This window comes from Vulpes lagopus, chromosome X, assembly GCF_018345385.1.
Source record: "Vulpes lagopus strain Blue_001 chromosome X, ASM1834538v1, whole genome shotgun sequence".
NCBI classification, from domain to species: domain Eukaryota; kingdom Metazoa; phylum Chordata; class Mammalia; order Carnivora; family Canidae; genus Vulpes; species Vulpes lagopus.
The window spans coordinates 91,750,479-91,893,021 of NC_054848.1; the positions used below are offsets into that span (position 1 = coordinate 91,750,479).

At 44.0% G+C, this 142,543-nt stretch overlaps 6 protein-coding genes, 1 non-coding gene and 1 pseudogene across 14 annotated transcripts; 3 read left to right on the forward strand and 5 right to left on the reverse strand.

Moving 5' to 3' along the window:
• Positions 1 to 6,818: 6,818 nt before the first annotated feature.
• SOWAHD (sosondowah ankyrin repeat domain family member D) lies at positions 6,819 to 55,047 on the forward strand. 3 transcript variants are annotated; one of them, XM_041740714.1, is made up of 2 exons: positions 6,819 to 9,127; positions 54,994 to 55,047. In XM_041740714.1, exon 1 carries the CDS (start codon positions 7,586 to 7,588, stop codon positions 8,573 to 8,575), a length of 990 nt encoding a protein of 329 aa, XP_041596648.1. In that variant the 5' UTR covers positions 6,819 to 7,585; the 3' UTR covers positions 8,576 to 9,127; positions 54,994 to 55,047. The 3 variants fall into 3 exon arrangements, with proteins under 3 accessions (XP_041596648.1, XP_041596649.1, XP_041596650.1); XM_041740715.1 differs by lacking the exon at positions 54,994 to 55,047 and adding an exon at positions 36,180 to 37,000; XM_041740716.1 differs by lacking the exon at positions 54,994 to 55,047 and adding an exon at positions 9,227 to 10,169.
• On the reverse strand, positions 43,886 to 48,237 carry RPL39 (ribosomal protein L39). The gene is made up of 3 exons (XM_041740722.1): positions 47,920 to 48,237; positions 45,927 to 46,030; positions 43,886 to 44,140 (listed from the first exon to the last, which is right to left on the reverse strand). Exons 1-3 carry the CDS (start codon positions 47,920 to 47,922, stop codon positions 44,092 to 44,094), a joined length of 156 nt encoding a protein of 51 aa, XP_041596656.1. The 5' UTR covers positions 47,923 to 48,237; the 3' UTR covers positions 43,886 to 44,091.
• Positions 44,638 to 44,769, reverse strand: LOC121483711. Its single transcript, XR_005985821.1, has one exon. It is a non-coding gene; the product is annotated as a small nucleolar RNA SNORA69 (small nucleolar RNA).
• Positions 52,454 to 54,143, reverse strand: LOC121482821 (annotated as a pseudogene).
• Positions 55,048 to 57,678: 2,631 nt separating the features above from the next.
• Positions 57,679 to 99,341, forward strand: LOC121482820 (protein SET-like). Of its 4 annotated transcripts, none has more exons than XM_041740720.1 (2): positions 57,679 to 57,728; positions 97,533 to 99,341. In XM_041740720.1, exon 2 carries the CDS (start codon positions 97,591 to 97,593, stop codon positions 98,458 to 98,460), a length of 870 nt encoding a protein of 289 aa, XP_041596654.1. In that variant the 5' UTR covers positions 57,679 to 57,728; positions 97,533 to 97,590; the 3' UTR covers positions 98,461 to 99,341. The 4 variants fall into 4 exon arrangements, with proteins under 4 accessions (XP_041596654.1, XP_041596652.1, XP_041596653.1 ...); XM_041740718.1 differs by lacking the exon at positions 57,679 to 57,728 and adding an exon at positions 83,001 to 83,095; XM_041740719.1 differs by lacking the exon at positions 57,679 to 57,728 and adding an exon at positions 83,570 to 83,657.
• Positions 66,945 to 82,893, reverse strand: UPF3B (UPF3B regulator of nonsense mediated mRNA decay). Of its 3 annotated transcripts, XM_041740711.1 has the most exons (12): positions 82,528 to 82,893; positions 81,563 to 81,669; positions 81,285 to 81,391; positions 77,574 to 77,672; positions 76,232 to 76,342; positions 74,820 to 74,863; positions 74,165 to 74,347; positions 73,726 to 73,764; positions 71,750 to 71,910; positions 71,078 to 71,366; positions 67,862 to 67,969; positions 66,945 to 67,069 (listed from the first exon to the last, which is right to left on the reverse strand). In XM_041740711.1, the coding sequence occupies exons 1-12, from the start codon at positions 82,681 to 82,683 to the stop codon at positions 67,061 to 67,063; spliced, it is 1,413 nt and encodes a 470-aa protein (XP_041596645.1). In that variant the 5' UTR covers positions 82,684 to 82,893; the 3' UTR covers positions 66,945 to 67,060. The 3 variants fall into 3 exon arrangements, with proteins under 3 accessions (XP_041596645.1, XP_041596644.1, XP_041596646.1); XM_041740710.1 differs by having other exon boundaries at positions 66,945 to 67,969; positions 82,528 to 82,891; XM_041740712.1 differs by lacking the exon at positions 73,726 to 73,764 and having other exon boundaries at positions 66,945 to 67,969; positions 82,528 to 82,888.
• Positions 99,342 to 115,318: 15,977 nt separating the features above from the next.
• On the reverse strand, positions 115,319 to 116,577 carry RNF113A (ring finger protein 113A). Its single transcript, XM_041742252.1, has one exon. It carries the CDS (start codon positions 116,415 to 116,417, stop codon positions 115,371 to 115,373), a length of 1,047 nt encoding a protein of 348 aa, XP_041598186.1. The 5' UTR covers positions 116,418 to 116,577; the 3' UTR covers positions 115,319 to 115,370.
• Positions 116,578 to 116,646: 69 nt separating this feature from the next.
• Positions 116,647 to 120,414, forward strand: NDUFA1 (NADH:ubiquinone oxidoreductase subunit A1). Its single transcript, XM_041742254.1, has 3 exons — positions 116,647 to 116,834; positions 117,760 to 117,849; positions 120,280 to 120,414. Exons 1-3 carry the CDS (start codon positions 116,733 to 116,735, stop codon positions 120,298 to 120,300), a joined length of 213 nt encoding a protein of 70 aa, XP_041598188.1. The 5' UTR covers positions 116,647 to 116,732; the 3' UTR covers positions 120,301 to 120,414.
• The last annotated feature ends 22,129 nt before the right edge of the window (positions 120,415 to 142,543 follow it).

Here is a 142,543-nt window from a genome sequence, read left to right on the forward strand (position 1 = left end):
CATGAAAGACGCAGAGAGAGAGAGAGAGAGAGAGAGAGGCAGAGACACAGGCAGAGGGAGAAGCAGGCTCCATGCAGGAGCCCGACGCAGGACTCGATCCCGGGACTCCAGGATCATGCCCTGGGCTGAAGGCAGGCACTAAACCGCTGAGCCTCCCAGGGATCCCCAGGTTTTGTTTTTTTTTTTTAATGAAGCATATGCAATCACATTATCTTGTGAAAAAATTATTTATCATAACACTGTAGTGACAGTCAAAATCGGTTTTGTACTCTATATAAAAAGTTCGTTATTTGTAAATAGTTTATTTCAACCTTGTCTCACCCATGAAACTGTCCTTTTGTGTATGCTTTATAATATACATCATATATCAGTAGGGTAACACACATCATTTTGAAATTATAAAACACTCAAATGCAGAGAATACTGGCTCAAAATATTTTCATTCTAGGGATGTACAATCAAAAACGTTGGGAGAGGGGATCCCTGGGTGGCTCAGTGGTTTAGCGCCGCCTTCAGCCTAGGGCGTGATCCTGGGGCCCCGGGATCGAGTCCCATGTCGAGTCCCACGTCGGGCTCCCTGCATGGAGCCTGCTTCTCCCTCTCTCTGTGTCTCTCATAAATAAATAAATAAATAAATAAATAAATAAATAAATAAATAAAATCTTAAAAATAAAACACACGTTGGGAGACCAGGGCGCCTTGGTGGCTCAGTCGGTTAAGCATCCAACTCTCTATTTCGGCTGACTCGAGTTATGATCAGGGTTGTGAGATCAACCCCCGCCCCGCATCAGGCTCCAAGCTGGGTGTGGAGCCTGCTTGAGATTCTCTCTCTCCCTCTCCCTCTGCCCCCCCCATCCCCAGTCACGCAAGCACATGTGGGCTCTCTAACTCTCTCTAAAAAAAAGAAAAGAAAAAAGTTGGGAGACCCCTGCTTTTATAGTATCTACCTTGTTGTAAGCATCAACAAGATCATGAACGTAATGTGCTTGGCACATAACGAGTCCTCAGTAAGTGTCAGCTCTATCAGCATCCTCTATCTGAGCAAAGCACTCGAGGCAGTGTAAGATACGGTCAAAGGCAAGGACATCTGGGTGGCTCAGCGGTTGAGCATCTGCCTTCAGCTCAGGGTGTGATCCTGGGGTCCCAGGATCGAGTCCCATGTTGGGCTCCTTGCATGGAGCCTGCTTCTGTCTCTGCCTGTGTCTCTGCCTCTCTCTGTGTGTCTCTAATGAATAAATAAATAAAAGTATTTTTTAAAAAGGATATGATCAAAGGCAGGAGCCTTGTAGTCAGGCCAGATTGAATGGGCTCCCCTGACACTGAGTGAACGTGACCACATTATTTTCGCTGGGCTTCAATTTCTCACTAGTCCCCATCTCTTAGAGTTGTAAAGATTATGAGAGAGAGTGCACCTTTTTTTGGTAACAGCTTTACTGAAATATAATCCACATACCATATAATTCACCCTTTTAAAAGTGCACACCTCAGCGATGCCCAGGTGGCTCAGCGGTTGAGCGTTTGCCTTTGGCTCAGGACATGATCCTGGGGTCTGGGGATTGGGTCCAACATCGGGTTCCCTGCATGGAGCTTGCTCCTCCCCCTGCCTCTCTCTGTGTGAATGATGAATAAATAAATAAATAAATAAAATATTTTTTAAAAGTGTACACCTCAGTGATTTTTGGTATATTCACCTGGTTATGCAACCATCACCACTATCCAATTCCAGAACTTTTTTGACACCCCAAAGACAAACCTGTACCCATTAGCGGTCATTCCCCAATAGCTCTTTCCTGCCTCCATCCCACCTGCCAGCCCTAGGCAACCACTAACCTACTTTCTCTCTCTATGGATTTGGCTCTTCTGAATATTTCATATAAATGGAATCAGACAATATGCAGTCTTTTGTGTTGGGCTTCTTTCACTTAGCCTCATGTTTTTGGGGCCCCTCCATGCTGTAGCAGGTGTCATTATTTGATTCCCTTTTATGACCAAGTAATATTCCACTGCATGGATGCACCACATCTGGTCCATCCACTTATCCGTTGGACACTGGGATCGTTCCTACCTTTCGGCCGCTGTGCATAGAACTGCTATGAGCTTTCATGTAGGATTATGCACATTTAATACTTGGCACAGGGCCTGCTAGGCACTCAAGTGCCCAATAGCAACAGGTGGCTGTCACCCTTGTTACTAGGGAGTGCTATGTTGGGTAATGTGGGGCACAGGGTGTCTGGATTCGAAACAGAAGGCAGAAGGCACCATGGAAAATATTCACATACCACACAACGCTGCTGACAGCTGTCCCCTGCCCCCCATCCCCAAAAGAGTAAGGCAGCACGACGGGGAGGCAGGAGCGCAGACCCTGTTCCATCACTTTTGCTCTATCACTTTTGCGCTGTGTGACTCTGGGCAAGTCACTTAACCTCTCTGAGGCTTAGGTATGAATTGGAGATAAATACTGTCTTTTCTACATACCTCACAGGCTTGCCGCCTGGGTCAAAGAGATAATCAAAAAATATGAAAGCGCTCTGAAAAATCACAAGGGATTATTATTCCAAGCCTTACATATTACAGAAGCCCACCCACCCCTCTCGAGTAAAGTAAGGAAACACTTCGCTCTGTTCACAGTCCTCCTCTTTCCAGATTGTTCGCATTCTCTTCAAGATGACGTCTAGGCCTCCTCACCACAGGCCCTGCTGCTACTGCCTCCTTCTTCGCATCTATTTAAGGGCCGAGGGTGAGCCGCCTTGGTGAAAACCTGAATCCACATCAACAAAGGACCCGCAAGGCCTCTTTCCTCCCAAGTTGACATCTGCGCGACCTTCCCGGGGTGCCGCAGCTCCGGTGGGTTAGAGCGCCCTCGTGTGTCTCCACATGGTAACGCTTCAGGTCTTGTCCGGAATGTGACATTTTCACAGCAGTGTCATATAATGGGTTCTGGATTTTTTTTTTTTTCCCCTCTAGTCACACTTCAGAGCCCGTGCTTGACACGGGGAAGGCAGTTAAGCATTGCAGCCCAAATCTGAGGAAGCTTAATGTTTGCTCCAGGGCTTCAAGATTTCTTTGTGCTCCCTGCACACCCATTTCTCAGCCGTTTTGAAAAACTCTGCTCCCATCGTTCACAGATGTCAACTCAGGCCTACCACCTTCTCCTGCTCCAAGCTTATCCTGCTCCTGGAGCAAGATCGTAACTTTTTTTAAAAGATTTTATTTATTTATTCATGAGAGACACAGAGAGAGGCAGAGACACAGGCAGAGGGAGAAGCAGATTCCCTGCAGGAAGCCCGATGTGGGACTCGATCCCAAAACCCCGGGACCATGACCTGAGCCGGAGGCAGGCGCTCAACTGCTAAGCCACCCAGGTGCCCCAAGATCATAACTTTTATTCTCTAAAATATACATCCCGGGGATCCCTGGGTGGCTCAGGAGTTAAGCATCTGCCTTTGGCCCAGGACATAGTCCTGGAATCCCAGGATTGAGTCCCACATCGGGCTCCCTGCATGGAGCCTGCTTCTCTCTCTGCCTATGTCTCTGCCTCTCTGTGTGTGTGTCTCTCATGAATAAATAAATAAAATCTTTAAAAAGAATACATCCCACTTTACTGAAGGACTGGGGGGAGGGGAGAGTAATTCCAAAATACTAGGAAAGAATTTTAAAAGAGCTTCTAAGTAACTTGTTCTATCAGGCAAGGAAAAAGTATTCAGAATGTTAAACCTTTCACAAGAGTATCCTCATATAAAGACCTAACACTTGGAAAGTGGAAAATGACAACCAGAAATGGTCACGCCTGGCAGTGTGTGCGAGCACACGAACACACACTCAAGCATACACTCACACACGCGTTTACACACAGCCACACACTCTTTTGCTCAGTGGGAAAGGAACCTCCTCTCATGGCTTTCTCCTTCACTGAGAATCATGTCATGATATTAGTACAGGTCTCTGGGAGAAAGAAAACATTTTATTTCTAGAACCTCAAGAATGTTCCCAACTCCCTCCATCAGCCAGGATTATAGAAGCTGGAGGGACTTCCTTCCCGCATCCCACCTATTCCCCTCTTGCCTGTTTCATAGCTGCGGATTTTTCTAAATCTATCAGCCTCACTGGCAAACTCCACCAAAAGCCAAAGATACAAGTGCCTTTGGCTTCCCCCCAGGACCGTGTTCCTGGAAAGTGGCATACAAATTACATTTTTTGCAGATCATTTATCACTCCCCACTGACTTCTAAAAAGATAGGCCAGCCCCTCTTCACTGAGATCAAGTTTCAGTGTATGCCTAACACCTCAGCTTGAAGTTTCTCTGCCTCCTGCCACCCCTTCTGACAGTTAAACCACGCCTGAAAAATGAAGAAATAACCGACGAAGACGACAAAACATTAAGTTCTAGTTCAAGTAGTCCAGGATCTGTAAACAAACCCAGAAATACATCAGAGAGGCTATCTGGAAAAGACACCAGGCGTCACAATTTGAAATGCAAATACCCATCCTGCAGGCAACTTTGGGGGAGACCGTTTCCAGAAGCTTAAGGGATTTTTGTCCCCTCGCTTGGGAAGGGGCAGCCACTTCAGGTGATAGGCATCTTCATTTTAGGGGGTCAGTAACTGTCCCTTCTGCTTTCAGCTACTTCTACCCCCTCCCGGCTCTGAAACTCCAGAGACCCTCTCTACTGTCATAGAGACAGAGTGCTGTGGCTCTGGGGAATCCGTGTATGCAACTGGCTACCTAGGGTAGGAAGTACTTGCTAAGTAAAGATGGAACCAGTTGTTAGGGAGGTGCCATGGCTTCGGTCTCTGGCAACAGACCCAGGCAAGGGCACGTGCGTCATGGGTGTGTGGTGCTGGTCAGGCAACTGCCTTTGCAGTCTTTGGAATGGAACCAGAGATATTATTAGTGCTGATAGGGAACGGACTTGCCTGCTCAGTGATGAGGAAAGTTAATAGTCCAAGCATTCTTCCTTCCTGCATTCTCCGTGCTGGCATTTTGATTAAAAAAAAACATATATCGCTGCAGCTGTTTGCATATTCTGGAAGTGTGTGTGCATGTATGTGGTTTGGTGTTTACAAATTTGGGGTTATGAAGGGGAGTTTCCAGAGCAACGGAAGTAGCTGCTTGTCAGTCAGGGTTCATTTTGAAAATGAAAGCCTGAAAGCTTGGGGCCCACTCTGAGCCTGGGCCTGGTCTCTGAGGAGTCAGCAAAGGCCAGGAGGTGGCTTTGGCTGGTTGGCTCAGTGAAGCAACTACTGGATCACTCCTTTACTTTTTATGAATCAATGAAATAGGAGTTGTTTTTGGTGTCCTGCAGGTTCTGAGGCAGAGATGTGGGAGCGGGCATGGGGGTTCCAGCAGCAGATGCAGCCCCCAACACACGCACACACAGTGCCCCCTCCACATACACACATTTTCCCAGGCTGCCGAATCAGAGCAAGGTAACAAATGTTTCTCACGCCTCTACTAAGTGCACAGGATAGTGTGACGGAATTGTCAAAGAGTTTCCAGTTTAGCTGGCCTGTGGGAGCAAAGGAAAAGAAACACAACACAGGGCAGTCTGTGCTGGGTGCCAAAGGAGGAATACAACCAGCCGGCTGGGAGGGGGAGAGCCATCACTCTGGGCTAGGGTAATCCAAGGAGGCATACTGGAGAAGGTGGAAGCTGAGGCCAACCTTAAAGGACAAGGAGAATTTCCTAGACAGAAGCTCTGAGGGAGGACGTTCTCTTTTTTAACCTTTTTAAAGCTTTTATTTATTTATTTATTTATGAGAGACACAAAGAGAGGCAGAGGCACAGGCAGAGGGAAAAGCAGGCTCCCTGTGGGGGAACCTGATGTGGGACTCCATCCCGGGACCCCGGGATCACACCCTGAGCCAAAGGCAGCCACTCAATCACTGAGCCACTCAGGTGCACCCTGAAGGAGGACATTCTAGAAGAGGAGAGCAACTTCAAGATATGCTCAGGTTAGGGCAAGTCCCTCTGTTGGGCTGGAATCTGGGGCTTGTGTGAGTGATCTACAGTTGATAAGCCTGGCTTGAATGCCAGTCCCTTGGTGCCAGAACAAAGGCTACGGTGTCACACAGACCTGCTCTGCTACTTCCTGCTGAGGGACCTTGAGCAAGTGGCCTGACCTCTCAGCAAACTGGGGACAGTAATCACACTTAGCTTTTGACGTGGCTGGGAAGATTCAAAGTGTTTGTATCTATATATCTACATCTATCTATCTATCTATCTATCTATCTATCTATCTATCTATCTATCTAAATATATGGCATCTAGCACAGTGCCTGGCACATAATAAATGTTCCAACATTGATCACAAATGCATAGGCTGTCAGGAAGGAAAGCTCAAGATATTTAGGGCAAAATATTTGAGGGCCAAGGAGGAAAAGCCTCTGATACCTTCCATCATGGTGGCCCAGTGGAGTGAGCTGGCTTGGCTTGAGACGCCCATCCCCTTTGACCTAGACTGTTGGGACAGTCTCCTGGCTTCTAGTCTCTGCCGCTCCCAGTCACCTTCTGAAACGCCACCTTAATCATGGCTTTGTCCCTCTCTGACTCAAGAATCTTCTTTCAGGGTCTCAGTCGCTCAAAAACTGAACTCCCTAACATGGTGGGGGGCAGGAGGCAAGACCTACCACTTCCTGAGGGCAGGCAAGAGCAAAGAGAAGGCCACTGTTAGAAGTGAAAAGGCAAACTATCCTCAAGGAGACCACAGGGACACACCCCTGAAGAGGGCAGGGCATTCCCGCGGCCACTGGCTGCTTCTTGGCGGTGACCTGGGAGGATTAAGAGGGGAGGCCGGAGGGCCGGGCAGGGACCCGCGGGGGGGGGGGGGAGTATGCCTTCTCCGTTCCCCGCCAGAGCTTCTGCCTAGACCCCTGTCTCCGTTTCCGCGGCAGGAATCCCGGGCAACCCCGCGCTCTGCGGGGAGGGTCAAGGCCAGACAAAGGGCAAGGCGGGGGAGCCCGAGTCCCGGGCCGCCTCGGCGAATCGAGGGGCGGGACGAAGGCGGCTCGGGGACAAAGTGCAGGAGATAAGAGGGAAGGGCGAAGGCGGGGGGCGGGGAGCCAGCGCCCTGGAGCTGCAAGATCGGGCTCCCGGAGGCCTTGGCTGCTAGCCGAGCCCTGCCCGCCGGGGAGGGGGCGCCCTAGAGCCTCTTCACCCCGGCAGCTGCGGGGATGCCGAGAAGCCGGCGGCGCGGCGCCCAGGGCCCGCTCGCCCCCACCCGGTGCCCGCCCCACCGTGGCGCGCGGGGCCGGAGGCGGGGCCGCCCGGCGCACCTGGCCGTTCGGGGCGGGGCCGCCCGCGACCCGGGACCGGGGAGGTGGCGGCGGTCCCCGCGGGGCGCTGCAAGGGCTGGCCCCGGGGACCCGGCCGGAGCTCCCACACTCCACGCCCCCCACCTCCCGCGCGGGGCCCTCCCCCGGCTCGCTGGCTCTCTCCCTCCCTCTACCCTCCTTTGCTCCCTCCCTCCGAGCCCAGTTGCTCAAGCCGCTTCCTTCCCCAACGCCAGCGCCAGTTCCTCTCCCGGAGGGGCCCGGGAAGGGCAGCGGACGCTCGGCACTGGAAGCGCCACGGCGGCGGCGGCGGGACCATGGCCGAGCCCCGAGGGACCGCGAGACGGGGGCCCAAGGCCTCCCTGGTCGCCACCGCGCTGAGCCCGCGGAGCGCCCCGCCGCCCCGCCCCTCGAGAGCGGACACCGGCAGCCTGGGCAGGTACCGGGGCCACGCCGCCGTCGCCTCCCGGGACCCCCTCCTCCACGGCTCGCTGATGCTCTCGGCGGCGGCGGGCTCGGGCCGCCGGCGGGGAGCGCTGCGGGAGCTGCTGGGGCTGCAGGGGGCGGCCCCCGCCGGCCGGCTGTCGGAGGAGCGCGCCGAGGAGCAGTCCCCCGCCGGGTCGAGCGCGCAGAACGCGGCGAATGGGCCAAACGGGCCGGGCGGCGGCGGGCTGGGCCTGGAGCCCCACGAGCACGCGTGGATACTGGCGGCCGCCGAGGGCCGCCTTGAGGTGCTGTGGGAGCAGCTGGAAGCCGAGCCCGGGCTGCTCCTGCGGGGCGACCCGGTCACGGGCTACACGGTGCTGCACTGGCTGGCCAAGCACGGGTGCCACGAGGAGCTCATCCTGGTGCATGACTTCGCCCAGCGCCGGGGCTTGCAGCTCGACGTGAGCGTCTCGGGCAGCGGCGGACTCACGCCCCTCCACCTGGCGGCCCTGCAGGGCCACGACATGGTCATCAAGGTGCTGGTGGGCGCCCTGGGGGCTGACCCCACGCGCCGCGACTACAGCGGCCACCGGGCCTGCCACTACCTGCGGCCCAACGCGCCGCAGAGCCTGCGGGAGCTGTCGGGGGCCGAGGAGTGGGAGACGGCAGGCCGCAGCGAGCGGAACAATGCCAACAACAACAGCAGCGGCGCCGCCCCGTGGACGCCGCGACGGTCCCCGAGCTCAGTGGGCACGAACTCCGCGGAGACACAGGCGAGAGCGGCGGCGGCGACCGGCAAGGAGAAGAACTACACGGGCAGCCGGGTGGCGCAGATTCAGGGCCTCCTCCGCCAAGTGTTCCCCTTCTTCCAGGACCGTTGAGGGCGACAGACACTGGAGAGCGCGGAGGGACGGCGACGCTGCGTCGAAGCCCCTGTCTCGGGTTGTCTTGGGCCGCACCCCAAGGAGTGGCAGCTCTGGCCGCAGCCGAGTGACCGGCGAGCAGCGGACCACCTACAGGTTTGTCGCAGATGCCTGTCCCGGGTCTCCCACGGTCATGGGCCAGAGACCTGGGGACCAGGACGCGCCCTAACCGAGATGGAGAGCGCAAAGGCCAATCTGTCCTGGCGCCGAGGCCCAAGACTGGGGACTAAGGAGTTAGGGGCAGGAGTGTGGTCCTGCTTGGCAGAGGAAGAGTCGGGCTTCCAGGAGCCGTTTCTGGGCAGGCAAAAGCTCAGGGTATTGGGAAGCACTTGCTAGAAGAAGGAGTTAAGACTGTAAACCACGGATACAGAGGAAGCGCCCAGCTGAAGGCTGGACTCTGCTATTCCTGCCGGGAGTCGTCCTTACCCCCCAGCCTGCTCCGAGACATCAGGCTTTACCGGTACTTGTTCTAATGTAGCACCGATGACTTCTTAAGCATATTAAAGCGGGGTATGTTTTCCTTTCACATGACAAAGCTGTCCTTGGGGTGACTTTCCCTCCCCCCCCCCCCATTAACCACTGAGTGTGCCAAGCTTTCTACATTCGCAGGGAAAAGTTCACCAATCCATGGCCCTGAGCTAGTGATCGGGCTGCTCTGGACCTCGTTCCCACAGCAAATGGCCAAGCCACCCGCTGGCAGGAGCTGCATTCACCTGGGCAAACAGAGTTTGCCTGTCTCCTGGCTCTTTGGCAGCTAGGTCCTGCTTCCGGCACAAGTCTCATCCCAGGCCAGTTGTCTGTAAGGGGGGGGGGGGGTAAAAAGGGAAAAATCTCCAAATGTACATTTCTGATGTTTTGTGGTGAGTCCTGTAATTTACCTTGACTTCTGCCTTCCTGTGAGACACACCCACTGACACCTTTTCCAAGACATAGGGCTTTAATCATCAGCATTGCCTTTTAATTACCTTTAATATGTAAGTTGTAGTTTGGAAAATGGCTCCCATTCAGAAATGGTCTGAATTGAGTGGAATACAGGAGGGTTGACTTTGGCTGAGAGGAGGAAAAGCAGTTGGTGGCCAGGGACCCATGCTGCCTTAAAGAATAGTGCATTTTCAACATAGCGCTGTATCCCTGGAAGCTTGGGGTGCTCTTGCAATGGACTGTTGTGTCCCCAAGCCCTCCCATCCCTGTCCTTAAACACCAGGAAGAAATTGAGTCATCACAGAGCACAGCCCAGAAACACTACCCTGAGCGAATCCATAGAAGTTTCCCTCTCTGCTGGCGGGCCTGTCTGCCCCCCTAGTACCTCCTCTGTGCTCATAATGGTCCAATCTTCTCTTAATAACCCATTAGATTCTTCTCATCCATGAAATGATCCAAAACCCCCTATCAGTGTTTTTAGCCGGTCACATGTTTCTAGGAACTACACCTTAAAACATATTTACACAGTGTGATGTAGCAATAACTGCATTCTCAATGAACTTCTCCAATGTCTGAAAGGGAGAGGGCGATTGGTTCTGGATTCTGGCAGTTGGCATCAGCATCTGGCATAACTCCCTCCACCCCCGGGGCCAATTTTATTTCTTTTTTTTTTAATTTTTTTTTATTTAATTATGATAGTCACAGAGAGAGAGAGAGAGAGGCAGAGACATAGGCAGAGGGAGAAGCAGGCTCCATGCACCGGGAGCCTGATGTGGGATTCGATCCTGGGTCTCCAGGATCGCGCCCTGGGCCAAAGGCAGGCGCCAAACCGCTGCGCCACCCAGGGATCCCCCGGGCCCATTTTATAGTTTATTTTTTAAGAATTTATTTATTTATGAGAGAGAGAGAGAGGCAATGAGCTGGTGGGAGGCAGAGGGAGAGGGACAAGCAGACTCTCCGCTGAGCGGGGAGCTGTCCCTGGGGCTCCATCCCAGCACCCCGAGATCACAACCTGATTGGAAGTCAGACGCTTAACCAACCGAGCCACCCAGGCGCCCTGCCCGTGCCCATTTTATAGATGCAGGGCTGCGGTTTCCGCTCCACAGTCGCCCTTGACAGCTGCCAAGGCCGGTCGGGTTTGATGAAGACTGCCAGGACGGGGCCTTCTTGCCAAATGGCTGGGTCTACAGGCTCCTGGCTCGGAGGGAAGAGTGGCTTGTGCCTTTGCCCAACATTCAAAGGACACTGAGAACAGTAGTCCCCTCTTCATGGGAAAAGGCTGAACCTAAGCATCATAACTATGAGCAGATCTGGGGACCGGAGACAAGCATCTACCCTGCTTTTTCCAACATGAAAACCAAGGCAGCTGGGGGATTTGAAAGCTCTTTCTGTCATTTCTCCTGCAGTCAGCTATTCTTCCCCACAGATTTTTCTCATCATGTGAAAGTGCCTAGCCTACCTCCTCCATGTAAAATTGAGGTTTGGCTGCAGGGGACAAACTCCCATGCTGAAAACTCTCCGTGCCTAACATCAAGCCATTGGCATTTCTGGTATGCTTTTTGAGGCAAGACTGGTATGCTTACCCCAAGAGAAAGAACAAATTCCCTAAGAAACTGCTTTCCAGGGGAGCAAAACAGAGCTAAGCAGATGATACAAATCTACGTTCTTGTTCTCGTAGAGCAAGGGACAAGAAAGGAGATAGAAGCAGGGCTGTGACAGGTGAGCCTGGCAGTTGGGGGCGGGGGGAGGGGGGCTGGTTGCTGCACAGGCGCGGGGCTTGACCCAGGGTGAAAGATGCGGGAAAGGCTTTCCTGGGAGGAAGGTAAGGCCAGATCTGAGGTTCCAGGGGTGAGTGGGAGTTGGTCAGTGCAGAAGCAGAGGGGCCTCTTGGCAGAGCCCTGGAGTATGTCTGGGAGAATAGAGTGAGTACCAGGAAATGGAAGTCAGCCCTCACGGCAGGAAGGTGGGAGCTGGAGTCACTAAAGGCAAAGCTGAATAAGTGGCTGGGCGCTCAGATCACCCAGGGTCTCATCGGGCCTGCTAAAAGAGGAACCCAGGTTTTAACCTAAAGGTAGCCAGGAACCCAAAAAGGTTTCTAAGCAGAGAGGAGTAACCTGATGGGATTTTAGAAAAGTCTCTCCAGCAGGCAGTCACACAGAGGATGGGATGTGCCAGGAAGCAAGGGGACAACTGGGGTAGGGGTGGGAGGATGGAGCATCATGCAAGCAAAGCATTTCTGGAGAAAAGTCATGCTTCAGCTGAGACGTGCAAAGGAGCCTGTGGGGAGCACTGGCTTTCAGACTTTTATCCCCCCGTAGAATTTGCTGTCGGAGAGTTTACCTCGGAGTCCCACGTGTAAAACTGGCAAACACAGAGGCGAATAGATGGTAGCACACGGTGACGCCTGGAGCAAAATCCAAAATCACTGGTATGCCCGGCCAGCGGCTCAGCCTAACCTGAGTTTGAATGCTGACTACTGGTGAGTGACCTTGAGCAGGTCATTCACGCCTCTGTGTTGTGCTTTCCTCATCAGTAAAAGCAGACAAATACAATCTCCCTAGTAGGGTGCAGAGGGTTTGAGATCATGGATACGCATCACCTAACACACTGCAGGACACAGAAAACAGGTAGCTGTTTGGAAGAATTTAAAGGTGTTCAGCAGGCTATTGTGGTAAAACTAGTTTCTCTGCCATGGTGGTCCGGGAAGGATCTTGTGGTTACCTGTGTTAACCTCTCTCTAAAATGTGTGCACACTGATTACAAGTCCTTGTCTCTCTGTGCCCGACAAGTGGTTGCTCCCTCTGCGATGTTCTTTACAACCTACCTACTTTGACTTTATTTATTTATTTATTTGAGAGAAAGAGAGCACAGTCAGGAGTTGCAGAGGGAGAGGGAGAGAGAATCTTAAGCAGACTCCACACTGAGTGTGGAGCCTGATGTGGGGCTCGATCTCACAACCCCGAGTAGAAACCAAGAGTCAGACACTTAACCCGCTGTGCCACCCAGGCACCCCTGACTTTATTTTTTTTTTTAAGATTTATGTTCCTTATTTGAGATAAACAGAGAAGAGAGAGAGAGAGAGAGAGAGAGAATGAGAACAAGCAGGGGGAGGGGCAGAAGGAGAGGTAGAAGCAGACTCCCTGCCAGGCCTGGAGCCCGACCCAGGGCTCTATCCGGGGCTTGATCCCAGGACCGCAGGATCATGACCTGAGCCAAAGGCAGAGGCTTAACAAACTGAGCCACTCAGGAGCCCCTATACTTTGACTTTAGACAAGATCAAAGCAAGCTGACTTGGCTTGTTCTCCAGCCCACAGAAGTAAAAGCAGCAAGTTAACAGGGGCCCACCATATACTAAGTATGTTAGATATTGTTTCCAGATAAAGTCATAAACTAGAGTCAGGGCTAAACCCGAAATCCTCTGAAGAGGGTAAATGCATACAAGTGCTTTATCTCCTGACCCTACTATCTACACAAATGCCTCCTTCCATCCCTGACCCTACATTCCACACCCGGCCTCCTGAGACCTCTTCCCTCTTTCCATTCATGTTAAGGAAGGAGATGCCTGTCTCCTCTCAAGATGTGACTCTGGCTCTCCACACCAGCTCCTCCCAGGGCCTAATTCTGTCACTTGTCCCTCTCTCCTGTCTCTAAACTCCCCATCAGCGTGGTTCAGTGTAACAAACGTTTATTAAGAAGCCAGGCTCTTGGGGGCAGGGAACAAACGGGCTCAAGTCTCTCCCTGCCACACTGCCCCATCTTCTGGCCCAATCTCCTGAGGCTCCCTCTCCTCTTCACAGCCAGTGCTCTCCAAAAGGAGGTCTCCTCCCCTCACTCTGTCCAGCTCCTTACTTCTTAATCTCTCCTCAACCTTCCGCATCCAGCTTTCCACCTCCACCATCCCCACACAGTTCCTTCCACAAGGCTCTCCAGCGATCACCTCCCAACTGCCAAATTCAAGTCCTTAAGTCACTTCTTGGCCTCACCAGCAGCCACTGTTGGCTACTTTCCAGTCCTTGAAACTCTCTTCTCTACTCTTCTGTGATCTCTGGCAGCTTTAACTGCTGGCACTTACCAACTTGAAGTCTTAGCAAATCTTTCTTTTCACTCGACCTTCTCTGTTCTCTCCCCAAGATTTTTTCTCCTTTCCCGCGTCCCCCCCCCTTCTCCCTCCCTCTCTCCGCTCCAGTCACAGGGGTCTCCTAGCTATTCCTTGAAAGAGCCATGTCCGGGCTGCCTGGGTAGCTTAGCGGTCGAGTGTCTGCCTTTGGCTCAGGGCGTGATACTGGAGTCCCGGGATCAAGTCTCACATCAAGGCCCACATCGGACTCCCTGCAGGGAGCCTGCTTCTCCCTCTGCCTGTGTCTCTGCCTCTATGTCTCTCATGAATAAATAATAAAATCAAATCTTTAAAAAAAAGATTGTATTTATATATTCATGAGAGACACACAGAGAGAGGCAGAGACACAGGCAGAGGGAGAAGCAGGCTCCCTGCAGGGAGCCGGACGCGGGACTCGATCCCGGGACTCCAGGATCATGCCCTGGCCCGAAGGCAGATGCTAAACCGCTGGGCCACCCACGGATCCCTATAAATACAATCTTAAAAAAGAGAGAGAGACATGTTCTTCTGAGCTCTGGGATGCCTACGTACTGTTCCCTCTCCAGAAACACTCTTCCCTCTATTCCTTGCCCCCTTCACACGGCCCACTCCCCACTCATCCTTCAGATGTTAGTCACCGCCTTGGGGAGCACCTCTTGCCCCTTAGGCTAGGTTGGCACCTCACTCATTCTACTCCTTTCCTTTTTTTTTTTTTTAAGATTGTATTTACTTATTTGAGAGAGAGTACGCAGGAGTGGGGTTGGGTAAAGGCAGGGGGAGAAGCAGACTCCCCGCTGGGCAGGGAACCCAATGCAGGACTCTATCCCAGGACCCAGGGATCATGACCTGAGCCCAAGGCAGATGCTTAACCAACTGAGCCACCCAGGCTCCCCTTTTCTGCTCCTTTTTCATAGTCCTTATTACACTGGAGGAAATTATTCCAGCAGTTATTTAATTACTATCTCCCCCACTACCACTACACTGATATTCCAGGAGGACAGGAACTGAGTCATCTTATTCATCACAGTATCCCTAGTTCCTGGTAGATGGAAGGTGATTCATAAATCAATGTTGATTGGCAATGGAATCATAAATTTGAATTCAAAAGCACTGGAAACAAAACAAGAAATAGATAAATTGGACTTCATCAAAATTAAAGACTTCTGGGCTTCAAAGGACACCTGTTGGAAAGGTAAAAAGACAATCCACAGAACAGCAGAAAATATTTGCAGAAGTATATCTCATAAGGGTCCAAGATCCAAAATATATAAATAATCCTACAACTCAATAACAAAAGAATATAAACAACCTGCCTTACAAATGGGCAAAAGACTTGAACAGACATTTCTCCGAAGAAGATGCATATGAAATCTCCAACAAGCACTTGAAGAGATGCTCAACATCGTTAGTCATTAGGACTTTGTTTTGGTTTGGTTTGAGGGGGAGGGGCAGAGAGAGAGAGAGAATCTTTTTTTTTAAGGTTTTATTTATTTATTCATAAGAGACACACACACAGAGAGAGAGATAGAGGCAGAGACACAGGCAGAGGGAGAAGCAGGGTCCACGCAGGGAGCCCAACATGGGACTCGACCCCAGGACTCCAGGATCACACCCCGGGTTGAAGGCAGGCACTAAACCGCTGGGCGACCCAGGGATCCCCGCCCCCAGAGAAAGATTCTTAAGCAGGCTCCACACTCAGCGTGGAGCCCAACATGGGGCTCTATCCCATGACTCTGAGATCATGACCCGAGCCAAAATCAAGAGGTGGATGCTTAACCGATTGAGCCACCCAGGCATCCCTGTTTTGTGTTTTTATAAGGAATCTCTAGGCCCAAAGTGGGGCTTGAACTCATGATCCCAAAATCAAGAGTCGCATGCTATACCAACTAAGCCAGCCAAGTACCCCAGCATCATTAGTCGTTACAGAAATGCAAGTGAAACTCAGAATGAGATACCACTTTATATATACTAGGATAGCTGTTATCAAAAAGGCAGATTAGGAGCACCTGGGTAGCTTAGTTGGTTAAACATCTGCCTTTGGTTTGTCATGATTCCAGGTTCCTGGGATTGGGCCCTGAGTTCAGCTCTGCTTGGCGGGGAGCCTGCTTCTCCTTTTCCCTCGGCTGCTCCCCCTGCTTGTGCTCTCTCTCTCTGTCAAACAAACAAACAAATAAATATCTTTTAAAAACCAGATTATAACAAGCATTGGGCAAAGATGCAGAAAAATTAGAACCCTCATACTCTGCTGGTAGGAATGTAAAATGGTGCATCCCCTTTAGAAAGCAGTCTGGCGGCTCATCAAAAAGTGAAACATAGAGTTACCAATGTGATATTGTGATTTATAATAAATATATATTTGGTCTTGACCCTGTTCCAGGCCCAGAGCCCCTAAACCTTTGGAATTTCCTGTGATAAGAGTGAGCATGGTGTCTTTTGTTATGTTAAGCAGGTGATTTTTGGAAAGCCCTTAAGATGAGGGCTAGTTGCCAGGGGAATCAACTTTGATAATAGGAATGGAACTTTCAGTACCTCCCCGCAAAACCTCCTGGGAAGGAAGAGGGCCTGGAGTTTGAGTCCATGGTCAATTGCCAATGATTTAATCAACTGGGGCTATGTTATGCTTCCACAAAGACCCAAAAAGACAAGGTTCAAAGAAATTCTGGGCTGGTAAACACATGGAGGTGCTGGCTGAGTGGCACCCTGGAGGGCATGTCAGCTCTGAGCCCATTTCCCATGCCCTGCCCTATGCATCTCTTCCATCTGTCTCTTCCTGAGTCATATCCTTTTATAATAAACTCGGGACCTACTAAGTAAAATGTTTCTCTGATTTCTCTGAGCTGTTCCAGCAAATTAATCAAACCTAAAGAAAGGGGCCATGGAATCTGCAATCTATAGCTGGTCAGTCAGAAGCACAGGTGACATCTGGGTTTATGACTGGTATCTAAAGTTGGCAGAGGAGGGGGTGAGTCTTCTAGGATTCCTCAACCTGTGGAATCTGATGCTCTCAGTAGATAGTGTCAGAATTAAGTGAAATTGAGTTAAACTGTAGGATACTCAGCTGGCGTGGGAGAGTTTCTCCTGTAGCATGGGGAACCCCGCCCCCAACACACACACACACACACACACACACACACACACACACATGTTGGAATTGGTACAACAATCTGTTTACTATATAACCCAGAAATTCCATTCCTAGGTATCTACTTAGGAAAAATGACTTTTTTTTTTAGATTATTTATTTATTTATTTATTCATGAGAGACACAGAGACAGAGGAAGAAGCACAGGCAGAAGGAGAAGCAGGCTCCATGCAGGAAGCCTGATGCAGGACTCAATCCCAGGACCGTAGGATCATGCCCTGAGCCAAAGGCAGATACTTAGCTGCTGAACCACCCAGGAGTTCCTTACCTCAGAGAAATGAAAGCATATATCCACACAAAAACTTCTATATGAATGTTCATAGTGACATCATTCATAATAGCCAAAAGGTAAAAATAACCCTAATGTCTATCAATAAATGTCTATCAACAGATAGATGAATGGATTAACAAAATTTGTGGTTGCCATATGATGGAATATTATTTAGCCAAGAAAAGGAATGAAATTCTGATATATGCAACAATGTGGATGAACGTTGAAAAGGTAATGAGAAGCGAAATAAGCCAGTCACAAAATACCTCCTATTATATGATCCCACTGATATGAAATGTCCAGAATAGGCAAATCCATAGAGACAGAAAGGAGATTAATGGTTTCCTAGGGCTGTGGAGGAAGGGAGACTACAAGTTGATAGCTAAAGGGCAGGGAATTTCTTTTCGAGGTGATGAAAATGTTCTAAAATGGACTATGGAGGGGTGCTCGACTGGCTTAGTTGGAAGAGCATGCAAGTCTTTTCTTTTAAAAATTTATTTAAGGACGCCTGGGTGACTCAGCGGTTGAGCACCTGCCTTCGGTCCAGGGCATGATCCTGGAGTCCGAGGATCGAGTCCCGCATCGGGCTTCTTGCGTGGAGCCTGCTTCTCCCTCTGCCTGTGTCTCTGCCTCTCTCTCTCTCTCTCTCTCTCTCTGGATCTCTCATGAATAAATAAATCTTAAAAAAAAAAAAGAAAAGAAAAAAATTCCAGTAGAGTTAACATATGGTATTATATTCGTTTCAGGTGTACAATATACTAATTCAACAATTCTATACATTACTCAGTGCTCATCAAGATAAGTGTACTTTAAAGAGTCCAAGCGTTCATCAACTGATGATGACTGGATAAAGAAGATGTGGTATATACATACAATGGAATATTACTCGGCCATCAAAAAGAATGAAATCCTGGGGCCCCTTCGTAGCTCAGTTGGTTAAGCATCCGACTTTGGATTTTGGCTCAAGTCATGATATCAAGGTTGTGAAATGGAGCCTTAACACTTAACTGGGTCACCCAGGTGCCCCAAGCATGCAGCTCTTGATCTTGGGGTTGTGAGTTCTAGCCCCATGTTGGGAGCAGAGATTGCTTAAATAAATAAACCTTTAAAATAAATAAAAATTAAAATTTTCAAAAAGTGACTGTGGTAATGGTTGCACATAACTGTAAATATACTAAAAACCACTAAACTGTATATTTTTTATTGATTTACTTATTTTAGAGAGAGAGCATGAACATGAGCAGAAGTGGGGGGCAGAGAGAGAGAGAGAGAGAATCTCAAGCAGACTTTCCATTGAGCACAGAGCCCGACACTGGGCTTGATCTCATGATCCTAAGATCATAACTCTTAGATCATGACCTGAGCCAAAATCAAGAGTTGGACACTCAACTAACTGAGCCACCCAGGCTCCCCTACACTTTATTTTTTTTAACTGAAATATAGTTAACATACTATATTAGTTTTAAGTGTACAATATAGTAATTCAACAATTATATATATTACAAAATGCTCATGATGATAAGTGTAGTTACTATTTGTCAACCATACAAAATTATTATAATATTATTGACTATATTCCCCATGCTGTGTTTTTTATCCCTGTGATTTATTTCTTTTATATCTGAAAGTTTGTACCTTTTATTTTTTTTAAGTAGGCTCCATGCCCAATGCGGGGCTTGAACTCACAACCCTGAGATTAAGAGTCACCGGCTCTACCGACTGAGCCAGCCAGGTGCCCCAAAATTTGTACCTCTTAATCCCCTTCAACTATTTCTTCTGTCCCACTACTCTTTCCCCTCTGGTAACCACCATTTTGTTATCTGTGTTCATGAGTCTGTTTCTATTTTGTTTGTTCTTTTGCTTTTTAGATTCCATATAAAAGTGAAATCCTATGGTAATATCTTTTTCTGACTTTTTTTTTAAAAATTTTTTTTTATTTTTTATTATTATTATTATTTATGATAGTCATACAGAGAGAGAGAGGCAGAGACACAGGCAGAGGGAGAAGCAGGCTCCATGCACCGGGAGCCTGACGTGGGACTCGATCCCGGGTCTCCAGGATCGCGCCCTGGGCCAAAGGCAGGCGCCAAACCGCTGCGCCACCCAGGGATCCCTCTTTTTCTGACTTATTTCACATGGCATAACACCCTCTAGGTCCATCCATGTTGTCATGAATGACAAGATTTCATTATTTTTTATGGCTATGATTCCATTGCATATATATCCCACAATCTCTTTTACTGATGGACTTCAGTTGCTTCCATATCTTGGCTATTATATATAACACTGCAAGAAATATAGATGTGCATGTATCTTTTTGAATTAGTGTTTTCATTATGTTTGGGTAAATAACCAGCAGTGGAATTACTGGATCATATGATATTTGCGTTATTAATTTTTTAAAAGATTTTATTTATTTATTCATGAGAGACACAGAGAGAGAGAGGCAGAGACACAGGCAGAGGGAGAAGCAGGCTCCATGCAGGGAGCCCAATGTGGTACTCGATTTCAGGACCCCAGGATCACTCCCTGAGCCAAAGGCAGATGCTCAGCCACTGAGCCACCCAGGTGCCTGTGTTAATTATTTTTTGAGGAACCTCCATATGTTTTCCATAGTAGCTGCACCAACTTACATTTCTGCCAACAGTGCATGAGGGCTTCCCTTTTCTCCACATCCTCCCCAACACTTGTGATTTCTTGTCTTTTTAATACTAGCCACTCTGACTGGTGTAAGGTGATATCTCTTTGTGGTATTGATGATGAGTTATGTTGAGCATCCTTTCATGCATGTGTTAGCCATCTGTATGTCTTTGGAAAAATGCCTATTCAGGCCCTTTGGCAATTTTAAAATCAGACTATTTGGGGTTTTTGTTTGTTTTTAGTGTTGAGTTGTATGAGTTCTTTATATATTTTGGATATTAACGCCTTTTCAGATACATCATTTGCAAATACATTCTCACACTCAATAGGTTACCTTTTTCTTTTCTTGATGGTTTCCTTCACTGTGCAAAAGCTTTTTACTTTGATATAGTTGCAATTATTTAATTTTCCCTTTTGTTTCCCTTGCCTGAGGAGATAGATCTAGAAAAATATTGCTAAGACTAATAGATTACTAAGAGATTACTGCTTTTTAAAGAAGATTTATTTATTTATTTATTTATTTATTTATTTATTTATTTGAGAGAGAGAGAGAGAGAGTGGTAGGGTAGGGGCAAAGGGAGAGGGAGAGAGAGAATCTCAAGCAGACTCCCCACTGAGCATGAAGCCAGATGTGCAGCACAATCCCACGACCCTGAGATCATGGTCTGAGATGAAATCAAGAGTCGGATGCTTAACCAACTGAGCCACTCAGGTACCCTAGGTGCTTTTTTTTTTTTTTTTTTTTGAGTCTTATGGTTTTAGGTCTTACATTTAGGTCTTTAATCTTTAATTTTGAGTTTATTTTTCTGTATGGTACTAGAAAGTGGTCCAGTTTCATTCTTTTGCATATTGCTGTCCAGTTTTCCCAACATTATTTTTTGAAGAGACTGTCTTTAACCCATTGTATATTTCTGCCTCCTTTGTCATAGAAGAATTGGCGATATAGGCATGGGTTTCTTTCTGGGTGCTCTATCCCATTTCATTGATCTATGTGTCTATTTTTGTGCCAGTACCATACCATTTTGATTACTGTAGCCTTGTAGTATAGTTTTAAATCTGGGATTGTGATACTTCCAACTTTGTTCTTCTTTCTCAAGATTTCTTTGGTTATTCAAGGTCTTTTGTGGTTCCATACAAATTTTAGGATTATTTGTAGTTCTGTGAAAAACACTATTGGTGTTTTTATTGGGATTGCATTGAATCTGTAGATTGCTTTGGGTAGTAAGGACATTTTAACAATATTCTTCCCATCCACGAACATGGAATGTCTTTCCATTTACTTACATCATTTTCAGTTTCTTTCATCAATGTCTTAGAGTTTTTCAGAGTACAGGTCTTTCACTTCCTTGGTTAAATTTGTTCCTAGGTATTTTTTTCTTTTTGATGCAATTGTAAGTGGAATTGTTTTCTTCATTTTTCTTTCTGTTATTAGTGTACAGAAATATAACACATTTCTGCATATTAATTTTGTATCCTGCAACTTTACTGAGTTCATTTATTAGTTCTAGTTTTCAGTAGAGTCTTTGGAGTTTTCCACATATAGTATCATGTCATCCACAAATAGTGAAAGTTTTTTTCTTCTTCTTCTGTTCCGTTCTTCTTTTTTAGAGAGTGTGAGTGGGGAGGAGGGGCAGAGGGAGAGGAAGAGATAGAATCTGTTTTTAACATTTATTTATTTATTTATTTATTTATTTATTTATTTATTTATGAGAGAGAGAGAGAGAGAGAGAGCAAGAGAGCACATGAACCAGGGAGGGGGAAGAGGGGAAGAGGGAGAAAGAGAATCCCAAGCAGGCTTCACACTCAGCAGAGAGCCTAATGCAAGGCTCAATATCCCAACCCTGAGATCATGACCTAAGCCAAAATCAAGAGTCGAATGCTTAACCCACTGATCCACCAAGGCATCCCTTTACTTCTCCTTTATCTATTCGATGCCTTTAAAATTTTTTAAAAATTTATTTATTCATGAGAGACACAGAGACAAGGCAGAGACACAGGCAGAGGGAGAAGCAGGCTCCCCACAGGAAGCCTGATGTGGGACTCAATCCCGGAACTCCAGGACGATGCCCTGAGCTGAAGGCAGATGCTCAACCACTGAGCCACCCAACTGTCCCTATTTCAATGCCTTTTATTTCTTTTCCTTGTCTGATTGCTGTGGCTAGGACTTCCAGTGCTATGCTGAATAAAAGTGGTGAGAATGAACCTCCTAGTCTTGCTCCTAATCTTAGAGGAAAGGCTTTCAGCTTTTCACCATTGAATATGATGTTAATTGTAGGTTTGTTATATATGGCCTTTATCGTGTTAAGGTCTATTCCCTCTAAACTCACTTTGTCAAGAGTTTTTATCATGAACAGATGATGAATTCTGTCAAATGGTCTTCCTGCATCTATTGAGATGATCATATGATTTTTATCCTTCATTAGGTCAATGTGGTGTATCATGTTGATTGATTGGTGAATATTGAATAAACCCTACTTGATCATGGTGAATGCTTCTTTTAATGTATTCTTAAATTCGGTTTGCTAATAATGTGTTGAGGATTTTTGCATCTATGTACATCGAGGATATCGGCCTGTAATTTTCTTTCTTTCTTTTTTTTTTTTTTTTTAGTGCCTGACTTTGGTTTTTGGGTAATGGTGGCTTCATAGAATGAATTTGGAAGGATTCCTTCCTCTTCTCTTTTTTGGAATGGTTTGAGAAGGATAGGTATAATTCTTGTTTAAATGTTTGGTAGAATTCACCAGTGAAGCCAATTGGTCCTGGGCTTTCATTTTTTGGGAGTTTATTTTTTAAAAGGTTTTGTTTATTTATACATGAGAGACAGAGACGAGAGAGAGAGAGAGAGAGAGAGAGAGAGAGAGAGAGAGAGATGCAGAGACACAGGTACAGGGAGAAGCAGGCTCCATGCAGGGAGCCTGACATGGGACTCGATCCGGGGTCTCCAGGATCACACCCTGGGCTGAAGGCAGTGCTAAACCACTGAGCCACCTGGGCTGCCCATTTTTAGGAGTTTTTGATTACCAATTGAATTTTGTTACTAGCAATTGGTCTGTTTAGATTTTTTATTTCTTCCTGATTCAGGCTCAGAAGATTGTATGTTTCTAGGAATTTATGCATTTCTTCCTGGTTGTCCAATTTTATTGGCTTATAATTTTTTTTATGATAGTCACAGAGAGAGAGAGAGAGAGACAGAGACAGAGAGACAGAGAGACAGAGACACAGGCAGAGGGAGAAGCAGTCTCCAAGCACCGGGAGCCTGACGTGGGATTCGATCCCGGGTCTCCAGGATCACGCCCTGGGCCAAAGGCAGGCACCAAACTGCTGCGCCACCCAGGGATCCGGCTTATAATTTTCTTAGTAGTGTCTTACGATTCTTCATATTTCTTTGGTTGTAACTTCTCCTCTTTCATTTCTTATTTTATATATTTGAGTCCTCTCTTTTTTTCTTGATGAGTCTGGCTAAAGGATTATCAATATCATTTATCTTTTCAAAGAACCAACTCTTGGTTTTATTGATCTTTTCTACTGTTGGGTTGTGTGAGGGATTTTTCTGTTTTTTGTTGTTGTTGTTGTTGTTGTTGTTTTTTTAGTTTCTGTTTTATGTTTCCATTCTCATTCTTATTATTTTCTTCCTTCTACTAACTTTGGGCTTTCTTTGTTCTTTTTCTAGTTCCTTTGAGTGTAAGGTTAGATTGTTTGAGACTTTTTTCCTTGTATCTGGAGGTAGGCTTGTGTTGCTATAAACTTCCCTCTTAGAACTGCTTTTTCTGTGTCCCAAAGATTTTGAACTGTTATGTTTCCATTTTCATTTGCCTCCAGGTATATTTTGATTTCCTTTTTGGTTTCTTTGCTGACTCATTTGTTGTTTTGTAGCATATTATTTAGCCTCTACATATTTGTGTTTTTTTCCTGTTTTTTTTTTTTCTTATAATTGAGTTCTAGTTTCAAACCGTGTGGTTGGAAAAAATATTTGATATTATTTCAGTCTTCTTAAATGTATTGAGACTTGTTTTGTGACATAACATGGGATTTATCCTGTAAAATGTTCCATATGCACTTGAAAAGAATATGTATTCTGCTGTTTTGGGATGGTATGTTCTGTATATATGTGTTAAGTCCATTTGGTCCACCGTGTCATTCAAAGCTATTTATCCTTACTGATTTTCTGTCTGCATTATTTATCCACTGATGTAAGTAGGTGTTAAAGTCCTCTACTATTGGGGCACCTAGGTGGCTCAGTCGACTAAGTGTCTGCCTTTGGCTCAGGCCATGACCTCAGGGTCCTGAAATCGAGCCCCACATGGGGCTCTCTGCTCAGCAGGGAGTCTGCTTCTCCTTCTCCCTCTGTCCCTCTCCCTGCTTGTGCTCACTCTTGGGTATATGCTTTCTCTCTCAGATAACTAATTAATTAATTAATTAATTTTAAAAGTCCCCTACTATTATTGTATTATTGTCACATTCTCCTTTATATCTGTCAATATTTGCTTTATATACTTAGGTGCTCCCCTGTTGGGTGCATATACAATTGTTATATGCTCTTGTTGGATTGATCATATTTATGCAATGTTATGTATGTATGTAATCATTATGTAATGTTCTTCTTTGTCTCTTATTACCTTATTTCTTGTAAAGTCATTTATCATTATGTAATGTTCTTCTTTGTCTCTTATTACCTTATTTCTTGTAAAGTCTATTTTGTTTGATGTAAGCTACCCCACCTTTTAAATTTTTGCTTCCATTTACATGGAGTATATTTTTCCATTATTCACTTTTTGTTTGTATGTGTCTTTAAGTCTGATGTGAGTCTCTTGTAGGCAGCACATGGATGGGTCTTGTTTTGTTATTTTAATCTATTCAGTAATCCTAGTCTTTTTATTGGAGCATTTAGACCATTTGCTTTTAAAGTAATTATTGATGGGTATGTACTTATTGCCAATTTTGTTAATTGTTTTCTGGTCATTTTTGTAGTTTTCTGTTCCTTTTTTTCTTCTCTTGCTTACTTCCCTTGTTGATTAATTACTTTCTTTAGTGTTATCTTTGGATTCCTCTTTATTTTTTTGTGTATCTATTATAGGTTTTTGGTTTGTGGTTACCATGAGGTTCATATGTAACATCGTAAGTTTATAGAAGTCTATATTAAGTTGATGGTGACTTAAGATCAAATGCATTCTAAAAGCACTACATTTTTACTCCTTTTATGTATATGATGTCATATTTTACATCTTTTTATTTTGTGAATCCCTGAATTAATTTTTTAGATGTAATTCATTTTATTGCTTTTGTCTTTTACTATTCATACTAGCTTTATTTTTATTTTTTTTATTTTATTTTTTTTAAATTTTTTTATTCATGATAGTCACAGAGAGAGAGAGAGAGGTGCAGAGACACAGGCGGAGGGAGAAGCAGGCTCCATGCACCGGGAGCCTGATGTGGGATTCGATCCCGGGTCTCCAGGATCACGCCCCGGGCCAAAGGCAGGCGCCAAACCGCTGCGCCACCCAGGGATCCCTCATACTAGCTTTATAATCAATTGGTCTATATTACCTTTACTCCATATCTGCTTTTACCAATGAAATTTTTTTCATAATTTTCTTACTTCTAGTTATATCCTTTTCTTTTCTGCTTAAAGACCCTTTACCATTTCTTGGAAGGCTGGTTTAGTGGTGATGAACTGCTTTAACTTTTTAAAAAAGATTATTTATTTATTTATTTATTTATTTGAGAGAAAGAGAGAGAGAGCAAGCAGGGGGAGAAGAGGGGGGAGAGAGGGGGGAATCTCAAGCAGACTCCATGCTGAGCACAGAGCCTAATGTGTGGCTTGATCTCAACACTCTGAGATCATGACCTGAGCCAAAACCAAGAGTCACACACCCAATCGACTCAGCCACCCAGGCACCCCATTAACTTTTCTTTGCCTTAGAAATTCTATCTCTCCTTTAATTCTGAATGATAACCTTGCCGGGTATTCTTGGTTGTAGGTTTTTCCTTTCAGCACTGTGAATATATCATGCCATCTCCATCTGGCCTGCTAATTTTCTGCTGAAAGATTAGCTAATCGTCTTATAACCTTTACCTTGTACATAACACACACAGAGGGAGCTACTGAATAAATAATGAAAGGAAAGTATCAACTCTCATTTATCCTTATATCCCCAGTACCCAGTACAGAAATATGAGCATTCCTTTTGCATCATGCTTTAGGCCCATCCATTTCATATTTGACACTTGTCTCAACCTCAAGGACAGAGAGAGACCCATAGGACCGACATTTGTTCCCACAGCAACCTGTGTACACTTGGCTTTCAGTCCTCATCACCCAGCAAAATTGTTGCATGTGGTGTGTAGGAGAGTTGGGCTGATGACTGTGAGAAGTGGCAGCCCTCAGAAAGGCAAGGAGGGGGATCCCTGGGTGGCGCAGTGGTTTAGCGCCTGCCTTTGGCCCAGGGCGTGATCCTGGAGACCCGGGATCGAATCCCACATCGGGCTCCCGGTGCATGGAGCCTGCTTCTCCCTCTGCCTATGTCTCTGCCTCTCTCTCTCTCTCTCTCTCTCTCTGACTATCATAAATAAATAAAAATTTTTAAAAAAAGGCAAGGAGGAAGAAGTCTGTAAATAGAAAGCTCACAGAGAGGAGGCGCCTGGCTGGCTCAGTTAGAAGAGCATGTGACTCTTGATCTCAGGGTTGTGAGTTCAGGCCCCACATTGGATGTAGAGATTACTAACTAAATAAGTGAACTTAAAAAGAAAATTGGCAGATAAACTAAAGGATGTGGAGTAACGATGCTCCTGGGCTTGGGGGTAAGGTGTTTTCCAGGCTGCAGAGGCCCTGAGACATCCCTGTGAGCTCAGCTCAGTATGATAAATGATGTTCACATTGGAGGCCCTGGGTGATTATGACCAGAGTAAAATATCCAGCAGTTCAGTTGAAGAAGGCAAGAACTTTATGGTGCATCCTGAATATGTAACAGCCTAGGGAGTACCTGGCTGGCTTAGTTGGTAGAGCATGTGATTCCTAATCTTGGGGTCTTGAGTTTAGGCCCCACATTGGACATGGAGCTTACTTAAAAAAACCCTCTGTTCTGAATATGTAACAGTCTGAAAGCTTTAGTTCATAAGAGGGTACTCCTCAGTAATACAGAAAATGTACATTTATGGAACACAGTCAATGGATGAGGTGCTCCAGGATTTGGAGCCTTTTAAAGATGGAATGGTCTTTTTGATGTGTCAGCTTAGCTAGGCTACAGTCCTCATTTATTCAAACAGTAATCTAGGTGTTGCAGTGAAGGTTTTACAGATGTAATTAAATCCATAGTTCACTTTTTTTTTAAAATATTTTATTTATTCATGAGAGACAGAGAGAGAGAGAGAGAGAGAGAGAGAGAGAGGCAGAGACACAGGCAGAGGGAGAAGTAAGCCCCATGCAGGGAGCCCGATGTGGGACCCGATCTGGGGTCTACAGGATCACGCCCTGGGCTGAAGGTGGTGCCAAACCGCTGAGCCACCCGGCTGCCCCAGATCATGGTTTCTAATACCATTCTCTAATACAAGAAACCAAAGTTCCTTGTTTCCTTGGAGAAATGACTGATTCTAGGGCTGGGGAGGTAGTGGATTATAACACAAAGTATAAAAGAAATATCTAAAAAAAAAAAAAAAAAAAAAAAAAAGAAATATCTATGTCCATTTTGATATAAAGAAATGATAGAACAAATAAATAAATAGATAAATAAATAGGAAAGAAGAGGCAAATCTCACATGCAGAATTATTCCAAATAATTTATAGGGATATGCCTTCCTTATGGTCTGCTTCCCACTCCTTCAGAGAGTGCAGCATATTGTGACTTCCTTCCAAGAAGTACAATTGAGAAGGAGGAAAGTAACTTTACAGTGGCGAAGCCTGACCAACACTACTTCAGCCAGGTGATCAAGGTCAATATCAAGGGTGATAAATCATATTGATAGTATGTACCCTTGATGTGATCTGATGAGAATGGCACTTTTTCTCTGTCATCTTCCTCCCCAAAACTTATAACCTCCATCTAAAAATGAGAAAAACATCAAATAATCCAATATAGGGGCATCCTACAAAATATTTGACCAGTACTCCTCAAAATTGTCAAGGTCTGGAAGGGAGGGTGGTGGGGGGATGGGGTAACTGGGTGATGGACATTACGGAGGGCATGTGATGTAATCAGCACTGAGTATTATATAACACTGATGAATCACTGACCTCTACCTCTGAAACTAATAATTATATGTTAATTAATTGAATTTAAAATTTAAAAAGTGACCAAAAAGAAAAAAACTATCCAGGTCATCAAAAAGGAAAGTCCAAGACACTATCACAGCCAAGAGGAGCCTAAAAGGACATAACTATATGCAAGGTGGATGAAATCGTGGAACAGAAAAGAATATTAGATAAAAACTAAGAAAATCCAAATAAACCATGAACTTTAACTCTGTATTGTCTTCTCAATTTTTTGGTAAATCTCAAACTGTTCTTTAGAAAGTCTATTTAAAAAACTGCATTAGGGGGGCACCTGTCTGGCTCAGATGGGAGAGCACATGACTCTTGATCTCAAGGTTGTAAGTTTGAGCCCTACGTTGAGTGTAGAGACTATTTTAAAAATAAAATAAAATCTTTAGGGCACCTACGTGGCTCTGTTGGTTAAGCATCTGCCTTCAGTTCAGGTCATGATGCTGTGGTCATGGGATTGAGCCCCACATTGGGCTCCTTGCTTGGTGAGGACCCTGATTCTCTCTCTCCCTCTGCCTGCCACTCCCCCTGCTTGTGCTCTCTCTCTCTGTCAAATAAACAAATAAAATCTTTTTAAAAAATAAAAACAAGACAAAAAATGAAATCTTTTTTAAAAATATTTTATTTATAGTGAAAGGGAATATAAAGGAAGGGAAAAGAAATGTTGGGAAATATCAGGAAGGGAGACAGAACATAAAGACTCCTAACTCTGGGAAACGAACTAGGGGTGGTGGAAGGGGAGGAGGGCGGGTGTTGGAGGGGAATGGGTGACGGGCACTGAGGTGGACACTTGACGGGATGAGCACTGGGTGTTTTTCTGTATGTTGGTAAATTAAACACCAATAAAAGTTAATTTAAAAAAAAATAAATAAATAGGATAATTCACACATAAAAAAAATATTTTATTTATTTATTCATGAGAGATGCACAGAGAGAGGAGGCAGAGACACAGGTAGAGGGAGAAGTAGGCTCCCCTTAGGGAGCCCGATGTGGGACTCGATCCCAGGACCCCGGGATCACACCCTGAGCTGAGAGCAGATGCTCAGCCACTGAGCCGCCCTGAAATCATTTTTTAAAAAATAAACTAGATCAGGAAAAGATCGGATGAACAAATACTTGTGACTGCACTGTATACAAGTTTCAGTACTAGGCTACAAAATCAGGAGTCATTTTGCTATTTCCATTTTTACTTTGATTTTTTAAAAAGATTTTATTTATTTACTAATGAGAGACACACAGAGAGAGAAACAGGCAAAGGCAGAGGGAGAAGCAGGCTCCATGCAGCGAGCCCAATGTGGGACTCAATCCCGGATCCTGGGATCATGCCCTGAGCCGAAGGCAGATGCTCAACCGCTGAGCCACCCAGGTGTCCCTACTTAATTTTTTTAAAGGATTTGGTTATTTGAGAGAGACTGAGAGTAGGAGCTGGGGGAGGGGCCCAGGGAGAGGAAGAGAGAGAATCCCAAGCACACTCCCTGCTAAGTGTGGAACCCAACGCAGGGCTCCATCTCACGACCCTGAGATCATGACATGAGCTGAAACCAAGAGTCAGTGCTCAACCAACTGAGCCACCCAAGCACCCCACTTTTTTTTTACTTTAATTTAAAAGCAAATCTTGATGATTCTAGTGACCGGTAATTTGCTGACCCTCTATGATAGTGACTATCCTATCTCCTAGTCAGTGCAAAATAAGTGGCTTTTCTATTCCCAGAGACATTAGTAGATAGCCCTCCATAGATAACCTCACCTTTTATTTCATCAAAAATATATAAAATATCTAAAAATAATTTGTTCAGCTTTCTGCAACAAAGCCTATGAACTGACTTGCATGTGTACCCATTCTTTTCCTCCTGTGCTCCTGTTATAATAATAATAGCTACCATTTATGCAATGCTACCTACCTATGTGCCAGGCACAATAATAAGCCTATTACATGCATTATCTCCTTTAATTGTTAGACCAAATTTAGTAGGTTCTCATAATTTTCCCATCTTAAAGTTGAGGAAACTGAGACTCAGGGAGAGTAAGTGACTTGCCCAAGGTCTCACAGCCAGAACCAAGTGTTCTCCAGAATCTAAATTCTTTTTTTTTTTTTAAGTACTCTCTCCCCACAACGTGGGGCATGAACTCACATCCGTGAGTTCAAGGGTTGCATGCTCTACCAATGAGCCAGCCAGGCACCCCTGAACTCTTTTTTAAAAAATTCCTGGCGATCCTTGGGTAGCTCAGCAGTTTAGCACCTGCCTTTGGCCCAGGGTGTGATCCTGGAGTCTCCATCATTACTCACCCAGACTGCAAACCACAGCCTCTGACCAGTCTACTCCTAGCCTACCCTGCCCCACTTCCAACCAATCTGATCTCAGCAGTCCACACAGTAATCCTGATGACTCCTTAAACCCAAATCTGATAGACCATTGTCCAACTTTGAAACCTTCGATATTTTTCTGGGCCTCAGGATAGAATTCAAAATCTCTCTCTCAAAAAAAAAAAAAAAACCAAAATCTCTCTCAAAACTTAGAGGCTCCCCATGATCTGACCCCTGCTTATGTCTCCAGCCTCATCCCTCATCACTATTTCTGTCAGCACCTTCTCCTGCCACCACCGAATATGTACTTCTCTGTACTTCCGCCACAGACAGTGACTCTCAGTTCCCTAAGTCTTCCAGCTTCCTCTTGACTGGGCCTTTTCACAGTCTCCTTCTTCTGCATAGGACATGAACATGCCACACGCCATCTCTCAGACCTAACTCCTCTTCAGCCTTCAGAGCTCAGCTTGCTCTTCCTCAGCCCCTCCCATGTTCAGGACAGGTACACAAGGATTTCATGCCTTCCTCACCACAGCACTCAGCATTAAGAGCTGCAAATGTCTGCATGCTCGCCTGTAGACTGTGAGCCTGTGAAGATGGGAGCCTGTGGATGTGGCTCACCATTGCAGCCCAACACCCAGCACCCAGCGCCCAGCACTGAGGGTCGACCTCATAGTCTATAATGGGTGTTTATGGAATGAACAAGTGGGAGTTGGAGGCAGTCGATCTTGAATTTAGATCCAAGGTCCTTCTGATTAAACTAAATCATTTTTTTGTAGTTCATTTGCCTTCTGTTCCCATGCCTTTCTCCCTTTGGTGAGCCCCGTAGAAACACTTTTTTTTTCACTTTCTCTAATGAATACCATATCACAGATACATTTAGAGTTACAAATGTGGCACTAGAGGTTCATGGCTTTAGAAGCAATTTCCTCATTTCAAGTGGAAGGAAACTAAAGTCCCCAAAGTTGAATTGGTTGTTAGGAGCAGGCCCACTGTAGCTATAAAACTGGGACTAGACCTCAGATTTCTTTTTTTTAAAAGTTTGTTTATTAAAAAAAATAATAATAATAAAGTTTATTTATTTAGGTAATCTCTATATCCAATGTGGGACTCAAACTCATGACCCTGAGATCAAAAGTCGCATGCTCTTCTGACTAAGCCAGCCAGGTACCCCCACACCTCAGATTTCTTGATTTTAGTACTCTATGCCCTCTCTTACACCATGCTGTGAAGGATTAAAGGTGATCATGAGTTCTTTGATACTCTTCCCAATGGTGGGTTCTATATCCTCTTCCCTTGAATCCAGGTGGGTTCTGTAATGCTTAGATCAATAAATACAGCAAAAGAGAAATATTGGACGGAGCCCAAACTGATAATGTATCCCTTATAAACATGTATTAAGAATTTTGAGGGGAAAAAAAAAAAGAATTTTGAGGGCAGTCCCGGTGGCGCAGCGGTTTGGCGCCGCCTGCAGCCTGGGGTGTGATCCTGGAGACCCGGGATCGGGTCCCACGTCAGGCTCCCGGTGCATGAAGCCTGCTTCTCCCTCTGTCTGTGTCTCTGCCTCTCTCTCTGTGTGTCTATGAATAAATAAATAAAATCTTTAAAAAAAAGAATTTTGAGATAGTGGGGTGCCTAGTTGGCTCAGTTGGAAAAGCATGCAACTCTTGATCTTGATTACATCAGGTATCGAGTATAAAGATTACTAAAAAATAAATAAACATGGGGTATAGAGATTACTAAAAAAATAAATCAACTTCATTTTTTAAATTTTATTAAAAGAGAGAGAGAGAGAGAGAGAGAGAGGCAGAGACACAGGCAGAGGGAGAAGCAGGCTCCATGCACCGGGAGCCTGACGTGGGATTCGATCCCGGGTCTCCAGGATCGCGCCCTGGGCCAAAGGCAGGTGCCAAACCGCTGCGCCACCCAGGGATCCCATAAACTTCATTTTTTAAAAAAAGATTCTATTTACTATTTGACAGAGAATGAGAGAGAGCACAAGTAGGCAGAGCAGCAGGGAGAAGGGGAAGCCGTCTCCTTGTTGAGCAGAGAGCCCATCACGGGGCTCGATCCCAGGACTCTGGGATCATGACCTGAGCCAAAGGCAGACACTTCACCTGAGCCACCCAGACATCCCAATAAATAAACTTAAAAAAATAGAATAATTTAAAAAAATAATTTCAAAATGGCAAAAGCAGGGCGTCAAACTCAGCAGAGAGCCCTGTGCAACTGCACAGTCTGTACTCCCATGAACATGCTCCTGCTGCCCGTTTCAGAGCTCAGGTCAGAAGAGACTGTCAGCAGCTTCCAGGTCTTGTTTCTTGGAACATTTGGTCAAGCAGGTGCCATGTAAGCAGTCAACTAGCTTGAGATCTCCATGTTGTGAGAAGCCCAAGCTACATGGAAAGGCCCTGGGGAGATGAGACGCCATATGGAGGAAAACAGACCAAGGAATGCCAAGGTGCTCAGCATGTGAGTGTAGGGGTTCAGAACGATCACCTCAAGATGTGCCACTTTTACACGCAGATTATTTCAAGCTGAAAACAATCAAGGCCCAAAAGACTGAGGAAGAAACTTTGATCTTCCCTCCAGCTGCCTAAAAGAATTTGGAGGAAGAATCTGCTCCAAGAAGAGAACTAACACCATAGATAACTACAGTGTAATATGAACTAAGTATGGTAGACAAGGAGGCACCTAGCAAGGCCTGTTTGATCTAAGTTCTATGATCCATTGCTTCTGTGTGGCCTTGCAAACTATATGTTTACCAAACATTTATTCCTTTCTATCTTCCTGCCAGTTGCTTTCCTTCTCTTTGAAGTCCCAGGCCCCTACCCTCTTATCCTTCATTCAGGATGACATATATACCTCATTTTACTGGTCTTTAGAATGCTCATGTTTATTGGATTCCTCATACATATATAATTAAATTTGATTGTCCCTTGTCAGTCTGTCTCATAGCAAGACAATTCTTAGATCAGTCAGAAGAACCTTGAAGGGTAGAGGAAATTTTCCCTTCTCAACATAAGTGAAGAGGCCATCCTGGGAGTGGATTCTCCAGGCCCTGTTGCTCCCAATATCCAGTCAAGGCCTATTCAAGTTACTGACTCATAAAATAATGATGGAAACAAAATGTTTTAGGCCACTAAGTTCAGGGATAGTTTGTTACCCAGCAATAGATAATGGAAAAATGTACTGTCCCTAGTATTCTTTGAAATGTCAGTGAAAATCTTATAAAGCACAAAGCTTTTATTTGTATAAAATGTCGCCATTCTGGGATCCCCAAATTACATACTAAGTATATGGTTGCATGCATATTAGAAACATAGGAATGTCACTTTGGTGATTAAAGACAAAACATGTAAAAATGAGGGACACCTGGGTGGCTTAGCGGTTGGGCATCTGCCTTCAGCTCGGAGTGTGATCCCCGGATCTGGGGGTCGAGTCCCACATTGTGCTCCTTGTGTGGAGCCTGCTTCTCCCTCTGCCTATGTCTCTGCCTCTCTCTCTCTCTCTCTCTCTCTCTCTCTCTCTCCCTCTCTGTCTCTCATGAATAAATAAATAAAATCTTTTTTAAAAAAGCAAAAATGAAAAAAAGATAAATAAAGGATAAAAATACATCTCACACTAGGGACATATACTGTTTTGGCACTAGGCTTAACCAGACCTTTTAATTTAAAATATATGAGTTCAGAATACTTCTCTTGGCCTCCAGAAATACTTCTCTGTCATTGCACTTATAAAACTGTAGGATAATTAAGTGTCTGTGTGTCTATTTGTCTATTTCCCTGACTAGATCAATGTTTTTCAAACTGTGGATGCAACCTATTAATGGGTTATGAAATGTATTTTTAATGAAATAGAATAAAACAAAAATATGTGTCGCACATAAGTATTAAATCAAGAAACTTGCAAGTGTGTGTGTGTGTGTGTGTGTGTGGCTACTGGACTAGACTGTGAGATCCCAATACAGCGTCCATGCCTAGCCTATTCACCACTGTATCCCCAGCAGCCAGCATATTGTTTGACACATCTAGATGTTCTATAAATATTTGTTATTGTTGACATTTCCTATTTGGAGATGAACATCCTCATCTTCTTGGGACCCTTTACTCTTTCCTAATAGTGCTGGCCTCCAGACTTCCACTGCTTCCATAAATTAGGGAGTCTTATAGCAGTTTATTTATTATTCATTCATTTTCAGTTTTTAGTTTTCAGTTTGCTCCTAAATATCTGCACCGGTGTGAGCTTTCTCTTAACTGCCTGCTGAAATGGAAAAGGTCTATCCCCTCCCCAATCCAGTCAAAGGATAAAGAAGGAAGCAAAGGAAAGTAAAAAAGGAAGGGAAGGAAGGAGAAAGGGAGGGAGGAAGGGAAGAAAAAGAAAAAAGAAAAAATATTGGTGACAGGTTTATTCCAGGAACTCTTTTTTTTTTTTTTTTTTTTTTTTTTTTTAGATTTTGTTTATTTATTCATGAGAGACACAGAGAGAGGCAGAGACATAGGCAGAGGGAGAAGCAGGCTCCATGCAGGGAGCCCAACACCTGACTTGATCCAGGGACTCCAGGATCATGACTTGAGCCAAAGGCAGATGCTCAACCACTGAGCCACCCAAGTGTGGCTTAAAAAGATTTTTTTTTTAAGTAATCTGTACACCCAATGTGGGGCTCAAACTCACAACCGCGAGATCAAGAGTTGCATGTTCTACTAACTGAGCCAGCCAAGTGCCCCTAAAATGTGTATTTAATTAATTTCATCCCTAGGCTTAGCTGTTTGGTTGGTTATTTCATTCTTTTTTTTTTCTTTTTCTTTTTTAGATTTATTTTTAAGTAATCTATACCCCCAACGTGGGACTTGAACTTACAACCCCGAGATCCAGAGTTGCATGCTCTACCAACTGGGCCAGCCAAACACCCCTATTTCATTCTATTTTTAGATAAATGTTTTATTTTCAAATAGTTATAAATTTACAGAAAAGTTGCAAGAATATTACAGAGCGTTCCTGTATGTCCTGCACACAATTTCGCCTATGGTCACTGTATTTTTGAAAATGTTTTCAAACAAGGGGTGCCTGTGTTTCTCAGTTGGTTAAGCCTCTGCCTCCATCTCAGGTCATGATCCCAGGGTCCTGGGATTGAGCCCCACATTGGGCTCCCTGTTCAGTGCAGAATCTGCTTCTCCTTCTCCCTCTGCTGCTCCCCCTGCTTGTGCTCTCTCTCTCTCAAATAAATAAATAAAAACTTTTTAAAAAATGTTTTCAAACACAACCACAGTAATGAATTGATAGCAATCAAACAAGTTGCCTCTACCATGTGCTGTTTGGAACCCATGTAAATGTAGTATATAAGGCAGCCACATGGGCTTCTTCCAGAACAAGTAGCTCCAGATAAGACCATGGGACTTGGAACACCTGGGTGGCTCAGCGGTTGAGCGTCTGCCTTTTGCCCAGGGCGAGATCCTGGAGTCCATGGATCAAGGCCCACATTGGGCTCCCTGCATGGAGCCTGCTTCTCCCTCTGCCTGTGCCTCTGCCTCTCTCTCTCTCTCTGTGTCTCTCATGAATAAATAAATAAAATCTTTATTTAAAAAAAAAAAAAAGAGGGATCCCTGGGTGGCGCAGCGGTTTGGCGCCTGCCTTTGGCCCAGGGCGCGATCCTGGAGACCCGGGATCGAATCCCACATCGGGCTCCCGGTGCATGGAGCCTGCTTCTCCCTCCGCCTGTGTCTCTGCCTCTCTCTCTCTCTGTGACTATCATAAATAAATAAAAAAAAAAAAGAACATGGGACTTATCTTTAAGTCTCTAAAGAGAAGTAACATTTTATTCTAGCCTGAACTTCTAACTGGCCTTGTGTCCCAAACTAAGAATTTGGTCTAAGGTCAAAAGGGTAGGTCTTTTTCAAATCCCACAGCTCATGAGCTTGTCTAATTTATTTCAGGACCATCTCTTGTTTACTTGACATGTCATCTTTCCCACATCTCCGTATTCTTGGAAACTTCTGAAGATACACAGAAAAGCAAACTTAAACAAAAATCAACATAAAGAACTGTAGAAAGCACTGGGTGAAGAGAAGCAACCAGAAGAGGACAGAGGCCCAGAGAAGTAAGATATTTCTTGAAGCAACCCCAGGACTAGTGGTGCAGCTGTCTTGTTCCCAGCTCAGAGCTGGGGATGCTCTTGGGAGATGTCACCTCAGTCCATAAGGCCCTCTCTAGGCACCGGCCCACCCACTGGGCAGTCATGCTTACATACACAGAACCCTGCCATTGGGGATCCCTGGGTGGCGCAGCGGTTTGGTGCCTGCCTTTGGCCCAGGGCGCGATCCTGGAGACCCGGGATCGAGTCCCACGTCGGGCTCCTGGTGCATGGAGCCTGCTTCTCCTTCTGCCTGTGTCTCTGCCTCTCTCTCTCTCTCTCTCTATCATAAATAAATAAAAATTTAAAAAAAAAAGAACCCTGCCATTCATCTATAGTTGACTGATTCTTGGCTGGGCCAATCAGGCTCACCCTCTCATGATCTTGCTGTCGGGATTTAGAGATTCCTACCCAGTCCTCTCTGGGACAGAGTGGATGCCATGTTTGGCTTTGCTCTAAGAGAAGCAGAGGAAACAGGTCTGCCAAGGAAGACAAGGATAAAGTGGACATTCAGAAAGAAGCTGAAAGAAAGGCCCCAGAGGGAGCACAGATTGCCTGGCTTCTTAATGGCTTTCAAGACCCTGGTTCTGGTTCTTCTTAAAGCATGGCTGTCCCCTGCCCTTGGGTTCCATGAGACACCTTTGAAGGCTTATATTAAACACCCCACTTTAAAAAAAAAAAGGGATCCCTGGGTGGCTCAGTGGTTTAGTGCCTATCTTTGGCCCAGGGCTTGATCCTGGAGTCCCAGGATTGATTCCCACATCAGGCTCCCTGCATGGAGCCTGCTTCTCCCTCTGCCTGTGTCTCTGCCTCTTTCTCTCTGTATCTCATGAATAAATGAATAAAATCTTTTAAAAAATAAATAACAGGGATCCCTGGGTGGCGCAGCGGTTTGGCGCCTGCCTTTGGCCCAGGGCGCGATCCTGGAGACCCAGGATCGAATCCCACATCAGGCTCCCAGTGCATGGAGCCTGCTTCTCCCTCCGCCTGTGTCTCTGCCTCTCTCTCTCTCTGTGACTATCATAAATAAATAAAAAATTAAAAAAAAAATTTTAAAAAAAATAAATAACATCCCACTTAAAAAATAAAGCAACATATGTGAGTGGCTCCATTTTAACCCTGAAAGTTGTTTACTTTTCCTGTTCCTTAAATTTTTTTTTCTGATTATAAACACATGTTCCTTGTAGAAATTTTAATTAGCTTTCTTCTCATTATAAAAACATTTTTGTTATGTCTATACATCCCAAGAAATATAAAATGAAAACTAAATCACTTGTAATGAAATGCATACACATGTTCAACAAAAGATATGTACCAAGATGTTCAGAGCAGCTCTGTAAAGGCCCTGAACTGGAAACTATCCAAATGCCGATCAAGAGGAAAATGGGGAAATAAATTGTGTTATAGTCACACACTGGAACACTTGTGAAAATTGATAAAAGGAAACTTCATTTAAAATGGAGGCAGGAGGGGCACCTGGGTGGCTCAGCCAGTCATGCATCTGACTCTTGGTTGCAGCTCAGGCTGTGATCTCCCCGTGGTAGGATCAAGCTCCAGGCCCAGCCCCACCACAGGTTCCACGCTCAGGGTGGAATTGGGTTTGGATTCTTTCTCCCCCTCCTTCCTCCTCTGTCTCTCCCCCAACTTCCCAAAATAAATAAAATCTTTTAAAAATAATAAAAATAAAATGGAGTCAGGAGGCCAAAAAGGCAAGCTCCTATACCCTATCATTCGTGGTCAATTGCAGACCCTAGCAGGACCTAGCAGGACCTTGCACTGCCCACAGGAAGAAGCCTGTATACTTTACTACCCCAGGAAGAGGAAGAATGATTTTCTCCTTGCTCTGCCAATGAGCAACTGTTACAACCCTTCCATTGAAAAGCCACCAGGCTTTGAGTTGTCAGTTTACTCCAATGGACTTTTTGTTTGTAACCGCCCCTCCCAACTCTCTCCTTTCCAACTGAGCCTTCATCAACTTGTTTGCTGCTTTTGCCTTGGTTTGCGTGTCCTGAAATGCAATTATCTGCTATTCCTGAATAAACCCATTTTTGCTGGTAAAATAACTGAGTTTTATTTTTAAGGTTAATCAATTATAGCCATGAGAATGAGTCATCTACAACTGCATGCAATAACAAAGTCGCATATGATGGTCAATGAGTAAAAGAAATTAGACACAGTAAGTGCAAAGTCAATTATTCCATTCATATAAAGTGCAAAAATAGGCAAGACTACTCTCTGCTGTTAGATATTGGGACAGTGGTTACATTTGGGGGTGATAGTGACTGGAAGGGTTCCCAAGGGGGGCTTCTGGAATGCTGATCACGTTCTATTTCCTGACTTGGATGGTGGTGACACAATTGGATTCACTCTTCAAAAATTCATCGAGTTATACACTTATAATAAATAAGTATACATTTCTGTATGTTATATTTTAATAGAATTTTAAAAATAGCCTATGCTTCCAGACTTTTGGGGAGGGAGGTGTTAATCCAGATTTTTTTGGGGGTGTGTGTTAAATTTTATTTTATTTTTTTTAAGATTTTATTTATTTATTCATGAGAGAGAGAGAGGGAGGCAGAGACACAGGCAGAGGGAGAAGCAGGCTCCATGCAGGGAGCCTGACATGGGACTCGATCCCGGGTCTCCAGGATTAGGCCCTGAGCTGAAGGCAGCACTAAAGTGCTGAGCCACTAGGGCTGCCCTGTGTGTTAAATTTTAAACTTCCTCTTTTTCTTTGCTTTTTCTAGGAAATGACTTGGGTCTGGCCCGCGCTGCTGGTCTTTGCTTTTTTGGGATGCTTCTCTGACATTTCCCTGCTTGCTACTTTACGTGCATCTTTGTCTTTCTGCAGCCTCTCTAAGATATCTGTATTTTCAGCTCTGCTGGAATCTAAATTTTTCCAACTGATTGAGAGAACAGTTTCATTTAAGGTCAGGCTGAGAGCCAAGTCCGGTCTGGCCGCTCCAGCCAGTCTCTATCAGCAACTTAGACGCGCAGTCCCAAGTGGCCTTGTCAGGGACAAGTGCCTGCTGGTGTGGTGAAGGAAGTACCCCTACAAGAGGGTGAGTGGTGTCAACAGTGCCATTTCCAATGCATGGCATGCCCCATTCTCCAGGTCCTTTCTCTAGCACCCTATACCCAGCTACCTACCCACTGTGTGTGTTTGGGGGGGTGGGCTCACAATTTGTCTCCTTGGGAACCCGGCTGAGGCCTTCTCCAACTCCCCGGCAAGTCCTTGCTCCCTCACTCTTTGCATATGTGTTAAGGTATACGACTTGTCCTGCTCTTGCTCACTTGCATGCCTGTTCTCCCCCTTCATTCATTCACTTGCTCATTCAGTACATTTATTGAGCACCAACTTTGTGCCAAATGCTGTTAGGAGAAAGCAATCAGCAGCGAGCAGGACAAAACCCATCCCTATTCTTGCAGAGCGCAGTCTAGTGAGAGAGGCAGATAGTTAACCAACACATTTCTTTCTAGTTCCAGTTTTTTTTTTCTTTTTAATAATTTCTTTTTTAATTTATTATTTTTTTTATTTATGATAGTCACAGAGAGAGAGAGAGAGAGAGAGAGAGGCAGAGACACAGGCAGAGGGAGAAGCAGGCTCCATGCACTGGGAGCCCGACATGGGATTCAATCCTGGGTCTCCAGGATCACGCCCTGGGCCAAAGGCAGGCGCCAAACCGCTGCGCCACCCAGGGATCCCATCTAGTTCCAGTTTGAAGGAAACCTACAGACTGATGTCAGAGGTACTAAAGCAGAAGGACCAAACTGGATTGAGAGGAGAGTGGGGTGGGTCGTCAGGGAAGATCTCTGTGGAGGTGAAAACTGGATTGAGACATGAAGGACAAATGGGAGTTTCAAAAGGTAAAGAGGAAGAGCATTCGTTACAGGGAATAGTACGTGGGAAGGCTCTAAGGCAAGATGGCGCTTGGTACTCTGGGAGATGAAGAAGCCAACATGGCTGGATCCAGCTTAGAGTCAAGAGAGGGTAGGAACCATTCTGCACTTCTTTTAGGCCATATTGACTTGCGCCAGGGGTGCCTGGATGGCCAGTTGGTGAAGCGTCTGCCTTTGGTTCAGGTCATGATCCCAGGGTCCAGGGATCGAGCCTGCTCTCCCTCTCCCTCTGCTTCTCCCCCCTCGTGCTTTTTCTCTAATAAATAAATACAATCTTAAAAAAAAAAAAAGACTTGCCTCAAGAGTAGTATGAAGTGTTGGGAAAGGGGAGTGGTGTGCTGAGCAGATCTGTGTCTCAAAAAGCTCACTCTGGCTCACTGCAGCATGTAAACCAGGATTTGTCAGGACGCCTGAGTGGCTCAGGTCATGATCCTAGGATCCTGGGGTTGAGTCCCTGCCTATGTCTCTGCCTCTCTCTGTGTGTCTCTCATGAATGAATAAATAAAATCTTTTAAAAAAAACAACCAAGATTTCTCAAAATCGTCACAATTGACATTTTGGGCTGGGCAATTCTTTGCTGTGGGGGCATGCTGGTGTATTGTAGGATGTTTAGCAGCATCCCTGGTCTCTATCCACTAGCCGTCAGTGGCACCTTCCTTTCCATTGTTGGAAGCAAAGGGGTCTCCGGGCATTGTCAAATGTCCCCTGGGCAGGGCAGGGAGGGTTGCAAGCAGCAAAACGGCTCCCAATGAAGAATGGCTGTCAAACCATTTTTTGTGTTCAGCCCAATCAGTTTTCTCTGATGAAGGTCTGCCTCCCTCCCTCCGCTCTCAGACACGGACATATGATGGACACAGGCACACACACAGGTGCACGTTAGTCTTGACCACAGTACTCTTGCGGGCCATACTCCCCTCTGGCTGCCCAAACACCCACCAGGGTTTCACGTGGGCTAGGGTTTGATGTTCACTTCTCTGGAATAGAACAGGATCAGTGAAGTGTAAATAGTTAATGTTTCACTCTGTTCAGTCTGGTTCTCATTGCCATTCCTGCTAACACCATCTACCTGGCAGGTTAAGCACTCAAAATGTTATTGCTATTAGCAGGAATAGAGCTGCAAACCTTTTTTAATCTGTACAATGAGAGAATACCTGGTACAACTGATTTTTACAGACGTTATCAAATCCTTAGAAACCCAAGGTAGGTATGATTTTGGAGAACTATTTCTCTCTTTTTAAAGATTTATTTGAGAGAGAGAGTGCGCTCGAGCTAGGGCAGGGGGAGGTGGCAGGTGGGAAGAGGGAGAGGCAGGCTCCCCGCTGAGCAGGGAGCCTGATGTGGGGCTTGATCCCAGGACCCTGGGATCATGATCTGAGAAGAAGGCACTTAACCAACTGAGCCACCCAGGTGCCTGATTTTGAAGAAGTCTTGTAAGAGATCAAGTTTGCACAGCTGGTTCAGGATTTTCTTTCTTTCTTTCTTCTTTCTTTCTTTTTCATTCATTCATTCATTCATTCATTCATTCATTCATTCATTCATGAGAGACACAGAAAAACAGGCAGAGACATAGGCAGAGGGAGAAGCAGGTTTCCCATGGGGAGCCAGATGCGGGCCTTGATCCTGGACCCGGAATCATGCCCTGAGCCAAAGGCAGATGCTCAACCACCAAGCCACCCAGGCGACCCACTGGTTCAGGATTTTCACTCTCATGTTGCCATGCCTCCTATCCAAGCCCTAGAGGGGTTCATGTACTCCAAATTAGAATCCTGGAATTGGAAGGGAACTGGCATCTATCCAGAGGCTGACACTGGAGCAAGCTCCAAGCCAGCTCAGCCTGACCTCTCCCTTGACCATCTGCCCCTCCCCACTCTCTTACTTTAGCTTTATGCAGCTCATCGCTCATATCTGCTGGGGAGGGATCCACACTCAACCTTTAATCCTGCTCACTCCCCATTCCTCTTTTCTTAGTCAAGTACCAAACCAAATGCTGTGTACTATTACAGTTCATCCTCCCAGCCCTGTGAGGGAGCTCCCACCAGCCTCACATCCCTGAAGACACCAAGGCTTACATCTGGCAAAGGAAGAGCAGGATTTGAATCCCAACTCTGCAATCCTTACGCACTCCGCACTGACTTCTGCTGCTGCCTGCTTCTCAGCCAGCCAGCAAGGGGTGGGTAGTATCAACACAGGGTCAACCTCATGTCCTCCAAAAACTGACCTCTAGTGCGACGCCTGTTGTAGTTTGTAAAAGGGGATCTTAAATGTCTCAAAACTCCCGTTATTCCCCCCTTCAGGAAGCACTGACCTAGTCCTTCACAGCTGGGAAATCAAATAACGGGGCGATTGTTTGAGCTAGAGTGGGGCCAATGGAGCCAGAACTGGCGCCTAATTCCCCAGCTCCTAAGTAACCCGGTATGTATAACCAACCCTCCTGTCCACATCATTTCCCCTTTTCATTTCTAACACTACTCATTTAGGGTTGGGAGAGCAGCTCACTCTGCCACCAGTGCCACCTTTGCCTTGTCCCAACCTATTCTGAATAGTGAGGCTATTTTTAATGCTCTAAAACATCACGACTGCCAATTAGATCAGGTCCCTCTACTTTGGCCCTAGAGAGCACTTTTAGCAGGGTAACAGTGCTATCCACACAGCAGCAGCTCCCAGGTTCCTAGGTTGGTTAGTTGGCATTCTATAGCCCACTCTTCCAATTTCTGGCAGTGGTCCTTAGTCAAACTATAGTCATCAGAGCCTCCTAGTGGGGTTCTAGGTTAGCGTCCCCCATACCATACCACTCCTACTACTTGCTCCTCTGCTACATCCAGCAGAGGGTCCTTACAAACTAGATATAGGGTTGCCACCAAACTGAATTCACCTTCATTCCACAGGTAATTATAAGGAACTTTTCCTTCCATTTTCCAGACATTTGCTCTAGCTTCTGAATTGGCCTATTACTAGCCTAACAGATATTATCTATCCACCAACTAATCCCAAGTACCTAGAACAGTGCCTGGCACATTATCACCCTGTAAATCTAAATTTATTAAGTGTCAAGTCTTTTGATTTCTTTCAACAATAATGCAGAAATTTAGCTCACAGGCTGCACAAAATCAGGCAATTTGATAACCACTGGTTCAGAGGATTCCTACTTGAAAACTGGCATTATGGAATAGCAGATAAAGATGCTATTTAATAACGTGCTACTTAAAAAGTGTGCTTACAGGTATAAGGATGACACATATATTCACTTTCCATTATCATAAGGTATAAGAGCCATTAGCCACACAGAGCTTTATAATAATTAAAAATTTGAAAATTGGTTCTTTATTCAAACCAGCCACACTATTTTTTTTAAAAAAAATTTTATTTGAGAGAAAGCACATGAGCAAGGGGAGGAGCAGAGAGAGGGAGACATGCTGACTCCCCGTCAAGACCTGAGCCAAAGGCAGACGCTTAGCAGACAGAGCCACACAGGCGTCCCCTAGCCACACTTTAAATACTTCGTTGTCAAGGGCCATTTCTATCACTGCAGAAAGTTCTATCAGACGGTGCTATGTGAGATCTGACAGGAGAGGGAATTCAGTACTTCACAAATCAGGACACAACAGCAGCTCAGCTGAAAGGTCTCCCATTTATTACTGAACCAACCTACTGGTATAGAGGCATAGTAACAGAGAAAATCATTCCCTTGATAAGACATGTCTATTGGCCAGGTAGGAAGGATGTTTCCATATTGATAGGATAGGAACATGTGATCTCCATGTGGCTTAAATATGTGTACCAATTATGTTTGCTATTTCATGATGTGCGATGCTTCCTCACAGACCCAGCTTGGTTCTTCTCCAGTGTCTCCTCTTGGAGTTGTACCTGCACAGAAAGAAACTGCAGGTTACAAAGACAATCTCACCTCAATTTGTCTGCCCTCAATCACAAACTTTGTCTTTTAAGTACCATAAAATCCTTGAAAGGCAAAGGGTCTCATTTTTTCCTTCCTTGAACAGGTTTGGAGCTCTCTTTGGAAACTAAAAAGTGACTTCCTAATGTGTTTAAGAACTAGTCAAATCAAAATTTTAACCTCTCAAAATGATTCCAAGCTAGGAAAACACACTGGTTCTTGAGACTGGACTAGTGGGGAAGCTCTCTCCCCTCCCAAGAGTATACCTGCCTACTTTTCATTCAGCATACCTGGGTAAACCCACACACATTTATTTTGAAACCATCCCTTCCAAGCTTCATCAAAAGCAGCATTTCTACATCATGGATCACACACACACAAAAGCTCCCATATTAATTTTACAATATATGAACACTCCCAATCATTTCAATATCAAAACAAGTGATTTGCAGAGCTCAGGCCATGCCAGAATTGTCCATATCAATCTGTCATGATTTTACCCTCATAAAGGCAAAATCAAAAATGATTGACAAACATTTTCTTTCAGCAGGGTAATGTCAGTACTTCCACAAAATGAAGCACTGTAATTGCAACCTGCTTTCAATACACTTTTAAAGTTGCAAGGCACGGCAGCCCCGGCGGCTCAGCGGTTTGGCGCTGCCTTTGTGATCCTGGAGACCCGGGATCGAGTCCAGCGTCAGGCTCCCTGCATGGAGCCTGCCTCTCTCCCTTGTCATGAATAAATAAATAAAATGTTTAAAAAAAAAAAAAAAAAGGTTGCAAGACAGAGGAGGTAGTATTCTTTCATTCTGCACAATAACCTGTAATGACTGGTCCCGCCACCAGATGGGGATATGACAGAGAAACCGATGTTCACGTCAATACATTTAAAAAGGGGCTTTACTATGGATGGTCTGATGCTCTCAACAGAAATCAATCAAGCTTGTAGAAGGGCTAAGCTACCAAAGGAACCACTTCTCCAAGTGACTCAATACTCTTTCTTAGTATTGAATGGTGGCAACACCATAGGTTTTAAAACCTAGATGCATTTCTAATACAGAAACATCTCCCACACCTATTAATAAATGCCAGTGTTCAGTACACAATAAACTAAAGGTAGCAACTAACTGGCCTATAGGGCTACAGGGTGTGGTGATTTTCACATGTCTTTTGAACTGGCTAAAAGAATTAACAGGCCCTCAATTCACATCTTTGTCTTCACATCAGCAAACTAGTATCACTTAGATCTGTAATTCAATCAAATCAGAGTTCTATACTGGCATCATGATCTTGCACTCCTCAGCTTCCAAGTCTTTCTCTTGCAAAAGGGACCCACTCGCTAGGCCCACTCTAGTATCAGCTTAAAAAGGCTTTTCAACCAAAAATTTTGGTAACAGTATTTGCTTTCTCCTCCTCTGTTGTCTTCGGGACTTACTTACTTGGGAAAGCCACAAAATCTAATATTTCATTTCAAACAAACCCAAGTTCTGAAAGCTGTTTAACATGCAAGGGCTGTCACTGGTTGTCAGCCCTTGAGCAAGTTATCACCAATTTTTGATGCTTATTTTTCTTCCTTTGAGACTTGTCTCAAGGTCTACCTGGTCCCCCAAGAGACTGAAGACAACAGGAAATTAACAAATGTTAGAGTGTCTGCCCCTAATCCTAGCTGTAGGGTGGTTTGCTTTCCAGAAACACCGAGGAAGCACGTTAAAAAAAAAAACCACCACAGAAGAAGCAGGTGGTCGTGGGGGTCCTTACCTGATTTTATTACCAGTTTTCATCCGAATCCACTGGGGAATAGGACGATTCTGCTTTTGCTTCTTGGCCAGGAATCGCTTGATTCTGAAAGTCTTGTGAGAAGACTGGGAAGGAAACGTAATCAATTTAGAGAGCAGAGCTTACTCAAATGATTCAGTCAAGAACGCCTTCAATCCACAAACATTTGAATGCTTCGTCCATACCAAAAAACCACCTTTTCAATGCTAAACCCATCATGCCCTTGGCTCTGTTCCTCGCAACTTCTAGAGGCATAATCCCCCACTGTTCAAATAAAAAGTCACCAAGAGTCAGGAAAGTAAGTAACCTACCCCAAATCAGAATATTAATGCAGAGCTGGGATTCAAACCCAGGTCATCCATATTCCATGGCTAGGGTACCTTTCAGTCTTCCTACTGTCACCCTCGACCCAGAAGACCATTGGGAATGGCTGGGGAACTTGGTTTTCACAAAAGAATACAGCTTTTTGTCAACCAGAGCAATCTAGCACTTCCAAGTCAATTTCAGCGCACTATGTGAAACAGGAATAGTCAAGGATCACTCCAAGAGTAATTAAGATTTCCACAAAGTCCTAGACATTCAATAAATCTATTCTAACTCACTGACAATCTTTTGAAAAGATGTAAGTTGTGTTTTAGACACACGGAGATTGCCTGCGTGTGTGTGTGTGTGTGTGGTGGGGTGGTGCAGGAGGAGAGTCCACCAGCAGAGAAGATAGCTTGCTGAGGGTGGAGCCAGATGCAGGGCTAGATCCCAGGACCCTGAGATCATGACCTCAGCTGAAATCAAGAGCGGGCTGCTTAACCAACCGAGCCACCCAGGTGCCACACCCACTAACCATTTTGCTATTAATTCTGTACTTAAAATATTATTTCCCAATTTCTCATTTCATTTTTTTTTTTGGATTTAAGAACTTGGGTCATCCAAGTCCAACCGCAACGCTCTCCCTCCTCAGTTTGCAGGGCAATCTGGAAATGGCAGGAGTGGCAGTCTCAAGTCTGGCCTATGTGGTCCAATATCCATCCTGCACCTTGCATAATAATAGGGGGCCATTACAAAGAAGGTAAAGATTACACTCCTGTCACCCAGCTCACGATGGGACTTGTAAACGTTCTGTCACCTAAGAAAGCACCACTCATCCTCTCCATACCTAGAAGCATCCAGCAATTTTAATTTCTCTGAAAACGATCACAGGTAAAACCCACGACCATTAACTGTCCGCAGCTGGCATTTACCAAGAACGTCCGAATGGCACCCAGATGCACACTACAGCACCCCTCCTTCCAGGTACTTCCACGGGAAGATGCAAAAGTCGGTGAACAAAGGCCAGAAAGTCCTGTAAGCTCATAATATGGTATGCTCCTGGCCGCCAACTTAAAACAATTTCCGAAAACCAGCAGACCTCGTTCCCTTCTCGATGCCTGGTATGTGTGGTGCGCACCCCACTGTCAGGCCACGATTTTTGGAGTGAAGTCCCCCGACTTCTCTTCCTGCCCCAGAATCACAGTTCGTTACAGAAGGGCAAAGGGTGGGATCCCTGGGTGGCTCAGCGGTTTAGCGCCGCCTTCAGCCCAGGGCGTGATCCCGGAGACCCGGGATCGAGTCCCACAACAGGCTCCCTGCGTGGGGCCTGTTTCTCCCTCTGCCTGTCTCCGCCTCTCTCTCTCTCTGTGTCTCTTGTGAATAAATAAAATCTTAAAAAGTGGGGGGCAAAGGGCAGTGGAAACCCGTGCTAGGCTGGGCGGCGGCCGGGCGCACAAAGCACCACACTCCGGACCTCGCATCGCCAGCGCAGCCCGCCTCGACTCGAGCCTGCGAGCTTTCCGGGAAGTGGAGCGGAGGCCAAACTCGAGCCGCTCTGCAGGGAGCCTCAAGGAGGCCCGCGCACCTCGACGCAGCGGGCGGCACCGGCGAGCTCTGGAGATCTCGGCTCTCGGCAACCCGGCCCCGAGCCGATGGTAACGGATGAACTTACCATGGCGATCACAGTCAACCACACGCAACCAGGATGGCGGCGGAAAGGAGAGAGGAGGAGATGGGCGGAAGCACGTATTTAGAAGACGTCGCCAAGGGCGGAGCTTAGGCGTGTGCACGGCGTAGGCCCCTGGCGGCTCCCCGCGGCCTCCCTCCCCCGGCACGCCCGCGCGGGCTCCGGTGGGAACCTGGCGGAGCGCGCTGGGCCGAGCGCGACGGAACTCGCTTAGCACCACTTCCGTAAGTGGGTTCCTCGGGAGCCCGTCAAGTGTGCTAAGGGCACCGCGCCTTGTGCCTTGTGGGCGTGGCGCACGGCCCGTGGTCAATGCCCGAGTGGTCACCCTCCCGAAGGCCGAGTGAGCAGGGTGGGCGGGTTTCGCTCAAGGGCGGGCCGGGGAGACGTCACGTCCGAGTGCAAGGGACTTCGGTCCTGGGCTGGCTCCTGGGCTGGCTCCTGGGCTGGCTCCTGGGCTGGCGGGGAGGGCTGCGAGGGCTGCCCTCCGCCGGGTTGGGCCTGCGGCATCCATCTCGGCCGTATCTCGACCTCTTGAAGTGGTTTCCACCCGGCTGGGCCGCTGGACGGGAAGGGATGGTGATGATGGAGGAAGCAGGAGAGGGCGGCGGGGGCTGCATTAGGTGGGTCCGGTAAGCCTAGGCCAGAGCTGAGAAAGTTCGGGACAACCTTTCCCCCAGCTACTAGGGGTCCCGGGCTCTTAGCCCGCCTTACAAAATGTATAGGAATTGTTGGCATACGTTTTGGATGTTAATGATCCCCGTTTTCGTGTTTTGCTTCTCCACGTTGAAAAACAAAAACCTCTATGTATCTTTGCAGTCACCTCAGGCAGTTTTGCACCAGTAGATTAAGGTAAGGGTTTTAAACCTGGGGTCCACAAACAGTCCATGTATAGAATTCACAGGATCCATGAACTTGGATGGTGGGGGGGGGGGTACATCACAACTTCGTTTTTATCAAACTGTTTTGAAATGTAGCGCTTTCTTTCTTTACAGACAGGCAGCAAACTGTAGTGGGCGGCATTAACAGTACCTATGACTTGGTCACCAGTAGAAATCAAAGATGGTTTCATATCACACTGCAGTTGATGGAGACGTCTTGAAATATCATTTATACACTCATCACTTTTTTGAAATTATAGTACAGTTGACCCTTGAGCAACATGGATTTGAACTGCATTGGATCCACTTATAGGTGGATTGTTTTCGATTAATACAGTACATAAAGTACTATATGTATTTTCCCTTCCTTATAATTTTCTTTTCCTTTCTTCTTCTTCTTGAAAGAGAGAGGGGGCGGGGGTTGGGAATGTGCAGAGGGAGAAGGAGAAAGACAATCTTAAGCAGTGTAGAACCCATCGCAGGGCATGATCAGGCACCCCCTTATGATTTTTTTAATGGCCTTTTCTCTAGCTTACTTTGTTGCAAGGATATAGAATATAATATGTATAATATATAGAATATGTGACTGTTTATGTTATCTGTAAGGCTCTGGTCAGCAGTAGGCTATTAAATTTTGGGAGAGTCAGAAGTGACATGCAGATTTTCCACTGTGCAAGGTTGACTCCTCTAACCACTGCGTTGTCAAAGGTCAACTATAGTTATTAGACCCATAAGTAGAACTGTGTTAAGCCTGTATGTTATTGTAGCACACATTTCTTTTAGAAAATATTTTGATAACTATATTCCAGTGCATTGGTTTTCTTTGTAATCCTATGTACTTTGTTTTATGCATTTAAAAACATTCTGAAAATAAACTTCGTCAGACTGCCAGAGGATTCCATGCAACAAAAATGGTTGGGAATCTCTTAATTGGAGTATAGTGACAGATGGTAGAACAAACAAATTAGTAGGAGACTTTGGAAATATTCTGGGTGAGAAATGATGGCCCATGGGGCACCTAGCTGGCTCAGTGGGTAGAGCATGTGACTCTTGATCTCAATGTTGTGAGTTTGAGCCCTACGTTGGGTGTAGAGATTACTTAATAATAAAATCCTGAAGAAGAAAGAAAGAAAGAAAGAAAGAAAGAAAGAAAGAAAGAAAGAAAGAAAGAAAGAAAGAAAGAAAGAAAGAGAAAGAAAGAAAGAAAGAAAGAAAGAAAGAAAGAAAGAAAAGAAAAGAAAAGAAAAGAAAAAGAAAGAAATGATTGCCCAAAGTAAAGTAGTCCCCAGGATGTTGAATAAGAAGAAATAAGATCAAGAGATGATTGTGACATTAACAGGACTTGGTTTCTAGTTTCTTTTCTTTTCTTTTCTTTTGTATAGAAGATCCCAGAACAAGGAAAGTTCAGTGCACTCCGGGAAATGTTAACCCGAAGATCCAGAGGCATTTCCTTCACCTCGCGTGTGTTTCTCAGGTCCGGGCGCTGGGGCACGCGCTGAGCAGAGCTGCTGGTCCTGCCCCTGGTTTCTAGGTTTCTGTCTTGAGCAACTGGATGCTGGTGCCTTAGGTCTGGAGAGGAAATACACAAACAATAGGAACCTTGAGCCCAATATAATAACCATTTTTTTAAATTTTTTTATTTATTTATGATAGTCATACAGAGAGAGAGAGAGGCAGAGACACAGGCAGAGGGAGAAGCAGGCTCTATACACCGGGAGCCTGACGTGGGATTCGATCCCGGGTCTCCAGGATCGCGCCCTGGGCCAAAGGCAGGTGCCAAACCGCTGCGCCACCCAGGGATCCCAATAACCATTTTTTTTAACAGCAAAAGTTTAGTTACTTTAATCCCATCTGGTTCTTTTTAAGATTTTATTTATTTATTTGAGATTGGGAGAGAGAGAGAGAAATAAAGAGTAAGAGCATGCTCAAGATTAGGGGGAGGGAGAAGCAGACTGCCCGCAGAGCAGGGAGGTGGTGAGGGGCTCGATCCCAGGGCCCTAGGATCATGACCTGAGCCAAAGACAGACATTTAACTGACTGAGCCACCCAGGTGCCCCAATCCCATCCAGTTTTTAAATTCAGACTATCATCCAGATAAATTTACATTTAATTAAAGTGAGACCTTGGACTTCTTTTTAAACATTTTTCTTTAGATTTTTTTATTTATTTGAGAGAGAGAGAGTGAGAGCTGGAGTAAGAACAGGGTAAGGGGCAGAGGGAGAAGCAGACTCCCTGCTGAGCAGGGAGCCTGATGTGGTTGGCTCTCGATCCCTGAACTCTGGACTCCGGGATCATGACTTGAGCCAAAGGCAGATACATAACTGACTGAGCTACCCACGCATCCCGAGACCTCAGACTTCTAAATCTCGATTTTTACTGTTTATTTGAGAGCCAGTATTTTCTTTTTGGTGGCCCCAAAGAGCAGCAAATAAGCCTTTAATTGGTAAATGATCATCATCTTCATCATTATAGCTACCATTTACCTCAGATTTAGGGTGGAAATAACACTGTGCTAAGAGTTTTTTTTTTTTTAAGATTTTATTTATTCATGAGAGACAGAGAGAGAGGCAGAGACAGAGGCAGAGGGAGAAGCAAGCTCCCTGCAGGGAGCCTGATGTGGGACTTGATCCCAGGACCCTGGGATCACAACCTGAACCGAAGGCAGATGCTTAACCACTGAACCACCCAGGCGTCCCTATGCTAAGAGCTTATGTAAATCATCCTTTTTAATTTATTTTTTATTTTTAAAGATTTTATTTATTCATGAGAGACACAGAAAGAGAGAGGCAGAGACACAGGCAGAGAGAGAAGCGGCCTCCATGCAGGGAGCCCAATGTGGGACTCAGACCCAGGTCTCCAGGATCAGGCCCTGGTCTGAAGGCGGTGCTAAACTGCTGAGCCACCCGGGCTGCCCATCATCCTTTTTTTAAAAAAAAAGATTTTATTTATTTATTTGAGAGAGAGAATGAGAGGGAGCACAAGTCGGAGGGGGGCTGGGCAGGGAGCTTGACAAGAGGGGACCCTAGGACTCTGAGATCATGACCTGAGCTGAAAGCAAACACTTAACTGACTGAGCCACCCAGGTGCCCCCTAATCATCTTTTTTTCTTTATATTTTTTTAAAGATTTTATTTATTCATCTGAGAGAGAGAGAGAGTGCAAGTGGAGGGGGGCAAAGGAGGAGGGAGAAGCAGAGTCCCCACTGAGCAGGGAGCCTGATGTGGGACTCAATTCCCAGAACCCTGAGCCAAAGGCAGATGCTTAATTGACTGAGCCACCCAAGTGCACTCCCCCAAATTCTTTTTTGCTGTTTTAAGCTGCTTTATTATCTTCACAATATATAATGAGCATCTTGCCATGCAATAAGGTAAAACTTCTCTGCTAACAGAATCTTACAGATTGGGTCAGAATACAACATTCAATTAGAAGCTGGTAATGTGGGTGCCTGGGTGGCTCAGTCAGTTAAGTGTCTGTCTTCAGCTTAGCTCATGATCCCAGGGCCCTGGGATCCAGCCCACATCAGGCTTCTGCTCAGCAGAGAGTCTGCTTCTCCCTCTCCCTTTGTTCCTTCTGTGCTCACATGATCTTTGTCTCCCTCCTCTCTCTCAAATAAATAAATAAAATCCTAAAAAAAAAAAAAGCTGGTAATAAGAGACCCACAGGAGACATGTAACAAAAGGATTACAACAAAAGTGCATTGAGAACATGTAAGTTTAGGAAGCAGGTGTGCCTTCCTATTAATTTCAGGGAAAATGTCAGGATTCAAGACATAAAGCAAACTTCATCATAATGGTCCTGGTGAGGAGGGTCAGCACTAACCACCCACAGACTGACTGAATTGCTTCCCCCTCTCCTTGTCCCCTCAGCTTTTTCCTCAGCTCTCTCCCCTTCTTCCCAATCCTTCCCATATTCTCTTCTCTCATCATTGCTTGCGGCTCTCCAGGCCTCTGAATCGGGGCCCACCTATACTGCAGGTTGGGCTGCTTAACACGGAACCGCCTGGGATTTACTCTGGGCCCACAGTATTCACTAGCTTGCAAAGGGGGAGGCCAGGGGCTCTTCTTTATTGGCAGCTTGCTCCTTTTCATCCTTTTGTTTTGTTTTGTTTTCCTGGTTTGCATTTTCCACGTTGAGATTTTTCACTGTTTGTTCCTCTTTGGATGCCATTGGTCCTGGGCCTATCCTCATGGGATCCTCCTCTTGCTCCCAGCTCTTGCCAGGAGTGCATCTCTGTGCCACTTAGACCAGCATACCAGCTCCCCCTCCACCTCCTACTCTTTGGCCTGTGACCCCTCAGGGCCACCAGGAGCAGGTACCGAGAAGGGTAAATCATCTTTTTTAACTCTCACAGCTTGATAGGGCACTCTTCATCCTACCAGGTTTTCCTTCTACGTTGCACACTATCCACTGTGAGTTCCTTTTGCTGATTCTTCCTTATCTCAATTCCTTTTTAACTTTGGAGAGCCCCAAGGTTTAGTTGTGAACCTCTTCTCTTTTCTATATACACTCCCTCCTTTGGCGATTTCATCCAATATCGTGGATCTAAATACTCTTTTGACACCCAAACATATATCTCCAGCTTGGACCCCTCCTGGAACTCCTACTACCTTCCCAACACCCACTTGGATGTCTAATAGATTCCTTAAACTCAGTATGTCCCAAACAGAACTCCTGATCCCTGCCCCCAAATGGGCCACTCAAAGTCCTCCCCATTACAACAAATGACACCTCCATTCTTTCTGTGACTTGGGCCAAAATTTATCTTCCACTCTTCTCTTTTATATCCTGCACCTGGTTTATCAGCAGATCTGGTCAGCTTGACTTATCCAGAATCTTGAAATTTATCCAGAATCTGAGGACCTACCAACTCTACCCTGGTCCGAGCCACCCTCTCTTACCTAGGTTATTTTAAGGTTCCTCACTGGTCTTCCTGCTTCTGTTATAGCTTCTCCATAGCAGCTGGAGTGACCTTTCAAAACCTAAGGCAGATCATGTCACTCCTCCGCTCAGCACTCTCCAGTGGCTCCCCATTCCTCTCCTAATGAAAGAGAATACAGGAATTTGCAGTGGCCTAAAAGGCTCTACCCACTTGAATGGATTACCTTACTTCTCTGACCCAATCTGCTCTCTACCTCTCACTTACTTGGCTAAAGCCTCACTGATCCCCTTGCTCTTCCTTATACCAGACACAGTTCTCTCCACAGCCTTAATACTAGGTACTCTCTCTGCCGGGGACTCCATTTCCCTAGGTAGCCCGTGGCTGGTCTCCTTACCTCCTGCAAATCAAGGGTCAGATGTCTCCATTTAAGAGAGACCATCCCCCCAAACAGTCTGTAGCCCCTTTCCCTGCTTTTCTCGATAATACTTATCACCCTCCATCATGTCAAATCATTTATTGATCATCTAATTCCACATTTGGATGAAGCACAATGAAGGCAGAGACATTTTTTTACCTTTTTATGTTGAAGTAATCAGGGATTCATAAGAACTCATAAAAATCTACAGAGGTCCTGTGCACCCTTCACTCAGCCTTCTCTAGCATTAGCATCCTGCATCACAAACATACAATATCAAAACCAGGAAATTAATGTTGGAACGATCCAAAGAGCTCACTCAGATTTCACCAGTTATATATGCACTTTTCTATGTGTATGTGTGTGTGTGTGTGTGTATGTGTAGAGTTCTATATAGTTTTATCCCATGGTATAACTTCATGGAACTGCCACCACAGTAAAATAGAGAACTGTATGTACGATTACCACAAGCCTCCACGAGGGCAGGGTTGGGTTTTTTTTTCCCCCTTGGATTTGTTTGCTCTCGTACCCCTAGCACCAAGAACCAAGCCTGACACATTGTAGGCCTGGGTATCTGTTGAACTGAAAAGGGCAATAAACATAGTGCTGACTGACTCTGAAGCCAGGACTATGGGAGTTTGAGTACCACCAGGTGCAACATACTAGTCATATGGCCTTGGATACATAACTTAGCCTGTCTGTGCTTCAGTTTTCTCTAATGTAAAGTGGGGATTAATAATATTACTTAATTCAGAGTGCTGTGGCAAGGATTCAGAGAGACTGGTCAGGCATGGTCAGCACATAGTAAGCCTGTGTTGATGTATACCTGGCACATAATAGCCATCCAGCTCAGCAAACAACAGCTTTTATTCCCTTGATTTGTCACAGGGCAGATGGTGCCAGGAACCCAATAAGCTATTATAAGAATGTTGAAGGGGTGCTGATTGCCAGCGACGGAGTGGAGGCGGCATTTGAATCCGGCCTTAGAAGGTGAGTGGTGGTGGTATGGGCTGAATTGTGTTCCCCTAAAATTGATATGTTGAAGCCCTAGCCCCCAGTTACTCAGAATGTGACTATTTGGAGGTAGGGCCTTAACAGAGGTGATCGAGTTAAAATGAGGCTTGCTACTAGTGTAGGCCCTAATTCAATCTGACTGGTGTCCTTATCAGAAGAGATTAAGATACACAGGGAGACACCAGGGATGCTCAAAGACCAAGTGAGAACACGACGGAAGCTGGCCGGGCACCTGCAAGCCAATTAGAGAAGCCTCAGGAGAAACCAAACCCACTGATGGCTTGGTGTGGACTCCTAGCCTCCAGAACTGTGAGAAATTTGTCATTTGAGCCACCCAGTCTGGCATTTTGTTATGGCAGCTCTGGTAGACTAATACAGGTGGGAGCAGGACAGGGGGAGATGGGGAGGAGGGCATTCCAGCCAGAAGGAGCCGCATGCCACAGGAGCCGACGTGCAGTACCTTTTGGTTGGCTGGAGCCAGGGGAGGCAAGTTACAGGGACCAGAATCCAACAGAGCTGGGTCCCACAGGTGTCACAAGGGACAAGGGTTGTGAAAAGGCTCCAGGATTTGCCATCGGGTGCTCCTTGGTGCCCGTGGAAGTTGGGCGGTATAGATGGAGATGAGGAACATGGAGAAAAGGGGAGAGTGGTTGGTGAGCTGGGGCAGGGCTTGAGGAGAGGAGATGCTTTTAGTACGTTTGAGTGCGGGGAAGGAGGTAAAGAAGGGCCATGAGAGGGTGGTGAGCTCAAGAGTTGGTTGGGCTTTTTTTTTTTTTTTTTAAGATTTTATTTATTTGAGAGTGGGAAAAACAGAAAGCATGAGCAGGGGGAGGGGCAGAGGCAGAAGGAGTAGCAGACTCCCCAATGCGGGGCTTGATCCCAGGACCCCGGGATCATGACCTGAGCCCAAGGCAGACATTTAACTAGCTGAGCCACCCAGGCACCCCTAGGTTGTTTTGGTTCGATCATGGAGAAGAAGGGAAGGAGAGAGGTTAAAGATGCGTGGAAATGCAGGTATAGTGAATCACAGCGAGGGCTTGGAGGACACATGGGGGCAGGCTGAAGGGCATTGGGAGAGGAGCTTCCCTTGAAAAGGACGACAGTCATTTCCTGCAATTGGGAGGGAAGAAGAAAGACGTGAAGGGAGGATGTTTTCTGTAAATTTAGTTTTTAAATTATGTCAGTATTTTCCATGGTTGCATCCTATATCACCCTACATTTCCTCTTCTAGGTGTTTCTCCTACAGGGAGGTGAACAAATGTGCATCCAAAGGTATGTACCAAATTGCTTGTAGCAGAGTTATTTGCAATAGCCCCACACAGGAAGCTGTCCTGATCTATCACCAGGTAAGCAGATACATTGCCTATTTATCAAGGGCTGCTATACAGGAACAGTTCTCAAAGTGTGATCCTCGAAAGTCTAGGAGGTGGTCATTAAGACCCTTTCAGAGGGTCCACGAGGTCCAAACTGTTTTTATAATAATACAAAGCAGTCCCTCGCTTCTTTTGCTCTCGTGCTCTCATGAGTGTACTGGAGTTTTCAAGAGGCTGCAGCTGCATGACTTAGAATGACTTCTTTGCTTAGACAATAGAATGTGTGCTTGTGTGTTTTAAATATTCTTATTTTAATTCCTAAAACAGTATATATCAGTACACATAATCCACACAAACAGGTCCTTCAGGGTCCTCAATGATTTTTAAGCATAGAGGAATCTGAAGACTAAAACATTTGCAAACTGTTCCTATCCAGCAATGAAAATGAATAAACTACAACCATGCACAGAGGCATGCTTGATCTCATAAACATCCACAGGAATGTGGTGCAAAGGAAGCCAGACAAAAGCACGCATACTATATGATTCCATTTTCATAAAGACCCAAACCAGGAGAATGGATTCTGTGCCATGAGAAGTCAGGATAGTGGTTATCCTTGGGGGCAGGGGGCGCTGGTCATACTCAGTTTCTCCATCCGGGTGCTGTTTTGGTGGGTGTGTTCACTTTGTGAAAATTCATCTAGCTGTACACTTTGGGTTTGTGCACTTTTCTGTGTGTGTGTTCTATTTCAGTGTCAAGTTAAAAACACATCGACATGAGTCTACAGACAAAAGTGTAAATGAAACAATTTACAGAGGGCTTTGTGCTATCCCAGTCTGCCCCCACACCCCAGTGGCTATTTTATCCCATAGGTAATTTTTCTTAGTTGCTGATTCCTCCTTTCATTGTTTCTTTTGGAAAATATCTGTATATTTTCTTTTTTAAAAACTATATTTATTTGAGAGAGCACACACATGTACATGCGTCAGTGGAGGAAGGGCAGAAGGAGAGAAAGGGAGACAATCTCAAGCAGACTCCACACTGAGTACAGAGCCCAACCTGGAGCTCGATCCCATGACCTTGAATCATGACCTGAGCTGGAACCAAGAGTCGGACGCTCAACCAACTGAGCCACCCAGGTTCCCCTTGAATATTTTCGTTTTCATGTCATTTCAGATATTCATATATTTGTTTGAATAGCCCCCCACCCCTGCCCTCCTTTGACAGAAGCAGCCTGGTACATACAAGAGAGAGCCTGTGAAGTGGATGGAAGGAGACCGAAGTGGCGCATGGCAGGTGGGTTGGAGTACAGGAAATTAGGCTCACCAGCCTTCTGCAGGGAGTAAAGGCATCTGGAGGAAGGGGAAAGGATGTGGAATCGGTACATGCATTCACTCAAGAAGTTGAAAGCCCTTACTATGTGCAATAGCCGGATCGACCATACTGTCATTTGCAGCATGGTGTGGCCCATGTGCTAAGAGGGACACATGGGATGCTGGGAGAGCAGCCCCCTCCCCAGCCTGGGCAGGAGAAGGTCAGGGTGGGAAAGATCTTCAGAGATGTGGCTGCTTGAGGGAAATCCTGATGAAGGAATAGGAAGGGGCAGAGAAGGGGAGTGAGGGATGTCTTTCCTTGAAGAGGAAACTCTATTTGCAAAGGTGCAGAGCCCCAGGGCAGGTATCCTAGGCCTCCCAGTACAGGCCCAGGGATCTGAGCTTTATCCTGGAGGCCGACAATCTGCAACTTCTTTAGCAGAATAATTCTGTGTTTTTTTTTAATTTTATTTTATTTATTCATGAGAGACACACAGAGAGAGAGGCAGAGACACAGGCAGAGGGAGAACCAGGCTCCATGCAGGGAGCCCGATGTGGGACTCGATCCTGGGGCCTCAGGATCACGCCCTGGGCTGAAGGCAGGTGCTAAACCGCTAGGCCACCGGGGCTGCCCTAATTCTGTGTTTTTAAAAGCCATTTTACATAGAAATCCACCCTTGACTCTTCTCTTTCTCCTACACCGAGAGAAGCATACTCCCCGCTGAGGAGGGAGTCCAATGCGGGGCTTGATCCCAGGACCCTGGGATCATGACCTGAGTGAAAGGCAGATGCTTAACCGAATGAGCCACCCAGGTGCCCCTCTTTTCCCTTCTTTTGACGCTTACCCCTTCCAGTCTCTTCTCAGAACAGTAGCCAGAGTGATCCTGTTAACCTGTCACATTGTGTCCCTCATCTGCTAAAGTAGCTCTGATGGCTCATCATCTCACTCTGGGGAAAAATCCCAGTCCTTACAGTGACCTACAAGGGGCATACACCATCAGACCCTTCCATCCCTACCTCTGACTTCAACTGCTCTTGCCTTCAATTCACTCTGCTTCAGCCATGCTGGTCAGTTATGATCCCATGTCAGGGCCTCTGCATTCTCTGTGCCCTCTGCCTGGAAATTTCTTCCATCAGTCTCTTTTAAGTCTTTATTTACATGTTGCCTTCCCAGTGAGGCTTTCCCTAACGACCTTATCCATCTACAATGGCAACCCCTGCCCCCGTACTCAGTACTCCCTACTCCTACTCCTGCTTTGTTTCTCTCCATAGAATATATCTGACTAGCATATGTTTTCTTTCTTTCCTGTCCGACTCCCTCCCTAGAGTGTAAATCCTGTGGGGTCTTGTGTTTTGTTCACTGCTATCTTCTCTGAGACTAGACTAGTGCCTCACAGGTGCTCAGTAAGCATTTGAAGAATGAATGAATGAAGTCGACTACATCAGATAGCCAAATTACAAGAACAGGCTCCTCAGGGCAGTTTACATCTTCATTGCTTGGCCTGGACACTGCTTGAGGAACTCCTGGAGCCCTTCTGCCCCGCCAAGAAGGTTCCTCTGTGTGGTTTCAAAATGACTGCTGAGGCAAACTCGAGCTACTGCAAGCTTTGGAAGGGTAAGTGTCAATTATGGAAGTATTCTAGAGAGATCCTCTGGGCAGCTGTGTAGAGACCAGATGGGGGTGGAGGGCGGAGTGGACATGAAGAGACCCATGGGGGGCCGGTGCCACAGCCCCAAAGCCATCACGTTCTCCTTTGTTGCAGTCACATAGTGGTCCCTGAGTCTCTCCCTCCCACTCCTTGCCGACTTAGCTCCTGGCACTCTCTTGACCACTGCTGTCGTAGTTCTTGATGAGTGTAATATCCATGCAGATGCTTCCAGCCCCTTGGCCTCCCCTCCTCCAGCAATCTTGTCCTCCTCACACTGCATCGATCCCAAAGCCATAGCTCTGACCTTGGCATTAACCCGTTCTCGCTCTCCTTGCAGCTCACCTCCCCCAGGTCCCCCAGCACAGGCCCCACATCTCTTTCATCCAGCCCCACTCCCATTCTCCTAGAGCAGTGCTTCTTGAGGCTTAATGCACACATAAGTCACCTGGGGACCTTGGCAAACTACAGATGCTGATTCTGCATTTGTGACAACTTCCCGAATAACGTGTATGCTCTGGGCTATGGACCCACACTCTGAGTAACAAGGGCTTAGGCCAGAGGCTGGCAAATTCCGAATGGTAAATATTTTAGGCTTTGCAGGCAACCTACATCAACGGTGACTGTTCCACTGTGCTGTTGCAGCCAGACAATACATAAATGAAGGGGTGTGGCCACATTCCATTAACAGTTTAGTTACAGAAGCTGAATTTGGAATTTCATAGAATTTGTGGGAGTCACAAACAAGTATTTTTTTAAAAAAGATTTTATGTATTTATTTGTTAGAAACATAGAGAGGCAGGGACACAGGCAGAGGGAGAAACAGGCTCCCCACAGGGATCCTGATGCGGGACTGGATCCCAGGACCCTGGGATCACGCCCTGGGCTGAAGGCAGGCACTTAACCACTGAGCCACCCAGGCATCCCACACACAAGTCTTTTGATTTTGTTTTCAACCATGTAAAAATACAGAGGCATTCTTAGCCGGTGGGCTGTCCACAAGTAGGCAGTGGCCAGGTGTGGTCCACAGTTTGCCAGCCAGCGGCTTGGATGACAGTTCCAAGCCTTTCTTCTGTCCTCAGACCTGCAGTCCTTCCTCTGTCGGTGAGGCACCAGTAAGCAATCATGGGAGAACTTGTGTAACTCCCCTACCATGTCCCGGCTCCCAGCACCTGCACCCAACGCCTCTGCCTTTGTCCCCTTCCCACAGATGAAGTGTCCATGCTACAGCCAGCCTTCCTGCTTGCTGTGCCCTCTGTCTTAACCCCTGTCACCTATTCGAGAACCTTGCCCTGTCATTTCCTCCCATTCTGTCCCTACCTCTCATGGGATTGTTCCTATCCACATTATGAATACACAAGTGGTCCTTTCTCCCATCTTAAAAACCTGCCCTTTACCTCAGTCCCCTTTCCCACTACTGCTCTTTCCATTCCTCCCTTTAAAACAAAGCTGGGGAAGATTTGTCTATAGCTACCCTTCTAAATCACTCTCATCCCATTTTTTTTTTTGAGATCTCATTCACATATGATAAAAGTCCCCACTTTAGAGTGTACAATGCAGTGCTTTTTATTTTTTAGTATGTTCACAAGGCTGTGCAACCATCCCCACTGTCTAATTCCAGAATACCTTTACCCTTAGAAGAAACCTGTACCTGTTAACAGTCACCCTCCATTCCCCGTCGCCGCCCTCAGCCTTAGGCAACCACTAATACACTTTCTCTCTGTGAATTTAGACTTGGGACATTTCATATACATGAAGCTGTACACTGTGTGGCCATTTGTGTCTGGCTTTTTTTCACTTAGCATAATGTTTTCAGGGTTCTTTCATGTTGTAGCAAATGTCAGTATTTCATCCCTTTTTACAGCTGAACAATATTCTACAATATGTAGAATTGTTTATTAGTTGATGGACATGTGACTTCCATTTTTTGGCTGTAGTGAACAATGCTGGAAACACTGGCATGCAGTTACCTGTTTAAGTACCTGTTTTTGGTGATTTGAGGTATATACTTAGGAGTGGAATTGTTGGGTCATATGATAACTTATAATGTTTAACCTTTTTTAAAAAAAGATTTTAGTCTCATTTAAGTCATGAGAAACACAGAGAGAGGCAGAGACAGGAGAAGCAGGCTCCATGCAAGGAGCCTGATGTGGGACTCAATCCCAGGACCCCGGGATCATGCCCTGAGCCGAAGGCAAACACTCAACCATCGAGCCACCCAGGCATTCCAATGTTTAACCTTTTAAATAACTACTAGACTGCCTTCCACCATTTTACATTCCCTCCAGTGATGTATGAGGGTTACAATTTCCCACTTCTGCTAATGTTTGTTATTTTCTTTTGAAAAAAAAATTATAGCCATCTTAGTGGGTGCCCATCCTCTCAGGAACCCACTCCAATCAGGTTTTTACCTAGTACTCAAACCAAAAGTGTTCTGAAGATGACCAGTGACCTCTCTATTGCTAAATCCTAAATTAGTTTCTCTGATAGGATCTTATTTGAATTATCAGCAACATTTGTCTTAGTTGACTTCTTGAAATACTTTCTTCACTTGGCTTCCAGGACAGTACCCTTGCTTGGTTTTCTTCCTCCCTCTCTCTACTCCTTCAGAAACCTTTTCTGGTTCTTAATCTCATGTCTAAATGCTTAAGTGCCCTGGACCTCAGACCGTGAATCTCTTCCCTTCAATCTATACTTACTCCCGTGATCTCAATCTCATGGCCTCACATGTCCAAAACTGAGCTCCTGATAGCCCCCTGCACCACCAAACACACACACACACACACACACACACACACACACACACACACACCATTTTTCTTGCAGTTTTCCCCATCTGAATCCTTTCTCCATCTTTCCAGTTGCTTAAATAATCTTTCACTCTCTCATACCCCGGGGACATCTGGTCAGTCAGCAAATTGTGTGGGCTCTACCTACAAAATGTGATCACTTCTGACTACTTTCACTGCTACCATCCTGGTTCAGGTGACCATCATTTCCCAACTAAATTACTGCAATAGCTTAACCTCTCTTTCTCCTTCTTTCCCCTGCTTTGGTCTGTTTTCAACACAGCAGCCAATGTGATCCTTTTATTTTAAAAAATTAAGTCAGGGGGATCCCTAGGTGGCTCAGGGGTTTAGCGCCTGCCTTTGGCCCAGGGCGTGATCCTGGAGTCCCGGGATCGAGTCCCACATTGGGCTCCCTGCATGGAGCCTGCTTCTCCCTCTGCCTGTGTCTCTGCCTCTCTCTCTCTCTCTGTCTCTCATGAATAAATAAATAAAATCTTTAAAAAAATAAAATATTAAGTCAGATTAGGGGTGCCTGGCTGGCTCAGTTGGTTAAGTATCTGCCTTCAGCTCAGGTCATGATCTCAGGGTCCTGGGATCAATCGAGCCGAATCAGGCTCCCTGCTCAGTGGGAAGTCTGCTTCTCCCTCTCCCTCTGCTGCTCCCCCTGCTTGTGCTTGTTCTGTGTCAAATAAATTAATAAAATCTTAAAAAATAAAATATTAGGTCAGAATATATCACACCTCTGCTCAAAACTTTGCAGTGGTTCCATATCACTGGGAAGAAAAGCCCAAGTCCTAACTATGAACCAAAGGGAGGGTCTTGCCTGTTAGCTCTCTGACTTTACTCCATCCCTTTAGGCTGCCCTCCCCCTTGCTCACTCTACTCCAGCCATTATGGTCTCTTTGCCATTCTTAAACAGGCCAGGCACACTGCTACCCCATGGCCTTTTCACATACTTCTTCCTTTGGAGACTTATACCCCCAGATACCCATGTAGCTAGTTCCCTCATTTCCTTCTCAAGTCTTTACTCCAAAGTCACCTTCTCATTTAGGCCTTTCAATCCCCAACCATGAGCATCATTATTTCCTTTCCCTGATTTATTATTTCTCTCAAGCACCTGTCCCCTTTTTTTAAGGCATCTCTACACCCAACATGGGGCTCAAACTCAGAACCCCAAGATCAAGAGTCGCATGCTGTACCAACTGAGCAAGCCAGGCACTTCATACCTGTCACTTTTTAACAATGCTTATTTTGCTTGTTTTACTTATTTTCTCCACTTGAATGTAAGCTCCACAAAAGCAGGAATTTTGTTTTTTGTTCACCGATGTAACTCCAAAATCTAGAACATAAATGGCACATGGTGTGGTTTCAAAAAACAGTGAATGAATGAATGATGGTAACCTGAACAAGGGCAGTGAAGGGATGGAGAGGAATCAGACAAACAATACACCGATTAGCTGTAGGAGTGAGGATGGGGTTAAGTATGACCCTCAGTGCTGAGTGGATAGGAAGTTGACATCCTCAACAAAACAAGGTGGGGAGGAACCTGAGTTCAGTTGGGACCAGAGATACTTGCAGGTCATTTGGATACAGATGTCTAGTAGGCAGCTGCATCTGAGATTAGGGGGGTTGTCAGGGCTGGAGATATGGAAGAGAACCTTAAAGTCTGGAAATATAGCTAATATACCATATATTACAGTAGTAATGAACAATTATGTATTTACCCATGTCTCCACAGCAGGAGCTTGCCTTCCTTAATAATGACATAAGTGGTCATAATAGATTTCTGTGGTATAGAATACACCCCTAGAGATTATAAACAAAATTCAGGGCAGGCCCCTGAAACTATGAAAACATAGTTTCTATATACCGACGAGAGACTACAAAACCCTTATTAACCTTTCTCCTATGTAATTAAAGGTAGCATCTGTGAATACTACAGTTAGATCTTCATTTAAAATCAGAGTTAAGGGGTGCCTGGGGGCCTCTGTTGGTTAAGCATCTGCCTTCGGCTCAGGTCGTCATCCTGGGGTCCTGGGACCGAGCCCCACATTGGACTTAATGCTCAGCAGGGAGTCTGCTTCTCCCTCTCCCACTGCCTGTGCTTGCTCTCTCTGTGTCAAATAAATAAATAAATAAATAAAATCTTTCTTAAAAAATAAAATCAGAGTTAAACTACTGCCTCAGGACTACCTTATATATGCCTGCTATGGAATGGTGGTGCAGTTCCTGATTTTGAAGGCATGAATGCTGAAAGCCATCCATCTGTCACCGCCCTGAAGTTACCTATTCCCACTGCCCTCACCCCTTGAATTTTTCCTGTCTACTTCCCTTAGCATCACTCTGTGGACCAGAGCAGCAAACTACATACTGAGTATCACAAGGGCAGGGGCCCTGTTCACTACCATAGTCTCAGTGCCAGCACGAGGAGGCGCTTAGTGATTGTTCAGATAACCAACATCCCAGCCGTCTCCATCCCGTCGTTATTTCCAAACAAATCAAACTTTTGTCTCAAGTAGGCAAAAACAGAATGAATGCTTACTTTTCGGTTGTTTACAGCAGTTTGTTTTCAGTAAAACATGAAATTATGAGTTACGACAAAGTGGTGCTCACCCCCTTACTCCTGACATGAGAGCAAGGGGAGCCAACTAGGAAAAGCAAGGCAGCACTATGGAGAAGGAAGTCAAGATGGATTTTTAAAATTGCTCAGTGGGTGGGAGGGCCCTCCTATGGTCTCACCAGTTGATCTGGTGTAGGGTTTTCTCCAGCAACACTTCAGCATTTTAGGGGCAGGAGATTTCCACACCAGGCCATGCCATCATAGCCCTCCTCACATGGTGTACTGTGCTCTGGTTATTCCTAGCTGTTTCTTCCCACCACTAGACCATGGTTTCTCAAAGACCAGGACTTGGGTCCTTGACCCCCAGGGCCTGGCACACAGTGATTAGTAAATGTTTGCTAAAATGAATATGTAAATGGAAAAAAAAAAACATAAGGGGCGTAGGGAAGTGTGGTTTACCGAGTGGGACTGGCAAGGCAAGTAGAATGAATGAGGGAGTGCTGATGTGAGAACAGCCTCAAGAGGCCTGGCAGCAGGTTCCAGGCTGGGGAGGGAGGCAGTGATGCCAGCTCAAGACTGATGGCTGTGGAGCGTCACTTCTCCACAGGTTACCTCTACCCTTGTACTGCCCCGTTTGCACCTGCCTTCTCAGGAAACCTACTCTACTGATGATCGCTTCCCCTGGGTCTTTCTCCTTTCTCAGAACTTTCCTTTTGGCTTCCAAACATGCTTTAGTATTTCTCATACTTAATCTTTCATCAGGATCCTGGGTGGCTCCGCGGTTAAGTGTCTGCCTTTGGCTCAGGGGATGATCCTGGAGTCCCGGGATTGAGTCCCACATCGGGCTCCCTGCATGGAGCCTGCTTCTCCCTCTGCCTGTGTCTCTGCCTCTCTCTCTCTGTCTCTCATGAATAAATAAAAATCTTGGGGCAGCCCGGGTGGCTCAGCAATTTAGCGCCGCCTTCAGCCCAGGGCCTGATCCTGGAGACCCGGGGTCGAGTCCCACGTCAGGCTCCCTGCATGGAGCCTGCTTCTCCCTCTACCTGTGTCTCTCTCTCTCTGCGTCTCTCTCTCTCTTTGTGTGTCTCTCATGAATAAATAAATTAAAAATCTTTAAAAAAAAAACTTAAAAAAAATAAAAATTAAAAAAAAAAACTTTCATCAACACTATTTATCTATCTCCATTTTTTCACTGCTAAATTTCTGTGTTGTTTTTATTTTCAACCTGGTCTGGCATCTGTTCCCTATAATTCCAGATCATCAGTGATTTCTAAGACACTGAAACCCATACCCTTTTTTCAGGCATCACACTTGACCTGCCAGCAGCATCCGACCCTAATGGCCACTTTCCTCACCTTCTTCAGTCTTATCTCTTGGGTCAGGGAATACCGGGGTCTTCTGGTTTTCAACCTACTCTCTGGCTACTCTTTTTCTGTCTGTGGGTACTTTTCCTTACCTGTAACCTTAGAGTTGTGCAAGGCTGGGCCCTAGGTCTCCTTGTTCTTTCTTCACTCTCTCTCCCTAGGTGACCAAATCTAGACCCATGGCGTCAATGATCACCTAAAAATAGATGAATTCCAAATCTGTTATCTCCAGCCCAGATCTCTTCTCTGAGCTTCAAGGTCTGTTTATCTGGCTGCCCCATCCCCATTTCCTACCGGCCACTCTCCCCTTACCGTAACTGGTTTTTGCCTGAGCAATTCAGTACTGCTAAGCCCAGTGGACATATCTCTTCACTTCTCTAACCTCTCTGCAGCAAAGACCACTGCTAGCCATTCTCTTTGAAAGTTTCCCTTTCTGTACTTTAGTAGTCTCTCCCAGTTGAGGACTATTCTCTTTTAGTCATCTCTGATGGCTCTTCCTCTTTACCTGCCTCTTGGGGTACTCGTTCCTAAAGTAAAACTAAAGCAGTGACTTACTCAGTAAAGGCAGACTCACACCACGTTAGAAGCAGCTGGCAGAATGAACATTTAAGCAGCCCAAGGATATTGTCCAAACGTTTTTTGGTTCTCGTGGAACAAGAATAGTGAACCATGATTTGATCTTCTTGGTGGGCAAAATAAAAGCATAAGGCTAATGAAGGCAGAAATGAGTATCCTTCATCCCCTTTCAAAATACCCAAGAGATTAATTCAGTATCAAAAGTTTAATTTCTCAAAATGAATAGCTATTTAGTAAAGCTAATAAATACACTTAGCTTCATACTTGAGTGATGTTGATATTTATTGACATCAATGCAAAACAAGCCAGGACTAAAAGTCGCTATTTGACAGGAACAAATATTGGTACAGTTTCCTTCCTGGAGAGGGTATGCACTCAGATCACGAGACCTAAGATTAAAACAAAGACTGGATTGTCAAGAACCAAACGGGTTAAATTTTACTTATTAATATAAAAACTGCTAAAGGCCAAAGGAGATGTTTAAAAATATTCTTTATGCTAAGCTCATGTAAGCAAACAAAAAAACTAAGACTAATCCTAAAACTTTAGGACATAGGATATAGACACGACATGACTATTTAAATTTTTGCACAGGCGAATACGTTATATCCTTCACTGTCCTTGTTCTACAATTACATGCTTTTGCATCTACACTACACAAAGTCAACAGTTATCACCAACAATGAATGTAACTAGATCTGAACAAGACTTCACAGTGACTCTGTTCCACTCAAATTAAAATTCAATCCAGGATTCAATAAAACCTTGCTTTTAGAACCAGCTGTCTTTTTTCCCCTCCTCGTGTCATACCTAATTAAGTCCTCACCTGACCTTTCCTGCCTGCAAATTGCAATGCATGTCCTCTCCCTCATCTTTGCCTGACACTTTAAAATTAATTTGTAGGAACTGCATAAAAAAATGAAATTGAACTTCCAACCCGAACCTGCGATCAGGTTCCTGCTTTGATGCAAAAAAACAAAAAACAGAAAACAAGAAACATACTCCTCTGCAGTGTACCCCACCAGCACAGCGATCCTTTCTCTCTCTCTACTCCTTTGCCCTGAAGGCACTTCTGGATTGCTTAATACATGCTCTTTGGCTGCCTAGACAGTCAGGACATCTAAGGCCTTTTGGACTTATCACTCCTCTCCTCCTTCTTTTCTATGGCTAATACCACTTTCCTGCTTTTTTTCTATTGCTGAATCTCCAGACTTGGTGCTGTCATCAGGTGGACAGAGTCGATTTCGGCTTCGAGCTCCTGGCTGGTAAAGCTGCATTGCTGGGCGATCCTGAAATAAAATTAAATGTTAATAACATGGTTTCTAAACATTTACAGGGGATTTTCAGAGTCATAAATTATATATTGATATATACCAAGAACAACTACAAGATCAAAAATGTGAGGGCACAGTACTTGACAGTGTTGATGGTTAATTTGCCTCTGCTTACTTCCTTTCCCCCATCTCCACATAAAAGCAACCATTTTGTAAGTATCATTTTATATGCCTAGGGTACGTCTGCAATAAATCTAATTTTCTTAACCATCTCAAGATGAACTAAATTAGCTTGAATTTCCTATACTTAGAAACCTCAGCCATTGCCTGTCTCTCTTCCCCATGAGTAAATGGACTTTAATATCCACTACCACATAAGAACAATTTTAGGAGTAAAACAGTAATAAAGAATGCAAAGTCTTACGTGGAGACCTCCCTGAAATTATGAGCTCAGACTCCATGCAACTTACCACAAACATGATTATTTCTTAATTCACATATAACAACACCCTACCTTGAGACTCTTTAGGTGGCATTTTAGATCTCAAATTCCTAAATAAGTCTCAATAAAGTCATCACATACCTCTGAGTTCAAATAACATATGTGGTTTATGACATTATGATCCTGGAAAACTTAGATGTATAGCCCTTTTTAGAACAACAAAAAATTATGTTGAGCCTTCCTTACCCTTCTCCCTGGTGTATGGAAGTTAGCCTTTTTAAAAAATATTTTATTTATTCATAGAGACGCAGAGATAGAGAGGCAGAGACACAGGCAGAGGGAGAAGCAGGCACCACGCAGAGAGAGCCTGACGTGGGACCCGATCCAGGGTCTCCAGGATCACGCCCCGGGCTGCAGGCGGCACTAAACCGCTGCGCCACCGGGGCTGCCTGTAAGTTAGCCTTAAAGCATTATTCACAACTGAATAATTCCGGCAAAATATTTCACTATTTTTATAAGATGAAATGTTGAAACAGGTAGGATTTCTGCATAGCATTTAAAGAAATGGATGATAGGGCTACCACTGTGCAAAGATGGGACAATGTAAACACCAACAAGGACAATAACTGATGATAAGTTGGAACACCAAATATTTCTAAATCCACAAATTATTATAGACAAAACCAAACTCACTGATTACCTAGATGTTGCTGGGACACCAACTCATTACTCTGAATGCTGGTCCATAAAGGGAGAGGATCAAGTATTTCTCTTGCCCTTCCTGTATAAACTGAATTTTGGGCTAAGAATTTTTTTATAATAGATGGATCAGGCTTATAATACCCGAACCTACTGACCAGGTGTTTTTTCAACTTTATCACCTTGAGAAATTTTAAATCTATAGAAAGGTTGCAAAACTTATACAATGAATACCTAATACCCTTCTCTTAAGATTCACAATTATGAACATTTTGTCACATGCTTCTTCTGTCTAACATGTACACATATATACATGTTATTTTTGCAGAACCATCTGTGAATAAGTTGCAGGCATCATGACCCTTATCCCTAAATATTTCAGCTTTGATATCTGAAGAACAAGGACATCCTGTTCCATAACCACAATACAATTGCTATATTGATCAGAACATTACACTAGAAAGACAGCCATATGTCACATCTTCCTGATATGATGCAATAGGAAGTACACAACACAATCTATAAAGTATTCTTTTTTTAAGATTTTATTTTTAAGTAATTCCTATACCAAACATGGGGCTCGAACTCACAATCCTGAGATCACAACCCTGGCTGAGCCAGTCAAGCATACACACCTCCATCTATGAAATATTCTTTTTCTAAAAAGACTTCTTTATTTGAGAGAGACAGTGCATGAGGAGGGGAGAGGGAGAGGGAAAGAGAGAAGCAGACTCTGCTAAGCTCGGAGCCTGATGTGGGGCTCAATGCCATGACCTCGAGATCATGACCTGAGCTGAAATCGAGAGTCTGACACTCTACCAATGAGCCACCCAGGTGTCCCAATCTATGAAGTATTTTTGCCAAAAATTGAGCATAAATATATTCAGGCCTGTAGGTGAGGAGCCACCTATTTTTATGAATAAAGTCTGATTGGCACACAGCCATACTCATTCTTTTACATATTATCTATGTCTGCCTTCCTACAGAGCTTAGTGGTTCTAGTAGAGACCATATGGCTCACAAGGCCTAAAATATTTACCATCTGGCCCTTTACAGAAAAAAAAAATCTGCTGACCCCTTTTCCTAGATATAACTCCTACTTTTCAAGGAAATACCTAAGATAGAGAAACATGTTAAATGATACCACAGGGATATAATTAGTCCATCCAATTTAGAGCCAATACCTCCTTCATGACAAACTGGGTTTCTGTAGCAAATAAATGGCAGGAAAATAAAAGGAGGGGAGATTGTTTAGATTAAAAGAGACTTAAGGATACAATACAATTTGTGGATCTTGTTTAGAGCCTATAAAGAAGTTAGTGAGACAATTGGGAAAAACACAGTAAGTAGGACATTAAGGAATTATTATCAGAGGATTTTTTTGGTAGGAAAATGCTATTTTTTTTGGTATGAAATGTTATTAAGAAAAATAATCTGTTTCTGGTATTGACATATTTAAAGATATGTTTAGGATTGGCCTGAAAATAATCCAGGGGTGCCTGAGTGGCACAGTTGGCCGAGTGTTCAGACTCTTGATTTTAGGTCAGGTCATGATCTCTGGGTCATGAGATCAAGCCCCATGTCAGACTCTGCACTCAGTGTGGAGTCTGCTTGAAATTCTCTCTGCCTTGTTCTTCGCCCCTCCCATTTGTGCTCTCTCTCAAAAAATACATAAATCTTTTTTAAAAAGAAAAGAATCCAGTAGAGGCAGGGATGGGGTAGAGAGGTTGGCTGTGAGCTGGTAATTGTTAAAGCTGGGTGATGAGTGTGTCATATTCTTTTCTGTTCTACTTTTGTGTATGTTTGAAATTTCTACAGTAAGTAAATAAAAGGCCCCAACCAAGACTGAAAAAAAGAGTTGCAGATAGTTCAACTTCCCTTAAAAAGTCTGTCATAAACAGTGAACTAACCCTTTCCTTTACACTTGCAAGAAAAGAAAAAAAATCCTCGTGAAAATAAACAGATATAATGAAAAGCGGCACCTTGTTTCTTATGCGATCTCTTTTAACCACTTCCTCTTTCTTTTCAGTTTTCTCTGAGCTGCCTACTGATTCTGTACTTTCAGTCTTCTTTCCTTTATCCCGAACGACTTCTTTCTCTTTTTTCATTTCTTCTTCCTTTCTTTTAAAAGCCTTCTCCTTCTCATAGCGTTCCTTCTGCCTTCGGCGCTCTTCTTCCTGCCGCTTCAGCCTCTCCCTCTCCCGAAGGATGCGCTCTTGGTCTCGCTCATAGTCCCGTTCCCTGTAGTCTCTGCCACTCTCCTCTTCGGGCCTGCATGGGAAACAGATCTGAGCTAGCACCCTCAAAGAATGGCTTGTCACACATGCAGGAGTGCTCTGATTAGGGCCTGACCACTACAGGGAGGTAGCACTTTGGGAACAGAGTAAAAAAAAAAAAAAAAAAATTCTAGCGTTTTGAGAAACAGTATTTAAAAAAAAAAAATCCTAGCGTTTTGAGAACAGTGTTTTTTTTAAAAAAAAGTGCACACCAGAAGTCCAGAAGTTATTCACCCAGACTGAGATGCTAGAATATTTTAAACTTTTACTCATCCTCCAACCCCTCATAATTCAGGTACAAGTCCAGGACGTGGCAGTAAAGCTACCTTGTAGAAACACGCTGAAAACAAGGGTACCAAAGAGCCCCCGACTACTGACCTCTTGGGTTTTTCATCTTTAGGTTCGCCATCAGAGCGCTTGGGCAGTGTACAACTCTGCCCACTGGCTCTTTCATCATTCAGATTCTCTTTGTCCAGTTTCTTGGCTTTTTCTCTTTTGTCTAATTCTTTTTCATCTCCTTTTTCTGGTTTCTTGAGTAGCTTTAAAGAGAACAAATTTATTCTTATTTTGAAAGGTGGGACATTCTCGTCTGATTCTACCACGAAAACCATATACTAAGTGTTTTCAATTTAGGCTATAGAAGGCCTCTTTCTGCAGGTACTCTTAAACTTACAGGTGAATAACTATTGCACAAGAGCAGTGATTGACTAAAAGGATGCTATTAATGTGAAAGTGTTATCCACTCAAAGTGGTTTAATCACTTGTGGCAATAGGATCAAGACTCCTTTGGCTTTAGATGGGTCAACCTTTCAGTGAACCAGGGCACACTTCCAAGTATGCCTTCAGTAGCAAACTAGCATATCGATATGACTTGATGAGAAACTATACCACAAATTTAAAATGCTAGGCAGATTACTGCTGGACTTGTAGTACTTGGAATGACAAATAACCTTTGTCACCAAAGGAGAGATCCATTGCAAGAATGATTTTGCCTTGAGCCTGAGAATAATATACATATGATGGTATAATCTTAATTTTCATGATTTAAAAATCCAAATACCTCATGGAACAGTGAAGTTCCATCTCTACTGAGCTGAACACTGCTCAATGTCACATATATATACATACATATGTACATACATGTGAGACATATATGACAGAATGCAATTCTAAAATGTGCTTTATCAAGTCCAAATTGCTAACAAAATAGTTTCTTACACCACTGCCACAAACCTCTCTAGAATACCCTCATGTATTGGATATTCAGAGAGATTTTTAGGCAAAGTAGAAGAATTTCAAGTCTCAGAGTGAAGGCATCATACAAACGGTTCATCTCAGGGTGAAGGCATAACACAAGTCACCAAGCAAAAGGCAAAGCACCACAAGACTTAAGCATGAAGTATTTCAGCACATAGCCACTGCAAATGGCAAGTCCAAACTACTAAGGAGGCACCAATGTAAAGTGAGGATTCCATGTGCAGGTTTCATTGGAAGTGTTCTTATTTTTCTAATGAACATCTTTGTTAGAAGCCAGGATGTTCATTACTCTATTAAGAACATTAATGAATGTTTCTAATATGGCTGGCTCTACCTTCTGCCTGGCTGATAGGAAAAGCAAGTCAGGTCACTTGTGGCATGGCAGAGAGAGATCACTAGAAGGACTTAAGATGGGAACCTTTCCACACCACTGCCAAGCACCTTATCGCCAATAACGAGCCCGGGAGAGCCTTGAGGGAACAAACCCTTAACCACACAAACAGCTTAATTTTGATGTGGTAAAAGGAGGAGACCCTGCCACCATCTCTGAGAGATTTTTTTCTGACTTTCTCTGAAGTATTAGGTACTAGTACTTCCTTAGGAAGTTTGTTGGAGCAAGAGCTGCTTAAGCCATGCCCTCAAAAGGGAATCAGTAAGGCTGGGATTTTTCTACAAGTTTTCTTCTTCCTACGTGTAATGTGTTAATCAGAATCTGCCACCCACAGATTCCCAGGTAGATGAAAGAAGGTAACATGGAGAATCATGTGAGGGGAAGCATGTAATACAGAATATTTATCCCTAAAACTCCCACAAGGCAGCCAGTTAGGAGAGGCACATGAAGAGAAAGAGCTGTTTAGGCATGGTTGTCCTCTAGCTGTATATTGAAGCTTCTGGGTACCCCGCAGAGCATCAGGAAGTCATCTGGGCCTCCTTCTCAAGTAGGAATTTAAAATGGCTCAGATTTTAAGAAGACTCAAGTCAGTTCTGAAAGAGTTTTCTATAGGTATCACTACCACCACCACCGAAAGGACTTATTAACTAAGACCTGTGTGTGTGACATGATACTAGGTGCTCTGTATCATGTACTTGGTCCTTACATTTTTCTGATTCACAGCTTGTAACAGAAACCTGTGTACCTGAAGACAGTGGAAAACAAACAGATGAGGCAACTTCATGTATCAAATATGAAGGAAAAGCTGAATAAAACCCATAATTCATGCCAGCCAGCCCTAAGCCCTTACTTATGAAGAACTGAGAGAATAATAATCCAAACATGGAACATTCTCAATGATAACGCAGATCTTCACTGAATTAATATCATGTAAATTACTTAATCTGTTTAAATTATCTGGAATTTTTAAAAATACTATTATTAGCATTATAGGAAATATTCCTATTGGTTTACCTCCCCCCCCCAAAAAAAACACAACAAAATCAAAAGACTATATTGACACCAACACAAGATGCATGCGTACTTAAGGAAGTAGATACGTGCAATTTTTAGCAACATGTGGTCAGTTTAAGTTATTTTCATACCTTAATCTTTGGTTCATCCTTTAATTTGTCCCTTTCTGGAACTCTGTCTATCTTCTTTAGCTTTTCTATATCTTTCCTTTTTCGTTTTTCTTCTTCTTTCCATTTCCTCCTCTCTTCTTCTCTTTGTCTTTTCCTTTCTATTTCTCGCCTCCTTCTTTCTTCTCTTTTTTCTTCTCTCATTCTCTGGAAAGAAAAATCAACATAAGCCTTCAAACAAGATAATCATCACCAAAAACTTAATCCCGAAGGTATGGTGGGCACCCACTAAATTGGATCGTCTTTCCTTCCTACTTTCTTTAAAATGGCATTCTACCTCTTTAACCCCCTTCCCACCCCAATGAGAATATGAGCTTAAAGGGCCTGCTAGTCTCAGAGTCTCCCACTGTTGCCTTGCTATATTTCCAGAGGCTTTCAGAAAATCAAAGGAGTTTCTCTGGAACGAGCTAAAGACTCTCTGGGTTCACTGAGTGAATCCTTGGTCCAACAACCAGACTGAAGGAGAAGGCCAGAGGGTGAGGCCAATGAGCCAAATCTTTAAAGAATAATGGTAGAAAAAGCAGCTATTCCTCCTCTAGGATCCCAATGCTCATATGTTTACAGACTATGAACCAATGAAATAAAAGTATTGAGAGAACTATAAAAACAAAAGGTTTACCTGCTTGTTTTTCAGGAAGCTCAAAAGTGGGGTTGTCTTTTTAGCTACATAAATGTAAACAGATTATTAATAATACTTATCAACCCCTAGAAAGGATTCCATTTTCTGACATTCCCTGCCAACCACCCAAGGTGGAGAAACTATACCCCTTAAAACAGTTCACAAGTACGTTATCAGAAAGAAGTTTCACAGTATTCTACTTCAATTCTGAAGGTTTAAAATACTTTTTTAAAAGTGAAGTAATTCTAATTAAAACAATTTCTTAATAATAGAATAATCCCCAGTGTCAGTGAGAATTGAGTGCAAAGGACATTCTCTTGTTTTACAGATGGAAATATAAATTTGTTCAACTGGAAAGAAATTGGAGGAAGGAGCTAAAAATATCTAATCTTTTGACCCCACCATTTCACTTCTGGGAATTTATTCTAAGGAAATTATCAGAGATGGGCTTATACTCTGCATTCATTAATAAAAACTGTTTTAGGGGTGCCTGAGTGGCTCAGTTGGTTAAACATCTGTCTTCAGCTCAGGTCAAGATCTCGGGGCCCCTCAAATAAATGAATAGATAAAATCTTTAAAAACAAAACCATTTTAGAAGAGTAATTCAATTTTCAATATTCTGAACAATGCAGGGTTTTTTTAAATGTTTTGAGGTTTGTTTTTTTTTTTTTTTTTGAGAGAGTGAGAGCAGGAAGGGGCAGAGGAAGGAGAGAGAATCTTAAGCAGGTTCCATGCTCAGTGTGAAGCCCAACACGGGGTTCAATCTCATGACCACTGATCCTGAGGATCATGACCTGAGCAGAAATCAGGAGTCGGATGATGAACCATGAACTGACTGAGCCACCCAGGCACCCTGCCTTGTAGTTAGCTTTTTGAAAGCATACTTCCTTTAGATAAATTCCTAGGAGTGGAAATCCTGGGTCAGGGGCTATGCTTGTTTAGAGTTGATAGAGGAGTGACCATTTATTACTAGAAGAGTGACAATGTACTACTAGAACCAATATCCAAATTAGACTTTCTCAAGAAATTTTCGATTTTGTAGTAACTAAATTTATCTTTTGATATTTTCAGTTCAATTTTTTTTTTCAGGAACGTGAGCTGTGTGTTACTAGAAAATACCAGTTGATCTTCAAAAGCTTACCAATATCTAAAGGTCCCATGAGTCTTCAGATTTTTTCTACTTATATATATGTGGCATTAAAATGGGTCACAGAGAATTTTTCCCATCTTAATGGATTTAATATAACCCTGTGAAGCAGGTATTATCACCTGCATTTTACAGTAGAAGAAACAGAGTCTCAGGGAAGTTAGTGCCTTCCCCATGGTCACACAGCTAACAAATGACAGAAGTGAGATTCAGATAGGTCTTCTGAGGAAAAAGCCATTGTCCTTAATTCCTGTTGCCCACTTACCTATTAATTCTCTATTTTTTGCTTCTATTTCCTCTAGCAGTGTCTCTGGAGTAGATGTCATTTTCTCATTATCTGCAGCATAACTTTCCAAAAATTTTCTATATTCTGGATCTAAATCATTGTTTAAATAAACAGAAAATATAGCAGACTTAAAAAAACTTTCTACATTATGGAAGATTAAAAATAAACCTAAACATACCCACTAGACTATTTAGGGCTTTATTGGTCCCTTACTCTCAGGACTCCTATTCCCTATACCCACTAAGGGAGTCTGATATAACATGGAGTCAGGGATAATCAGACACCACAGGAATGTTAAGTTGTAGTTATAGGGCCTTCACAGTATTACTGATAGCATGTAAGCAATTCCTGTACGGGTAAACCTCACTTTAAGTAAACCCAACATAGGAAAATCAGGTTTTCCAGAAAGGTAAATTGAGGTCCTAGATGTTGCACTGGAGCTGATGGTAATTCCTGGAGTTCTTTTTTAGATGCATTTGACATCAGAAAGGGCATCTGAGTCATTCCACTGCTTGTATTTGGAGTTTCTGTGTACCGTGGAGCAAATCATTGATCTAGTCTTCCAGATCTGAATCTATGATATAATCAGTAAGTACCCGTGTGTTCAATATTTTCCATGTTTTCCTTTATAAAATACCCACTGTGATAAATAATGGAAATCAAACTAGAGGATTCTAAAATATCAATCAGATATAAAACATTACAGCTAAGCTTTGATCCAGCATAACATCACACAGAGCTCAAAATCTGGATCCAGTTTCCTCTACATGGCAATTACTCCAGTTTTTTAGTTCTGGTATTCCAGTTCAATGTAATTACTATGTGTGCAGTTAACTGCATATTCAAAACCTAAAAAAATTTTACTGGCCACTTCAGCTATTTTATATTAAGTTACTTGAGTATAGAAATTTTTCCATCCCAGCTCTCAATGATAAACCTCCCCTCTTTATAAAAATGGAAACCAAAAAAAAAATCAGAAAATAGTATGAGACCTCAGAGAGTTGTACTTTGATACATCTCATTTTTCCCCATTGTCTTCTAATAAAAAAACCCAAGGTAATTTACTGCTCAATGGTCAACAATATATTGTTTGATGGTGGTGGAATGAAATGGCACTACCTGGAGAGAACGGGAATTCTACAGGAAGCCCACTTCCATTCTAACAATCAAACAAGGCTTTCATCAGTGAATTACATTTCTCATGAACGTTTTCTGTATGTTTTCCTATTTAAAAGAGTGGCATCTAATTAATTCCCACAAAGATAGTATTTTTTTAAAAAACCCAAGGCAATAGCATTATATAACTAGAGCTATACTGTACCATCATCGATAGTCCCAACTTTGGTATCTCTTTTCTTAGTCTTCTTTTTTGCAGCTTTTTGAAAAGGTGCAAATTCTACTATAGCAGGATATTCCTGACCTGTTTAGAAAAAATACCACACTTGCTATAACAAAAAAAAGTCAAAAATTGGATACAAGAGAGTCAACCCACCACTCTCTAGGCCTCCTTTGATGGCAGTCATCTGAATAGTCTCTCAATAGGCAGAAATCCCACGGGCACAACTAAAATCAAGGTGTTACCAAAGGAGCCCCAAATTTATACTGATAACATAATGAAAAGATATGACAGGGAAGTAAAATATTCGTTTAAATTCAACTTCTAAAGTGGGATATTTTGATTTGTGGGGGTAAAAAAATCTACAGATCAATTTTCATTTAAAAAATACATCAGAAATCTCTAGACTAGGCAAATCTATGAAGATACAAAGATTAGTGATTGCCTAGAGCTGGGCATAGTGGAGGAGAGTGGGGAGTGACAGCTAATGAATATGGGGTTTCTCTTTGGAGTGCTAAATGTATTCTAAGATTAGATTGTGGTGATAACTGCACAACTCTGTGAATGTACTAAAAACCAACGAACTGTACACTTTAAAAGGGTAAATTTGGGGGATCCCTGGATGGCTCAGCGGTTTAGTGCCTGCCTTTGGCCCAGGGCGTGGTCGTGGAGTCCCGGGATCGAGTCCCACATCGGGCTCCCTGCCTGGCACCTGCCTCTCTCTGCCTGTGTCTCTGCCTCTCTCTCTGTGTGTGTCTCTCATGAATAAATAAATAAAATCTTTATAAATAAATAAATAAATAAATAAATAAATAAATAAATAAATAAATAAATAAATCTTAAAAAGGGTGAATTTTATGACATGTGAATTATATCTCAATAAATCTGTTATTAAAAAAATACACCAGGAGACACCAAAAGCACAGGCAATAAAAGTGAAAATAGATAAATTGAATTACATCAAAATTAAGATATTCTGTGCATTTAAGGACAAAATCAACAGAGTAAAAATGCAACCTACAGAATGGGAGAAAATATTTCTAAATCACTTATCTGAAAAGGGGTCAATATACAGAATATATAAAGAACTCCTACAACTCAATAACAACAAAAAATTTTAAAAATGTTCAAAGGACTTGAATAGACATTTCTACAGTGATATACAAATGGCCAACAAGCATACAAAAAGATTAAAATATTACCTTACTTAATCATTAGGGAAATGCAAATCAAAACCACAGTGAGATATCACCTCACACCCATTAGAACGGTAGCCATTAAAGGAAAAAAACAGAGTATCAAGTGTTGGCAAGGCGTGGAGAAATTAGAACCCTCGTACATTATTGGTAGGAATGTAAAATGGTGTCGCTGCTATGGAAAATATAGTGTTCCTCAAAAAATTAAAAATAGAATTACCATATGACCCAGCAATTCCACCTTCGGGTATATATTCAAAAAGAAGTGAAAGCAGAGACTTGAACAGTTATTTGTACACCCACATTCATAGGAGCATCATTCCCAATAGCCAAAAGGTGGAAGCAACTCAGATGTCCCTCAACAGATAAGTGGTTGAAATGTAGTGTGTGTATGTATATACACACACATATATATATATACACACATATACATATACATATATGTATATATAATGGAATATTACTCAAGTTTAAAATGGAATTTCTGACATACCCTACAACATGGATCAACCTTGAGGACATTATGCTAAATAAATAAGCCAATCTTAGAAATGGGGATTTATTGTTTAATGGGTATAGAGTTTCAGTCTTGCAAGATAAACAAGTTCTAGATATTGGTTGCACAACAGTGTGAATGTACTCAACACTAAACTATACACTTAAAATGATTAAGAGGGTAAATTTTATTTATATGTATTTTACCACCTTTAAAAAACAAACTAAAAAAGGAATCAGGTAGTAACATATGCAGTAACACAAATGAATCTTAAATATGCTAAGTAAAAGAGGCAGTCACAAAGGCTACATATTGTATGATTCTGTTTATATGAAATGTCCAGAAGAGGGAGAAGGGAAGATGACTACTAAAGGTTAGGCTTCTTTTCGGAGTAGTGAAAACATTCTGGAATCACACAGTAGTGATGGTTGTACAACTTTGTGAATATACTAAAAACCACTGAATTTTAGGTCATGTGAGTTATATCTCAATACAAAAAACCAAGTGACTGCTGGAAAAAGGAAATACTCCAGATCCCTGCTCTAGAATAATGTCATGAAAAGTATAAAATACTATTTTTGGCATATAGACATAAGCCAGAATAGAATAAGTAGAAATGACCAGAAGACATCACAAAGTCGTACGGAGGAAACATGATTTTGGAAATCCTAGTGAATGCAGAATCATATTAGCATATTTACTGGTCTATTAGCTTATTTACTGGTCTAGGAATAGATAAACAAGACTGAAGCAGAAGGAATCGTGGAAGAGAGGCTGAAAAAAAAAGAACCCAGAAGTGAGGCCTGGCTCTGAAGGACTCTGACTACCAGGCTAAGGAATTTGGACTTTTTCCCCTTGCAACTGCTATCTGAAATCACTATTTTCAAAAACATTAATTTCACGGCAATATAACATTACTGAATTATACAAAATATAATGACTGAATTATACAAAAGTGGGGGAAAAAGGAAAAATCTGTAAGCTTAGAGACAGTGGTTGTCTAAGGAATATGAGGGAAGGACACAGTGTGAAAGTATAAGTAGATGAACGAGATATTAAATAAACAATTAACTGACAAGATTTATCACTTCTTTAAATATAAGGGATAAAATAAAGCAGAAAAAGTTTAAACACAACTCAGATTTCCAGGAACGTATTGCTATCTGCTGGAATAAAGCTGGAGTGGAGAAGTAAATGCTTTGGGGAATGAGAGGGGTGGGGATTGATAAAAGCTGGTTAAACACAGTGGCAATCCTTCAACTTTACTGGTATATTCCCTGACAAAGATTTCACTTTTACCAACTTAGAATACTGAGAAACAGCCCAACAAAGAGACATATCATTTACCTGTGATCACAAGCCTAAAGAAAAGTGGCAAATGGCAGCTTGGACGTTCTCTGGCTACGTGTTGCAAGTGGCAGATAATAAATAAAAAGAGCTAAGACAGAAGTTTTTCTTCCCTATAGACTCCTGGATACAAAGTGGGAGATCATCAAGTTTGATGTTTTAAGTACAAATACAAATTAGAATGTTGAACAGTATTCCAACTGAGAATTACTGGCTTAAAGGATTTAAATTAAAATAAATCAATCAATGTTGGTCCTTGAAGCAAAATGACAAGTAAATATTTAAAATGTGCCATACAAGTTTATAGAGTCATTTATCAGTATTACTGCTGAAACTAGTAAATAGTCGAAACAACACATCATCTAATCCAGGGCAAAAAAATTTGCCGGGAAGAGTAAAACAGTGGCAATTTAATTCAGTTGATCAAAGTACAGAAATAACAGGTTAATAAAAAATACCCAAGGGCTGTGAAAAGTCACTCATCTGTTTATAAGACTGCAATAAGCTCAGCAAATGTGTAAAACTCTTCAAATGTTGCACATTTTATCACCCAGAATTTTAGAAAAGCTAAGAAGGCACTGAGAAAACACCGTGATACACACATTGTCTTAAACATACAAATGACAAAGAAACTCCCCTTCAGTTACAAGGACTCACCTTTATTGTCAAGGAATACATAACCATCAAAGCGATCCCTGAACAAAATAATGTCCTCTTGGTTTTTAAAGTTGATGTATGCTCTGGCATACATATGAGGATACAGACTGCAGAGAGGAAAGCAATTATGTAAATGTGCTTGCAGGTGTCTGGCTGAATTACAAGTATGCATATATTAAAGAGACAGGTTCAAAAATCAAATGGAAAACAGTAGGATAAAAAAAGAATGGAAGATAATTTTTCATTTACCCCCGCCCTCTTTTATTTATTCATTTTACCTAGTATCATTAGAAAAAAACTCAAAATAATCATGCTCCGGCATAGGCTGAAGGTGTTCCTGAAGCTGCTCCTTGGTCAAAGTGGGAGGTAATCTCCGAATTACCACCTTAAGAAATGAATAAGGAAGATAAAATTAGTACAATCAATTTTGTCATACCTGAAAGAATCACCGTCCCTGAAAATAGACGGTCTTTACAAGACGGCTCACTTGTAAAAACCCAGTAAAAAATTATTCTAATGCTCAGAATTAATTAAACATAATAATAATGCTGTTTTTTATAAACTCTTTAGGAGAACTGCACGGAGCAAGGAAAATCTTAGGTTCTGTTAAGCGGAAGCCCAGCAGTTTACTAGGTTTTCACATCATTTTCTAGCACCCATTTTTTCAATAGATGTATTAGCACGAAATTAGTAGACTAACCCTGGTCTTTCTGGGTGCCATGAACATTTGACTTATTCTCTCCCTAACACATCCGACACATCCTAAAACAAAATCCTTCCTCATTCAGCGTAAAGAATTCAAAACTCTAAAGAATACTAAAAGTTCCCTTATTGCTCCCCAACCATTAATCCCCCCACTCTCGCTCAAGTCGCCTCCATTAATACTCTATCATAAACTACTCCCACTCCTGATGGCCCCTTTACTGTTTAATAATTCCCTCCCAATTAACCTTTTAATTCCTCATTCTCTTTACTATCGCTCCCCCTCTATCCTCTCACAACTCTGACCTAAACCTTCACGTCTGGGAATCGCCCCCTTTTCCCTCACTCGCACCCTGGAGATTGGCCAAGAGGGGCTCCCCCCATCTCGAGCGAATGGATGAAGTCAGGGGGACGCGATTTTCACTCAGGTGAAGAAGCAGAAGGGCGGACTGGGAGAGGAAGAGGGCAGCCCGATTCCCAACCATCCTCGCGGGTGGCGGACCCGTCCCGCCCTCTCCCGGGCCAACAGCCGGCCAAGCACCTTGCTCAGCGCCTCTTTCTTCTCTTTATTTCGATCCTGTTTATCGTCCCCTTTGGCGCTGTCCCCCGAAGCCCCACCGGCGCTGCCTGAGGCCCCCGGGGGAGTCAACAGGGTTACTCGCTTCTCTTTAGGCCTATGCTCCTTCTCCTCCTTCATGGCCACGGCTTCGCTCCGCACGGCGGCTGCCCGGCCTGAACGCCGCTACGCCGGGCACCTACGACGCCCAACCCACTCCCGTCGAGCTCCGCCCCCAACAAACGCCCCTAGTGATAAGCCAGGCCCCGCGTTCCATTGGGCCCCGCCAGGATCTCGCGAGGCTTCAGGGCGTCAGGCTTCCTTTGATGGAAAGGTTTTAGCACCTGGTCTTTACTTCCCGCCTGCAGAATCTGCGCACCGCCCAATCCCCTCGCGGCCCAGACTCCCTCGGGGCCTCTCATCTTACGTCAGTAACCACTCCGCCATCTTGGCGAGAACGACTCTTTCGCGAACTACAAGTCCCGGCGTACAAAGTAGTTAGCCGCTTCTGTTGGGGCGTTCTGGAGCCTTAGATCTCTCAGCGTCCCTGCTTGTAAGTAAATGGAATCTTTACTCTTGAAAGTTTAGTGTTTTTCAGTTCAAAAGATAAGTTCTGCCAAAAAAAAAGTAAGTTCTGTAGGCTTCGTTTTCCTCGGGTAACCCGATGTTAGCCAAAGTTTACCTCAGTGGGGGAACGACTTGTATTCTCTTTCTTTCCTTTTAGACTTGTATTTTCTATTATTGACTTTAAAGTGCACTTTCGGAAACTGGAATTCCTTTTCCCCTGCATTGGTTAGGATTCACAGATACTTAATACCATTCACTGATACTTAAAGGAGCAGTATGACCAAAATGTATGAGATTAGTTTTCCTTATCCTTTTTTTGAGCGAAAGGATTTTGTCGTGGTACTCACGCCTCACGACGGGGGGAGAAAATAAAGTATTACTCAACTTGCATTAGAAGGATTTACTCTTTCTCCCCCGCTTTGAAGACTAATTATTCATTTTCTTATAATAGCCCCAAACTGGAAACCATTCAGATGTCTCATCTGACGAATGAACAAAATGTGGTACATTCATAGAATGAAATAATACTCAGCGATAAAAACGAACTGGTATGTCTTTCAACGTGAATGATCTCAAAATAATTATGCCGAGTGAAAAAATCCAGACAGAAACAGGGTGCATTCTGTACAATCTTCTGTGAAATTCTGGAGACGGTAAAACTCAGTAATAGAAGGCATATCGATGATTGCCCGGGTACAGGGGTGAGGAGAAGGGATTGACTGCAGAGAGACTCCAGGAAGCATTTTGGAGGCTTGAAAATGCTCTTTGTCATGGTTTTAGTGGTGGTTGCATGACTGCACACATTTGTGTAAACTTGTTGAATTGTACACTTAAAATTGGTGAATGTTATTTTAAGTAAATTAAACTTCAGTAAAGCTCAGCCCCTCAAATTTAAAACAATGCAAAATTTGAATTATTTCCCTAAATGATAAAGTGCTTGTATTTCATGAAGTCAAAGGTATCATTGAATCTAAGACCACCATTATTTTACATACCAAGGAAGAGAAAAACACTGCCAATTGAACTATGACACACCATCAATTTTAAGACCCATCCTGATTTTGAAGGTGTTAAAATATGAAAAACAAATGTCAGAATCAGTTGAATATATTATTTCTGTATTATGTGCAGTTAAGGAAAAAGGAAGAGAAATGGGAGAGAAGGGCAAATGATAAGCTAGAAAGATACCCACAAGGGGCAGAAATCAAGTTAAGGATGCAATAGAAGCCCAAGACAGGAAGTTGGCTCAGAGCCAAAGACCCATCTTTGCTGACATGTGGAATATATTACTCAGACTCTGTTCTTAAATTTTTCTCAACCTCTCTTGCCAAGTATATGCCTGATTCCTCTTGCCAAGACTGTTTCTCTGTATTTGAGATCTGTTACTCCTGTCTCCAGTATCTGCCTGTTCTTACAAGCCTAGCTTAAGTATCTGCCTCTACATTTACATATTGGTGTCTGCCTCTGTTTTGGAGTGCTGGCTAGCTTTTTTTTTTTTAAGATTTATTTTTTATATTTGAGGAGGGAGAGGGGCAGAGGACAAGGGAGAGAGAGAGGCTTAAGCACGGAGCCAGACGAGGGCCTCCATCTCACAACCCTGAGATCACAACCTGAGCCTAAACCAAGCATCAGACAGGCACTTAACTGGCTGAGCCACCCAGGCACCCCGGAGTGCTCGCTAGCTTTAAACCACCAGCTGTATGTCCGCTGTGAGAGTTGAGTGTTCCAGAGCTCAATCCTTAGACCTCTTTTCTATCTACACTCACTCCTTTGTTAATTTCATCCATTCTTTTGGCTTTTCTCTCTTCACTGCCAACTTCGAAATTTGTATCTCCAGCCCATACCTCTCCCCAGAATTCCAGACTCGTATCCAGCTGCCTGTTTGATATTTCCACATAGATGTCTAACATGTTCAGGTTCCCTAAACTCGTCCCAAACTGAACACTTGATCTTTCCCCACACCGACTATATTAGTTTCCTATTGCTGCTGTAACAAATTACCACAAATTTAGCAGGCTAAAATAATACACATTTATTATCTTCCAGTCCAACAGGGATCTCACTGGACTAAAATTGAGGATTGAATTTCTTGCTTGGAGGCTCTAGGAGAGAATCTGGTTTTTGACCTTTTCAGAGTGTTAAGGCTGCTCATATTCCTCTTCTCAGGGCCCCTTCCTCCATCTTCAAAGCCAGCAACATGGCATCTCTCTCTGACCCTACTTTATCTACCTCCTTTTCACTCCCTCTTCTACTGACCCCTTCCACTTTATTTTTAGAGAGGGAGAAGAGGAGGGACAGATGGAGAGAATCTTAAAAAGTATCCACACCCAGCACAAAGCCCAAGACGTGGGGCTCAATCTTAGGACCTTGAGATCAGGACCTGAGCTGAAACCAAGAGTCGGACACTTAACTGACTGACCCACCCAGGTGCCCCCTCCTTCCACTTTTAAGATCCCTGTGATTATATTGTTCTGAATAATCCAAAATCTCTCCCTATGTTAATGTCAGGTGATTAGCTACCTTAATTCCCTCTGCCACATATTTTATGTTAAACAAAATTCAGTTGAATAAATTTGAACATCTAATTGGTTTTGTTAGGGGATTCGTGAATTGGCAGCATCCCATCTAGCAACTAGAAAGTTGCTCAGAAGAGCTGTACAAAAGGAAGGTTTTTTAAACAGGAGGGCAGCGCAAGGAAGTTATTAGCAAAAGGAAAGAAATGATTGTTTGAAGCCCTGACTTTCTTTCTTTTTTCTTTTATTTTCTTTTCTGACTTCTTTCTGAGAGGAAGGAAAGGTAGGGTGTTTATCATACAGATTATCTCACTAATGCTGATCAGGAAATTTCAGCTGGACTGTTAAAAGGCCACATTCCTGGGATAGGTTGAACTAGAATTAAGTCTTGGTTTGCTGTTGTGGGTCTGTCTCAGGGTGATTCCTTTTGTTGTTTTTTTTTTTTTTTGAACACATAGTCACAGGTTCTAGGGATTAAGGTGTAGATAACTTTTGGGGGGGCATTATATTGTCTACCACACACTGTAAAGTTTCTTTTTAATCTTTTAATTAAGGTATAATGCATAATACAAGTACACAAATAATAAATATACAACTTGATGAATTGCTAGCACCACCCATTAATTTTGCCTATTTAGAAGTTTATGTAAACTGAATTACATGGTGTGTACTCTTTATGTCTACCTTCTTTCTCTAAACATTAATGACTATGAGATTCATTTATATTCTCATGTGTAGCTTTAAATTGTTCGTTTTCATTGCTGTATAATATTCCATCCTATGAGTCTATCACAGTGTATCCATTTCACTATTTGGGGTACTGCTCTGAATATTCCAGGACATATCATTTGGTGATCAGATGTATGCATTTATATTGGATACATACCTGGCATTGGAATTGCTGGACCATAGAGTAAGCATATGTTCCACTATTTTTTTAAGATTTTATTTATTTTTTTTGAGAGAGACAGAGAGAGAGAGCATGCACATGCACAAGTTGGGGAGGGGCATAAAGAGAAGCAGACTCCCCACTGAGCAGGGAGCAGAACACAGGGCTCAATCTCAGGACTCTGGGATTATGACCTAAGCCAAAGGCAGATGCTTAACCCAACTGAGTCACCCAGGTGCCCCTGTTCCACTCTAATAGAGGAAAAATTTTACTTGACATATTAACATTCCTCTACCTAGCCCAATAATTAAATTGGCATAAGACATATATTTTTTAAAGATTTTATTTATTTATTTGACACAGAGAAAGAATACAAGTAGGGATGCAGCAGGCTCACCGCTGAGCAGGGAACCTGACATGGGGCTCAATCCAGGGACCCTGGGACTATGACCTGAGCCAAAGACAGACGCTTAACTGACTGAGCCACTCAGGTGCCCCAACATAGGACAGATTAATAGGAGAAAAAAGCCAGAGTTTAATTACATGTGCACAGAGGCCTAATAATAAAATTGTGACCCAAAGAAATGACCAAGGCAGACAGCTTTTTTACTTTTTTGGCAAACAAACCTGTGAGGAATTGACAAAACAAAGAAAACTTATGTTTGGGAGCTTCGATTAGTAAGGAATTCTAAACAGAATTTGGGCTAGGGCAGTACAATAGTAAAAGTAATAAGGCTTGTTTATACAACCTTCTTGGCTCTGAAGTCTCTGTCTCTGGTGATAAGGATGTGTCTTTGCCTCCTGGTACAGGGATGGTGCCTTTCACATGGGAGATTTATGTGACAAAGGGAAGTCAGAATGTTACTTGCACTGACTCTTTTTCAAGTAATTTTATTTTTTTCTCTTAAGTGATAGTAATTCTATTTTTTTAAAGATTTTATGTATTTATTCATGAGAGACACAGAGAGAGAGGCAGAGGTAATAGTAATTCTAAATAGTCACTATGCCAAAGTGATGCTGCCTACCCTTGGCTTGCACACTGCCAAAGAGCTTTCTTTTTTTTAAATTTTTATTTATTTATGATAGTCACATACACGGAGAGAGAGAGAGAGGCAGAGACATAGGCAGAGGGAGAAGCAGGCTCCATGCACCAGGAGCCCGACGTGGGATTCGATCCCGGATCTCTAGGATCGCGCCCTGGGCCAAAGGCAGGCGCCAAACCGCTGCGCCACCTAGGGATCCCGCCAAAGAACTTTCTAATGTGTTTGTAACATCTTACATTCTTACTAGCCGTGTGTGAGTCCCAGTTGCTTCACAGCCTTGCCAACACTGAATAAGCATATAGTGGAGGCCCATGGTAGTTTTACTTGGCATTTCTCTGATGATTAATGATGTTGCCCATCTTTTCATATATTTATTTTTTCACTGTGTATCTTAGCCTTTTGGTTATTGTACCATGTTAATATATCATTTATTACAAAGCAAAAGAAAAAACAAAACCCAGGGGGAAGAGTGTGGTATAAGGCCTTTTCACCAGTTAAAGGGGAGAATAAAAGACCAAAAGAGGGGCACCTGGGTGAATCAATCGGTTAAGTGTCTGCCTTCAGTTCAGGTCCTGATCCCAGGGTCCTGGGAATTGACCCCTGCATCGGGCTCCCTGTTCGGCAGGGAGCCTGTCTCCCTCTCCCTTAGCCTGCTGCTTCCCATTCTTGTGCGCTTTCTCTCTCTCTCTCTCTGCACCCCTCGTTGGGTGCAGAAATTACTTCAAAAAAATTAAATCTTGGGATCCCTGGGTGGCGCAGCGGTTTGGCGCCTGCCTTTGGCCCAGGGCACGATCCTGGAGACCCGGGATCGAATCCCACGTCGGGCTCCCAGTGCATGGAGCCTGCTTCTCCCTCTGCCTGTGTCTCTGCCTCTCTCTCTCTCTCTATGTCTATCATAAATAATAAATAAATAAATAAATAAAAATTAAATCTTAAGCTCTCTCTGTCAAATATATAAATAAAAATATTTTTTTAAAAAAAAGAGAGAGTGAGAGGTATAGAACTCTCCCAAAGTTCCTTATATCATTGACCCTCACTGTTTCACTGTATAGTCTAAGATCCTTCTTCCTATTTCCTGAGCTGGGCAATATCATGGTTAGGGTTGTCCCCTACCCTCCTTGCCCTGAAAAGCAGAAGGAAAATATCTATATACACACAGAAAAACTGTTTTTCTTCTGAAGATCTATGGAATTCTTCCCTGGTCTTCATTGAGCAGGCCATTTTTTTAACGTTGTTTTGTCCCTTTTATATTAATTCCTTTCACAAATAAAACTTGTGGGAATCATGTGGGGCTGCTTGGTGTTCAGCTTCACTCAGCATAATGGGAACCGTAAGACTAACATTGTTTCAAGATCCAAATGGCTTTCATTTAATCACTGTTGTACTCGTTGTTTGTAATTAATTATTGACCCTGACCAGCTCTGAAATTACCCAAATCCCAAGAAGACAATTAGAAAAGGAGATGGATAATTTTTAAAGTACAAAAAATTATTTTACACAAATACTTTTTACAATTTTAATGTTATCTATAAAGGAATGATAATATTTCATTTTATATATTAGCCAAGTTAAAGGTATTTTTGAAGACTTTGGACTCCAACATAAAAAGGAGGCTTAAAAAAGTATAATTATTTGAAGTACCTTACCATCACTAAAGGATTATAAAAAAAGATGTTAACTAGCCCTTCACCATGTATGCTGATGACATGAAACAAGAGGTAATAGAAGATATGACATAAAGAATTCACTTTCAGGGCACCTGGGTGGTGCAGTTGGTTAAGTGACCAAATGGGCAGTGTCCCAAAAACAAAAACAAAAAAAAAGCTTCCAGTGTTAAAATACCTCATAGTTCACATTTTGTCTTTTTTTTTTTTTTTGAAGATTTATTTGAGAGAGCAAGCAAGCATGTGTGTGAGCAGGGGGAAGGGTAGAGAGAGAAAATCCCAAGCAGAGTCTCTGCTGAATGAGAAGTTAGGCTAAATCTCACAACCCTGAGAACATGACCTGAGCCAAAATCAAGAGTCAGATGCTTAAATGACTGAACCACCTAGGTGCCTCCCACATTTTGTCTTTATGGACATTAGAGACCCTTTGCCTTTTGGTTCCTTTAAATACTGTTTAGATACTCATATGAGTATGTAATGAATAATGGTGAGTTTAAACATGAAATCATTTAGAGGCATCAGCTAAGAACAGAGAATTCAAAATAGAAAAGATTTATCTTGATGATGTGAAGATGAATATTTTATTTTTTTTAGAGAAGGAGAGAGGGGAGGGGGAGAGGGAGAGGGAAAATCTTAAGCAGGCTCCATACCCCATATGGAGCCCAGTGCAGGACTTGATCTCACAACCTGTGATCATGACCTGAGCTGAAATCAAGAGTTGGATGCTTAACTGAGTCACCCAGACACTCCCCAAGATGAATACTGTAAAATTAGTCTTTCTGGGGTGCCTGGCTAGCTCAGTTGATAGAGCATGTGACTGTTGATCTCAGGATTGTGACTTCAAGCCCCTCGTTGGGTGCAGAAATTACTTCAAAAAATTTTTTTAAAGTTAATCTTTCTGGGGCATCTGAGTGGCTCCATTGGTTAAGTGTCTGCCTTCAGCTCAGGCCATGATCTCGGGGTCCTGGGATCAAGCTCCACATCGGGTTCCCTATTCCACGGGGAGTCTGCTTCTCCCTCTGCATCTGCCCTCCACTCGTGCTCTCTCTTTCAAATAAATAAATAAAATCTTTTTTAAAAAGTCTGCTACTGTTGGAGAATAAAAGTTTTCCTCTGTTCTTCAAGACGCTAGCTGGTCTAAAAATTAAATTGACATGAGAGGGACACCTGGGTGGCTCAGCGGTTGAGCCTTGGGCTCAGGTTGTGATCCTGGGGTCGCAGGATAGTCCTACATTGGGCTCCCTGCATGGAGCCTGCTTCTCCCTCTGCCTGTGTCTTTGCCTCTCTTTCTCTGTGTCTCATGAATAAATAAATAAAATCTTTTTTAAAAATTGACATGAGAGGGCAGCCCTGGTGGCGCAGTGGTTTAGCGCCGCCTGCAGCCCAGGGTGTGATCCTGGAGACCCTGGATCGAGTCCCACGTCAGGCTCCTGCATGGAGTCTGCTTCTCCCTCTGCCTGTGTCTCTGCCTCTCTGTGTGTGTGTCTTTCTGAATAAATAAATAAAATCTTAAAAAAATAATAAAAAGTAAAAATTGACATGAGAGACTAACAGGAGAAAAAAACAAAGTTTAATTACATATGCACAGAGGTCCAATACTGAAATTGAGACCTAAAGAAATGACCAAGCCAGGCAGTTTTTGATACTTTTTAGACAATGAGATAATACATCTATGAAGAAGTGACAGGCCAAAGAAAACTTATGTTTAGGAGCTTCAATTAGTAAGGAATTCTAAACAGAATTTGGGCTGGGGCAGTCAATTAGTAAAAGTATAAGGTTTGTTTATACAGCCTTCTTGGCTGTGAATTCTCTCTCTGGTGATAAGGATGCCTATTTACTTCCTGGTACACAGAGGGTGTACCTTTCACATGGGAGATTTATTTCCTGCATTCTGGAGACAAAGTTGGGGGGTGGTATCAGAGTATTCTTGCACTGGCTATTTCTTAAGGTTTTTTAAAGATTTCATTTATTTATTTGAGAGAGAGCATGAGTACGGGGAAAGACAAAGAGGGAGAAGCAGGCTCCCCACTGGGCAGTGAGCCCGATGTGCGGCTTGATCCCAGGACCCTGAGCCAAAGACAGTCACTTAACCAACTGAGCCATCCAGGTGCCCCTTAAGTAACTTTTGATTCAAAATAATCAATATGCCAGGTGGCACACTTTAAGATTGCCAGCCTTTGGCCCCTACCCTACAATTTTAAAAAGTTACTTGGGGGCCACCTAGGGGCTCAGTAGGTTGGGTGTCTGCCTCTTGATTTTGGCTCAGGTTGTGATCTCAGGGTTATGATATTGAGCCCCATGTTGGGCTCTGTGCTCAGTGGGGAGTCTGCTTGAGATTTTCTCCCTCTCCTTATGCCCCTCCCCTGCTTGGTTGTTCTCTTTCTCTCTAAAATAAATAAATAAAAATTTTAAAATTTATTTGTTTTTCTCCCCCTAGTTTTAAACTCAGACCAAAAGATTATTTGCCTAACTCCCCAAATCCTTTTCCTTTTCTACTCAACTTTACCCAGAAGCAAAGGAGAGAATTATCTATTGAATTTTATTGAAGGTAAGCATTGTTCTCTTATAGCTACCACCTCCTGCAAACACACAGGAGTTAGAATGTGTCTGAGAGGATAAATGTAGAATACAATTTTTGTACTGTCCACTCCCAATTAAAAGGGGAAAATGGACAAGGCATATTGAGCACACAGAAAACACTTATTGACCTAAAATTTCTGTTCATTTATGTGCTTTGCTATAGATTGCCTTTCTAATTTTACTAATAAAAAAGTGGAGAATATTTAAGTCCCTATGAGCTAAATAAGAAAACTTGTTAAAACCTGAATAATCATCTTGAAGGCAAGTTTCTAAGTATCAGTAAATTTGACTGTTTTGTTCTTTATCATAAGCTGCAGGAGACCTCTTTTTGTGCCTCCCAGACATTCAGTATAAAGAGATAAGGACTCTTGTCTTACTATTTTACTAAAGAATCTGCCTTTACGCATCCTATATTAAGGCATGTATTAGCTTTAATATCTTGTAAAACATGTTTTGGAGAATTTCATAATGTCACAAACTTCTATTGTAGAATATAGTTCCAGCTTACAAATTGTTTCTGTTATTAATGACTCAAGTCATGGCAGACTGGCAAACCACAAGTAAAAAAATAGTGTTTCTAACAGGATTTATTCACAGTGTAAAGTGCATATACTTCCCCTTGTCCTATTTGGTTCTATTTTTTTGTTAAATCATGATTCAAAAAAAATCATAATTCAGTGTTAACATTATTATGATTATTTAATGTTGTTCATAGCTGAGATATATAATAGAGTTGATCCTTGAACAACATGAGTTTGAGCTGCGCAGGTCTATTCATGCATGGATTTTTTTCAATAAATAATACAGATATTACTGTAAACATTTTCCTTATGATTTTTTAGTAATATTTCCTTTTCCCTAGTTTACTTTATTGTAAGAATACAGTATGCAATACATATAACATACAAAATATGTGTTAATCCAGCTGTTTCTGTTATCAGTAAGACTTACAGTCAACGGTAGGCTGGAGGTAGCTAAGTCTTAAGGGAGCCCAAAGTTAGACTGCTGACTGGGAAAGTCGTGCCCTTAAGTTCTGCATTATTCAAGGATCAGCTGTATACTCTTATTATGCTTCCTTTGAAATACGATATTTTGTTTTATCCAGAGTTAATAATTACTTTATTTTGTTTGATTGATTTGTTTTCTTGTACCTCTTAGTAATTATTCTACCAGGCCCCTCCAGAGATGGAAAACCCTACTCCATAAGGTCAAAGGGATCAGGTAATCTTTTAGTTTAGTTTTTATTTTGTTTTTTATTTTTTGAAGACATATTTCCTCTTGCCATCTATCCTTCTACTCCTATAAGGATTGATTGATCTTTAGGCTTGCTGCATAGATGTCATCCTGGAAATTCCTTTGCCTTTCTTAGATTCCCATTTACTGGATGCCATTCTACTGGTTTTGATCATTTAGGTTGTTTACAGTTTCTGGCTATTAAATAATGTTGTTACATACATTCTTATATATGTTTCTTCATGCACGTATTTCTATTGCATATATATTTAAGAGTGAACCTGCTGGGTCACAGATATGTTAAACTTGTGAACTTGGATGGAAAAAATTACATCTTAAAAAAAGAAAAAAATTACATCTTTATTTTCATTAACGTGAACTTTAACATCTCCTTCAATTATGAATGGAGGCAACAAAGCATAGCAGTATCAGCAGTACTTGTTTGACTGACAGAAATCATAGACCTTTTCCCAGCATATTACAATTCTTGCACATAATGTGAGATACTTTTTACTGTTTATGCTGATGCCTTTAGTTTCTGAACTTTCCTGAGTTTCTGCAGCACAAATTGGATTATATATTATTGGCTTCCCCCATGCATGTACTTATTACTAGTTTCATAATTCCTCCATTAGCTAAGCAAGTTTTATGTCCTTGTGGGTCCATATTTTTCTTATTTATTTATTTATTTATTTATTTGTTATTTTTAAGGTAACCTCCAGCCCAACGTGGGGCTCGAACTTGTGACCCTGAGATCAAGAGTTGCATGCTCCACCAACTGAGCCAGCCAGACACTGCATGTAATTATTTATTATCATTTTAGTGGGATTTCAGAATGTTGTGGAAAAGAACATTTTCATTCTGTTCTGTTTCCAAAGTGTTCTAGATGGCTTTAAATTTTAACTGAATCTTGTAATTACTCTTTTTTGAAACACTTTTTTTGAAGATTTTATCTATTTATTCATGAGAGACAGAGAGAGAGGCAGAGACACAGGCAGAGGGAGAAGCAGGCTCCATGCAGGGAGCCCGATGTGGGACCTAATTCTGGGAACGCATCCTGAGCCAAAGGCAGATGCCCAACCACTGAGCAACCCAGGCGTCCCATATCTTTTTTCTAGTGTTACTTATGTATACCTTTCATCGTTTTAAATAGGCCAATCTTCATAGAGGTGTGTCTATGATATTAGTCTTTCCCGAGAACCAGCTTTTGATTTTATTGATCATTTCAATAAATGATCGATTTATCATTGTGTTTATTATTTCTTGCTTTTCTCTGTATTATTTTTTTCCCTCCGTCCTCTTAGGTTTCTTCTGCTCTCTCTGTCTCTCTGTAGCTTCAAAAATGAAACTCTTGGGGCACCTAGCCAGCTCATTTGGTACAGCATAGACTCTTTTTTTTTTATAATAAATTTATTTTTTATTGGTGTTCAATTTGCCAACATACAGAATTACACCCAGTGCTCATCCCGTCAAGTGCCCCCCTCAGTGCCCGTCACCCATTCACCTCTACCCCCGCCCTCCTCCCCTTCCACTACCCCTAGTTCGTTTCCCAGAGTTAGGAGTCTTCATGTTCTGTCTTCCTTTCTGATATTTCCTACCCCTTTCTTCTCCCTTCCCTTCTATTCCCGTTCACTATTATTTATATTCCCCAAATGAATGAGACCATATAATGTTTGTCCTTCTCTGATTGACTTATTTCACTCAGCATAATACCCTCCAGTTCCATCTACGTCGAAGCAAATGGTGGGTATTTGTCATTTCTAATGGTTGAGTAATATTCCATTGTATACATAAACCACATCTTCTTTATCCATTCATCTTTCTTTTTTTTTTTAATTTTTATTTATTTATGATAATCACACAGAGAGAGAGAGAGAGAGGCAGAGACATAGGCAGAGGGAGAAGCAGGCTCCATGCACCGGGAGCCCGACGTGGGATTTGATCCCGGGTCTCCAGGATCGCGCCCTGGGCCAAAGGCAGGCGCTAAACCGCTGCGCCACCCAGGGTTCCCTCCATTCATCTTTCTATGGACACCGAGGCTCCTTCCACAGTTTGGCTATTGTGGACATTGCTGCTATAAACATCGGGGACAGCATAGACTCTTATTCTCAGAGTTGAGTTCATGTCCCACATTGGGCGTGGGGCCTACTTAAAAAAAAATAAAGATAAAAATAAAGGGGATCCCTGGGTGGCTCATCCGTTTAGCATCTGCATTCGGCCCAGGGCGTGATCCTGGAGTCCCGGGATCGAGTCCCACATCGGGCTCCCTGCATGGAGCCTGCTTCTCCCTCACCTGTGCCTGTATCTCTGCCTCTCTCTCTCTCTGTGTGTGTGTCTCTCGTGAATAAATAAATAAAATCTTTTAAAAAAAGATAAAAATAAATTTGAATAATATTTTATGCATTAATTTGGCATATTTTTTAAAAATGTGTTTAATATAAATTTTCTTCATGATTCCATTTTAGATGCATGTCACATGTTTTTATATTTATTGTGATTCAGTTTTAACTTTTTCATGATTTCCATTCAGAGTTTCTCATAAGTATTATAGCACCATTAAATAGTTTATTTTGCTGACATGGAAAACATCTGTGATATGTTGTCAAATGATAAAAATCAGTGTATCACATACGCATGGTATGATTCTAATTTTAAAGACATGTTTTACAAGCACAGAAAAGATAATTCTGGAAGGATACATATTTAAATGTTAATATATATTTCTGGGTACTGTCATTACAGGCAATTATTTCCCAAAGTGTTTGCAAAAAAACATGAATAGCTCTTGTCCTCAGAAGAAAAATAAATGTTATAAAAGAAGAAAAAAAAGAGTTTCTCATGAACTTCTTGGCTATTTAGGGTTGTATTTTTAGTTTTTTAAATGTATGTTTTTGTTTGGTTTTGCTATCTCTTAGTGTTGATTTAAAAAGTCAACATGCATGTTTAATTTTTAATAACTTTAGAGTTAATAAGTAACATCATTCTTCCAACCAGTACATGGAGTTTTCAGGGCTTTAACTCCAATCATTCCCATCACACCATCTACTTTTCTATGTTATGGTTCTAAGGTATTTGGGTTTCATTTTTTAACTTCCCCTTTAAATGTTAACAGTATACATTTAGATTTTGCAAAGTTGGGGCACCTGGGTAACTCAGTTGGCTGGTTAAGCATCTGGCTTTTTTTTTTTTAAGATTTATTTATTTATTCATGAGAGACACAGACTGAGAGAGAGAGGCAGAGACATAGGCAGAAGGAGAAGCAGGCTCCTCTCAAGGAGCCTGATGCAAGACTTGATCCCAGATCCCAGAATCACAACTCAAGCTGAAGCCAGACGCCAAACTGCTGAACCACCCAGGTGTCCCAAGTGTCTGACTCTTGGTTTCAGCTCAGGTCATGATCTCAGGTTCATGAGATTGAACCTCACATCAGGCTCCACATTCAGCAGGGAGTAGGCTTCTCTTCCTCTCCCTCTGCCTCTCCCCCCATTCACGTGCACGTGCTCTCTAAAAAAATATATAAATCTTAAATTAAAAAGATTTGTGAAGGCTTTACTCACCATTCCTTTTTGTTTGTTCTCTTTTGTGTTCAGTTTTCTTCTTGCAAAATCTTCATTTTAATATTTATGTCAATGAGACTGTGAATAGTGAACAGCCACCATCTTTATGTGTCTAAAAATGCTATTATTTCTCTCATGCCTAAATACAAATTTAGCTGGATACATTTCTACCAAGTACCTCACCTCCTTCAAATCTTTGCTATAATGTTACCTCCTTAATGAGGTGACCCTGACAGCCCTTTAATAACAGTCAGCCCACCCCAGACCATCTCAATTCCCTTTCCTGTTTGGGGTTTTGTGGGGTTTTTTTGAGAGAGAGAGAGAGAGTGTGTGTGTGTGTGTGTGTGTGTGTGTGTGTGAACATGTGTGCAAGCACGAGTTGAGGGGGGCAGAGGGAGGGGGAGAGAGAGCCTAGCATGGAGCCTGTTGCAGGGCCAAATCTCAGGACGCCTGGGTGGCTCAGTGGTTGAGTGTCTGCCTTTGTTTCAGGTCATGATCCTGGAATTTGAGGATCGAGTCCCACATTGGGCTTCCTACAGGGAGACTGCTTCTCTCTCTGCCTCTGTCTCCCTCTGCCTTCTCTCTGTATCTCTCATGAATAAATAAATAAAATATTGAAAATAAATAAATAATAAATAATAAATAAATAAAAATAAAAATCTTAGTCATTATCTCCTCAAATATTGTCTGTCTCCCATTCTCTCCTTGAATCCCTAATAGATGTATGTTGGAATGTCTCATTTTCTCTACCATGTAACCAGGTTTTCTTTTGCTTTTTCTATTTCATTGTTTTACTGTGTTGGATTCCAGGTAACATCTTCATATCTGTTTGCCACATCACGGATTCTTTCCTTGGCTGTATCTAGTCTATTGTTCACTTTGTCTATTAATTTTTAATTTTTTTTCAAAATTTAATGATATTATTTTAAAATTTCTTTTTGCAGTAATTGGAGCTTCTTCCTGAGGTGCCTCTCTCCTGGTTTCGTGGAGTTTCCTCACAGCATGGCCCCCAAGCGCCAGTCCTCACTTGCACCTCAAATGAAGAAACCGAGGCTGCTTCCTGCCCCCATGCCGGAGGAGATGTCAGCCTCTCAGCCCTTGCCGAACGGAGAAAAAGAACAGCAAGAAGTAATTGAACATATTGATGAAGTACAAAATGAAATAGACAGACTTAATGAAGAAGCCAGTGAGGAGATTTTGAAAGTAGAACAGAAATATAACAAACTCTGCCAACCGTTTTTTCAGAGGAGGTCAGAATTGATCCCCAAAATCCCCAACTTTTGGGTAACTACATTTGTCAACCATCCACAAGTGTCTGTACTGCTTGGGGAGGAGGATGAAGAGGCACTGCATTATTTGACAAGAGTTGAAGTGACAGAATCTGAAGATATTAAATCAGGTTACAGAATAGATTTTTATTTTGATGAAAACCCGTACTTCAAAAATAAAGTTCTCTCCAAAGAATTTCATCTGAATGAGAATGGTGATCCATCTTCAAGGTCCACTGAAATCAAATGGAAATCTGGAAAGGATTTGACGAAACAGTCAAGTCAAATGCAGAATAAAGCCAGCAGGAAGAGAGAGTACGAGGAACCAGAGGGCTTCTTCACCTGGTTTACTGACCATTCTGATGCAGGTGCAGATGAGTTAGGAGAGATCATCAAAGATGATATTTGGCCAAATCCATTACAGTACTACTTGGTTCCTGATACAGATGATGAAGAAGAAGATGATGATGATGATGATGATGATGAAGAAGGATTGGAAGATATTGATGAAGGAGATGAGGATGAAGATGATGATGATGAAGATGATGATGATGATGATGATGAGGGGGAGGAAGGAGAGGAGGATGAAGACGATGATGATTAATGGAATACTGATGGATTCCAACCTTCCTTTATTTAGTTTTCTTCAGTCCCTGGGAGCAAGTTGCATCCCTTTTTTTTTTCCTCCTCCTCTTGTGCTCATTCGCCCTGTTTTTTGAAGTCTTTTCTCTCTCTTTATACCATGGTTCTCAACCTATTTTGAGGGGAAATATCTTGAGCGGAATACAGCAGGAAAAGAATCTCTACCCCTCTCTGTTCCAAATTCATTTTTATTCCTTTCTGTCTGAACAAAAACTTTATAGAATCAACACCACCGTGCTCTGTGGGAAAAAAGAAAAACCTTCTGCTCCCTTAGCTCTGCTGAAAGTTGGAGGGTGCTAGGCCCGTGTAGTAGTGCGTAGAATTCTAGCTTTTTTCCTCCTTTCTCTGTATATTGGGCTCAGAGATTACACTGTGTCTCTATGTGAATATGGACAGTTAGCATTTACCAACATCTACCTGTCTACTTTCTCTTGTTTAAAAAAAGAAAAAAAAACTTTAAAAAATGGGGTTATAGAAGGTCAGCAAAGGGTGGGTTTGAGATGTTTGGGTGGGTTAAGTGGGCATTTTGACAACATGGCTTCTCCTTTGGCATGTTTAATTGTGATGTTTAACGGACATCCTTGCAGTTTAAGATGACACTTTTAAAATAAAACTCCTAACGATGACTTGAGCCCTGCCACTCGATGGGAGAATTAGCAGAACCTGTAGGATCTTATTTGGAATTGACATTCTCTATTGTAATTTTGTTCCTGTTTATTTTTAAAATTTTTTTGTTTCACTGGAAAGATGCTCAGTTTTAAACGTTAAAAGTGTACAAGGTGCTTTGTTAAAATAAAACTAAATGTGTACACAAAAAAAATAAATAAAATTTCTTTTTGGGTATTTTTCAGATCCATCTGTCTTAATGTTTTAACTTTTTTGGGTTTTTAAAAAAGATGTACGAATGTATGTATGAGAGACGGCATAGAGGAGAGGGCCAGAGTCCTGAGCAGACTCTCCATTGAGCGTGGAGCCTGACTCAGGGCTCCATCTCATGACTTCAAGATCTCGACCTGAGCCCAAACAAGAGCTGGATGCTCAACAAACTGTGTCACCCAGGTACCCCTTACTTTTTTGTTTCATAATTCCTATTCCTTCCTTTTTCCAGAAGCTCTTTTAGATTGCTTTATTATCTCTGGTTCCTCATGTGTAAATTGTCTCATTTGTTGCATCTTCTGGCTCTTTTCCTTAAGGCAATTAATTTCCCGATGTGGTCTGTCATCTTGGTGGTGAGTCCATCCTCAGTGTGCTTACTCTCTGTTGAAGTGTCGTGTTTGGGCATGCCTATATTCTTACAGAGAAGTTGCATGTTTATCTCTATTGGGCTGCACGATTCCCACCAGTTCAGATCTGTTTTACTATTATTTTTATTGGTACTGCTGTTTCTTTTTACTGCAACTATCATTTTATTGTTACTATCATTTATTGCTAGACTGTGGGATCCTGCACTTTGCAGGTGTTAGGAATTTAAACCCCACTCCCGAGCACCTCTGGGCATGAGGTATCCTTGGTATTGCATCCACCTCTTGCATTATCATCCATGCTAGGATTCTGTTTTCCTCTTCAATCTCTTCTGCTTTTGGTCTTCCCAACTTAATTACTTGAAATTAAGTTTATGTTCTAGACAAGATAAAAGTTTATTTCTTTATGCTATAAAGTCAGAAGACATGAAGTCCAAGGTGAGTATGGTGGTTTTGTGTTCATCAGGGATACACCCTTGATCTTTATTGTTGCTCTGCCATTCGTAGCCTGAGGCTTTTGCCTCATAGTCCAAAATAGCAGCTTGAGTTCCAGCCACTTGATTTGTAATCCAGCCAAAAGGAAGAAAGCAAGGTGAACATGTCCCTTCTTTTAAGGGACACATAACCACTTCCACTTACATCACTTGTCAAGGACTTACTCTGTAAAGGAGGTTAGGAAATGTTTTTACTAGGCAGCCATCAATGCTGTTTTTATTCAAGACAAAAGGAGAGATGGGACAATGGGGGATAATTAACAGTTTTTATCGCAACCATTAAATTGTAAACCACTTTAGAGTGAGGATCCCTTCTGTACCTTTTATAAAAATCAGTGCTCACAAGGAGCTCAATAAAAATCTCTTAATGATGATTAATCCTTTCAGCAAACAATTTATTTAGCACCTATTTTATCCCAGGGACTGTATTAGACATTGGAGCTCCCAAAATGAAATGAATACAGGAAACAGTAGCTTTAAGCATTTATTTGAACCATTAACAAAAGTTATCAGGCAGAAGAGAGGGAAGAGATTCCAGGCAAAGGGGACAGTTTATGCAAATTATCAAAGGTATGAAACAGCATTTCATGTTAGGAACTGCTAGTTGTCTGGTATACCTAGACCAGTGGTCTTGACTGCGCAGTTTTGCCCTTTAGGGAACATTTAGCAAAGGCTGAAGAATGTTTTTGGTTGTCACAACCAAGGGAGTGCTACTGGCATCTGGTAGATAGAAGACAGATGCTGCTAAAAATTTTACAATATGTAAGTTGTGAACCTTACAAGTAAAACAGCCAATTATTTTACCAGCAAATGGGTTTATTCAGGAATAGCAAAGTAATTGCAGTTTGAGATAAGCAAGCTATAGGAAAAGCCATGGGCAAGTTCAGAGAACAAAGGAGAACAACACTCTTTTACAGAGGAAAGAGGAGAATTGGGAGGGCCTGTTATAAATAAAAAGTCCATTGGAGTAAACTAGGAGTTTAAAGTGTAATGTAGGTTTCTTTTAAAGACTTATTTATTTGAGAGAAAAAAGGAGCAGGAGGGACAGAGGGAGAGGGAGAGAGAATCTTAAGCAGACCCCTTCATTGAGCACAGAGTGTGATGCAAGACTCGATCTCATGACACAGACAGAGATCAGGACCTGAAGAGAAACCAAGAATTGAATGTGTTTAAGTGACTGCACCACCCAGCTGCCCCTGGTGTTCAAATATAGAATCTTCCTTCCTCCTGCTGGAGTAGTAAACTAATGATTAGCAAGGTGCATCTCTTCCTGTTGAGGTCCATAATTGGTGTGGAGTGGTAGTGCATGAGGGATTCCCCTTCTGGCTTCTTGACTCTATTTTATTTTTTAAAGTTTTATTTGTTTAAGTAATCTCTATACCCCATGTGGGGCTCAAACTCGACTCCAAGATCAAGCCTGATTCCATTTTATTTTATTTTTAATTTTATGTATTTATTAATGAGAGACAGAGAGGCAGACATAGGCAGAGAGAGAAGCAGACTCCCCCCAGGGAGCCTGATGTGGGACTCGATCCCAGGACCTCGGGATTACACCCTGAGCTGAAAGCCGATGCTCAACCGCTGAGCCACCCAGGTGTCCCAAGCCTGATTCCAGTTTAAATGAGGTTTCCCTATATTCTCACATATATACATTTTCTTTATCCACGCATCTGTTGATGAACATTTAGGTGGTTTCCACAGATTGATTGTTATGAATAGTGCTGCAGTAAACATAGGAGTGCTAATCTCCTTGAGATATTTTTAATAAATTTTATTTTATGATTTTATGTATTTGTGAGAGACACACACAGAGAGAGGCAGAGACACAGGCAGAGGGAGAAGCAGGCTCCATGCAGGGAGCCCGATGTGGGACTTGATCCCAGGACTCCGGGATCATGCCCTGAGCCAAGAGCAGACACTCAACTGCTGAGCCACCCAGGCATCCCTCTCTTTGAGATCTTGATTTTCATTTTCTTGGATAAATACCCAGAAGTAAGCTTTCTGATCATATGGTAGTTCTATTTTAATTTTCTAAATAACTTCCATACTGTTTTCCTTACCAGCTACATTGGCAGTGTACAAGGGTTCCAGTTTCTCCACATCCTTGCCAATCAACACTTGGTGTTATTGGTGTTAATAGCTATCCTAACAGGTTTGAGGTGATAGTATGGTTTTGATTTGCATTTACCTGATGATTAGTGTTGTTGTGTTTCTTTTTATAAATCTTTTGGCCATTTGTGTATCTTTGATAAATGTCTAATCAAGTCATTCGCCCATTTTTTAATTGGGTTATTAATTTAGATGTGGTTTTTTTTACTATTGAGTTATACAATTTCTTTATATATTTTGGAAATTTACCATTTATGAGATATAGTTTGCAAATATTCTCTCCCATTCCTTAGGTAGCTTTTTCACCCAGTTGATGGTTTCCTTTATTGTACAGAAGTCTTTGAGTTTAATGTAGTCCCACTTGTGTTTATCTTAATTTTTGATGCCTGTCCTTTTAGTGTCATACCCATGAAATCGTTTTTAAGACTAACGTCACGATGTTATTTCCTATATTTTCTTTTAGGAGTTTTACAGTTTCAAGTCTTATATTTAAGTCATTAATCATGTTGAGTTGATTGGTACAAGATTGAGTTGTATGGTACAAGATAGAGGTCCAATTTTAATCTTTTGCACATGGCTGTCCAGTTTTCCCAGCAACACTGGGAACACTATCCATTCCCCATTGTGTATTTTTGGCACCCTAATTCAGTAAAGTTGCAGGATACAGAATTGACATATATAAAAATGAGTTGCATTTCTATATGCTAACAATGACCTATCTGAAAAGGAAATTAGGGAAACAATCCCATTTTACGATACCATCAAAGAAATAAAAACGCTTAGGTATACACTTAACTAAGGAGGTAAAAGACTTGTACACTGAAAACTACAAAACACTGATACTGATGAAATTGAAGATACAAATAATTGGAAAGATATCACATGGTAATGGATTGGAAGAATATTGTTAAAATATCCATATTATCCAAAGCAATCTACAGAGTCAATGCAATCCCTATTAAAATCTCAATGGGGGTGCCTGGCTGGCCTAGTTGGTGGAGCATGTGACTCTTGATATCAGGGCTGTGGGTTTGAGCCCCACATTGAATGTAGAGATTACTTAAAATCTTTTTTTTTAATAAAATCTTTAAAAAAGAAAAAAACCTGGCAGACACATTAAGACTGATGGAACAAAATAAAGAGGCCAAAATAAAAACAATTATTTGTATTTTGTCAATCTTGTTTCAACTATCACTGAAGGATTTTAGACAGCAGAGTTGAATGATGAGATTTGCATTTTAGAGGCAGTTTCCAGGATGAATTATAGGGGAATGAGACAGTGAAGAGAGCCAAAATATAACAGTCTCAAATTCCTTACTTCCCACTGCCTTTTGAACTCACTTCAATAGAGTTCACCCTGCTTCCAAGCCTCAAGATCCATACTTGCCAGGGTCATCGATGGCCTCCCTTCCTGCTGTCAAATCCAGTGGTGAGTACTTACCTTACTGGACCTCTCAATGGCATCTGGCTTAGTCAATCACTCTGTCTTCCTTACCACACTTGTTTCCCTTGGCTTCTGGGACACCAAACTCTCCTGATTTCTCTTTGATCTCAAAAGTCCTTGCCTTCTGCTGGCTCCTCTCTCCATCATCTAGAATGTGGAGGTTGGAGAGCCGTGGGGCTAGGGCCATCAACTGCCTCTCTGTGCATTCATTTTCTCAAGGAGCTCATTCAGTTTTAGGTCTTTAAACACTCTATCTGCAAGGACACCTGTTGCCCGGAACTTTCCTCTGAGTTCCTGACAAACAGATCCAGCTGCATCCTAGACAGTTCCCTTTTTGGAGGTCTAATAGGCCTGGCAAACTTAACACAGCCAGAATGAAGTCCTCCTGAGCCTCTCCCCCAACATCTCCCAGATCTGTTAATGCCATCTCCATCCTTCCAGTTGCTTGGGTGAAAACCTTCACATCATCCTAACACCTAACACCTCTCTCATCCCAACATGCAGACTGCCCTGAGCCAGCAAGACCTCGCCCATGATTGACTCCATGATAATGATGGATGTGACCTTCACCGCCTACCTGCAAGTAACCACTCACCTTTGCCCCACATTTTCCTAACAAACGTGGGAGTATTTTCAGCACTTTGGAGACAGTCTTTGAGACACTAGTCTGCTGTCTTCCTGGTTTTGGCCTCACTAAGATAAATTCCTTTCTTGTTTCACTACTACACATTTCTCTGCCTTTGGATTTTATCAGTAGTGAGTGGCCAAGCCTGGTCGGTTTGGGACCCCTGGAGTGAGATGCTCTTGCAGCGCTGCACACCAGCTACAAACATGGTGCTGACAATACTAGGACCCTGATCACCCTGTCTTGGGTGGTAAAGTGGTTCCTCACTGAGAAGACCTGAGGCTACTGCCCCTCTCCCTCCTAGCACTCAGGTCCTTAAAGGGGTGATTTCATTGAGAGGCAAGTCATTCATCTTTCCCCCAACTCCTTTGTCTTGGCTTGGAGATTTTTCCTTGGGGAAGTAGGTCACAAACAGCTCCTAATATCGTCCCAGAAGAACTGACTTCATTGGCAACATAGGATGAGAAAATTTAAGCTTAAGGATATTCTCTGTAATGCCTTTTTTAAAGTTTTATTTATTTATTTGAGGGAGAAAGAGCAAGAGAGCAAGAGGAGAGGGGAGAGGGAGAAGCAGGCTCCCCACTGAGCAGGGAGCCAAACGCAGGGCTCTATTCAGGACCATGACCTGAACTGAAGGCAGACACTTAACTGAACCACCCAGGTGCCCTTGCCTTTTTTTTTTTTTTAAGCAAACTCTACCCCCAACTTGGGACTCAGATTTCACAACCGGAGATCAAGAGTTGCTTGCTCTACCAATTAAGCTGGTCAGGTGCTCCCAAATTTAAGGATATTCTCAAAAACAATGGTGATTGTGGTGAAAAGCCATTGGGAGATTGGTAGATTTAGTGGAGATACAAACTAAACTGTAGGCCAGTTAATCTGCAAGAGAAATGGGTAGAGACAGCCGGGAGGAGCCCTCTTCGGGTCAAAACAAATCTAACACTAACTTCTGGAACTGTTCCTTCAAAGGAATTGTAGTTTGATTGAATTAGTCTAGCCCACAATTTATGCCCCCCAGGGCATTGTTGAAAACAATAGAGCAATCATCCTGCAGTTAGTGGAGTTTAACGTTTGGGGGGAGTCAGGAAAATAGGCAAAGAGAAGCCTGTCAAAACCTCTGTTGTCTCAGGGTGACTGTGGGCACACCAAAGGCCACACCCCTTGATAAACAACATAATAGGTTTAACACGGGTGTGTTTGTGGCAGGTGGGAGGGTGGTAGCAAGAATAGATTTAAATAATCCAGCCAGTTACTGCAAATAATAACGAACCTGAAAGAGGGGGCGGGGAACCTTTATTAAGAGTCAGTACATGACGTAAAATATCCAGTTTCCAACAGATATGATATGCAAAGAAACAGGAGAGTTGGGATGCCTGGGTGGCTCAGTGGTTGAGCCGCCTTTGGCTCAGGGCGTGATCCTGGGATCTGGGATTGGGATCAAGTCCCACAGTGATCCTGGGATCTGGGATTGGGATCAAGTCCCACAGCGGGTTCCCTGCATGAAGCCTCCTTCTCCCTCTGCCTCTCTCTCTCTGTGTCTCTCATGAATAAATAAATAAAGAAAGAAACAGGAAAGTATAACCCATACAGGGGGGTGGGGCTTCGGGTATGGAAAAGCAAGTAACAAAAACTACCTGTGAGAGTAACCAGGTATTGTGTGTATGTACGTATTTTATTTATTTTATTTTTTAAAGATTTTATTTATTTATTCATGAAAGATCCAGAGAGAAAGAGGCAGAGACACAGGCAGGGGGAGAAGCAGGCTCCATGCAGGGAGCCTGATGTGGGACTCGATCCCGGGACTCCAGGATCATGCCCTGGGCAGAAGGCAAGCGCTAAACTGCTGAGCCACCCAGGCTGCCCTGCATGTATGTATTTTAAAGTCCATTCTTTTAGTTAGAGACCAGAGAGTTATTCAATTCTTTGTTTTTTTAAGATTTTATTTATTTATTCATGAGAGACAGAGAGAGACGGAAACTTAGGCAGAAGTAGGCTCCCTGCAGGGAGCCTGATGCGGCACTTGATCCCAAGACCCCGGGATCATGGACCTAAGCCAAAGGCAGATGCTCAACCTCTGAGCCACCCAGGCGCCCACCAGGTGTCATATTTATTTTTTTAAAAGATTTTATTTATTTATTTATTTATGATAGAGAGAGAGAGGCAGAGACACAGGCAGAGGGAGAAACAGGCTCCATGCCGGGAGCCCTATGCGGGACTCGATCCCAGGACTCCAGGATCTTGCCCTGGGACAAAGGCAGGCGCTAAACTGCTGAGCCACCCAGGGATACCCCCAGGTGTCATATTTAACAAAGACTTCAAAGTAGCCATTTTAGGGGCACCTGGCTGGCTCAGTTGGAAGTCTGTGTGACTCTTGATCTCAGAGTGGTGAGTTCAAGCCCCACTTGGGTGTATAGATTACTCAAATACATAAAACTTAAAAAAAAAAAGACAAAGTAGGGGCGCCTGGGTGGTTTACTCGGTTAAGTGTCTGCCTTCAGCTCAGGTCTGATCCCAGGGTCCTAGGATTGAGCCCTGCATTGGGTTTCCTGCTCAGCAGGGATCCTGCTTCTCCTTCTTCCTCTGCTCCTCCCCACTGTGCTCTCTCCCTCTCCTTCAAATAAATAAATAAATAAATAAAATCTTTTAAAAAATTTTTAAATAGCCATTTTAAATAGATTCAAGGAAATAAAGGAAACCATAATTAAAGAAAGGTACTCTGACAATGTAATTCAAGAAAATAGATTTTTAAAAAGAAAATATAATAGATAGAAATTATATAAGAATAAGAATCAAATGGAAATTCTAGAATTGTAAACTACAGTAACTGAAATGAAAAATTCACTATAGGGGCTTAGATTAGTTTGCTAGGGCTGCCATAACAAAATGCCACAGACTGGGTGATTTAAGCAACATACATTTATTTTCTCACAATTCTGGAGGCCAGAAATCCAAGATCAAGGTATCAGCAAGTTTGGTTACTTCTGAGGCCTCTCTCCTTGGCTTGCAGAGGACCGCCATTCACTGGTCTTCCTGTGGTTGTTTCTCTGTGTACAGGTGCCCCCTAGTGTTTGTTTTGCTTCAAAATTTCCTGGTCTTACAAGGACACCACTTACATTGGATTAGGGCCCACCTTACAAGATATAGTAAAGCAGTTCAGGCTGAAATAAAGTGATCTCAGACATTAATTCAGATCCATACCAAAACCAAAGAACCACAGGTAAAGGAAATTGTTAGAGGAGCTCATTGAGGGTATTACTGCAAGTTGACTTGTGAGCTGAGTGAGCTGGACCCAGGCAATTGGAGTTGTCTTTGGATGACTGTCTTTGGAATGTACATTCTGCCTAAAGTCTGAGCCATTTGAAGGACACAGTGTTGAGAATGTGTTGTTGAGACCCTCTGGACTGGATATGTGACCGATCCTCGTTAAGGCCTCTATATAACCTTTTATTATTTTTTTAAGATTTTATTTATTTATTCATGAGAGAGAGAGAGAGGCAGAGACACAGGCAGAGGGAGAAGCAGGCTCCATGCAGAGAGCCTGATGTGGGACTTGATCCCGGAACTCTGGGATCACACCCTGAGCCAAAGGCAGATACTCAACTGCTGAGGCACCCAGGCATCCCCTCTTAACTGATTTAAATAGTAACTGTATAAAATAATATGTATATAATGGATTGTTTGGGGGACGCTTGGGTGGCTCAGTTGGTTAAGCATCTGCCTTCAGCTCAGGTCATGATCCCGGGGTCCTGGGATCCAGCCCTACATCTGGCTCCCTACTCAGTGGGGAGTCGTCTTCTTCCTCTGCCCCTCCCCCTCCCCCTGCTCATGCTTTCTCTCTCAAGTAAATAAATAAAATCTTTTTAAAAAATAATGGATTGTTGGGCCTCTAACATATACAAATCTAATACATTTGCCAGTTACAGCACAAAGGAGGTAGGTGGGGCAAAGATGTATTGGCTTGACTAAATGACTTCAGATGACAACTCAAACCTACCAGAATAAAGAGAGTCAGAAATGATAAATAAGAAGGTTACTATAAGAGAAGGTATAAATATACTTACTCTCCTTTAAAAAAAAAGGGGGGGGGGATGCTTGGGTGGCTCAGCGGTTGAACATCTGCCTTTGGCTCAGGGCATGATCCTGGAGTCCCAGGATCGAGTCCCACATCAGGCTTCCTGCATGGAGCCTGTTTCTCTCTGCCTATGGCTTCTGCCTCTCTCTCTGTGTCTCTCATGAATAAATAAAATCTTTAAAAAATATATATATACTTGCTCTCCTTTCTTCCCTTAGCTCCTTTAAAAGTCATAAAATTATATAAAATATAACAGTGTATTGTTCAGTTTGTAACATTTATAGATGTAATATTTTTTTTAAGATTTTATTTATTCATGAGAGACAGAGAGAGAGAGAGGCAGAGACACAGGCAGAGAGAGAAGCAGGCTCCATGCAAGGAGCCCGATGTGGGACTTGATCCCAGGTCTCCAGGATCACACCCTGGGCCGAAGACAGGCGCCAAACCACTGAGCCACCCAGGGATCCCCTAGATGTAATATTTTAAACAATATCACAAAAAGGGGCACAAGGGGGACGCCTGGGTGGCTCAGCTGTTGAGCATCTGCCTTTGGCTCGGGTCATGATCCCACAGTCCTAGGATCTAGTCCCACATCAGGCTCCCTGCATGGGGCCTGCTTCTCCCTCTGCCTGTGTCTCTGCCTCTTTCTCTGTGTGCCTCTCATGAATAAATAAATAAAATCTTTACAAAAGGGGGGCACAAGGGAATAGAGATATATAGGAATAATATTGTATATCTCACTGGAATTAGTATAAATCTGAAGCTGAATATGATACATTAAGAAATGTATGGTAAGCCCTACAGCTGCCATTAGGGAAATAACTCAAAAAATGTGAATAGGGGCACCTGTGTGGCTCAGTCAGTTAGGCATCTGACTCTTGATTTTAGCTCAGATCATGATTTCAGGGTCCTGGTATAGAGCCCTACATTGGGTTCCCCACTCAGTGGGGAGTCTGCTCCCTCTGCCCCTCTCCTCACTTTGCTCACTGGTGCTCTCTCCCTCTCAAATAAATAAATAAAAATCTTTAGAAAAATAATATAGAAAAATAAGAATAAAGCTAATAAAGGAAGTTCAGTACTTATAATCTGAACACTAAAAACATTTGTAAAAGAAATTAAAGATTAAAATGAATAGAGGGGAGCCTGGGTGGCTCAGTTGGTTAAGTGTCTGCCTTGGGCTCAGGTGATGGTCTTGGAATCCTAGGATCAACCACATCAGGCTCCCTGCTCAGTGGGGAGTCTGCTCCTCCCTCTCCCACTGCCCCTCCCCTGCTCATGCACATGTGTGCACATGATTGCTCTTTCTCTCTCTCAAAATCTTAGAAAGACAAAACGAATAGAAAAACACCCTGTGTTCATTGATCAGAAAATTAATATTAGTATTATTAAGTTGTTGTATAGGTTCAATGCAATCTCTATCAGAATCTCCCCTAATTTATTTGTGGAAATTATGCTGATTAAAAAATTCATAAAGAATTATAAGAGATCCAGAATATCCAAAATAGTAGGAAGGCTTACTTACATTTCCCAATTAAAAAAACTTTTTTATTTATTCATGAGAGACACAAAAATAGAGGGAGAAGCAGGCTCCCCGCAGGAGCCCAGTATGAGACTCAATCCCAGGACCTTGGGATCACACCCTGAGCTGAAGGCGGACACTCAACCGCTGATCCACCCAGGCGTCCTTTTTGGTATTCTTTGAAACACAAAAAGTTTTATTTTTTTTTTAAGATTCTACTTATTTATTAATGAGAGACACACACAGAGAGAGGCAGAGACACAGGCAGAGGAAGAAGCAGGTTCCATGCAAGGAGCCCAATGCAGGACCAATCCCGGGACCCCAGGACCACACCCCAGGCCGAAGGCAGGCACCAAACCGCTGAGCCACCCAGGGATCCCCCTACAAAACGTTTTAATTTCAGGATGCCTGAATAAATTTAAAAAAAAACATTTAAAAAAAACCAGGGCAGCCTGTGGCTCAGCAGTTTAGCACTGCCTTCAGCTCTGGATTGAGTCCCATGTCAGGCTCCTGCATCTCTGTCTCTCTGTGTGTTTCTCATGAATAAATAAATAAATCTTAAAAAAAAAGCAAAGAATACCAAAAAGAAAGTAAAAAACTCCACAGAATTGGAGAAAATACTTGCATATATTGTCATTAGTCATTAGGGAAGCCCAAATCCAAACTGTGGTACTTCACATGTACTGGGATGACTAAAAAGGGATAATACAGGCACCTGGGTGGCTCAGTGGTTGAGCATCTGCCTTCAACTCAGGTTGTGATCCTGGGGTCCTGGGATCAAGTTCCACATCAGGCTTCCCACAGGGACCCTGCTTCTCCCTCTGCCTGTGTCTCTTCCCCTCTCATGAATAAATAAATTAAAAATTTAAAAAAAGGGAAAATAACAAATGTCAGCAAAGATTTGGAGAAATTAGAGCCCTCTTCTATAGCTGGTGGGAATGTAAAATGGTGCAGCTTCTGTGGAAAACAATTTGGCAGTTCTTCAAAAAGTTAAATATGGCTTTAACATAATGACCCAGGAATTCCACTCCTGGGTGAATACTCAGAGGAATTGTAAACAAGTGCTCAAGTAAATATATGTACACCGATTTTCAGAGTAGCACTCTTCACAATAGCCAAAAGGTGGAAAATGCACAAATGTCCATCAACAGATAAGTGGCTAAAAAGAAAATTGATGTTTATACAGATAAAGGAATATTATTCAGCCTCAAAAATGAAGTTCTGAAACATGCTACAATGTGGATGAACCTTGAAAACATTGTTAAGTGAAAGAAGCCAGACACAAAAGATTACATATCGTATAATTATGTTTATATGAAATATTTCAAATGGCTGAATCCATAGAAACAGAATGCAGATTGGTGGTTGCCAGGGGATGTGGGGAGGAGAACATGAGGAATATTTGAGGAACATTTGCTTAATGGGTAGAGTTTTCTGTGGGGGCGATGAATATGTTTTGGATATATGTATAGGTGATAGTTTCACAACACTGTGAATCTATTGAATGCCACTGGATTGTTCACTTTAAGATTTTATTTATTCATTTGTGTGTGTGTGAGAGAGAGAGAGCAAGCGACAGGGTGTGGGGGCGGAGTGCAGATGGAGAGGGACAAGCAGACTCTGCATTGAGCACAGAGCCCAATGTGGGGCTCAATCTCACGACCTTGAGATCATGACCTGAGCCAAAATAGAGTCAGACGCTTAAGCAACTGAGCCACCCAGATGCCCGATTGTTCACTTTAAACTGGTTAATTTTATATTATGTGAATTTCACTTAAGAAAAAAATGTTTTAAAAAATGTTAAACAGGGAAAAAAAAAAGTTAAACGGGTGCCTGGATGGCTCAGTCAGGTCTTGATCTTGGGGTCATGAGTTCAAACCCCATGTTGGGCTCCATGCTGGCTGTAGAGCCTACAATAATAACAATAATAGTAATAATAAATACAATAATAAATAGAGTTACCGTGTGACTTAGCATTTCTGATCCTAGGTATCTTCCCAAGAGAAACAGAAACTTATGTCCACATGAAAAGGTGTACATGAATGTTCATAGCATCATTATTCACGATAGCCAAAATGTGGAAACAATCCAAATGTCCATCAACTGGTGAATGAATGAACCAAATGTAGTATGTCTACACAATGGAGTATTATTCAGCCATATTAAGAAAAGTATTGATACATGCTGCAACATGAATCAACCTGGAAAACATGCTTAGTGAAATCAGGCAGTAACAAAATGCCATGTAGTATATGATTCCACTGATATGAACTGTCCAGAAAAGGGTAATATAGAGACAGATTAGTGGTTACTGGTGAAGGGTGGGACATGAGGGGGAATGATGGAGAGTGACCGCTAATGGGTATATGTTTCTTTTTGGGGTGTTGAAAAATTTTTTAAAATTCTAGAATAAATGTATGGTGCTATATTAGTTTTAGGTGTACAATATAGTGATTTAACAATTCTATACATTATGAAAATGTTAATCAGTTATTTAGTGGTTGGTGATGGTTGCACAGCCTTGTGAATAAACTAAAAGCCACTCATGTGTATACTTTAAAATGGTGACTATGAATATATTCACACTGAGATAGGAATTTTATCTCAATAAGGCTGTTACAAAAAAGAGTAAATGGGAGATGAAAAACGAAAGACATGCTCTATACATTATTCTTGGTTTGGTGAGAGGGAAGGAGAGATAAATAGCTAAAGAGGAAGGCAGAGGGGCACCTGGGTGGCTCAGTCAGTTAAGCATCTGCCTTCAGCTCAGGTCATGATCCCGGGGTCCTGGGATTGAACCCCACATTGGGCTCCCTGCTCAGCGGGGAGCCTGCTTCTCCCTCTCCTTGCTGAAGCTCCCTCTGTGCTAGCTCACTGTCTTTGTCAAATGAATAAAAAAATCTTTAAAGAGGAAGGTGGGGTCAACAGAAAAAAACAAAGGACTGATTACCATAAAAGTCATCATAGAGGTTACTTCTGTGTTTGGGGGTAGAAAGGTGTAATTTGGAGAGCGTACGTGGTTCTTGAGTGTCATCAGTTTTGCATTTCTTGACCAAGGTGGTAGTTATGCAAGTGTTCCTATATAATAACTTGTTATTCTGCAAAGTTGTGTTTTATGTGCTTTTCTGTATGTGCATCTTTCCATCTCAGGAAATGGTACCACCTTCCACCTGGTTGCTCAGGTAAAAAATCTTGGAATTACCTTGACTCTTCTCTTTGTAATACCCCATATCTAGCCCACCTTCAGAATGCATCCAGAATCTGACCCCTTCTTACCACTACCTGATTTGAGCCAATATCATCTCTCACCTGGACAGTGAGAGATAGCAGTAGCCTTCTAATGGATCGCTCTGCTTCATCCCTTGACCCTCCTGCCCCAATGTATTCTTTACCTAGCAGCCAGGTTTTTTCCCTTTCACTTGAAGATATTTCTTTTTTTAAAGATTTTATTTATTTATTCATGAGAGACACAGAAAGAGAGGCAGAGACATAGGCAGAGGGAGAAGCAGGCTCCATGCAGGGAGCCCGATGTGGGACTCGATCCTGGGACTCCAGGATCACACCCTGGCTGAAGACAGGCGCTAAACTGCTCAAGCAGATCTCTTCTGAGCTGGGAGGCTGCGATCATGACCTGAGCCAGAATCAAGAGTCAGATGCTTGGGACGCCTGGGTGGCTCAGCGGTTGATCATCTACCTTTGGCTCAGGGTGTGATCCCAGAGTGCCGGGATTGAGTCCCATATCGGGCTCCCTGCATGGAGCCTGCTTCTCCCTCTGCCTGTGTCTCTGCCTCTCTCTCTGTGTCTCTCATGAATGAATAAATAAAATCTTTTTTTTTTAAAGAATTTTATTTATGATAGTCACAGAGAGAGAGAGGCAGAGACACAGGCAGAGGGAGGAAAAGCAGGCTCCATGCACCGGGAGCCCGACGTGGGATTCGATCCCGGGTCTCCAGGATCGCGCCCTGGGCCAAAGGAAGGTGCCAAACCGCTGCGCCACCCAGGGATCCCAATAAATAAAATCTTAAAGAAAAGTCAGATGCTTAACCAACTGAGCCACTCACATGCCCCACACCTATCACTGATGTCTAGCTCCGTCTGTCTTGTTTGCTAATATCCTCTATGCCAAGCACAGTGCCTGACACAGAAGAGGTGCTCAGAGAATATATTTGAGTGGATTAATGAGTAAATTTAAAAACTCTAACCCACAACTTATTATTGCATCTGTGTCCTGGGATCAGGACAAATACTAATCAGATCAATAAAAATTTATTCATCATTTGGTCTAACCGGCCTCCCTGCCTCTTGTCTTCCATTTTCCTGTTATCTATCCCATAGCCTGCAACCACAGTAACATTAAAAAAAAAAAGTCTGATTGTGTTGCCCTCCCTAAACCTCTGCTGTCTCATTACCTACAGGATATAGTCAAAGCTCCTCAGCCTGGATTCAAGGCTTTGGCCCCAATATCCCTTTCTAAACATCTCTGGGTTTATTTTTTTGTTATGTGCCAGGCCCTGGGTTAGTCACTGAGAATTTCACAAACTCGTTGGGAAGACAGGCACATAGGTTAACATGATCAGCTGTCTTACAGTCTGTGAGAACAGTTTCAGACAGTGGATTATCAAATGCAAGGTTTTTGCCCTCTGAATTTGGCTTACAAGTTCAGTCTAGAATTTCAGGGTCCAATACAGTGGCTACCAGCCCCATTTCAGGTACTCAACTGCCACATGAAGCTAGTGGCTATCATACTGGGCAGCATAGCATAAGCCTTCTCAATCAGTCATGGAAGGGTGGCTACCTATGGTGCTTTTATTATTATTATTATTTTTATTTATTTATTTATTTATTTATTTATTTATTTATTGTGCTTTTAAAGAGAGCAAGGACCATTTCCCATACATGCACTCGGGTGCTGTCTACTAGCCTTCCCCCACAATTCTCCCACTCACCCCCCCCCCAAACGCACAGCTTAACTGGGGCCGGCTTCGAAGTAGTACAGGCTCGCAATGGAGCTAATGCATGGAGGTACTTTCCTAAACTATTAAGTGATACAGAAATGCGATATAATAGATTCAGTTCTTGCTTTCAATTACTGCTTGACTTTAAGCAAATTCTAGCTAGCTCTTTTGTCGAACTTCTCCCATCCCCTGAATTTATGCCAAAGGGTTCTGAAAGGTTATGTTACACCCAGGCAGCATATATAACAGGTTAAAATCCAGACTGTACCTACCTGGAGGCTTTACAAGCCGTCCATCCAGGACCCCACTACACCACCCGCCTTTTCCTTTCACTTTCTCTAGAAAGGAAGGACACGATGAATTAAGATTTCCAAACAAAAGATTTATTTTGAGGTGTGAGAATAATAGGAAAATTAAGTGATGGGGATCGGACCCTCATCAGGGTCTTCTGGGAAATCGGAAGCACCACCCTCTTCTGCAGCTCGATGCTTCTCCAATTTAGCAATCAATTCTTTCGCTGGATTGAAGACGCCATTGGTCTGCTGGTCACAGACATAGCAGCGAGGGGTGGTGCGGAAATGCTGCAGTGCACAGCTCTCGCAGAAATAATGCCTGCACTTGGTGACAACTGGATTCTGGAAGGTCTGGCGACAGATGAAACACTTGAATGGTATTTCCTCATCATCGCTTCCCACTTCATAGTTTTCGTCCTCATAGACACCATAGCGACCCTCATCAAGCTCACGTTCAATCTGCCACCCGTGCTTGTAATCTGAACGGTCATGGAGGAACTTGCAGCTGTCTCCGAAGCCGCAAAAGCCAGTCTCCTTGTAGTCCTTACAAATGTCAGGCTGGTAATCCCAGCGCACGGTGGCACGTAGATGCTCTGGAGCTCGGATGGGGCCCTTCCTCACCATCCCGGAGGATGCATTGCCCATAGACGTATCCTTGGGCTTCATGTATTTCTGATAATTATTGATTCCCCGGTAGATCTTGTCATCTTCCTTGCCCCTCAGCTCCTCCTGGATCTTCTGGCTGCGCTCAAAGATGGCTTGTGCGTCACGCTCCTTCTCCGTGTCTAGCTCGTAGACAGCAGTCGCCCCCATATCCTCCGGTCCCACGGGTTTTGCCGAGCGGGTGGACTTGTATACCACGCCAAGACTCTCGGACTCGTTCTCCTCCTCCTTTTCCTCCTCCTCCTCGCTGCTCAAGTCGCCGTAAGCCGCCTTCTGTTTACCACTGCCACGAGTCTTCTGTATCATTGGATTGTGGACCGCCCGCTTCTTCTCGGGGCGAACCACAGTGCTGCCTTCGTCGCTGCTGCTGCTGCTGTCTCCAGGCTCCTGGTCGCAGACCGGGCGCTTTCTGCGGCCTGCAGCCCCTTTTCGTCCACCAGGCTTTTTAAAGAGGAAGGTGCACACCTGGTCTGTGGCCTTTCCCGGAGAAAGTTGCTCTGCCATCTTAGCGTCTGGAGCTCCAGAAGGCAATGGCGCGCTCGGCCACGCGGGGCCTCTTCACGTCACAGAACGTAGTGCGCTCGGCCGCCACCCGGAGCAATCTGGGCGGCCCGAAGCTGACTGCGGGAGGACGAAAACGCCAAGGTGCGAGCACGCGCCACTCTTGAGCCCCGCCGGCCCCCGTCGCTTCCTCCCGGGGACGTGCGTGGCCCCGCCCCGCAGGGAGGCCGCCGCGGAGCCTACTGGGAAGGAGCCGAGGCGCGGTCACCTTTGCCGGGGGTGGGGAATTAAGGGTTTGACCCTGCCAACCGCGGTGCGATGTGGTTCGAGATTCTGCCCGGGATCGGCGTCATGGCCGTGTGCTTGGTCATCCCCGGCATAGCCACGGCGCACATCCACAGGTTCACTAACGGGGGCAAGGTAAGGCGGCCTCTCCGGCCCGACGGCCGACTCCGCGGACTGGCGTTACTAAACGGGCGGTGGGAGGCCACTGGGGTCCGGAGGAGCTGTCGAGCTGTCTTCGTGTCGCCTAAAAGCGGAGGCTTGCGGAACGAAACCCGACAGAAACCACATTCTACTCTAGCAAGAAGCAGCTAGTTGTTGGGTGAAGAGTGGGCAGAGCAGGTTTGGGAACTGGAAAGGTAGATGAGAAGGTGGGCCAAGTCCTGGGCGTCGCTTTAGTCTTGCCTGCACTCCCTCGGATCTCTGATCCTTTTTTTAAAATTGTAATTTCTCACATCCACATCTTGGTAGCTTCTCGGCCTTTAGCCTCCCTACCCTTAATTAAGTTTTTACCTTGACATTTTTTATCCACCACCCTTTTCCCCAAGCCTTTAGGAATTTGCCGCAAGATCCTGCTTTTCACATCAGGACCGTAACTTTTCTCTCCTCCTAGCCCTTCACGTTATCGCTAGACTACAGGTTATAATGTATTTGCTTTCTGGTTTTGTGATCTTCACGTGTGATCTATCGCTGTTGTTTCTTCTCATTGGGGTCCCAAAAGGAAACAAGTAGTCACGTCTTTAAAACGGGGGGTAGGAGGGAGAGGGAGGTGGGAGGGAAGGAGGAAGGAAAAAAAACAGGCGCTGGTTAAAATAGAAAGTATAAGAACTCATGGTTACCATCCTAATTTTGAAGTTTAATAGTCCGATCTTATTTAGGATCTGTTCTCATGTTGGCAAATCGAACTTCAATAAAAAAAAATGTTTAGGATCTGCTCTTAATTTGGTTTTTGTTTCAATGATGATCCCATTTTTCTAGGGTGTCACTTATAAGTTCGGATAGCTCTCTGTTGGGTCATTCATTTTCATAAACATTGTGCAATAGTAATTTCTTTTAATTGTAGGAAAAAAGGGTTGCCTATTATCCATATCAGTGGAGTTTGATGCAAAGAGATAGGCGAGTCTCTGGAGTTAATCGTTACTATGTGTCAAAGGTAAGATGGTTTTGATACTAATCATCTGTCAGGGTTGAGATGGGTTCTGGTAATGCTTTGCCAGATGTTTTACAGAGCTAATTTAATTTGCATTTGTCTTGTCTTAGTGATCATTTGTATTTTTTATTCTGTGGATTGCCTACATATGGGCTTTGTCTGTTCTGTTGCTGTTTTTTATGGGGGTTCTTTATTATGGTTATTAATCTTTTGTCTGTTTTATATGGGGAAAATCTTTTTTACCATTCTGTCTTCTTTATGATGTCTTTCATCAGATAGTTTTTAATTTTGGTGCTCAGTTTATCATATTTTGTCATTCAGGATTTTGGGTTTTATGTCTTGCTTACAAATGGCTTCACTACTCAAGATTTTTCCAATTATTATTATTATTATTATTATTATTATTTTACATTTAGTGCTTTGACCCATCTACAGGTCATTTTGGGGGTATAATGTGAAATCACAGGATTTAACTTTTTTCCAAGATAGTCAGTTGTCACAATTATCCACTTATAGAACAATCCACTTTTTATCTGAAATACCATTCTAGTAAACTAAACTTCCATATTCACATGATCTTCTTTCATGAATACCCTCTTTTATACTCCATTGAGTTTGCCAGTTCCTGCACCCAATACCATATGGTATTACTATGATTACTATGATTTTAAATTTTATTAAATCCTGTGGAATTGCTGTTTTTGTAGGTCAGAAATGGCCAAGCGGTAGCATTTTCATATGATTAAACCTGATAGTATGTTCTTAGATCATGTAGGAGTCCATCTCTGTTATTTTTTGTAAAAAAAAAAAAAATGTAGTTTTTAATATTTCCTCCTTGTTTATTCTTCACAGTGAACCTAGGTTAATATTAATTTCATTTTATAGATGAGAAAACAGGGTCTGAGTGATGAAATAACACTGTAAGGACCCAACCTAGCTGATCTGCCTCTCCATACAGTGCTATTTGAGAATCACCTAATGAACACGCTGAGAGATCTATTCAACTGAAGCAGTATTTCTCAGTGTGGTCCAAGAATAACCATCAGAATCAGCTGGCCATATGAGATAAAGTGAAGATTCCAAATCAGAATTTCTATAGAGTGGCTCCTAGGACTAGGCAGTTTTCATTTCTTTTAAGACGGTTCTGCCTGTAATCGTAAACAAAATACCTGGACTGTGTTATTTTAACACTTGGAAGAAATGTCATCCCTGATGAATCTTTTACTCTCTAGTTTCTGAAGTATTTGGTTGTGAACTAAGTACAGAGAGAGTGAATCTTCAGTATAAACAGTGTCATGCTTGTGGGGCAAGAGTTAGGGAGTTGGGGGTCCCTGACCTTGAATTCTAACTCTGCTCCTTCCTTACTTTGAAGCTGAGTCTCCATCTGTTCATCGGAAAAAAAAAAATAGAATGAGGTTAATAGTATCTTCCTCGGGGTGGCTGTTACTTTTTTTTTTTTGATGGTTTTACCTTACTGTCCTTAATCTTCGAAGGATCCAGATGGTAACTTGGTCTTAATTCTCCTGGGAGGGGGGAGACTTTACATATCAAGGGATGTTTGGTGCTGTCAGAAAATGGAGACTAGAAATCATCATAGGTCGTTCTTTTTACTTCGATGATTATAAAATTCAGTTCAGTTTATTGTTGCAGTTGGAGAAATGTGGGATGTGAAAGTACTTTCTTTAATAGAGAATGCCATTTGCTGACACTGGAAGTAAGAGTATAGGCATAGCTCATTTTTTTGGCCTTTACAGATGCTGTGTTTTTTACACATTGAAGGTTTGGGGCAACCCTGCATGGAGCAAGTCTGTTGGCACCATTTTTCCAACGGTGTTTGCTCACTTTATGTCTCTGTGTCACATTTTGGTGATTCTCGAAATATTTCAAACCTTTTATTATTACTTTATTTGCTGATCTTTATTTGGTGATCTGCAATCAGTGCTTACGACTCACTGAAAACTCAGATGATGGTTAGCATTTTTTAGCACTAAAGAACTTTATTTTTTAAATATTTTATTTATTTATTCATGATAGACGTAGAAAGAGACAGAGAGGGGCAGAGACACAGGCAGAGGGAGAAGCAGGCTCCATGCAGGAAGCCCGACGTGGGACTTGATCCCGGACCTCCAGGATTACACCCTGGGCCAAAGGCAGGCGCTAAACCACTGAGCCACCCAGGGATCCCCCACTAAAGAACTTTAAAATAAAGGTGTGCACATTGTTTTTTTAGACATATGCTATCACACAGTTAATAGACTACTGCATCGTATAAACATAACTTTTATATGCACTAGACAACTGAAAATGAGTCCTTTGACTCACTTTACTACAGTGGTCTGAAGTGATCCCACAGTATCTCTGAGGTATGTCTGTACTTGTCCATCTGTGGGGGCAACAGAATTCTCACATTTTCCTTTTTATACTGTTTTTCAGGGTTTGGAGAATATCGATTAAGGAAGCATTTTCCTGATTGATGGAAAATACCTCGGTTATGGTTCATCTACCCCTTCTAGAAGGTTATGCAATGTATTAATGTAGTACATAATAAAAACAAAAAGTAAAATCTAAGGCTTTATATTTTTTTCCATGGATACTATACAAGCTCAAGCCATTCACCCAATGTGGGTTTATCACCTTAAAAAAAAACTAGAAGGCAACTGAGGCTTAAAATTATAGATAGAATTATCTATCTATTCTATTCAGCAAGTACCTGTCCCTGTGCCCACTGCCCAATGTGTCATAAATGGCAGTTGTTACTATTGGAATAGATAGGAATGTATTTAAAAAGACATCATTCCTTCAGAGATTGCTAGGAGAACACAGAAAAAGCAGTCCTTTTTTTTCTGGTTCTTTTTATGGATGATTCCTATTGTGTTAAATTCCAGGTAGAATGCTTTTATTAGGTTTTTATTATTATTATTATTTTTTAAGTAATCTCTACACCGAATGTGGGGTTCAGACTCATGACCCTGAGATCATGAGTCTTTACACCGCATGTGGGGTTCAGACTCCCGACCCTGAGATCACGAGTCGCATGCTCTTCCCACTGAGCCAGCCTGGTGCCCCCAGGTGGAATGCTTTTAAAACTGAGATTGTACCTTCAACTTTCATGCATTCTGCATCTAACACAGGATTCACTGAAGTGTTGATTTTTGTTTTAGTGGAGAGCAGTGACAGCAATCATTTTATTCAAACGAGTGTACTGACTACTTGAAGAGTTGCATGTTCATGGGATCCCTGGGTGGCTCAGCAGTTGAGCGTCTGCCTTCAGCCCAGGGTGTGATCCCAGGGTCCCAGGATCGAGTCCCACATCGGGCTCCCTGCATGGAGCCTGCTTCTCCCTTTGCCTGTGTCTCTGTCTCTCCTGTGTCTCTCATGAATAAATGAATAAAATCTTTAAAAAAAAAAATCTTTAAAAAAGATGCATTTCAACACTAGACATAACCCAATAGTACAAAGATTTGAATGTCTAACTCCTAGAGAGACAGTAATACCCCGTGTGTGTGTGTGTGTGTGTGTGTGTGTGTGTGTGTGAACCCCCCCCCCCCCAGGTGACCACAGGACCTCTAGGTGAGAAAACTAAATTGTTAGTCACTATCTCCCATCTTTTATCTATTTTAACCTTTGATGGGCTGGTGGCCTAAAATACCTGCAGTGGATGTGCTCCATTGAACTCATGCTGCAGGGCAGGGCTTACAGAAGAGGGAGGTGGTGTTCATACTTTGAGCATTTCTTTACATCATGTCGTCCTGTGATGAAACCGAGGAAAGCCACAGTTGTGATTTCAAACTGTATGCACCTCTAGTCTGCATTTAGCTGTGCACAGGCCTCCCTTAGTTGTTAGGAGAACTAGTTCTGGAGAGGAAGAGGGCAGGCAGTACAGATAAGGATGTGGAAGACATTGACACCTAATCTATCCCTAAGTCTCTGGATTTTTAGGTCTATTATCTGTCTACTGTGACTCTAGGTGGGGATCATCCACTAAGAGTATCTCCTTAAATGGATTCTGGGCTGTCTAGTGAAGGGCCACAAAATGACAGAAATCAGTTGGTCAGGTTCAGCATTTGGGCCCAAATAACTCGCCTCCCTTGTCGGTGGCACCTGCTATCAAATGTGGCCTCATTATTATACTTTGCTGCCAAAAAGTGAACCAAACAAACACTGTAGCTTGAAGATTATAGTGGTGATTTGTAGCCTGTATTTCTCTTGATTTTTTTTGCAAGCGCAATAAGCCAGAAGTGCTTTCTTATACCAGCTCTGACAGAGGTGTTCTGGCCGCTGATCCCCCCTCATCTTTCTGCTCTTAAGATTGAAATGATGTGGGTCGTCTGGGTGGCTCCATTGGCTGGGCCTCCAACTCCTGATTTTGGCTCAGGTCACAGTCTCAGGGTCTTGGGATTCAGTCCCATATCAGGCTCCATGCTCAGCTGGGAGTCTGGAGATTCCTATCCCACTGTCCTGCCACGACACCCCCACCCCCACCCCCGGCACACGCACCCGCGCATGCTCTCTGAAAAATAAATCTATTTTTGGCAAAAAAAAGATTGAAGTGATGCTTGGGAAACACCATTCACTTGGCTTTATTCACTGTCTTTTTTTTTTTTAAGATTTTTATTTATTTATTTGAGGGAGATCACAGAGGGAGAGGGAGAAGCCAACTTGTTGCTGATCAGGGAGCCAGCTGTGGAGCTCCACCCCAAGACCTGGAGATCATGACCTGAGCCAAAGGCAGACGCTTAGTGTAGGGAGCAACCCAGACGCACCAGGGTGGCATGTCTTTAATTTTTTTTCCTTAAAGGTTTTTATTTATTCATGAGAGACACAGAAGGAGAGAGGCAGAGACGCAGGCAGAGGGAGAAGCAGGCTCCCTGCAGGGACCTGGGTGTGGGACTCAATCCCGGGACTCCGGGATCACACCCTGAGCCGGAGGCAGACGCTCAACCGCTGAGCCACCCAGGCACCCCTGGAATCCAATTTCTAAGGACCCTTAGACATTTAGTCCAAATTCCAATTCCCCAAATGAGGAAACCAAGGTTCAGGGATGGGAAGCGATCACTTAGCCAACTAGTGGCAGAAGTGGGCCTGGACTCCTGGGGTTTTGACTCCCAACGCAGTGTACCTTGAGCTGTTCTTTGGGGTTTGCTTCAATAAACACCGCTCAGTAAACGCTACACGCCAGGCACCAGGCTTCAGCTTGGAGTAAGACTCAGCCAGCCCTTCAGGAGCTCAGAGGAGGGGGTGAAACAGCGACGGGATGGGGTGAGGGGCGCTAGGAACTGAAGTTTGCAGAAGGTGCAGGGAGCAAGAAGGGCTCGATTCTGCGGGGGGGGGGCGGCGGTTGGGGGGAGGAGGAGGGGAAAGGGCTTAGGGTAAGCGTCCAGGTGATGCCCACACTAAGCCTTTTACGAGATAAACAACCGAGGGGGGCCACTGCACGCAGTGAACACGGCCCGGCTGGGGACACAGACGCGCGGCTGCGCAGGAAAGACCTAGGGGCGGGGGTGCAGAACTAGAGCAGAGGGAAGCCGGAAGGGCCTGGTCTAGCCCCCTCGGGGCGCCCGCCTCCCCGCAGGGTAGCAGGCGGGAGTGAGCTGCCGCCGGGCACGCGCCGGCCGGAAGCGGGTTTCTCCAGCGGCGAGTTTGCCCCGGGGCGCACTTGCGGAGTTTGGACAGTTTCCATGAGGCGCTGCTGACACCTAGTGGGAGAGGCCGGCAGGGCTTCTAGGCTTCTCTGCGGCTCGGGACCGCCGCCCCAAGGAGCTGACCTGTGCCTGGAGGGCCCCACCCTCCCGGGCCGTGAGGCCTTAGGCAAGTCGCCTCCCTGCTCTGGGCCTCAGGCCCCCCGTCTCCCAGGTGAGGATAGGATGTGCCCTGCCTGCGGCCCCGGATATCGGGGACCCTGAGAAGTCCTGTGCGGGAAGTGGTTTGTAACTGCAGTCCTGTGCACGTGGAAGGGATCGTGGCTGGCACTGTGAGCACCCCCTGAAGAGCGGCCCAGTCCACTCCTAGGTCCCCAAAAGGCACTTACCCAAGTGGGATGTCGGGGGACCCTCAGGCCCAGGGCATAACCAAGTGCAGCAGCCTGGGATTCCCTCTTTGAATGATCACAACTAAGGTATTCCCAGGGCAGGGCAAGCAAAGACAACAGGCAATACAGAGTTCAGTGAAGACACTGATTGCTCTGACGGTATTTTCTGAAAGCAGAGAGGAGAATCCAGCTTCACGGCACTGTGAGAACCTCTCTAGGCAGCTGCCACCTGCTCCCTTCTGCAGGGAGGTGATGAGTGGAAAAAATTTTTTTTCAAGATTTTATTTATTTATTCGAGAGAGAGAGAGAGGCAGAGACACAGGCAGAGGGAGAAGCAGGCTCCATGCAGGGAGCCCGACGTGGGACTCGATCCTGGGTCTCCAGGATCATGCCCTGGGCTGAAGGCAACGCTAAACCGCTGAGCCACCGGGGCTGCCCAAGTGGACAAGATTGAAGCCAGCCGGCCCTCAACAGGAAGCTTCTGGATAAGGACAGGGGCTGGGGGCTGAGAGCTGGGCATCACTTGCTTTGCAAGATTTCCTATCACCCTGATACTTTCTTGTCCTGAGAACACAATTCTCCTGCGCTTTTGTGAGACACAAGAACAGTTACACATGGAACAGTTCGAGATTTTTCTTCCCAGATATGTCGATGCGGACTTTAGATACCCAGAGTCTGGCATTCTGCTCCTTGGCTGGGGTGGGTGTGCTTGTGCAGCGCTCCTCTCCTCCCTCTCACTCACTCTCACACCCGCCCTGGCCAAATACCGCATCTCTGAGGTTTGCACTCCCTAGAGAGTTCTTTTAGGGCAGGCTCTTCCTTTGCTTTCTAGACAAAGCTGAAACAGACAGACCCTATAGCGTACTGAGCTGGGGTTCAGAATGTTCTTACAACCTTCACATTTTGGCACATTGCTGATAAAAGACAAGGAAATTCCCATAAAGAATAAATCCAATTCTGGGATGCCTGGGTGGCTCAGTGGTTGAGCGTTTGCCTTAGGTTCAGGGCGTGATCCCAGGGTCCTGGGATCAAGTCCTGCATCAGGCTCCCCTTAGGGAGCCTGCTTCTCCCTCTGCCTGTGTCTCTGCCTCTCTCTCTCTGAGTCTCTCATGAATAATTAGAAAAAAAAAGAATAAATCCAATGCTATGTTTGCATCCTCTTTGATTGTTAAGGGTTTCTCTGGCATATCTGTGTACCCTCTGTGTCTGATGTTGTCGGCTGTAATGTGCTTCGCCACCAACAAAGGCTCTTTTGCCAAATCATTACTTTTGGGATTCCCACAAATCTTGGTTCAGGATTGGAGACCTAATTGCTCTTTTCAGGGCATCACATGAGAAGATGGCCTAGCAGGTCTTACTTGTGTAAACCCAGGGAACTGTTGCTTTATTAGTTGCAACACATTTTGTTTCCTCTGTTGTCTTGTTTCTTGGCAGTTCTTCTGCAGTTCCAGAAACCATGAAGAAACCAATAGTTACATTTGGGTTAGAGAGAAATAAAATAAAATTCACAATAAGCATGCGAGGGATCCCTGGGTGGCTCAGGGATTGAGCATCTGCCTTTGGCCCAGGGCGTGATCCTGGAGTCCCAGGATCCTGTCCCACGTCGGGCTCCCTGCACGGAGCCTGCTTCTCCCTCTGCCTGTGTCTCTGCCTCTCTCTCTCTCTGTGTCTTTCATGAATAAATAAATTTTTTAAAAATCTAAAAAAAACAAATAAGCCTGCGATTTCAATTATGACCCCGAAGAATTGTAATTCCAACGACAACAGAAAAGGGGGAAGACAGTGGAACACCGAACATGACTGCCCCAAGAAAACAAACATCTTTCCCATGTATTTAAGATTTTCTTTGGTCCACCTTGCCCAGCCCCCAGCCCCCAGCCTGTGTGCCACCTACACCTGGCTGGGCAACATCGGTTTCATTCCACAGAGATTTCTCCTTCTAGGCCTAATACCTTTGCTTTCTGGAGGCCAGAAAACAGGTGGCCCCTAGCAGCCCACTCCCCTCTTTACCAGTAAGAGGCTCGACTTGGGGGTAGGGTGGCTCAGGCGGCTCGAGCAACGCTGGAGTTTGCATCCAGGGCCTGGAAGAGCGGCCCACTGTACTTCCGACTGGGGATGAGAATCCAGGCAGGCGCCGTCAGGAGTCCAGCTGTCAGGGAACAGCTCTGCCACAGTCCGCCACGGTGCTTTCGCTCTGAGCGAGGCACTGTTCAAGGAGGCGCCCGCCCTGTGGCAGACGTGTGTGCTCCTGGATGGCTGGAAGGTTCCGAGGTCTCCGGGACCTCATGACTCTCGGGGATCCGCGCACCCGGGACTGACCACGACCAGCAGTATACTCCGGGTCCTTGCCTTTACTGTTGTTGGAAGGGCCTCAGCTCGGGGAAAGGCCCCCAGCTCCTACCTCCTCCTACCCCTTCCCAGGACAGCCGGGCAGCCTGTTAGACGTGGCGCCAGGTCCTGCAGCCACACTGGCCCAGGACCTGCCCAAACCCAACATGCCTCGCTAGCTCTCTTTTCACATGGGCATGCCTTGTCTTCCCAACCAGACTAGGTGCACTGGGGGGGGGGGGGGCGGGGCTTTCTCCTCACCTTCACTTGCCCGCGGTGCCTGCCACCTGTGCACCCCGGGGAGCTTAAGAGATGCAGCCGGCTGACCGGGTTCACCTGACCACGGTGCAGGGTTCAGGGCCGCGGCCAGCCTTGCTAGGCCGATGCAGGGAGGATAGCAGGTGAGAAGAAGCCCGGTGAGGGGCCACCAGGTGAGCAGGAGGGGGGCAGACACCGAGAGGAAGTGAAAATGACTGAAGGGACACGCAGGCCCAGGGTGTGGGCTCCCCCACAGCGCCCCTCCTGGGGGCGGCTCCGACGGGAACCGCCTCTGCCTCGGAGCCTCCCCAGCTGTGCTCCCGGGAGAAGCGGCCTAAGAGACCTGGTCTCCTAAGCAACTGTCTGGCGAGCACAGCGTCCTCGCCCACTCACCCCCACTTCCCACACGCAGGGCAAGCCGAGGTGCCTCCCCGCGCCCCGAGGTGCGCCCGGCCAGGCGGCCTCAGAGGCCCTGGGGCCGCGGGCACGCTCTGGTGGCCCGTAAGCGCCGGCGGTGGCACGTTTTTGTGCCCAGGCTCCCCGATTTCTCAGGGGCCCACAGGCTGCTGTCCGAGCAGGAGGGCGGGCTCGCGGGCTCCGACGACCGGCAGGGCGCCCCGAGCGGAGGCTCCCGGGCGGGGCGGGGACGTGGGCCTGGGGCTTCGGACCTGCTGCCTCGGCTCCTTCCCGGGAACGAGGGGCCGCGCCGGCCCTGCACGGACCCCCAGCCCCGAACCCCAGCCCCGCTCTCCTCCCCTGCACCGACCCCCAGCCCCGCTCTCCTCCCCTGCACGGACCCCCCCCCCCAACCGCGCTCTCCTCCCCTGCACCGACCCCCAGCCCCGCTCTCCTCCCCTGCACGGACCCCCCCCCAACCCCGCTCTCCTCCTTTGCACGACCCCCAGCCCCGCTCTCCTCCCCTGCACGGACCCCCCAGCCCCGCTCTCCTCCCCTGCACGGACCCCCAGCCCCGCTCTCCTCCCCTGCACGGACCCCCCCCAGCCCTGCTCTCCTCCCCTGCACGGACCCCCCCAGCCCCGCTCTCCTCCCCTGCACCTCCGGGGGCCGCGCTCGCCTGCTCCCGGGAGGAGCCAGAGCAGCAGAGCAAGGCGCCGCCTGCAGGAGCGGCCCTCGGCGGCCTGGGTTCCAAGGCCTCAGGATTGGGAGCGCAGGGCCAGGGCAGGTCAGCCCTGGCCACGGAGTTTAAACTCCCGATTCAAAGAGGCGTCTTTTCTTCTTCTCTTCTTCTCTTCTTCTTCTTCTTCTCCTTCTTCTTCTTCTTCTTCTTCTTCTTCTTCTTCTTCTTCTTCTTCTTCTTCTTCTTCTTTTTCTTCTTCTTCTTCTTCTTCTTCTTCTTCTTCTTCTTCTTCTTCTTCTTCTTCTTCTTCTTCTTCTTCTTCTTCTTCTTCTTCTTCTTCTTCTTCTTCTTCTTCTCCTCCTCCTCCTCCTTCTTCTTCTTCTTCTTCTTCTTCTTCTTCTTCTTCTTCTCCTTCTCCTTCTTCTTCTTCTTCTTCTTCTTCTTCTTCTTCTTCTTCTTCTTCTTCTTCTTCTTCTTCTTCTTCTTCTTCTTCTTCTTCTTCTTCTTCTTCTTCTTCTTCTTCTCTTCTTCTTCTTCTTCTTCTTCTTCTTCTTCTTCTTCTTCTTCTTCTTCTTCTTCTTCTTCTTCTTCTTCTTCTTCTTCTTCTTCTTCTTCTTCTTCTTCTTCTCCTTCTTCTTCTTCTTCTTCTTCTTCTCCTCCTCCTCCTTCTTCTTCTTCTTCTTCTTCTTCTTCTCCTTCTCCTTCTTCTTCTTCTTTCTTCTTCTTTCTTCTTCTTCTTTCTTCTTCTTTCTTCTTCTTTCTTCTTCTTTCTTCTTCTTCTTCTTCTTCTTCTTCTTCTTCTTCATCTTCTTTCTTCTTCTTTCTTCTTTCTTCTTTCTTCTTCTTTTTCTTTCTTCTTTCTTCTTCTTTCTTCTTCTTCTTCATCTTCTTTCTTCTTTCTTCTTCTTTCTTCTTCTTTTTCCTTCTTCTTTCTTCTTCTTTCTTCTTCTTCTTTCTTCTTCTTTCTTCTTCTTCTTCTTCTTCTTCTTCTTCTTCTTCTTCTTCTTCTTCTTCTTTCTTCTTTCTTCTTCTTTCTTCTTCTTTTTCTTTCTTCTTTCTTCTTTCTTCTTCTTCTTCTTTCTTCTTCTTCTTCTTTCTTCTTCTTTCTTCTTCTTTCTTCTTCTTCTTCTTCTTCTTCTTCTTCTTCCTCTTCTTTTCTTCTTCTTTCTTCTTCTTTTCTTCTTCTTTCTTCTTTTCTTCTTCTTCTTCTTCTTCTTCTTCTTCTTCTTCTTCTCCTTCCTTCCTTCCTTCCTTCCTTCCTTCCTTCCTTCCTTCTTCTTTCTTCCTTCTTTCTTCTTCTTTCTTCTTTTTTTAAGATTTTTATTTATCCATGAGAGACACAGAGAGAGGGAGGTAGGGACACAGGCAGAGGGAGAAGCAAGCTCCATGCAGGGAGCCCAATGCGGGACTCGATCCCTGGACCCTGGGACCACACCCTGGGCCGAAGGCAGAGAGACTCAACCACTGAGCCACCCAGGTACCCCAAAGAGATGCCATCTCTCCTGGCTTCCCCCATGAACACATTTTGCCTACAAGAAGCTTCTTGTCACTTGCCTTGGTGTCTTTCTCCTCCAGGCAGTTAAGAACCCCAGTGCTCGCCCTCCCAGGCCTGGTCTTCACCCCACACCTCTCACCAGAGACCCACAGCTTCTCAGGAAAGGTGCCGCTGCCTTCACCTGCAAAAGCTTGACACAGAGGAAGCTGGAGCTCTGCCCTTTTGGAATGCATCTGTTGGGGAGCCTAGCCCTCCCCCTCTCGGGTCTCTCCTAGGGAATCCGGGGGACGGGGCTGTGGGTCTAGGCCTGCTGAAGCACTAGAAAGTTCACAGCCGGGTCTGATGGGCTGTGTGGGAGCAGAAGGGAGGCAGGTCCTCGTAGTCAAGACCATTTGTGGCTCTGGGGCAGGTATGCTCTCCAGTGACAGTGTCACACAAGTCCTCTTCCTGGCTTGGCTGCTGGGCACTGGGCCTAAACAGTGACAGCTCAACACACACCTATCCTTCTTGTCCCAGGCAAATTTGACCAGCTTTGGGGAAGCGGTGGACTCTTTGACTCCTCTACTTTTTTATTTTCTCTGTTGCGGCTGGTCTCTACCACCCTGATTGTGGTAGCTAATGTTTATTGTCCACTTAAAGTGCCTTTTCTTGTTCGGAAAGCTCCTTGTGAATCACCTCATTTCATCCTTTTTTTTTTTTTTGGAGATTTTATTTATTTATGAGAGACACTCAGAGAGGCAGAGATATAGGCAGAGGGAGAAGCAGGCTCCCTGTGGGGAGCCCCATGTAGGACTCGATTCCAGGACCCCGGGATCACGCCCTGAGCCGAAAGTAGACACTCAACCACTGGGCCACCCACCATGTTTCATCTTATCAGTGGTATGAAGTTGCTGCTATTTTTAAAAAATTTTTATTTATTTATTTGAGAGAGAGAGAGAGCATGGGTGGGGGATTGAGGGGGAGGGGCAGAGTGGGAAGCAGACTCTTCCCTGGGCAAGAACCTGACTTGGGGCTCGATCCCAGGACCCTGAGACCACAAGCCAAGCCGAAGGCAGATGCTCAACTGACTGAGCCACCAGGCTCCCCTGAAGTGACTGCTATTAAGATCCCTATCCTACACATGCAGCTCAGAGACGTGAAACAACTTACCGAAAGTCACAAAGCCAGTCTGTGGTAGAGGTAGGTTGTGAAACCCTTTGGGAATAGAGGCTGAATTCCTATAAGCCACACTACTCCCTTCCACCCTTCTCCGTTCCAGCCCCAGCCCCCACCGCACTCCACCATTGAACTAGCAGGTTCTGTGCATAAGACCTTAACAACAACACGTGTGGTGTCTTCCAGGCAGCGAGCTCAGCATTTAGTCCTGGATAAGAAGGACACTTAGAAAATCGCCTTCCTTTCTTCACTGGGATCGAGACTGATTGTCTTAGGGTGAAAAGCCAAGCACTTTGTACACAAAGCACAGTGGTCAAAAGCAGGGGTTGTGAGATGGAGGGATTTCACAGATTAATCAAATGAATAAAATAAAACTGCGTCTTAACATAGGGCGAACAACTTTTTTAAAAAATATTTTATTTATTTGGGAGAGCGTGCACACAATTGGGGTGAAGGGCAGAGAGAGAGGGAGAAGCAGACTCCCTGCTAATGCAGGGCTCGATCCTGAACCTTGAATAACGACCTGAGCCCAAAGCAGACACTTAACCGACTGAGCCCCCCAGGCACCCCAAGGCCAACAAGTTTCAGTTGCACCATTTAAAAGAACACTTAATACTATTACTGCTATTAATAACAAAACCAGAAAAACCATCTGACAGCTTATGATGCACCAGGCACTGCTGTCTTCACATGAAGATCGTCTGATCGGATCCTCATAAAAATCTTTATTCCACAGGCACTATTATCTCCATTTTGTAGACAAGGAGATGAAGAAATACGAAGTAAATTGTTCTGGTTCTGTGCTGATACCCATGACATTGGGAGCTCATCCTAGATTCATAAAAGACATCTTTGAAAACAACCAAGCACACAGGGGAGGTCCTAACCTCGGAATTCGGGTGTAAGGAAGAAGTTCAGTAAGGAGGCCAGCCAGCACCAGGCTCAGCACTCTCGGGGCCTCAGCAGGGCCCCTGTATTGAAAATACCACTCCTGGGACGCCCGGGGCGCTCAGCGGTTGAGCATCTGCCTTCGCATCTCCCTGCATGGAGCCTGCTTCTCCCTCTGCCTGTGTCTCTGCCTCTCTCTCTCTCTCTCTCTCTCTCTGTCTGTCTTTCATGAAAAAATAAAATATTAAAAAAAAAAAAAAAAGAAAATACCGCTCCTTGCCCTCCGCCCAGTGGCTGGCCCGGGAAAGGGCCCCTGACACTACCCCTGTGAAGCTTATCGTCACTGTCCCTCCCCGCCCGGCCCTGCCAGCTCCCCTGCCAGGGAGAAGCCAGGCTGGACCCTACAGTACGTCTCCTGTGGAGGTCCCACTGTTGCTGGGACTGACAGAAGCAGTTGGACACATGGAGGCTCTGCCTCCCATTGGAGGAAATGGCTGTTGCCAGGGCAGCGCCTGTAAACATTCTGTCTGGGGCCCTGGTGGGGGGGAAGCAGCTGGGAGTCTCCTTCTGGGGCTTCCTCGGCCAGGACTGTTCCAAACAAGGATCCGGTCACTCAGGTACCGGGTACTGTGAGGGTGGGAGGGCCCCACAAAAGGCCTTGCACTGCTTCTCCCCAGTTGTCACCCACACCCCCAGGCTTGACCGCACCCCTGACCCTCCCCAGCAGTGCCTTACTTCTGGCCTCTGTTAGGAAGAAGGGGAGGAAGAGAACTTGGCCAGGCCAGGTGGAGGGACGCTTAAGAATGATTTGTGCCCACAGACATGGGAGGGCACAACCTGAGCTGCTTCCCCAGCCCAGCTCCCCTTCCCTCCCCTCCTGCTGGAATACAGGGCTCCCCAGGGAAGGTTTTAGGAGGTCCTTCCCTGGATGAAATCCCTGCCTCATTTGCCGGGTTTTGGAGGTCACAGATTTGGCTTCTACCCAATTCATCAAGGGGCAATTTGCTGAAACCCAAGTCACTAAATGACCAAGTTGCCAAGTGGGCCATTCATTCTTTAAAGGATCAAGGTACTGTATGGTTAACTCACCCAAGCCTACTAAATTTACCAATTTAGCGAAAAGCTCCGTTTTTGTCTTTACAGACTTTGTAGCAAATCGCTGTTGGTCAAATTGGCATAGCCCTTAGGCTGGGGAGAGCCAGTTCTTTAGGATTAAGGGCCTTGTAATTCCCTCATCGGCCACGCTTCAGGCTCTCCTCATTCTCTGGGATGGGTGGCCTGGGAAGGTTCCATTCTCCCCCAGTAGATTACTTGTCCACTCCCCACCCCCCTGAAGCAGCAACAGGGAACTGAGGCAGATGCAAATCAAGCTTAAAATGCTAATATGCACACCCAGATGAGTGCAAGTCAGCATGACCGAATGCTTCAAAGGCTGTTCAATCCGTTCCTGGCCACAGGAACTGGGCTGCCTTCCACAGTTCCCACCACAACCCGGAACCAACAATGAGCAAGAGAACAAAAGCTGACTCTTCTGGAAGGAAGCTCACAGAAAGCCAGGGAGCACATTCTGGACTTCAGATGGAAAAGTGAGAACACGGCCCCACAACGCTTTGTGAATCCTGGAGGGAGGAGAGCGGGGTAGTTGAGTGCAGGGGCCAGGGAGCCAGACGGTCTGGGCATGAACTTGGCTTCCTCCTTTCTCATGGTAACAAGAGACTCCCTGTGACTCAGGGTCCCAGCAGGAAACCTGGCATACTAAGGTAGGGGTAGGTAAAGAAGGGTTAAGTGGAGGGGGTATTTAAGAAGATGTGGGCAGACAGGAGGGAAATAGGGGTAAGGGCAGCTTCCCCCGTGCTACAACAGAGGGGCCACAGAGCTGGGCAGAGACGATAACTGTCCTTACCAAGCAGAGAAGGGAGATACCTGCCCTGGGACATGTGGGGCCTATGCCACACAGCCAGCCACAGGGGACCCTGCAGTGGGACAGCTCCCCAGGCAGTATATCACTTGCCCTCATTTTCCTCCCTCAGCCTGGTCTCCCCATTGTGTGGAACCTCTTGGAAGCCAGAGGGCATGGGAGAGCCCACTGATGCAGTCCAATCAGGTCAGCCTTCCAGGGCAGAAAGCAGGGGAGACAAGGAGGAGGGGATCTGAAAGGGCAAACGGAAGGTGCCCAGTGCACCATCTCATGCGCTGGGGGGGAGTTCAATGAAACGAAGCACATTAAACACCTCAAAATTGGGAGTTGCTATTTATAGAAGAATAACGAGCTCCCTTTGGAGAGAGATACTCACTTTAAAATTTTTTGTTTTTAAAGATTTTATTTGGGATCCCTGGGTGGCGCAGCGGTTTGGCGCCTGCCTTTGGCCCAGGGCGCGATCCTGGAGACCCGGGATCGAATCCCACGTCGGGCTCCCGGTGCATGGAGCCTGCTTCTCCCTCTGTCTATGTCTCTGCCTCTCTCTCTCTCTCTCTCTGTGACTATTATAAATAAATAAATTTAAAAAAAAAAAGATTTTATTTATTTATTTGAGAGAAAGCACGAGCCAGGGGGAGGGAAGGGAGACGGAGAAGCAGGCTCCCCGCTGAGCAGGGAGCCTAATGCAGTGCTGGATCCCAGGACCTTGGCATTATGACCTGAGCTGAAGACAGTCGCTTAACTGACTGAGCCACCCAGGCGCCCTGAGATTCCCACTTTTATACAGCACCCCCTCATGTAAGGATTGTCTGCAGGGATGCATAACTGTGCTACAAGTGATTTCTCATAAGTGAAGAGACTTAAGTAATAGCCAGGAAAGAAAGAGAATCCAAGACTCGAGGAAAAAGATGGAAGACGTGCAGAGTCCTAGCGGTGTGATGTGTTTCACAATCTCAGTAGATGTTAAAAATATTTGGAAAAGTTTAGCAATCATTTATGATAAGCCTCCTACTAAAACAGGAGCAAACAAATAGTTTTCTGAGGTGATAAATCTCTCGCCATAAACCAGCATCGAACTTTACGATGTAACAGCAGAAAGCATGCCCACTGAAGTCAGACAGAAAAGGATGCACGTTATCTTCGCTTTCACTGAACATTTTTCGGGAAGTATTAATCAAAGAGAATACTTACGGATGTATATATTTTGGGGAAAAAGATGGTAAAAAATGGTAGTTTCTGGCAGATGAAATAATTTATACATCTGGAGATTCCAAGAGAAAAAACTGAAAATCCATCCCCTCCTATGCTATATTGCCCCTAATGATTTTAATTCACTTTATCATTTTTTAAGATTTATTTGTTTATTTGAGAGAGAGAGCACACATGAGCAGAGGGAGGGGCAGAGGGAGAGGGAGAGAATCTCAGACTCCCGGCTGAGCAGGGAGCACAATGCAGGGCTCCATTTCACGACCCTGAGATCAGGTCCCGAGCCAAAATCAAGAGGACGATGATTTTTTTTTTAATTTTTTATTTATTTATGATAGGCACACAGTGAGAGAGAGAGAGAGAGAGGCAGAGACACAGGCAGAGGAGAAGCAGGCTCCATGCACCGGGAGCCTGATGTGGGATTCGATCCCGGGTCTCCAGGATCGCGCCCTGGGCCAAAGGCAGGCGCCAAACCGCTACGCCACCCAGGGATCCCCAAGAGGACGATGATTAACTGACTGAGCCACCCAGATGCCCTGGAGCACATGGCTCTTTAAAGTGAATTAAAATTGGGGCAACTGGGTGGCTCAGTTAAACATCAGCTTCTTGATTTTGGCTCAGGTCCTGATCTCAGGATTGTGGGATCAGCTCCATGTCACTGGCTCTGCACTTAGCAGGGAGTCTGCCTTTTTCTCTCTCTCTCTCCCTCTCCTCCCGTCCCTCCGCCTGCTCCTGTGCGGGTTCTCTCTCTCTCTCTCTAAAATAAATAAAATCTTTTTTAAAAAAGAGCCATATGCCCTTAGTCACCTAAGCAGGGATTGAGGTTCTATTAAAGACTCAACTAGAGGGGCACCTGTGGCTTGGTCGGTTAAGCATCTGCCTTGGACTCAGGTCATGATCATGGAGTTCTGAGATCGAGCCCCCGTGTAGGGCTCCCTGCTCAGCAGGGAGTCTGCTTCTCCCTCTTTCTCTCTTCCTCAGCCTCTTCCCTGGCTTGTGCACACTCACTCTCTCTCTCAAATAAATAAATAAAATCTTAAAAAAAAAAACTCAGAGATCAATATTGTTAGAACTCCAAAGAAGTTAGGATTCATTCTACTACAGCTTGATTAAACTGTTCATGGTTATAAGAATCCGAAAATCCTTGGTTTTCAGGAATAGATCTTTGAAGCTAGGCACAAAGGATAAACCGTAAGGCTTCACGCCTATCCCCACCCCTCAGCCCTTGTTGCCCCCTAGAGGCAACAACCATTTCCTATGTCTTGTTATCCTTCAAGGGGTGCTTTGCACTTAAATGAGTGTGTACCCACACACATGCACACATGCGCAAGAGATAACTTCTCGAGTTTCTTCTTCCAGGCAAAAGAAAATGGATGGGACTAAACATGTCAAAATCCAGGACATGGATGTGGATAAAAGTCCTATAAGCCAGGAGACAGAAGATAATGGCAATGTGAACGAACTAGCTCTAGAGTTAGCTAAGAACGTTGTCACTACTGCTGTTAAGACCGTGGAAGGTAGTAACCCTGCTTGGTGGCCTGGAGGACTGTCTCGTTATACAATGTCACACTACCAGGCAACTAACATATTCTCACCTTTTTTTTGCAGATGCTGAAAACCCCATCAAAAACATCAACTGGATCACACACGGTGAATTCACGGCAGAAAGGGGCCGTAAACAAATTGAGGAGTTCGTTCTGGTAAGTTAGTTGACCACTCCAGATTGGCATACAAGGGCGAGGAACAACGAAAAGGATTGTTTGAGGAAAAGTTTAAAATCCAGAAACCCTAGATGATTTCAGAGGTGACTAAATAAGTAAACATCGTCCCCATCTGGGTTTCAAAATCAACACGGTATAGTTTGAAGGCCAAAGGCACAATCGTATTTCCCTGTTTGTATCATCCTAACCTTACATCTCCCTCAGAAAATCCGATATTCCCAGTTAAGCAAGTTTCCCATGCTGGTACTCTAACTGGGGGCCTCGTGGCCTAAGTAGAGAGCTGCTCTTCCAAAACAAGACTTCTCTATCACTAACTTTCGAAGTCATATTCACAGAGGGGATGCCGATGGATCCTTTTGATTTAGTTTTGGACACAAAGACCGCACACTATGATGAATGTGCCTGTGAATTCCTTTTTCTTCTCAGCCTGTGCCTGGCTCTGACCCATTTGTGTGGCTTACCCTGGGAGCTTTAGAGAGAAGGCCCTGGGTTGCTTTGCATAACTGGTGGGGTGGATTAAAAAATGGCTTGAAATCCCTATTCACTGTATTTCCTCAGGAGAGAAAAAAGTTGAAACAGGTAGAGGCAAACTCCTTACCCCTAGAAGTTTCCTGCTGTCTCAGTTTCTCTGGCCAGCCCATCAAAGCCGAGGCCCCAAGGGTAGTTCCCAAGGCCCTAGGAAGGCTCGGTCAGGTAGAAATGAGGTGGTTCCACACCTTATACCCCAGCAGACACATTTCAATTATAAGGGGTATCTAGAGCATAATGAAGATGCATGGTGCAAAGTATTTACTTACTCTTGGACCTTCTTGCTCTGGAGAATGGCTCCCTTTGGAGTTGGGCAAAAGCTTCTGCCTACTGCACCCAGAGTTTGTGAATCAAACTGAAATGGGACATAGAACAAGCAGAAAAAGTTCCCCCTACAATGCCACCAGTTATTCTGAGTAAAAGGCAAAAGTTCAAAAGTAACAATGGCCTACAGAGCTTGAAGTGATCTGAGTCCCCTCCTCCCTCCCAACTTATTCCTCAGAGTCATCACCTACTACCTTCTCCCCTTTCACCTTCCTCACTGCAGCCACATCTGTCTCCTTCCTGTTCTACTGCCAGGCATGCTCCCACCTCAGGGCCTTTGCACTTGCAGTGCTCTCTGCCTGGAACCCTCTCCCCTGTGATCTGTTCTCATGGTTCATGCCATACCTCTCTTGAGATCTTTGTTAAGATGTCGCCTGTTCACTCACTCTGAGAATGACCTGAAGACTAATAGAAGAGCTCTTCCACAGCTAAAGATATAAATAAAAGGCCACATTAAGAAGCGTAGCAGGGACAGAGACAAAGTTGGGAACTAAATCCCTGCACGGCAACTCACAAATGGGAGGGATATCGCAGGTGTGCAGGTCCTCCCTGAGGAGTGGGGGGTTCAAGCCTCATATCTGGGCGCTATCCACCCTGGAGATCTGCACCAGGAAGATGAGCCCCTATAACATCTGGCCTTGAAAATCAGCAGGGCTTAATCCCAGGAGCTTTGAAAATCAGCAGAGCTGCTTAATTCTGGGAGAGCTAGAGTATTGTAGGAAACCAAGACTCTGCTCTTAAAGGGCCCACACACTATCACTCTCTCTGAGACCAAACAAAGAGGCAGTGGTTTGAAAGGTGCCTGGGCTATTATGTGAAGGAGATTTGTCGGCCAGTTTTTGAGTTATGTGCCAGAGGGGCAGGGATCTGTAGGAACTTTCTGTGGGAACAAAAGTACTGGTGGGTACCAGTTCTGACATTCTCCATCTACCTTGCTACCACTACTGACTCCACCCTGGCACTGCCCGCAGATCTACCCTGGTAGGTGCCCCTCTAAAGCAGCTCCTGCCCTGTCCACACCTGGTGCGTTGCCTTGGCCAAGACCAGTGTCCCTCAAAGAAACTTATACCCTGAAGAGGTGGGGGCCCAGGCCTACCTACCAGCATGTCCACAAAAATCACTACCAGGCATTGCAGCCAGCTGGGCCAAGAAGCAGCCCCACTCACCAGTGCCCCCACAGCAGTCACAGCTGAGTCACAAGACAGGGCATGTAGCCCACAGATGGAACACCCCTGGAGCGGAGCCTGGTTCTGGTGACAAGGGGTGATTATACTACTGGGCCCCACAGAACACCTTCTATATAAGGCCACTCACTACTTTCCAGACCAGGAGACAGCTGATGTACCTAATATACAGAAACAAACACAAAGAGTCAGACAAAATGAGGAGAGGAGAGGAACAAGAACAAGACAAAACTACGGAGAGAGAACTAAAAACAGAGATAAGCAATTTATCTGATGAGTTCAAAGTAACAGTCATAAAAGTGCTCACAAAGTACAAGAGTTGGGAGAAGAATGGATGAACTCAATGAAAACTTGAACAAAGAGAAACTATTTTTATTTTTATTTTTTTGAGAGAGAGCTCAAGCAGAGAGGGCCAGAGGGAGAGAGAATCCCAAGCAGGCTCCTCACCCAGTGTGGAGCCCGACATAGGGCTCAATGTCACATTCCTGAGATCATGACCTGAGCCCAAATCAAGAGTTGGACACTTAGACTGAGCCACCCAGGCACCTAAGAGAAAGGAATTCTTAAGAAATGAGAGTAGGATAAGGTAACACTGGAACAACATCAGGCACACCAACATCTGCATTTTAGGGGTCCCAGAAATAAAAGAGAGAGAGAAAGGGACAGAAAACCTATTTGAAGATATCATAGCTAAAAGCTTCTCTAACCTGGGGAAAGAGACATCTGGGTCCAGGGAGCACAGAAAGCCCCAAAGAAGAGGAACCCAAGGGGGTCCACAGCAAGACACTAAAACACATAAAATAATTAATTGGCAAAAAAGATGAAGAGAGAATCTTAAAAGCAGCAAGAGACTATAAATAGTTACATATAGGAGAACCCCCATAAGGCGATCAACTGACTTTTCAGCAGAGAGTTTGCAGGCCAAAAGGGAGTAGCATGATACATTCAAAGTACTGAAAAGAAAAACCTACAACCAAGAATACTCTACTCAGCAAGGTTACCATTCAGAATTGAAGGATAAAGAGTTCTTAAACAAAAGCTAAAGGAGTTCACCACTCCACTAAACCAGTGTTACAAAAAATGTTAAAGGGACTTGTTTAAGGAGAAAAGGCTATAATTAGAAGACAACTATGAAAGAATAAATTTCACTGGCAAAAGCAAACATATAGTGGAAGTAGCAGCTTAATCAATTATAAAGCTAGTATGAAGGTTAAAGACAAAAGCAGTAAAATCAGTTATAGCTATGATAATTTGTTAAAGGATACCCAAAATAGAAAGATGTAAAATATTATTTTGACTATATAAAACAGGAGGAAAGGAGTAAAAATGTAGCACTTTTTAGAATGTGTTCAAAATTAAATGACCATTAAGTTAAAATACACTACTGTATATATATATATATATATATATATATATATATATATATATATATATATAGTGTCTTATATATGAACTTCATGGTAACCACAATCCAAAAACCTATAACAGACACACGAAAGACACAGGAATCCAAACATAACATTAAAGAAGGTAATCAACTCATAAAGGAAGAGAGCAAGAGAAAAAAGGAAAAGAGAAGAACTATAAAAACAATTAAAATATGGGATGCCTGGGTGGCTCAGAGGTTGGCATCTGCCTTTGGCTCAGGGCGTGATTCCGGGATCCAGGATTGAGTCCTGCATCGGGCTCCCTGCAAGGAGCCTGCTTCTCCCTCTACCTGTGTCTCTACCTCTCTCTCTGTGTCTCTTGTGAATTAATAAATCAATCTTAAAAAAACAATTAAAATAATCTTAAGTACATGCTTACTAGTAATTACTTTAAATATAAATAGGCTACATGCTCCAATCATAAGACACAGGGTGATTGAACACATGAAAAACGAAAACCCATCTATATGCTGCCTACAAGAGGCTCGCTTCAGATCTCAAGACACATACAAACTGAAAATGAAGGGATGGGAAAAGATATTCCAAGAAAATGGGAGAAAAAGAAAAAGGAAAACTGGAGTAGCAATACTTATACCAGACAAAATAGACTTTAAAACGAAACTTGTAGGGCAGCCCAGTAGCTCAGCGGTTTAGCGCCGCCTTCAGCCCAGGGTGTGATCCTGGAGACCGGGGATCGAGTCCCACGTCGGGCTCCCTGCATGGAGCCTGCTTCTCCCTCTGCCTGTGTCTCTGCCTCTCTCTCTGTGTGTCTCTCATGAATAAATAAATAAAATCTTTAAAAAAATAAAACAAAACTTGTAGCAAAAGACAAAGGGCATTACATAATGATAAAGGGGTCAATCCAACAAGAAAATATACTTGTAAATATCTATGTACCCAACACAGGAGCACCTAAATATATAAAGAAAATATTGACAAATGTAAAGGGAAAATTTTTTTTTAAGATTTTACTTATTTATTCATGAGAGACATAGAGAAAGAGGTAGAGACATAGGCAGAGGGAATAGCAGATTTCCTGCGGGGAGCCCGATATAGCACTCGATCCTAGGACCCCGGGATCACGACTTGAGCCGAAGACAGACACTTAAACCACTGAGCCAACCAAGTGTCCCTAAAGGGAGAAATTGATAGTAGTATAGTAATAATAGGGGATTTGAACACCTCACTTAATCAGTAGATCATAAAAAAAAAATCAGTAGATCATCCAGACAGAAAATCAATAAGGAAAGTGACTTTGAATGACACATTAGACAAGATGGACTTAACGTATATACAAAAAATTCCATCCAAAAACAGCAGAATACACATCCTTTTCAAGTACACATGGAACATTCTTCAGGATAGATCACATGTTAGGCCAGAAAACAAGGTTCAATAAATTTAAGAAGACTGAAATCATATCAAGCATTTTTTCTTACCACAGTGGTATGAAAATAGAAAATTACAAGAAGAAAACTGGAAAAAACTACAAACACCTGGAGGCTAAATGTGATACTAAACAATCAATGGTTAAACAAAGAAGTCAGAGAGGAAAAAAAATACCTTGAGACAAATGAAAATGAAAACACAATACAAAATTGATGTGATGCAGCAAAAGAAGTTCTAAGAGGGAATTTTTTTAAAAAAATATTTATTTATTTGAGGGGAGACGGGCAGAGGGAGAAGGAGAGAGAAACTTAAGCAGACTCTACGCTGAGGGAAGTTTGTAGCAGTATAGGCCCACATCAAGAAATAAGAACATCTCGGGATCCCTGGGTGGCGCAGCGGTTTGGCGCCTGCCTTTGCCCCAGGGAGCGATCCTGGAGACCCGGGATCGAATCCCATGTCGGGCTCCCGGTGCATGGAGCCTGCTTCTCCCTCTGCCTGTGTCCCTGCCTCTCTCTCTCTCTCTCTCTCTCTCTCTCATAAATAAATAAAATCTTTAAAAAAAAAAGAAATAAGAACATCTCAAATAAACAACTTAATCTTACACATAAAGGAACTAGAAAAAGAACAAAGCCCAAAATTAGTAGAGGAAAGGAAATAAAAAGTATCTTAGAAAGATAAAGGAAATAGAAACTTAAAAAGACATTAAAAAAGATCAATGAAACTAAGAGCTGGTTCTTTGCAAAGGTAAAATTGAAAAACCTTCAGCAAGACTCATCGAGAAAAAAGAGCACTTGAAGGAAGAAAATCAGGAATGAAAGAAGTTATAACTGACACCAAAAAAATACAAATGATTAGAAGAGACTAGTCTGAAAAATTATTTGTTGCAAACAAATTAAACAACCTAGAAGAAATGGATAAATTCCTAGAAACAATCTTTGAAGACTGGAATCAAGAAGAAATGGAAAATCTGAACAGACAAATTACTAATAATGAAATTGAATCAGTACTGAATAAAACTCCCAACAAAAATGTCTGGGACCAGATGGCTTCGCAAGTGAATTTCACCAAACATTCATTTTTAAAACAATTTTATTTATTTGAGAGAGAGAGAGAGCATGAGGGGGGAGGCAGAGGGAGAGGCAGGAACAAACTCTCTGCTGAGCAGGGAGCCTGATGCAGGGCTCCATCCCAAGGCCCCAGGACCATGACCTGAGCCGTAGGCAGATGCTTAACCAACTGAGCCATCCAGGGTCCCCTCACCAAACATTTAAAAAGGAGTTGATACTTATCCTTCTCAAACTATTCCAAAAAATTAAAGAGGAAGGAATGCTTCCAAATAACTCAGTGAGACCAGCATTACCCTGATACCAAAACCAAACAGACACTACACGAAAAGAAAATTCCAGGTCAATATTCCTGATGAACATAGACACAAACATCCTTAATAATATATTAACAAACTGAATTCAACAATATGTTAAAAGGATCATATACCATGATCAAGTGGGATTTATTCCAGGGGTGAAAGGATGTTTCAATATACACAAACTAATCAGTGTGATACTATGTTAACAAATTAACAAAATAAAGGATAAAAATCATATGATCATCTCAATAAATACAGAAAAAGCACTTGACACAACTCAACATCCAAATATGATAAAAATCTCTCAACAAAGTGAGAGGAAACATACCTCAACATAAGAGAGGCCAGATATAATGAACTCAGAGCTAATCGCATCCTGGAAAAAACAAAGCTGACAGCTTTCC

Coding starts and splice junctions, on each gene's coding strand:
- LOC121482820 (XM_041740720.1), top strand. CDS start 97,591: ATGGCCCCCAAGCGCCAGTCCTCACTTGCACCTCAAATGAAGAAACCG.
- NDUFA1 (XM_041742254.1), top strand. CDS start 116,733: ATGTGGTTCGAGATTCTGCCCGGGATCGGCGTCATGGCCGTGTGCTTG. Junction 116,835..117,759: donor GGTTCACTAACGGGGGCAAG/GTAAGGCGGCCT, acceptor TTTTAATTGTAG/GAAAAAAGGGTTGCCTATTA. Junction 117,850..120,279: donor ATCGTTACTATGTGTCAAAG/GTAAGATGGTTT, acceptor ACTGTTTTTCAG/GGTTTGGAGAATATCGATTA.
- RPL39 (XM_041740722.1), bottom strand. Junction 44,141..45,926: donor AAAACTGGTAATAAAATCAG/GTAAGGACCCCC, acceptor CTTTCTGTGCAG/GTACAACTCCAAGAGGAGAC.
- RNF113A (XM_041742252.1), bottom strand. CDS start 116,417: ATGGCAGAGCAACTTTCTCCGGGAAAGGCCACAGACCAGGTGTGCACC.
- SOWAHD (XM_041740714.1), top strand. CDS start 7,586: ATGGCCGAGCCCCGAGGGACCGCGAGACGGGGGCCCAAGGCCTCCCTG.
- UPF3B (XM_041740710.1), bottom strand. CDS start 82,683: ATGAAGGAGGAGAAGGAGCATAGGCCTAAAGAGAAGCGAGTAACCCTG. Junction 81,670..82,527: donor AGAAAGAGGCGCTGAGCAAG/GTGCTTGGCCGG, acceptor TCATTTCTTAAG/GTGGTAATTCGGAGATTACC. Junction 76,343..77,573: donor AGTTGGGACTATCGATGATG/GTACAGTATAGC, acceptor ACAATGATTTAG/ATCCAGAATATAGAAAATTT.